Here is a 142344-nt window from a genome sequence, read left to right as displayed (position 1 = left end):
CTAGATTGAAAGAGTGCTTCTGTGCTTGCTTGAGGCATGTGCAAAACGCAATCCCAGCACTTCAAGGTTCCGGTTTCACGTGGTATTCGTCTGGTAGGATGCGTACAACAGGAACGTTTTGAAGATGCGTTCTTGTATACGAAAACGTCGCGAAAATCAATGCATTATGAAATGGAGGAACATAAACGTTTCTATTTTAGCTGGAAAGCATGCTTTTCCAAAACGTAGTGTGAAGTCTGCCTGTCAATGCGAGAGTGTGATTCGTTTTATCTCGTACTCGTGACGCATAGCCACCTCTCCACCTACCCCCCCCCATTCCTATGGAGCACAGTTGTTTTCATTGCGGCAGGAAGTCGCCTTTGATTGTTGGCTATGTCATTTGCTGATCTCTGGAGAATAATGGTGTATGATTACGTATTCACTGACTTGAGGGAAAGTCAAAGACCCAAATTACGATAATAAAAAGAAAAGAGGACCAAAGAGCTGCAAGTTACGCCACGCTATAATATCCACTAACACCACCAGTTACTGTACAACCAGATCATGCGATGATATGGCACGAGACTGACCAACGGTACTGACGTTCTACAACTAACTGGCAACCAACCCTAGTAGACCCAGGTGCTCGAAGTCCGTACATGGTATCCTAAGTTCGTACGCCCATAATTTCATGTTCTGTTATTGTATTCGACTCAAATATTTTATGGAGGGGACAGTGTGGTATGTTCTCCTCGCGTACCAATTTTCAGGGATCTACGATAAGCAGAAGTCCCATACCACGGGATCGGGCCCGGGAGTGGGTTTTCGAGTGTCCATACGAATACAAATTGGGTTACATTCCATGCAAAAATCAACTTTGCCAAGACCGATTTCGAACGGACACAGCGTCAAACAGACCTTCACTCAATCATCAAGAGCCAGCTTAGAGCAGACAATGGCCAGAGGAGAAGAATTTACAGAGAACCAACAATCCTTGGAGAAAGGTTGACACTCCTGGCATCTCCACCACTGTTTTCCCGCGGTTTTCACAGCGCAGCTGCTTCTTCTCTGAGCCGACTAAAAACAGCTTGCATTGCGGCAACAAACTACGCTTTTGCAAGAAATACTGGTGGAGGCACATGCCAAACATATCCCTTCGGTACTTTCGTCGTAACCGAGGGATTGCAAGTTAGCAATTAGCAGAAATATGTGTGTATTTCGAGTCACCTCTGATCAGTACGGACTTAGAGTACCCTCTGCGACACCAAAATTTGATATGAAAAATGAGCGAAATCCAGAGAACCAGATCGGATCGAAAGATGGCCTGGTTCAATCGAGCCTGGCCTCAGAACAAACTTGGACAAGATACCTTCCATCCACGAGCAGGATTCTGGCAAGTGATCATTGCTAGCGTGAGTTTCAGCTCGGCAAACACACACTGTAAAAGTGTACGGACTTCGAGCACCTGGGTCTACATCTTGGATGTGCACTCCAACAGCCTTCCAACTTGGAAGATTCTAAGTTATAGAAATAGCATAAGAAAGGGAAGGTGACTGGTAGTGCTAGCGTTATAGTGTAGTTTGGAGCTGTCTGAACTTTTCTTCTTCTAAATTAATACTTGGCTCTCCAAGCGAGTCTAGTTGCAATAATATAAGGCAAGTACAATTATTTTGTATTCAGCCCATTATCCAAGGGGGGCCTCTGGCCCGAACTGGCATAGTGGGCTAACAAGGTCCACTCAAACGTAGTTGGTTTGACTGCACTGTGTTGTTGTGAGCAGCAGTGATCCCTCGTTCTTGTACCTTGTTTCAGCTCGTATTTTTAATCTACTTTGTATTTACCCGAATATCCAAGGAACGGAGGGTCTCTGGAACACATAGTCATATGGGGCGAACAAGGTCCGCTCAGGGATAAATTGAGCCAACTTTGAGCGAAATCGAATATTTGGCCATGTCAGGTGATATTTGGTCGTTACAGACATTGACCACAATAATATTCAAATAAACCAATACTAAGTTTCCAAGAGTTTCGAAGGAATCAGTGTTCTTTGTCATTACACTGTGCTCACAGCCAACTCTCCCCCCCCCCCCCCCCCCCCGAATTCCCTCATTACTAGGGCTCTACCTACATCTTCTCCAACCCCATCTTCACGCCCCACACCCACCAGACTGCAACATTAACATCACACACGCGCACACACACACACACACACACACACACACACGCGCACACACACACGCACACAGGCAAACACATGGATGCACAGTGACACACTCTCACACACACACAAGTACAGACCCACAAGCACGTGCATACGTACAAACACAGAAACCTTTCATATACGAATACATCCACACAAACACCCATACTGCAACACAGACACACAGTGACATAGACACGCAGAAACAGAAACAGACACACACACAGACAAAACACACAGACCCCATTTCCAGCACCCATGGACACAAACCAAGACACACCTTGAACCTTGAACGCCCATTGCCGTAGCCAAGACACACATAGGCTGACACACATGCAGGCATATTAACACCCAGACAAACAAAAATACGTGCACATTTGCACACAGCGATGCATTTTAAAACCACAAATGCACACACATAAAACAGGCGCACGCACGCACACCCACTCACACCCACATGAACACACACACACATAAAACAGGTGCGCAAACCCATGCACACACATGAACACACATACACACACACACTTGCGAGCATAAACGCACAAGAACACAAGCAGGCGTCAGATTTTCCGGTTCGGTAAGGTTGTGCAGAAATGTGTAGAAATTTTACATTAGGGAAATCCTCTAAAATATTTTGATTCTAGAAAATATATAGGAGAAATATAACTTACCTACTATGAAAAAAAGGAAAAGGACAAAATATTACGAGTTAAGGCTAGCTGTCCACCAAAGTACATGTAACCAGATCTTATATCATCAGCGAGTGCGACAAAATAGCACAAAGTTCTAGTTACTATGATGCAATCATCTTCGAAATGTTCCATCTAGATCAAACTCATGGGAATATGAGGATGTCATGGATATACTGCAAACAGTCTCGGTATGAAATGCCTTGCTATAAAACTATAATAAAAGTATACGCCATGATGTCTTTCAAAAACCATACAAATACTACAAATTACCGGTGATAACTACCGTTGTATAAAATTTCCCCTCTCAACTCACTCGAAGCATGTCAATAGTTGATTAACTTAAATAGAAGATTCCAAATTTGTTATGCTATCCTCGTAGTTTGGTGGTGGGGACAGCGGAAATATATTGGATAACTGTTCTTCATCTTCCATGGAATCTAAGGTCGCCTCCTGATTCGGATAAGGTAAAGCAAAAGCTTGCGGGTTTGTCTCATTTAGATAATTAACTGGTGTTGACATTCGTGGAGATAAGTCGTCGTATGAGGGGCAGGTATCGTTCACGTCAGTGGTCAGTTCCAGCGCTGTTGTGTTCATGTGCGTACCAGAATCGTGCTGTTGTGTTTGACGTAGCAGACGATCCTCGGCCCTTCGGTATTTGGTGTATAAAATTGTTGTGTAGACACTCAGGATAATAAGGACAACGACTGCTATACCAAGAATGCTTGCCAATATGTAATTCAAAGTTCTTGATTCCTGAAGTTATGAAAGAATAACCGCAGCTCCACATGCGCACATGTTCGTATCCATCCAGGCACACGCAGAAACACGCACACAAAGATACACGTGTAACACACACGCAGGCATAAACGCATACAGAAAATGGCATATACGAACACACATGGCCCAACAAATACTTACTTCAAACGCAAGATCATAATGTGAAGCAACTTGGAAGAATTGGTATGAATGGGAAGTGCATGGGGGAATACATGTAGGGCAATAGTGTGGGTTCGAATCCCAGTATATGCCTTAAAAAAATAGGAGAATTGAAAATTTTATAACATCCCTATGCTTTTTTTGCCGTCATCAAGGCGGTAGACGGTGTCGTATTACCCTCGATCGTACCTGTCCCGTACTTACCCCGTACCGTGCCGTACCATCAAAGATGGCTGGCCACAATGCATATTCAAATAAGGCTTTCAAATGCCAGATCATAACGTGAAGCAACTTAGAAGAATTAGTATGTATGCGAAGTGTATCGGGGGATGCATGCAGGCCGCGCGATAGTGCAGGTTCGAATCCCAGGTTATGTCTAAAAAAACGATTTTTTTAAAGAATTTATAACATCCCTATGCTTTTTTTTGTCTAGGTCATCAAGTCAAAAAAGCATAGCGTAGGGCCCTGGGCTTCCAAGCTCTCTCGTTAACGAACATTTAAATCTCTCACCTAGTCGTACAAAACTACAGCAAACCATCTCTTGGCTGCAGTTCTTTAAAATATTCAGTTCTAAAGAAATTTTAGCTCGCGCGCATCTGACTTACACTATGAGACCAAGAATAGATAAACGAGAATGTGCAAGTTGCGGATGGGTTCCCCCAAGGCGGAATTTTTGTTGACGTAATCTTTTCTACGCGCCCGCGCTGCGAGTCTTTTGGAAACGTTTGCCTCGTGCACTTGGCTGGGCTTTCCATTACAAGGTTAGTGCCGAGCACGTGCTCTCATGCAGCTCTGCAGCAAAATGCTCGTTTTTCTGAGGCAAAAAGGTGCTGTGGGGTATCTTAAGATTGTGCAGGAGAGATCCGGAGTTGCACCCTCTTGTTCATCTACTCTTGATGAGCCGTATCGCAAAGCGAGTAAGTATAGGATAGAGCAACGTGAACAGTTAACAGTGAACAGCAGCATCAGCACCACCATCAGTAGCAAACAGCACACAAATCAGCCTAGAAACAAGAAAACAACCTACAGACCCTAGCAGCAGCATCATCACACCCCATCCAGCAATAAGTAAGCATTTACATGACATTACCTGCTACTACAATACTCAACACAAACTGAATATTTTACTGAAAAATGCCCCCCCCCCCCCTTAACATCGGCAAACAAGCGCCAGCCCCTGTTCATGTCTAATGCCGGCTACCTCTCTTGCATGAACATGGCCTCTAAAATGTTGCAGTCTACGTACAACTTCTGCCCTTGGGTCAGAAATTAAGCCCGGGAAACAGGGTAGGACAGCTCAGGAATAATGTTCAATCATGCCCACCCCTAGGCATAGGTGTAGCATTCTTCACCTAACGTTGGTGCTCTAGGCTGTGCTTCCTCACCAGACCCTCTTAGTCTGGCTAACATGCGCTTTAACGCATACCAACGAAAATACATTTTTCTTCTTTCTCCATTTTACACAAGTTTCTAGTACAATGCCACCAAAACACCCATGACACCACGCAGGCCTGCCCATTCCTCTCTTTTTCTGTTGCTGTATGTTTATTGGATAAACATGAAATTTTGATTGTGTTATCTGCATATCGATGTACACAATGCTCAGTACCGGTACGGATAGTCGTTTTTGGTCTTTGCTTTCTAAAGATTCATTCAAAAAGTTCATACTACCAACAAACAGAATTGGGCAACCGTTCAGTTTAAGTGGCGTTAAAACATGTGGTGTTAAGTTACCACCACATGTTTTAATGCCTTTCTAATAAGGTACGCGCTAACAATCTGAGTATTGCCAATAGGCCTAACCCATAAGGTATTGATTAGGTTTCAATAAAAGGCAGCTCACATTATGCGCCACACATACTATTGGCCCTTCTTCTCCCCTGCTCCTCTGGGAGGTACCAGGACTCGATAGCCAACAAAGTCATACATTTACACAGTAAAGTTGTCCATTTGTGTGTGTGTCTGTGTCTGTGTCTGTGTCCGTGTGTGTGTGTGTGTGTGTGTGCGTGCATGTTTGTGTATGTGTGTGTGTGTACTCGAAGTATGTGTGTGTATGTGTGTATGTGTGTGTGTGTGCTACATTTTTTATTTTATTCCAAGCAATACATGGCTGGGGTAGCCAATGACCACTTCGCGTGGCGATTGCAGGGTTTTTATAGCCAACCACGGCTATATGGTGTATGTATGTGTGTGTGTGTATGTGTGTGTGTGTGTGTGTGTGTGTGTGTGTGTGTGTGTGTGTGTGTGTGTGTGTGTGTGTGTGTGTGTGTGTGTGTGTGTGTGTGTGTGTGTGTGTGTGTGTGAGTACTTACCATAATGAGACATCCGAACTGCACTACATAGCTTTCTGATCCACCACTGGAAACACCGAATCAGGACTGCAGAATGATAACGAGCCGACCGATTTGGGTTGTGGTTATATCGGTGGCCACTTTCAGGCAGTTCTATTGGACGGTATACTACGGCGTAGATCTACGTCCACCCCAGTCACAACGTGACACTCGCGATAACTGGATTCTAGCAGTATCCCGCACTAGGATGATGTCCAACAGCTCAGACCTCAAACATCAGGTCCTTCCGAGAGGCAATCTCCTCTCTAGATCTGTATAACGGGAATGGCTTGGTTTTGATCTACCTGCTGGGCATAATCTACTCCATCAAAGCAAGCTACTCCTGGACTGGACTTCTTCTGAACTGTGTGATCTCGTGGCTTACTCCTTTGTGCGAGATAATACTTTCTAAGAGCGATATCGGGCATCAAGGCGGCCCGTAGTACTCTATGGTGGGACATGAGAAAACCACGTCGCGGTGTTATACTTCTGAAGTATCACACAGCGTACATCATTATAACGGCAAAGAGCAACCAGTGCCACCCACGCATGATTCCAATTCGTTTATTCGGCGTAAATTCAAACTTCCCCAATCCTGTTGCTTCCGCAACGATTCTCAGTTTTACTCCAATCGGCTGCGCTGTAGCTGTAGTCCATGGACCGGTTCAACACTTGCACTTTCACGAGCAGGTTATGCATGTTTCGCTTCATTGATGCCATGAAATATTAGAGCCTTTCTCATTTTGGGCCTGAGTAGTCCCAGACAGATCCTGCCGGAAATTCTTTCAGCAAAATATCGAAGAATTTCAATAGCGGAAATTGCCGGCAAAATCGGAGCAAAATATCGAGATGGTGGGTAAAATCGATGCCTGATACTTGGATTTCCTTGTTTCTTACCCGGTCAGCATGATACACTGCCAGGACAAAATCATGTCACCGAAATTTCACTATGGATCGACATGATTTTGGACGAACTTAGGGACACCTGCGAGGAAACCCGTGTTGAGAAATCGACCCTGCGATATTTAGGAAACGTTGTACGGGAAGTTGATAAAAAGCACGTTTTTCCGGAGCAAAATGGAGCAAAATATCGAGTTTCTAATGCCAGGCTCGGCAAAATATCGAAGATTTCTCAGCAACTTTTTGCGGCAACATATCGAGGCGAGCGGAGCAGAATCTGTCTGGGCCTACTCCTGAGTACGAGTCGTAGACATACCGCGGTACCGCGCGCGTGTATCGGTACATGGAAGAGAAGGGCAAGGTCCAAGCACCAACAAACAGGCATATGCCATACAGAGCAGATTTAGCCGTAACAGGTTCCATGATTCCGTGGACTATGAGCGCGGCACGCGGGGCTTGCACCGAACTGAAACCAAGAGTAGATAAACATGTACCGGTATCTACTCTTGCTGAAACTAACGTTACTTCACGCGGGATGAAGAGACTCGGCCAATGACTGGATGAATGAGGCACATGTGCATAGCCTTGTCGAATTCACCTTACCCTGCTGGCCTTGGAACTACAAGTAATCGTACTCAATCTGCTTGTAATCAAACTAGGTAGACATCGGATAGCTTTGGCCCACCTCCGCCATGCCTCCAGCAAAAGCTGCCGTTCGCGGGCTGACGGATTCGGAGGTAAAATTGTTGTGCTCCCTCCCCGGGATCGAGTCTTCGATTTTAGACGTAGTAAAGACGCTGGCAACATTTGTGACGGAGTCCGCAGACCGCGAGACACGACTAAAGAATAGGATCGATGATTTATCGAGGCAAATTGCAGGCCTGAACGAGGAGGTTGTCGCCCTCAGGGAGTCCGCCATTGTCGCAGCAAGTGCTTCTCCCCTGACTCCTCCAGCAGTTGCCCACAACCAGCACAGCCAGCGTACGATGGAGAGTACAGCGGGAAGGACCAGCAAGCGTACCCGTACTCGCGCAGGCCAGGCTGCCACGTGTACCACTGATGCAGACGAACACCGTAGCACTTCCCGTAGCGTGGGTGACCCTGCCAGTGACCATGAAACGTCAACGGAGGATGAGGACAAGTCCCAGGCAATTGAGCGGCCCACTGTCAAGCCCAAGCCACTGAAGCTAGAGCCAATCACGGATGACACGTGGAAACTGGTATCAAACGAACCTCACAGAGTGAAGAAAGCCGTAATCTATGTGGGCAATTTGAACTCACATAGCAGTGAAGAAAGTGTCAAGGAATTCACCGAGCAACGCTCTGCAGCAGTAAACAAACCGGTGAAGGTTCACCAGTGCAGCATACACACCACAGAAGATGGGAAAGTGTCTGCCCGCTTGATGATCGATGCGACTGACCTTGAAATCGCCACTGCTCCAAACTTTTGGCCTCGCCCACTGTACGCGCGGGTTTGGCGCCACCCTGAGCGTCCGAAGGGGGACACCTTGTCCGGCTCACACAGTGACACTCTCAGTGATGCTCCAAAGGGGGACACCTTGTTCGGCTCACACAGTGACGCTCTCTCCGAGTCCTCCGACACTCAAGCTCAAAGCTCCAATTAGATCCTTTCGGATCCTGCTGACGAACACATTTGGACTACTGAGTAAACTTGGTGACTTTCACCATGCTGTACACGTTCACCAACCTGACATTGCCATTGTCACAGAGAGCAAGCTAACCCCTGAGAAGGCTACTGATTCCGAACTGTCCTTGCCTGGGTACTACTCCCCACTGCGGAAGGATCGAACAGCTCATGGAGGAGGAGTTGCGGTTTGGGTTAAAGCCAGTCTGGCCCTCCGAGAACTCGATGACATCCAGGTCGGTAATGAGGAGCTAATATGGCTGAGTGTCAGAACTGTGGATAAGAAGTCAGTGGCTGTGTGTGCTGCATATCGCTCTGGCTCCTGCCACGACAATGACATCAGTACCCTTGAAGCCATCAGTGCTGGCATAGACCTGGCCCGTAAATCTTGTCAATATGTGGTATTGGCTGGAGATTTTAACGTACACAACGTGGATTGGCTCGGCAGCACCAAGACAACTCATGCAGGTGTGTACACTGAAGACATGTGTGCTTTTCACTGCTTGGAGCAGCACGTGCATGAGCCCACCAGGGGCCTTAACCCACTCGACTTAATAATGACTGACCTACCGGGAGATGCGACCGTCAATACCTTAGCACCTCTGGGAAACTCTGACCATGCCTGTGTCCTAGCTGACTTTCATGTAAGCACAGCAGAGGAACCACCAGTGACCAGAACTGTCTGGCGTTACCAACGCGCAGACTGGGACAGACTCCGCCACTTCTTTAGAACAACAGATTGGCAGTCCACTGTCAGTGATTATCCTGATGCAATGTGTATGCACTTGACCCAGAATATTCTGGAAGGAATGCGCCGATACATACCGTCTAAGCAGTTGTGCATGAAACCATCTAACCCCTCTTGGTGGACACCGGAATGCACTGAGGCTGTAGCACAGAAACAAAGAGCATGGAGGAGACTCTGCGCCGACCGGTCAAGTGCCCAGCTGCAAGCCCGTTACAATGTCGCCAAGCACTCGGCTAACCATTGCCTGGCAACTGCCAAGCAGGCATTCACAGCAAGCCTGGCGCAGAAGTTAGCCTCTGGGTGTATGGCGTCTGGTGAATGGTGGCGAACCATCAAGAAGGCCTCTGGCCACGGAAACAGCCCATCCATACCTACTCTCCGCAGCACCGATGGTACGGAGCACGACACCAACCGCAGCAAAGCAGAGTGCATGGCCGAACACTTCGCCAACAAATGCAGTCTAGGGGCAGACGACCTATCCGCTCCATTTCCTTACGTCCGACCACGTACTGACCGCAACCTCTGCACCGTCCGGTTTCGCGAAACCACAGTCGAGCGAACTCTCCGCCAGCTCAACCCCACCAAGGCCACTGGTCCAGATGGGATACCTGCCCGCGTCTTGAAAGCTTGCTCTGCAGAATTGGCACGGCCGCTTTCAAAACTATTTACATGCTGTCTTCGCTCCGGTATCCAGCCACAACAGTGGAAGGTTGCAAACGTGGTTCCAGTCCACAAGCGCAAGTCTAAATCGTCGCCATCAAACTATCGACCAGTGTCGTTACTGAGCATCCTCTCCAAGGTCATGGAGACCATAGTCAACAGGGCAATGAGCAACTTCATGGAGACGAATCACGTCCTGTCAGAACGGCAATTTGGATTCCGTCGCGGCCACAGTGCAGCAGACCTGCTGACTGCTCTCCACCACCAGTGGGTGCACACCGCCGGAGATAAAGGAGCTTCTCGAGTGCTGGCCATCGACATTGCTGGAGCATTTGACCGGGTGTCTCACACTGGTGTGTTGCACAAGGCTAGAGTGTATGGCATCTTGGGAGACCTGCATCGGTGGCTCCAAGACTACCTCTGCAACCGCACACTTCAAGTCCTCATCTCCGGCCAGACATCAGCCAGACGCCCAGTTAAGGCTGGGGTGCCACAGGGCAGTATCCTGGGCCCCACCTTATTCTTGGTCTACGTCAACGACCTTGAAGACCACCTCCCAATCGGCTCCAACCTTGCCTCATTCGCCGATGACACAACCCTATACGCCGAAATTGCAACGCTCGCTGCTGTTCCTGACAACGCTAGAGTACTCCAGGCTGCTGTCGACCTAGTATCCAGTTGGGGCTCGGATTGGAAAGTGCAGTTCGAGCCAGCCAAATCTCAGGCCCTTACAATTTCCCACCATCGTCGGGACTGGCCAATACCCCCCATTGTCTTCAATGGAACTCCTGTCGAGGAGCAGCCCTCCATCAAGGTACTCGGCGTCACGTTTGACCATCAGCTAAAATTCAGCCAGCATATCCGAACTGTTGTAGTCCGAGCAACGCAGAGACTTGGAGCCTTGCGCAAGGCATTTCATTTGCTGACTATTCCTGCCCGGCTTCGAGCCTACAAAGCCTTTGTCCGGCCGGTTATGGAGTACTGCCCAATCGTCTGGATGGGGGCAGCTTCTTCCCACTTGAATCGGCTGGACTGGGTGCAGGAGCGAGCCATCAAGGCAATACATCCGCAATGCTGGCTTCCTAGCCTCATAATTCGCCGCACCATCGCTGCCCTCTGCCTCCTGTATAAAGCCCTTTGCGATAATTCTCCCGCTCTTCTCTCGAGAATGGCTCCACCCCCGACACACCAACCCAGGACCACACGCCTCACCCGCCAGGCTGTACGACTGTCCACCGCGCATCCCCATCAGTTACAGAATGTTCTTCCTGCCAATTCCAGGAACAATGTGAGCCGAGCCTTTCCCCACTCCGTCATCCCAATTTGGAACCAGCTGCCTACCTCTATCATTCCCCACCCATTTCACCCAAAGAACATCCAAAAGTTCAAGACAGCAGCTTATCACCATCTCCTCAGAACGAACTGGCACTGGGCCACTCATAGCATACGCGAGTAAGAGGGTACATTGTCCTAGCCTGCTTGGACATACATGTAATCTCTCCTCACGGACAGTCTCCTCTTGAATTTAAAAGTCTAACAGCGTTCACATCAATACTCAACTTATTCTTTTGCTCACTGAGCAATACAATCTTTCCATTTTCTTTCTTCTGTTTTCTTTTTCAATTTAATCCTCCCTACCCAATATCCCTTTGGTGCGTCCATGGAGCTATGAAGCCGAGACCTCTGGTCGGCGGAGCTTAATGGGCCCCACCACCACACTCCATCATTCACCCCAGTGTCTGGAGATATGTGGATTTTGTAGAAAAAAAAAAAAAAAAAATCATATGGGATTGTTTTCTTTGTAGAGTAGCATTCGGTGGAACAGCTTTCCAGAGACATCTTGCCTGAAGGCTAATCTCGTCTCTGCTGCCAAGTTGCTTGCGCTGCAGCGACGTGGTACGTTCCCTAAGGTGGTGTGCAGGCTAGAGGCAACGAACAAAAACAATTACTTCAGTAGTATTTTTGTACAGGAGCGTGGTGATACAACAGCACGACGAAGACTAATGATTTTGACTCGAAAGTATACTGTCGGAGGACGTTCAAAATGCTTCTGTTGAAGAATCTGAAGGGTGTCCTCTTTTAAAATAAGACAACCTTTCGTGTTTCCTTGGAACATATGCAATTCTTACCCTCCGAAATAGCAATAGTTTCTAACGGGGATAAATACCATGCTGCCATACCAAGTCCTGTTTTCAAAGACCGACGTTTCGGAGAAGGACGAATTCCTACGTCTGAGTTATTGATAAGGGAAACCTGGGAAGAAACATTTTCTTCAGACCTCGAACACCTTGTTCACACATGTACATCGATGGAATGTGAAGTTGAGTCTTGTGAACTTAAATGCCACGTCCATTGAACAATTGACTTGGTGTATGTTTGTAGTGAAGGCGCATCACCATCACCAGGATCCTCTACGATATAGCTCTGCGTGCGGGTATTGATTCATGGCGGTTATACATTTGAAGTAATTTACACTTGTACATCCAATACTACAAACCCTTCTTTTTTCTTGTTAGCAATCGCGTCAACAGCATTCTGTCCAGCATCGTGCTATCTCGCCGAAATTCCCAATAACTTTTGTACAGAAGCGCAAGAGTTGGCATTGTTCATCCGTCATTACAGGTTTGATGGATTCCACACGTGCTATAAACACTGTCATTCACTTGTCTTCTTGCTCCTAGCCAGATGCCACTGCGTTATTATGTATTTCAGTAGTATTATGTACTCAACTTCTTATTTTGCTCACTGAGCAATACAATCTTTTCATTTTCTTTCTTATTTTGTTTCCTTCTTCAACATTACCCTCCCTACCCGATCTCCCATTGGTGCGTCCATGGAGCTATGAAGCCGAGACCTCTGGTCAGCTGAGCCTAATGGGCTCCATCACCAGACTCCATTATCACCTCTGTGTCTGGAGATATGTGGATTGTGTAGAAAATGTGTAAAACATGTAATGTAGCATATTTTCCACTGACGTGTTATCTGGGGAACAATCTAGGTTGGTTTATGTTTGCGCCTCCAACGCACAGTGTGAACATTACATATGCAGCGCCATTATCTTGAATGAATGACTCGCCAGGCAGGAGGCTGCCACCAGTCGTGCCTCCTCCACCTCTCTAGTTTCTCCTGAAACCATTCATGTTCTGAAGGCCAACTTTTCCTAATTCTTGTGTATAGTGGATACATATTCCTTGTGCAAATGGCTGTGATAGCTTTACAACAGCCACTGGCTCTTTCATGGACTACGACTCCATCAAATACAATTGCAACATCGTGCTCAAAACTGGGTTGATGATTTTAATTAGTATCTGAAATACGTCCGATTAGTCTCACGTATATGTAAGAGTGCTTCAAATGGCGCGTTGCCTATTCAGCCGCATCGTCCAAAACGTACAGATGTCATACTCATGAGAGCTAGACCTCATGCCAGGCTAAAATGACCAAGACCGAAAGAATGTCAGACCAAGAAATGCGTTCAGGTTCTCTAGGTAGAAGTCTAGCGCTGGCAATAATTCCCATGCCAGAAGAAGCATAATAGATGCACACTGGCAATGTAGAGAAATACTCAAAACCTAACCAGAGAAATAGACAGGAAGACCAGAGATAATACGCTACTGGATATAACCACTCTGCGAAAATCACTAGAATCGAAAACTGTCACTGTTTACACAATTCTTTGTTGCCATATTCAATAGGTCCGTCCAATAGAGTAGTAACAGGTTTTTCATTTGACCCGACGAGACCACACGACGCTTGCAGACCACAGCACGAACAGTTCACCAGCTACACTCCACGAAAGTAAGTAGTAGTACTCCTGACAAGTCTTGTTTCGTTCCATAGAGAAGGTCTGCAAGCGTCATTCTTCTCACTACTGTCGTTCTACTCGAATTCACGAAACAGGTCAGCGATGCTGAAAGCAGTCTACTAGTACCTTATTCTCTTGCAATATCAAAACCATCATTTCATTCATGTTGGCTGATGATCGCACCGTGGTGCATGATCGCCTACAACAACAGAACCTTCCTGTCCACTACTTGACCCAAACCATTATTTCGCATAACAATGAGTTAGAACGGAATGTGAATTCTGGGGAACTCTAGAATGTTACTTTAAAAGATCAAAAATAGACCAAAATTACTTTTGGTGCGATCACAGTAATGATGGTTATTGCAAAAGTTAAAATAAATTCTAACTTAAAGTCAACATGTTTACAGTTTCTCAACGACTTTTCCAAACTCAACTGAGTACCAGCAAACATGGATTAATTGTAGGGTAATATATTCGCAGTATAGTCTGGCATCTATAAGAGCTCCAAGGAAAGTGTTTACGCGAGCAGAAGACGTAATGGCTCTCGAAGTTGTGCTTCTAGCCTTGCCTAAGGCATCAAAGTGCTCTACCAAATGGTGTGTGCTGCCGGTGTCTGGACTTCGTGTCGTTTTTCGTAGGTTTCCCGGAGAGGCAGTTTTAGCATGAGAATTGCCATCTAAGTATGCGTAATTGCTAGAAGGTGGTGGGAGAAAACCTGTAGGATTTCCGTCATTGGTCCTCGGTGCATTTGAATGTACAGGTGAGCCTTCATCGAGGGTTTTTGCAGTGTATTGCCAGTTCCCTTGCCCGTTTACTTTGTCAGAGGAGCTCTTTGAATGAGGCGGCGTGGCAGCATTTTGAACGTATTTAGGCACTGCTAGAATATATCCTGCGCTGTCTTCGCGACATGGTATTCTGGCAATTGATGAGTTGCTGCCACGGAAGCAGTCATTAGGCGAAATTTCAGGTATTATTGGTGCCTCGCTGTTCAAACTTGCATTCGATTGGCACTATTTTGCATTTGGGTGTGGAGAAGAATTCATTTCCCTCGTTGGTGGTGACGTAGTCAGTGGGATGCTGCTTATTCGGATTTTCTTGTACGGTACTGCAGACGGAGGTCCCGGAAGTGTTTGCGGATTACCATTGCCTTTTTCGCCAGGCCTTTCTTGGTGAGTAGCTGGGTTGGAAAATACTGATATTACCGGCCGGTGCGTAGTAGGTAGCTCAGGAGGATCACGTTATGTCCTGTCCAGCGCCACATTTGAGGGAGATCCTGGGAAGCGCCGAAGTGGAACTGCCGGCTTCGAAGGTGGTATTCCGGATAACGTGCAAGAGGGAGGCTCTATTTGTGGTGACGTCTGTATGGTGTTGGGAGTGACTTGAGGCAAATCCTACATACGCGTGGTGCTTGAATCTCCAGGCTCGATTAAATTTGCCATTGGCCGCATCTTAAGGAAATCTCCTTGGCCATCCACTCGCACTACCCTTGGTCGTATTCGTCTCAATCGGGCTATCCAAAGCAGGAGCAGAGCGGAAATGAACGTTACTGCTCCAATTGCAGCACCCAGTGCCACTGTAACTATGTCATGGCCTGTAAGAAACAAAAAGAAGCCAGACGTATTGCATTACTAGGCATAACGATGAAATGGATTCCAGTAGGGCTGTGTTAAGGTGGCAGCCTGGTCGTAAAATCCCTGAAAAATCGAATTTGTAAATTCATATTAGGAGACTCCCTTCGATAGGCATCTATTTGCCTCTGGAGGATCCGTGAAATAAAAGTCAATCAAAATATCGATTGCTACATCATTTGAAAGAGCATGACCAGCTTCAAAACCTCTGAAATATTTGTCTCGATCTGACCAGCCGTTCAAGATTTATGGCCGAATATGTGCCCTTGCAAGGAAAGATTTGTTTGTTTGTTGCACGCTGTCATTTGCTGGCAGCACTGTATTTGAATGTGAGCAGACCGTGCGCAAGTCCAAAAAAGTCCAAAAAATCATGCTTTTAGTGTTCCGGACAAGACAATGGACGCTCATTGTAACATCGGACACAGAATCGTCTGCATGGGTATTGTCCCGACAGAGCTACGCCTGCCTTTCCAGTGATGTCATAGTGGTGCTTCAGTGGATGGGCGCTGAGAATATCATAGTGGATACTTTTACAGGCAACATACTGATTGTTAGAAGTTGGCTACCAACCAACGTGGGCGGTGTTGGCTGCTCGGCGACTTCGAATTTTCTTCGAAAGGTGTCCAAATTCCTCAGCCTGTGTACAGTGCTTCAAGTCTGGTGGACAACGACTGCACTGCAATTGCTGTAAACCCAGATATCCAATATCTGATATCGCCTTTCATAATTATTCATATTATAATTGGCTCGAAGTAACACCGAACAGAGGCTGGCTTGTATCTGTGCATGGGTTCTGTTTTATTTTTTTATTACACGAGCGCTAACACGTAATATTGTTATGGGTTATGGTTGTGCCCGTACCTTGCACTGATGTTTTGCTCTGATTCCACTTGTGTACCATAGTATGTCTTGTAATCATATGTTACCTTTGTACCCAGGCTCTGAATGCATTGATCTCGATACATACCCTTCGCAATCTACTTGTCCCCAAGCCTGGAGTCACCGTGTGTGAACACCATCGTACGTGAACCGTCTCCCCATGGTTATCTGACAGCAGCTGTAAGGTATGGATTTGTTAACATGTACTTTGTGCCTGCACTCGGTAATGCTTGTGGACGAACGTTCAAAGTGTATTTGCGACCTCAGCAGTATGCACACTACGACCATGCTCAAGCAAGCACTGTCTTAAGCCTAGTTCACATTCGACGCAACGCCGACGGTACGGGACGTAAGGGCTTGTCGGGAGGGCTGGGGTGAGCTGTAAAATCCTGTACGATTCGTACGACACGACATGCGGCAGTCGTTGCGACGTTCAACGTCGAACGGCGCGAGTCATAAGGCACGGTCCGTGACGACTGACGGGGTGACTTACGGACCTAATTTCTCGTTTTTCGGGACTTCTTTTCAATTATTTCTCCTTGAAAGAAGCGGAATCAAGTTCACAATACCAGTTTTTCATGAAGACCAAAAATTTGCTCTGAAAGTTGTGGCATTCAAATAATAGCCCCAGAAAATGATAGAATAGTTCGTCTGTCACGCTTCTGAACTATCCCTAAATACAATAAGTGACATGAGATCTTATGTTGCTAAGTTATAATCTTTATTAAAGGATCTCCCAGAGGCCTGTCGAGGGGATCTCCTGATGCAAATCATGCAATAGAAATAAATTAACTAAAATTCAACTCAAGTCGTGCTAGCCATTCTGTGAGTTATCATGGGAAGCGCAGTGTTCGAAATGCTAAAAATTTCCAAGTACGAATCGGGAGTAGTCGGCGCACCACGCCGTCTCCTGTTCACACTCGAATTGCAGCCGTTTTGTACGCTTGCGTCCCCGTCTACGCCCGTCTACGGTATGAAAAGTTGGATCGGTACGCTTTCCAACGGCCAAAGAGAGTTGGGCTGTGTTTACATGAGGAATTTCAACCCGGGTCGAGTTCAGCCCGGGTTGAAAGTCTGTACGATAGACAAAAGAGGTGAGCGTTTACATGAAGACAGTTGACCCGGGTCAAATACTGATATGCCGCCAAAAGTCCACTTCTACAGTCCTGTTTGGTCACGTGAATCCGTTCGCGCGAAATTTGCATCTGCAGTGCTGTTCAAACCTGGCGCGAGATACGCACAGAAGTACGTTTGTACGATTTTCTTGACCCAGGTTGATTTCAACCCTCCCCCCAAGGGGAGGGTTGAAATCAACCCGGGGCGAAATTTCAACCCGAGTCAGGCGCAATGCGTCATGTAAACGCGCCTTTCACTTTGTGCACATGGCGGGTTGAAATCTGACCCGGGTCGAACTCAACCCGGGTTGAAACGCTTCATGTAAACACAGCCTTGGAAAGCTTGTGTCTTTGTGGGTAACTTGAACATTTGGGGATTTCCCTGCAACTTTTTGCGTCAGCAAAAATGTTGTGCTTGACCGCATTCCTGTCACTTCGCAGTGGCTTTTCGTTGGTGCAGTTTGTATTTTGGAGTTGTGTGAATTTTTTGGGTCTATCATGATCATGGAAGAGTGTCCTCTCGACGGGAACAGGGCTTCAACTGTAGATTTACAGCAGGAAAGAAAATCGATGCTGGTGGTCAGAGGGAAGACGTGATTGAACGATTTGTTGCTTAGCTGTTGGCAAGTCCAATATTCACCCTGTCGGGCCGTAGCCGTAGGCAGGATAGTTTTTTGCTTCGGCCGGTTTTTCCATCTGCTGAGCAGCCAGAGTCCTCGACGTCGACGTCAACTGCTGGCCAAGCATTAGTCATAGCCCGAAATTGCCGGCAATTCTTTGAGCAATATATCGAAATGCCAGATTGCCGGCAATTGTTGAGCAATTTATCGAAAAACGTTAGATTTCAGATGGGAATTTTGAATTTCCTCCCTAAAACTGGGCTAAAAACGCCGTTTCGTTCTTATAAAAGCGCGAATGACCGCGATTGGTCCATATGTTGTAGTCTTTTGGCCGCTGAGTCTACTGGTTTTGGTCCGAAAAGGCTGCGATGCAGCGTTCGGCCCTTATTTTTGTTTGAGTAAGCGGTCACGTGCTCATTTACAGCCTGTTTGGGAGCAATAGAGAGGTTGCGCACAACGAAAATTCGTAGCGCCGTGACGAATATTTTTAACGAAAAAAGCTAACGAATATTCGTCAACCTTGAGGTTGCGCACAACGCGTGAACGTTTTCGTAGTGGGTCGACGCGGCGGCCGCGTGGGTACGAAGAGTCAAGACAAGGAGTTGTAAAATATCAATATTTTTGTACTCCAGGTGACGAAAATTATTTTCGTAGATCTGCTCTGTTTCGGTCACGTTTGGACGGATCTTCGGAGCAACTTTCGTTACTCGAACCCGGACGGTCGAAATCTAACGAATTTTCGTTGTGCGCAACCTCTCTAATTTGAGAGCAATATTTCGACTGCCAAAAGAAATGCCAGGCAAGGTTTCGAAAAATAGTCGGCAAAATATTGCCGCGATTTATCGGCCCGGGCCGGGCAATTTCGGGCTTTGACTACGCATATCGTGTACGGCCTCTTACGGCTGTTCATCCAAATATAGGGTGATCTACAGCGAGGCGGCCAAATTTGTCCATTGACGCTGTTCAGCCAACTACAATTTTACTTCGTTGCTGCCTCTGATCTGGTCAGTCAAATCCAGTGTCAACTGCTGCGAGTCTGCCAAATTTGGCCATGGCTGCTACTTCTGGTCCATCACATACAGTATCATCTGCGGGGAATCTGTCGAATGATTCGTCCAGTTCTGCCCGTCAGTCAACCATCGTGTCACCTGCTGCAGGTCTGCCAAATTTGAATGTTGCTGTTGGTCAATGGGACGTATGACAGACAGACTAAGACAGTCTGTGACCTATAAGTAATCACTTGCACATTGTTCAGAAGACAGCATATTGCTGGTCACCCATATTTGCCCTTAGCAGCCAGCCAGCCACTAATTTCCTGCTGGCGGTCCGCCGTATATTTCGACTACTGTCGGTCGATCGGTACCCGTATGTCGTGTATTGCCTTCAGTCGCACATGTTGCTGCAACTTGCCAGCGAGTTTTCTCACATCACGGTAATGATGGATATACCGGACAGTGCTGCCCCTGCGTGGGCTCTGCGGCCACATGAACGAGTGGAGAGGTTTTCACAATTATTCTGGGGTCCAGTAGTAGCTGCAACACCCCGACCGGTCTGCAAGCAACATGAGCAGCAACAGATTTGGGTGTAGTGCGAGAGCCGGCATCCATCTAAGTCTGGAGGTCGCGAAGAATGATCAAACCATGATGGCAGAGATGGTGCAGTATTGGAGTGGCGCGGAAGTGGATGGATTTGATGTGGCTGCCTTAGTAGCGGTATTGCAGCAGAGGAGGCTAGCCGAGTTTTGGGCAGCGGCTAGGCATCAAGAAAAATCCGGTATCACCCACAGCTGCAATCTGACAAGTGCGATGCAGGGTAGCCATTCATGTGCCGAGGGCATGTCAATTCCCTCAGATACCACCTCGGCTGAATTATCCATCAGGCAAGTGTACTTGATGATAAACAATATCTATTTTTGGCATAAGGTATTCAATTTGCATCGAATGAGTGGTTAGGCCATGCAACAAGCTTCTTACAAGCAGATGAATATGATGTAGGGGTCTGGTGGGTCGTGCAGCTTCTGTGTGAGGGTTATAGTTACTCGTAATTCTCGGTGCTTTGCCCTACGCCAAACCCAGGCCATGATGTAACATCACTATGATCCATGGACATGAAAAAACACAACTATTATAAGGTATACGGGTACCTACGGAAGAATGAATAAGGGATAAGGAGCCTGAATGAAACAAACACTGAAAAGTGTGCAATAGTTGTGTAGGCGATTACCGGATATCTGGTACCCTATTCTTACCCCTTTTCCTTGTCAGTGAAGTGTAAGAGAGCTCCAGTGCGGCTTAGAAGTGTGAAGGGTGTGAATGCCTTTAGGCAATGAGTGAGAGAGATAATGCCAAAGTGGCACAGTTTGGTGGGTGTGAATGCCTTCGGGCAATGAGTGAGAGAGCTAATGCCAAAGTGGCACAGTTTAGTGGGTGTTGATGCCTTCGAGCAATGAGTGAGAGAGCTAATGCCGAAGTGGCACAGTTTGGTGGGTGTGAATGCCTTCGGGCAATGATTGAGAGAGCTAATGCCTTCGGGCAATGAGTGAGAGAGCTAATGCCGAAGTGGCACAGTTTGGTGGGTGTGAATGCCTTCGGGCAATGAGTGAGAGAGCTAATGCCGAAGTGGCGCAGGTTGCCGAAGTGGCACAGTTTGGTGGGTGTGAATGCCTTCGGGCAAGGAGTGAGAGAGCTAATGCCGAAGTGGCACAGTTTGGTACTTCGCCATTGCCGAGCCACCGTGCTCACAGCAGAGACTTCTGTGTGTGTTATTGTCGTGAAAGTGGACCACAAAGACGATCCAACTCTTCCCGTCGCTTCCCGATCTGTGCGGTAGTACGGTTGCGTTCCCGTTCCTGGTGAAATGAAGTCTTGCAATACGTCTTCTGCATTTAACGCCCATCTTGGCTGCCTTCTTAATGACGGGCCACAATGTACCCGGTTAAAACAGCTCCTTTTTGAAAATGTTTTCGATGAGTGATGTGTCGCTTTGTTTTGCACTAATTGGTGCTTTTCTCCAATGTCATGCAGTCGTATTTATGTTTATGTATCTATGTCATTCGGATCTTCCCAAGTTGTACAATGTACTGTTGAGATACCGAATTCAAATAAATCAATACCATACCACATTGGACGCCGTCAGACCGTCCCGTCGCTTCCCGTCGATCCTTACGTCGCGTCCCGTCGCGCCCCGTCGAATGTGAACTAGGCTTTAGATTGGGCCATTTCGGTAGTTATCAAAGCGCGAACAAACGCTGGCGAGTTTCGTTCCTTAGGTTCCGAAGGGGTGAACGGACTTAGCACCAGAATGCCCCCTGTGAAACTCCCTAGCTCAGTTATCAATAAAGCCGTTCCAAGTATGGATTTCTTGTGAAACTGGAAAAAATTCACGGTTCGCGTGAGACTCGGCTGGAAGCCGAGTTTTCCGCATCCGCCATGGGAACGCCACCACCCTCTAGGATCAAGGTGAAACTGCAAGAAGTCATAATTATTGGGAGCAATAATGCCTGCGAAGAATAACAATACATGGGCGTCATTCTCGTCTGGCAGGTGAATGACGTACTAGGTTTGAATACCTGTGACTTTGCCAGTTTCTGATGTGCACTTGATGTCTATAACAACATGTACGCAGCACAAAAGTAGAACACGGTTAGTCTGTTGCAACGCCGATGTTGCTACTCAGTCATTGATCAACAGGTAACGCGTGTTACGTTGTGTGGTGCAGATAATGCACCAACCGTTTGAAGTAGTGCTGAGTCGGGTAGCATTTTCTTCGGGTATCGGGTTCGGATAATGTTCCACGGGTAACACGGGTACCCGATCGGGTAATGTTTTCATGGTAACACCACAATGCACCCCTTCCTTTACACACTGGGCAGACAGGCGGAGTATTACATCAATTTGTACACGTGCACTGTACTTGATGTCTTCTGCGACTTCGGGTTTTCGGTACTATTCTCTACCCATCTACCCGAGGTCCTCACGGGTAGCACGGGTACCCGACTACCCGTGCACACCACTATTTTGAAGACAGGTAATGATGCCGGAGTGTCTGTGGGTCCTAGGTGTGGTGCTTGCTCACGTCTGCTAAGTTGACAGTTAGCAGATGACAGTAGCAGGTGACAGGATATAGTTAATTAACAGAGCCATTGGGTGGAATTCAGAGGACCAAGGCCCAACACCATCGCTTTGGATTCATATGCTGACGTGCTACTTTCTGTTCAAGCTTGGTTGTTGGTGGTGCATGCACGCATTGCGTCCGTATCGATTACCTTGACGGATTCCGTATGCTGTGAACACCTCAGAGGCCTGTCACTTATTATTTTGTCTTCTAGCCGTTATCTGATCAGCAATGACACACAACTGTACATGCAGTGTGGGAGCTCTTTGGCTCAATAATTCCAGGCTACAGGATTCCATTTAGCTAGGTTGTACTCTTGCCGGGCATATGTGCGCTATCCTCAATACATGTACATGTAGCTGTAATGTTCGCATTCCTCAAAGATCACGACATCACCTGTGGATTGGCGTCACACGTGCCAGCGTGCTCTTCTGACAGTACCTTAGATCTGTGGTAATGATAACCTGGTCAGTACAGTGGTAATCAGTGCAGACCATAATATATGTGGAGCAAACGCTTCACGAGATCCCAACAGTCAACAGTCAATGGGACTCGTTCACTGAAAACACAACTGAGAAGTCAGGTCCCACACTTGCGATTGCTGGTTTTGATAGCGTCATCATTTTTCATAATTTTACATACACAAAAAAACAAGAATGGTCTTGACTGGACCGCCAAGGATACATTTGTAGAAAAAAAAGGACCAGTGAACTACAAGTTACGGTGTGATGTTCATTAATCCCACCAGCTACTTGACAATCAGCTCATGCGAACGTGCTAGAGCCGATTGGCAGGTAGTAGCAAGTAAGTTGTATAACATCCGTACCGTTGCTCACTGTCGTACAATGTGATCGCATGAGATATTTGTCAAGTAACTGGTTTTGCTAATGTACATTATAGCATGACTTGTAGTTCCTTGGTCCTTGTCTTTTCTACAAGAACACAGGCTTTATATTGTATGAAAAAAAAAGAAAAAAAAAGCTGCTGATGATATTGCCATTATTTCTAACACGTACGCCGAAACACAATTACTAGGGCCTTGATTAATTTGCACTTGCACATAGATGCGTGCAGCAAGGGCATGCTGCATTGTTGAGTTCTAGTTCCTAACCTGACTTCACACAAGACACAAGTTGTTCTATTGGGTATATTAGAGAGATTAAGATGCACGTCATTTCCGAGGTGACGCGTTATTTCACGTCAAATTGGGCGAACAACTCCATGTTTCGGCGTGAGCTGCAGTTCTTTGGCGTTGTTTTTCGGGGCGAGAGGCAAATAACGTGAACTGAACTTTCGCGTCACAGCAGTGATAACGTGCATCTTAATCTCTTCATTAGTTGAAATCATTGTTGAATTCACAGAATAATCGTGGGTTTCTGGACCAGATAGTTGGTACATGATTTCCACCCAAAGATAAAAGAAGACACCTTTGAGTCGGAAATCTGGTTTTGTCATGAATCCATACTGTTACAGTACGTTACGTGCCTTGGTCTCAGTACCACGAACGTATTGGGATATTTTTAGAACTTTACTTTTCTCTCTGGCTGCCTTCCTTTTACGCGTCATTGCTTTGTCCGGCCCCTTTGTTAGCTATATCACTATTTTCTCAATGGCCGCTTTCACTCCGGAAAGTGGTCGGAAACCTAAACGTTCACAAAATTGCTGAATTTGCGTGTAAATGCAGTGCTTACTTGATTGATCATGCGCGCGCTGACTTTGTTTTCAATGAATTGTTTTGAGTTTTGCCCGTGCAAGAGGCGGTTCCACATATTCAAAAAATTATAGAGGAGTTTCACGGAAACGATATAGAAATAACGATAGAGAGCTACCTTGTACATGATTATCTTAATTAAGCAAAATGTGAGGTGTAATGAGGCCGAGGTACGTGTCTGCTCTGGCCATATCCAAAGCTTATTCATTAGAATGCACTCTTGATTACAAGAAAGTGTAATGACCCCAGTAGGGTCTTCTTGGAACCACGAATCGCAAAACTAGTTTTTTTAATGTTGGTCAAAACGTGAGACCCACTCTTGGGTTCTGCTGATCATTAGCCTCGTCCCCTTATTCCTATTTTATCTGAAGTCTTACTTGTTTGGCGTGTCAAGAGAAGGGCTGATACGAGCAAGAATTGAATGTTTCTTGTTGCGAAGGAAAGATGCGAACGGGAAAAGTCTGAAAACAAAAGGCATGCCAAAACCGGGTCCCCTCACTTGAGGTCAGCGATGATCTACACACTGAGCTATGGTGTAGCTGTCATCCCAGCAGAGACTATTCATCATTTTCTTCAGATTTCGGTGTGATTGAATCCCGTACGATTATTATACATAGTACCAAGGTTATGTACCCTTGATAGTACATTACTCAGCACTTGATGGCATGCAACCAAGACCAAATCTAAGATGAACCCAACATATATAGAGGAGAAACACTCAACTCGAAACCCAGAAAAGAAGCGAAACTCTCAAAAATTAATATGAAATCAAGACAAAAATAAAGCTAAACCCATGAAAATATGTATGTGCAAACAATTGAAACGGATACATGTATCTCTCTATACACGGTATGTTGTGTACTGTGTCTTGGTAAAAATGGTGGCTTTGTCCATGCCTTCGTAATTAACTTGATATGAACGGTGAAATCTGGGTTTTTCAGCAGAACTTTCCTCTTTCGGTTTTAGTTTGTAAGGCGAAGTGTATTCAGTGGCATCAGTTGGACCTAGAGACTGGTAATCCTTTGCATGAACAACTGCCTTAAGATTTCTTCCTTCCGATAATTGCATGCTTGGGCAAGCAGCAAGTTCCTGCACTTTATAGACTTGTTCTGGAGTTGTGAGCGTACCTTCAGCAAGAGGAGCTACTAAATCAGGCTGCTTGTTTTGTTGTTCACTTGATGCTGAATCGGAGTCTTCGCATCTCGCAGCGTTAGACGTACAAAGAAATGTTTCGCTTTCAGGTGATACACCCATCTCATCTGGTGGTAGCAGAGTTAGATAAAGTGGACGAGGTCTACGCTCTATGCATACGCCAGGCATTTCGGAGTTGGATGATGTCGAGGAGCTCGAGTTCCTGGTCGTTTCGCACCGGCGAGTTTTCCTGTTCTCTTGAAAGACAAGGACGGAGATGAGAACGATGGTGAGCAAAACTGTGCCAACTAACAAACTTCCAAGAACGTATACAAGGGGGCCGCCTAGAAAGCACAAAATAAAAGCAGAAGGAAAGCCAAAAATGTCCACTCCATGTTCATACCTATTTTCGATCATCTAATGGTAGCAGCATGGCGCGTGGACCGTTTTTCAGAAGGGGCCATAGCCTGAGATCCCACTTGCATCGATAACTCTTTTCAGCTAATGGAAACAAATCCGATGATGCCAAAGCATCGTTTGTTGAGCGTTGCTTGCCTTGAAGGCCCTCGCAGCTACATGGGCATTCCTTGCATAAACCACTCCGCAGTGCTAATTTGTCAGGATCCATACTCAGATTTCTGACCAGACAATGATAGAGGGAATGCCGATCTTTTGCGGAATCAAATGTCTAACAGGATGTTGGAACTCTTGGTTATCAAACGGAGTACGACTTCTTGGATGATTCAGGCGGTGATTCAAACGCTTGGCAGCCCAAACACACAGTCTCAGTGCGTTATTCAAGACCTTCAAGACCATTGGACTAAGCTACGTACCCGAGCGGCATCGGACATTTGCACAATGGGTTGCAGAGTTGTATAATCAGCACACTATCACATTACCTATTTCAAATAATGTCACTAACAAAGGCACCACTATGAAACGCAATGCATTAGAGCGCCCGATTACTCTCAGAAACCAGGAGCTGAAATTGTGACCAAAGGGAACATACATATCTCCACCGTGCATGTGCCACGGCCATCTATTTCTGTCCTGGCGATTAGAAGATGACTATCCATGTCTTGCAGCAGCAACAAAAGTCGGAACGGAAGTGTGCTGCTACGCGACCTGTCATGATCTCACTTCGTGCAGTCCATGCACACAAACACTGGGGCGGTCTTAGTAATGTTGCGCTGACGTTTACTTTGGAGTCATGCAAACACCTCGTCTGTCTACTCTCCAGGGATACGTTGTAAATGCGCACGCAGTCTGAGCGCTATGAAAATATTTGGACAGCTAATCTGGAAACACGCTGTGCAATCAGATCTGGAACGCCCGTGCATGCATAATATTATGTGGAATCAGTGAATCGATGATCCACATGTGAAATGTGCATCTTTTCAGAGTTTTCAGTGTACGTGCGCTATTTTACAATGTGTCCACACGTGAGATCCACACGTGATATCCTAAACCCTCTGTGTGCACACAAGTTACTTGCGACGAAATCTCCCTTATATAGTGGTGTGATACTGGCTGCGTGGTTTCACTTAGGATATGAGTATGCTGACTGTCTGTTCTGAAGAGTAAAGGAACTCTTGGGTCGTATTGAAGCCCTGACCCTATGGGGGTCGGTCAAGCTGCCCTGCCTCTCCACCACTTCTGCCATTCCATATGTCTCATGGCTGTCTTGCTGCTTTGTTCCGTGAAATGGTGTGTGTGTTTTTTGTATAACTAAAAACCAAAAAAATTGAATAATATACGGACTTTGTTTCAGCGAGAAGCAGATGCGAGGCACAAAAATGCAACAATATGCGTATGTTTGTCAACCACGTCAATTCTCCTCACTGGGTATCAGGATGACTGGCAGGGACGTGTTCTATGAAGTATACGGATCAACAAATCATATAGCAACCAGTCAAAAGCATTAAATTCGGTGTTTTGTGTGTGTGTGTGTGTGTGTGTGTGTGTGTGTGTGTGTGTGTGTGTGTGTGTGTGTGTGTGTGTGTGTGTGTGCATGCGTGTGTGTGTGTAGTAGCAGTAGTGGTAGTAGTAGTAGTCTTGATCTGTCTCATTCAGATCTTGTTCGCTATCGTTGCTATAAGAGAAAATCTGTGGGTGCACATCCAGTCCATTTGCAGATTTGCGTGCTTCTCTTGCGACGGGCGTGTATATGGTACATGGTGTGTGTAGTAGCAGTAGTAGAAGTAGTAGTAGTTGTAGGGTGTGTGTGTGTGTGTGTGTTTATGTCTGTTGAGAGGGGGGGGGGCAGTAGCACAAACCCACACACAACAACAAGTTGTACACCGTACATATTCTCTTGCTCAACATGTGGCTAGCATTTGAACATACTTAATTTCACAGACGACGGATGTTTACTCATACTATGATTAATGACCCAGATATACAGCGTATCTGAAGTTAGAAGGTAGAACCTACAACAAGCACGAACTCATCATTTTGCTGGTTAACAAGCTCAACATTTAGAGGGTGATCGCCTTCAAGAGATTTTGCAGGCAATTTTGCAAGAAATCGGTTATAATAATTGAGGGGATTAAATTATCACATACATGTATAAACTGGTAGATTGCAAGCTGTGCGTTGCACTAACCGTCTTAGGCATGCGATTCTATATCAAATGCATGTACGAGAAAATCAGCCAGCTTTTGAAACTCTTAGATGAAATTAAAATTAAAAATTGAAATAGTGTAAACCAAAGGAACTCTAGGCAGATGTATCAAGGTGGTGGGAAAGATTTAACTCAATTCGTAGACCAATACTTTGAAAGATGTAAAGTGTGCATGAATGATTCATGCGGAGACTTTTGGCCCGCCGAGACCAACAAAAATACATAGAAGTAAAAGGGAAGCATGCAATTCTAGTCGCACAAGTACCAAATTCATTTCTCTGACTACTGGATGAGAACAAATAAATTCGGCTAGATCCTAAATTTAAAAATTCTCAGCTACTCTTACTGCATGGACTAGTGTACTTACTGTTCGGAGCAGGTAGCCGACTATTGTAGCTACGTGCAGGTCCCGTGGAGGATGCTGAGGAGATACCGCCGCGTTGGACTTCATCAGTCGGCAAGGTCGCACGTTGAGGACTTGTGTAAGGATTATCCACTGCGGAGGGCACAGATATATAGTAAGACTGTGTAGAAGGCGATGCCTCCCCTTGCAACCTCTTTGTAGAATGGGCCCTTGGATCTTCTGTCAGTCCTGTGTATTCACTTTCCCCGCCAGCAGTGAGGGTGATGCTGGTATACGATGATCGCCTGGGAAGTTCACACGAGATGCCGCCAGACCGGGATCCAGTAGGTACGGAGTGAGCAGTAGCTAAGGGTGATGCTTGCAGATCTGAATAGGCACTTTCAGCGACCGGTGAGATACTTTTATATTTAGACGGCGTGGAGGGTGGCGAATCCTCTTGCTTCGGGTAATTAGGAGACGTTATTGTCGACTGGATCCCAGTGCAGGCGTGAAGGCCCATGTATTCACTTCTTGACGCTTGTGAGACATGTGTGTAACCGTTTGTGGTAGACTTTAGCGAAGAGATGCGTTCTTGCGGGGCTTCAGAAGACCGTTGGTCCTTCAGGGATGTTTGAGGGTTCTCGTATTTACCCCTTTCCATTGAAGACAGACTAGTGGAGCTGGGTCGTCCAGAGTGCTCCGATGAGATGTTGTCTTGGGGAATCTCGACTGAAGATATCGTAGATTGGTCATTTCCATCCTGGATTAGATCGGTGTCTGCATTTTGTGCAGTTGAAGTGAGACTCAAATAGCTAGGCTGCGTAAAGGGAGCTGTTTGTTTGCTATGCTGCTGTGCGGGCGATGAGTCGCTCAGAGTGCTTGGCAATGCAAATCTACGTTTAGGAACCGCAAGGAGACTCATCGGGCTGTCGTGCGTAGGTCGTGCTGGAGGTGTATCATCTAGTGGCAGTACAACAGACAGTATTGGGGAAGGGTCCCTCGAAAACATTCGAAACCGTCCACTGTCACTTCCTGCGTTCGCGGAAGGGAGTGTGTTAGCATGCGTATCTGATGCCGACGGAATGTCATCAAGTGGTATTTCAACAGACGGTATTGGGGACTGGTCCCTCCAGAACATTCGGAACGGTCCACAGTCACTTCCTGCGCTTGGAGAGGGGAGTGTGTCAGTGTGTCCATCTATTGCCGACGGGATATCTTCAAGTGGTAATTCTACTGAGGGAATTGGCGATTGGTCCCTCCAAGATACACCAATTGGCGAATTGTCTTTGCGCGGTTTGGATGAATAGCTGTCTCCAAGCTGCCTGGTAGATGTTTCTGGCGGGATACTGTCTATTGGTATCTTAATGGACGGAATCGTGACGTTACCGTGCGGTAGGACGCGCGGGCTTGAATTCAGATCAAGGCTTGCACTTCTCTTTCTGAAACGCGGGACGTGAGTAGCTGGGTCTGTGCCTTTGTCGGGTCTAGTAGTACGGGAGAGAGAGAAGGACGATTGACTCGGTTCGGGCGGAAAATCGGGCGGATCCAACGACAATGATGCACGCTGAGGTGGATCATCCAGTGGTGCCGCCATACTGTTGGGCGATTCAGTTGAGTCTGATGACCGTGTTGGAAGATCCGTAAGGTGGGAATTCAGGCTGTTGCTAGTAGCAGATTGTTCTTGATCGTTTGGTGGTAGGGATTGTATATCGGACAAAGAAGATGGGAGAGGAGGAGAAATTTCAATGTTTTGGTCTGTTCGGAGTGCCGGATTGGGAACAAGGAACACCTCTTCCTTCACGTGGGGCATTTCTCGAATCGTACGTTTTAGGTGAACCACCCACCCAAGCAGAATGAAGGCGATCAGAGTAACCACAAACAGTGCCGATCCGAGGGCCACTATGAATACAGTCTTATCTGCAAGAAAAATGAGAGACAAGAGGCAATGTGGCAGAACATGTTCTTGACGTTATTCAGGATTCTATCCACAGATTAAGTTCTGTTATGGGAGAGGTCTAAAAAGGACAAGCAGATCAAACGATGAGACAGAGACAAAAACATGAAGGGCATTCTCCCTATACGTGCTCAACCATTCAGTAGTCTCTTCCCCCCCCCCCCATTCATGTCTCGGCCAAGTCTCTACAGTCTCTCATTTCTCGGTGCTGACCACTTTAATACACAACCCCCTACCATACGATCCCAGCGTACCTTGGCTGCTTTTCGCGCTAGCTGCTTACAATTTCTCCATGGGCACCCTGTAAGAAGGCCTTAGGCCTGTTAGGTATACCAAAGTAAAATAATAAATAGATCTACTACTACTAGAACTACTAGGTGCCATTCGATATCGGGTGTGGCAGCTCAGCCGAGTTTGATTAGAATTATAATAACTTTGATACTTTTTGTAGTTTGAGCATTCTGGCGGTAGAGTTAATGTCTGTGGTGCCTCCTTTGCGCCATGGCTGATAGCGCGGCCTATTTATTCTTAGCTGTACTGATGAGGCCTTTATGGCCGAAACAGCTTGCTGTCTACAGCATTGGGTATTATTCTCCTCGGCTTTCGTCTTGTTGAGCACTCTCAGTAGGCTGCTTTAGTGCTGCTGCATCGCAATGCCCGATACTGTTTTGTAGTTCGATCACTCTGGCGCTAGAGCGACGATCTGTCTTAATGTCTGTGGTGCCTCCTTTGCACTATGGCTGGCAGATCGGCCTATTTAGCTCGTGGCTGTACTGATGTGGCCTGTATGGCCGAGACAACTTGCTGTCTACAGCATTGGGTAATAAGTTTCATCGTGTGAAAGTTACATTGAGGGTATTGTGTGCCAGTTTTCTAAGCTGAATAAGTGTCCGAAGCACGAACCAATATAGTATAGCCCCTGATATTGTTGCAGATCCTCGAGGGACGTTACAATTCTCAACTCTCTCCTTTCTGTACAAGTATTCATCGGTGTATACACCTCAGCAGCCTCCCCACAGGAACACGATGAGAGGTAAAACATAATTATATAATTATATTTGGCCCCAAGACCGATCTTCGCTAAGATTGGGTTGAAGATTATAGGAAGGCACGATTTAGTGGGCAGAGCATAGCTGGTAAATTACGACATCCCTTGTACGTATCCTGGTGGTAACAGTGAGTTAACCTTAGTTTTACCTTCGTATCTTTATACTTTTTTCCTCCATCAAGCATTTGAATACAGATAAGGACAATTTCCCGATCCAGATATCATTGAAGTGAGCTCGCGTCAAGTAAAATTAAAATTTATATCAATTTAAATTAGTATTAATCACTTTCTTAGTATTGACTCCCATTGATTTTCGCTCTACCTAAGCAGTCAAATATTCCTGCATATTGTATTCCTTAGGGCTATATTCACTGCTTATATTTGACTGCTTAGGGGTTGCGCATTTGAATGGTGCCTAGGGCAGCATGGTCACGGCATGAGTAGGTGATGGTGCTACAGTTGTGCAATCATAAAACCGGGATTCATGAGGTTATCGTTCTGGAATTTGAAATACGGACTGTTTGTCATTATAAATCTAAAAATGACTTCGTACTTGGTTAGTATAGGAAACGAGAGAGCTTGGAAGCTCAGGGCCCTACGCTATGCTTTTTTGCCTTGATGACCTAGACAAAAAAAGCATAGGGATGTTATAAATTCTTATAAATTTCTACTTTTCGTTTTAGACATAACCTGAGATTCGAACCCGCACTATCGCCCTGCGTGCAATTTGGCGCGCTTTGTCTGCGTAGACGCCGAGACCTTTGAGGTCGGCAGAGCAGCCTGGCCCCGCCACCACTTCTCGCACATATTCGGGAATATAGTGGACTTTCGTATAAAAAAAAATAAAAAAATAAAAAAAACCCGATACACTTCGCATACATACTAATTCTTCCAAGTTGCTTCACGTTATGATCTTGCATTTGAAAGCCCGATTTGAATATGCATTGTGGCCAGCCGTCTTTGATTGTACGGTACCGTACGGGACAGGTACGGGACAGGTACGGTCGAGGGTATTACGACACCATCTACCGCCTTGATGACGGCAAAAACAGAAGAGGGATGTTATAAATTTTTCAATTTTCCTATTTTTATCAGGCATTACCTGGGATTCGAACCCGCACTATCGCCCTACATGCATTCCCCCATACACTTCGCATTCATACTCATTCTTCCAAGTTGCTTAAGGGCGCGCTCACACTGCGACCAACACCAGCGTCCATGCGGCCATGCGGCCAAGTTGCATGGCAACGGCATGAACTTGACCAAAACGTCGCGGCCACGTTTCAAATCGTGACCGCGACCTCCGGATGGGGGGTGCCACGACTTGGCGGCAACATGATCGTAGATGTGAAGCGTATTTGTGTACAACCTGGCCTGAAGTATGTTCAATTTCTCGAATTCCGGTGTGTTGATTCATGAAACTCGGCGGTTGTCGATGTCATCCTCGACATTTGTGCAATTTTAAAATTTTGTAGTTGTGGTCATGCACGTACGCACGCACCGCCATATATGCAATCTTTGCCCTTTTTGGACGATGTCAATTTCCTTTTGTAGTTGCTTCGTTGCCAGTTGATTGGGTCAGTGACCAGTTTCTACAGTGTACTCGTTCAATACGATGGTAGCTTGGTCTGGCTTTTCGGTTTGGGAAATCATCTTTCTCTACTTTTCTGCGATGATGGAATGCCATACCTCAAGATATTTCTGTTACATATCATCGGAAAATATAGTTCTCATCTCGGCAACAGACAAAAGAAACCACTACCGGAATTTCCACTACACTGGCACTTGCTCTGACCACGAGGTCAGGAAAGCGAAAGCGCTTGGATGTCAGCGGCAGCCCCTCAAGAGTCCAAACCTACATGATTGTGTGAATTATTTTCGTCGACTTCAAGAATACGAGCCACGAGGCACTTCCTCCAGCACGCGAAAAAATACATTCAAAAATGGGCCACAACTTTATTAGGAAACGCACGACCTCTTTTGGATACGAACTGCAATTCGTAAAGTTTGTGTGACAACTTCACGTCTACGCGTGTACGAGGCCTAGTGTGAGCACGACTGCCAAGTTTCTGCGTTTTGCTGACGCATCGACGCGTGCTCATGGTCGCAGTGTGAGCACGCCCTAATCATCTTGCGTTTAAAAGCCCAATTTGAATAGTGTGGCCAGCTGTATGTGGCCAGCTGTGTTTGATGGCACGGTACGGTACGGGACAGATACGGGATAGCGCCAGGCGTGGCACAAACACACAAACACACAAACAAACAAACACCAAGTTAAAGCTGTGTGGACCCTGGCTAGCGCCAGACGTTACTGAAGTAACGTCTTCTGCATAGCTACGGGAATAAAACCTCGTAAAAGACCTCGACTTCTCCTCGATCTTTTACTCGGCTTTTTTTTCTATATTGACCTCGTGGTCAGTCAATATTATATTATATTTATAAACCAAGCACACCGGATTGTTGCACTTACCATCCATGGTCTTGTTGCTGCTCGACTGCTGCGAAAGCAAACCATCAGTTACACAATCAACGCCGGGATTAGTTGCCATCTTCTAGATATCGCTCTGAACAGGGATCCTGGAACACAAACTGGTCGCCTTGTTTGAGAAGCTGAAGTGGGGCGGACGTGGGACACAGATAAATCCAGTCCAGTCTAGTCTCAAGAAAGTAAGCAGCACCGCTCGGCCCTTGAAAATTCTGGGTTGACTTCACCACTACCACGAACGCTGCGCTCTGAGGCAGACCACGTTCATTCCCCACGACAGCAACAAGAGGTTCCTTCGGAGTACTGAAAATAATATTATTATTATTAATTCCTTCCGACGGGTTTTTGGCCAATATGTCTAGTCTCAATACAACAAATTGGATCTGGGAGTTTACATGAGACTATCGTGGGGTATAATGTCTTTCGGCCCTGCCTAAGGCCCTGAAGAGGAATCGAGTCGGTGTGAGCGGAGCAAAAAATATAGATTGTACGTGATAGATATTGGGTAGCGCTGGCTATTTTCGTGCGTCGCCAGCTACGCCACTGTAGTTTGCCACTCTCAGCCCTAGTCCATTGAACTGACATATTCTCTGTAGCTTATGACACCATGCCGGGTGGTTTAGCTCGATCTACTTCAGCTCGTAGTTATCCTCGTGAGGCTGCAATGGTTGGCAGCATCACAGTAAATGACATGATACTTTACAGCACAACACGTGTGTTTATCACTAAGTTCTACATCCAACTCATAGTTGTTTACGTTACACATACATGCGGAAGATGCGCCAACATTTTGCACAAAACCGCTAACTGTCAGTGTGACATTTCTATTCTTAATCGCGTCAAGCTGAAGTACACATGTTGATTTACATGTCAAAGGAGCCAGGCCCTGTGGTGAGATGGCACAGGCGTGGTGAGATGGTACACGTGCGTCAATTCCATTCGCTTCCATGTAATTGGGCGACACCGCCCGTTTGGTTCTGCGAATTCAAATAAAAATGTACCTACCTACCTACAAACGGCACTACTTTCTAACCTTGGATCGCTCTGCCGTACTTTCATAATGTTAGGTGCCTTTGCGGAAAGGTAGTTCTTGACAAGGGAGTTGTACGGCTGCTTGTTCTTGACCTGTACGCGAACCCGTCGAATTTTTTTAGGTGCCTTTGTCAGGAGCCTTAGTGATTAATGCGACTGGACGAGACCTTCATGCGCGCCTTCACCTGCAAACTCTGAATCCAGGTACGGGTAATCGACAAGTCACTCCATTCAGCATGTCCCCTTCGGAGTAAACATACTTCTATTTTATTTTATTTTTTACTTTGTTTTTACTTCTCAAAATCCAAACGGGAATTTCTTCCCAATGACAAGGTAGCGAAGAGGTAAGAAAACAAGAGAGAGACAACAGTGTGTATGTACTGGAAAGGATAGTCAGCTGGAGATCAACAGTTCGGAAAGTTACGGATCCATTGTCAAACATGGCATTTGCTACTGTTGCATGTATTGTTTTATCAAGGAAAACATCAGGCACAGCTTGGAAGGCTTTAACGCCAGAACTCGCAGTTCAGTCTCTATTCAAGGCTGAGGGCAGGAGCTTGCATCAGTGCTGAATCCGACTATGTTCATCGTACCGCCAGGCATTGTCACTTACACATAGGCGATAACATGGTGTACGGACTAGCCTTAAACATCCCTGTTAGAGATGTGTACGCATTCTTTTGCATTGAAGACTTTGTGCCATCGGGAAGTGCGAGGATATTCCCTCGGAAGGCGTGCCTCGGGCAATTGGCCACAGGCGCATTCTTGAAGGCGTCCGAATCATCGATATACATATACTCCTGAGCGGGTGTTGATGAAGTCTGAGCTGGTTGCGTGGGAAGACACGACATGGAGCTGGATCTCATGTTGTTGAGGTGTGATCTGCTTGCTACCTCTGGTGGTGCTTCGTCGGTGTAGGCCGACTGGTTCATCATAGATCTCACTGTTACTGGGCGCTCATCGCAGAGAAGGTTAGCTGACGATCTTGGTGCTACTGGTGGTGTGTCGTTGGTGCAGGCCGACAGGTTCATCATAGATCTTGCTGTTACTGGGCGTTCACCATAGGAAAGGTTAGCTGACGATCTTGGTGACACTGGTGGTCTGCTTTGCTCAGCTGAATACATGTACATGCTCTCAAATTTGAAATCACGGTCAGATCCACCTTTTCCAGATATTGCTGGTGTAAGGCATGGAGTAGTTTGTGGCGGGATGTCTGAATCTAGATCATTTCCCGTTAAGGACAAGAACATGTTTCCTTTGCACCCTTCGTTGATGTGACGCGAAGTCGATGCAATTGGTTCAGTTTCTCCATAGCTTTCTTGCTTTTGGCTGTTGGCTGTAAGTTGCAGGTCGTCGTCATCCTCGATGGTGAGGTAGTCTTTTTTGTTGTTTTTTTTTGTTGTTTATTTATTTTACATCGCAAGGCAAACGGGCAGTTCTGCCCAATATTATGGAAGCGATGACAACCAGTAAGAGGAGTCAGAAATGAAGAGAAAAATAAATGAAAATAGAAATACGAAAATGGAAGTAGCAATGAGAGGAGGCAGGGTCAAGACGAGCAGAAAAAAATGGATCTCAAATTTACAAGTCGGGTCATCGTAGCATGATTCTATCGAGCCTCATCAGCAGGTTACAAAAGCCATTACATTTAACCGAAGTAAAATACGCGCAGCATGCGTTTGAATTCACGGACAGATACTATGGACTTCATACAGTCGGGTAGGCCATTCCAGAGTCGGCAGCTGGCTAGAAGCGGTCGGCATGCGCCAGAAGCACTGTGGGCCAGGGGGAGGGGAAGGTTGCGTCCCAATTGACCTCGAGTGGTCATGCCTGTCGGCGGGCCTTGCAATACAATTCGGGACGACAACAGCTCACTGACGATTCCAGAACGGATTCTAAATGTCAGGAGTCGGAGCTTGCATTCTCCTCGTTCCAGCACTGAGCAGACACCCAGCCTGGTGTACAGGGGAAGAGTGTGGGCCAATGGGTGCTCATCGGCCACGCAACGGATACAACGTTTATCCAGTTTGGCTACTGTGTTCCGCTGCTCAGCGGACAGTCCTGGGAGAAACGCATTCGACGCATATAGAATATCCGGTATGACAAGGGCAGAGTAATACAGCATCGCCTGCCTCACTGTTAGGCAGTGCCGGATCTGGCGGAGGATCCGCAGCTTCATAGCCGTGCGTCGGACGATAGAGGTGACTTGCGGTGACCAGCGAAGATTTTCGTCCAGAGTGACTCCGAGGTAGCGAGCCGTACTGGCTTCGATCTCGTCCGTCAGTTCCTCGTACTCAATTGAACCTGTACGTTCCAATTTTGTTCGATTTGATCGGATCGCGGATGATTGCCGTGTTTGTGGAGCGATTGTGGATTGCTCCCTCCGAAACACCCGACAGCTTCCATTGTCACTTTCCGTTGTCTGAGAGGTGATAGTATTTGCACGGGAAGTAAGTGCTGCCGATATAGTGTCTAGTGGTATTGAAACGGAGAGAATCGGGGAATGATCCTTCCACAGTAATCGAAAACGGGCGGTGTCACCTTCAACCTTTGAAGAGAGGCTGCTGTCATTTGGAAAAGCAGAGTTTTCTGGCGGGATATCGTCTATCGGTATCTCAATGGCAGGTCCCTGAAAGCTGCCAAATCCTGATTTTCCGACGCTTCCACTATCATTCATGCGACCGCTTCCACTTCTGTTTCTAATATGGACGACTTCGTGTGTGTTGCGCTTCTCTCCCTTGTCGCTAATAGCTGTTTTAGTGAGGGCCAATGACGGCTGTATAGGCTTGGGAGGCAACTCTGGCGATTCCAGCGATGAGCAGATGTCCAAAGCTGGAATTTCAGTGGGTGAGGCGTCCTGGGAAAGATCATCCGCAGTAGAGAGTGGAAGCAATGCCAGTCTTCCGGAAGATTCAGGTGAGTCTGATGCTATAATTGTGTCATCGATCATGCTTGTATGAGCCGGCTTTACATTGCGCTGTCTCTGGTACGGACGGTTGAGCACGCATATCCACCTAACCAGAAAAAGTGCGAGGAGAAAAACCACTACCAGTGCCGAGCCGAGGGCTACTATGGCTACCGTTTTCCCTGCATGGATACAGAGAAAAAAAAGAGAGGGAACAATGCCGAAGATCAGGGCGACAACTGCAAACGGACACTTATGAGGTAATCAAGGATTTTATCAACGTATCCTTCACTAACCAAAAAAGACCGAAATTAATAATGTTTGAGGGAAGTGGGGGCTACAAGATGGTGCAGGGAAAGAAGGGCCGGGCCGTTTGCACAATAAAACCGATCTTTCGTTAATTTTCTGGATTTCATTCGAGGTTTGGTCTAACGTAAGTGAGTTTACATCACCAACATATCCTTGGCCTGGAAGCTTGTGTCCGTATGTGATGAACGATGACGTGGTGAACTAGCGTAAATGTACATAGATTGGGTGTACCCCTGCCTTCCTAATGACGAGATACGGGTTATGTGAGCTCTTCCCCCCCTGTTGTGGACGTTGGTAAAAGTCATAACGATGCGCCTTGGGCAAGCTGTCCGAATCGAGGATTTAAATATGCGATGAGCTCAGCTTCTTTTGGAAAAGGGAGTAAAATAAGAAACTATAATACTTATTAGAGTATTGGGTTAGAAACCGATGGTCGAAAATTTGCAATGATATCTGTGGGCTGTTTGCTAGCGCTAGTCTGCCCCAGGATTTCCCTGGTTTCTTCAACATGTACTGGCGGGATGTGCAGTAAATATTCACATGGATTACGGGATATGTTTTTCACTTACCATCCATTTTCGTACTGCAGCTTGTCTCCAGGCTGCGAAAGTCATAAGCTGGAGTTGTTTGACCGCTTATCAAGACTGTGGATTGCCGGAACGGGGAGCGGAGATTGCACACAGCTTGCTGGCTTGATTGGTAGGTGCTTGAAGTGACTTACAAATAAATCCGATCCGGTCACCACAGCAAATTCATCTAAGAGCGGAGGAGAGTTTGCAATGGGTACAATCACCGCCAAGTCAAAGACGGATAGTAGTCGTGTCACACACGAATGTGTCCAGTGGTCACATTGAATATATGCTAGCCGTTGATAAGTTATAATAGAAAAGGCCTAGCACTTTGTACACGGGGTGTTCGAAATCCACCTTTAGATAGTGGGTTAGTGTACGATTCTGCATGTCCCAGAATTGATAAGAGCTACGCTTGGACGAAATTGCGTTGCCTGTCTCCATGCTCGCCCAGCTTCACGTTCCAGTGTTTGTGGTGACTCTTAGCGCCGTTACATTCATCTGTCACTTTTAGTGTGGCGGATGACGGCATGGCTGACAGTTCAGTCTATTTCAGCTCTGAGTTGAGCTGATGAAGTCTCATCCACAGGCAAAAATACAAATCGGTACATGCATCATGTTCGTGCTTGTCATTCTAGCTCTAAACCTGGATCTGAAACGTAAACGAACAGCTGTGCACACACTGGTAATGTCATAACTACTAACATGTAATCAAGAGTGCACAGCGTCATTTTCGCAAGAAACTGTGCAGTGTGTGATTTTTCAATCCGATGTGACAGTACGTGCGAGCATGGATGAATTCCTACGTGTGTCTCAATATAGCACTGTGGTGAGATTCTGTGTCTAGAGAAAATAGTTCCCGCGGTCACAAGTGGCAACTGGCAGGCAATATAGACATCACCGGTCCCATCCAATTTCCCGCAATGGGTTGCTTTCCATCATTGTCGTTATGCACTCATACATGTATGTAAGCTGTGGTGACCTGGCAATGCAGTCGCACGTGCGAAATGGACTCAGGAATGAACAACGAACATTTGGTGCGGCATCGAAGTAAATCAAAATCCGGCATTAAGGTAGCAACAGAAATCAGTGACCGAACGCATCTGTTAGGGAACACACTGAGTACAGACACTTTGCATAAAGAGCAAGTTTGAGGCACTTGGAAATATATGTAGCTGATAATTGACACACTGGAATCCGCAATCAAGATTTTGTCCAATGGAGCAAATTTGGACAAGAGATCTGACCAGCGACAATTCGGCTAGTTAAGGAATTGCTCATTCAGCCCTTACATTTGTTTGTTTGTTTTCTTTATTTGAATTCGCTAAAACCCAACGGACAGAAATGTGCAGTGACAAGGGCGCGAATGATGAGCGTCATAATCACTATGCATCAAAACATCTCAGGGCAAAATGGGACCGACTATATTAAAGGAGGGTTTTCACAACACTTGTACATAAAGGGGAGTACGAGAACAGAGGCGCGGCAGAAGTCGAAGCAAGAAAGCAATAAACGCCAGAGATGTTTTGTCCGCCAAAACAGGGAGAGAGAGCGAGAGAGAGAGCGAGAAAGAGAGAGAGAGAGAGAGAGAGAGAGAGAGAGAGAGAGAGAGAGAGAGAGGGAGAGGGAGAGGGAGAGAGAGAGAGAAGAGAGAAGAGAGAGAGAACATAAAATGGCTGCACATTGTACTCCTCTATGTTCTTTTTGGGGCTAATTGTAATGTACTCATGAGGTCAAGTAGGGTGTGAAATTCTGTGGTTTATACAATTATGATGTGCCTATCTGCAACTTAAACTGTATAGTGCTTGCATATTTGCTCCATTCATCGAAGGAATAGTCAAATGACAGAATTTGACAATGGACCTAGGCTATATCTATGCAACCACTCAGAGTTTGGTGGCAATTATTCGGTCAAGCCTCAGACAACAATGAACACTTGTGTGTTCAGCTAGCTTATATTCTGCGACATCAATGGCAACATGCAAAGAACATGTAGCGGATTCGAACGTTGGAGCTTCCAGACTGGCTTGACACGTGACTGCCTCACGACTGATATCTACAGCACAAGGGTGTTCCATTTAACCTTCCGCTCGTGAACCCGTCAAGAAAGAACTAGGTTCCAGCAGGTCCGCAGTGTTTTGCTCAATCCACTCCCCATCAGTTGAGCTAGAGTATGCTTATGATTGGTCGTGAAATTTGTGCAAGAAGGCACCGCATTATGCAGTGCTTTCATAGCCATAACATTGCAACGAATACCAAATAATGCAGTGACGCTCCCTTTGCAGGTCGATAAACACTTGTCGAACTCCAGACAGTCGCGTTAGTAGGTCAAGTGCCAATTCAGTCGGCAGAAGGCGCGAGATCCAAAGTGCGGAGGAGTTAATTTCTTCTCACATTTTGGCTGAAGTACAATCATCCACATCGAAGTATATTCGTATTGTTGTCCATCACGCGGGAATGCAATTTTAAAACGGTTAGATATTTCAGCATTGAGAATGTTTATTTACCCTTAGGTTCTGCTCTCACCTCTCCCTGGGCAGCAATGACTCACACTGATGCTTGATGCTCATGAGGTGAAGATAGATAGATAGATAGATAGATAGATAGATCTGTGGGCGGCTCTAGTGCTGCTGCATCGCGCAATGCCCGCTACTTCTTGTAGTTTGAGCACTCTGGCGCTAGAGCGACGTGCTATCTTAATGTCTGTGGTGCCTCCTTTGCACCATGGCTGGTAGCTCGGCCTATTTAGCTCGTAGCTGTACTTATGAGGCCATTATGGCCGAAACAGCTTGCTGTCTTCAGCATTGGGTATTACGCTCCTCGCCTTTCGCCTTCTTGAGCGCTCTCCGTGGGCTGCTCTAGTTGCTGCTGCATCGCGCAATGCCCACTACATTTTGTAATTTCAGCACTCTGGTGCTAAAGCGACGAGCTATCTAAATTTCTGTGGTGCCTCCTTTGCACCATGGCTGGTAGCTCGGCCTACTTAGCTCATAGATTTACTGATGATTCCTCTGTGGCCGAAACAGCTTGCTGTCTACAGCATTGGGTAGATGGATAGATAGATATATAGATAAAGAGATAGAGAGATAGATAGGTAGGTAGGTAGGTAGGTAGATAAGTAGGTAGATAAGTAGGTAGATAGGTAGGTCGGCGGTAGGTCGAGAGGTAGGTAATATGGTAGGTAGGCAGAAAGAGAGAGAGAGAGACAGCGGGAGAAAGTGACAAGGACTGAGAAAGAGGTGGACAAAGACAGAGAAAGACAGAGAGAGAGACACCCACACACAGAAAGAAAGAGAGAGACAGGGAGAGAGACACACACACAGAAGTAAGTAAGCGAGAGAGACAGACAGACAGACAAAGAGAGAGAGAGAAATAGAGAAATCCCTAGAATGAGATACAGAGAACGATGGAGAAAAGATAAGTAGAGAGCAAGGTTAAGACATGTTTTGAATATAGAGCAAAGCAGTGGCTGAGGTTCTAGAGTAGTTCCATTGCCCAAGGGCTGTGGCGAAGGTCTGAATTTACATTTACATTCTGAATGTACATTCACAAGCACATCTGCATAGCTATGCAAAGGCAGTCACCCTACTATATCCTCACAGTACAAGTCAATACCATACACGACTACATGTACACCACTACATGTACACCACTACATGTACATAACTACATGTACATCCCTACATGTACATCCCTACATGTACATCCCTACATGTACATCCCTACATGTACATCCCTACATGTACATCACTACATGTACATAACTACATGTACATCACTACATGTAGAGCTCAAACAACCACACTCGCTCATTTGTATAGCACATCCGCCAACAATGTAATACTACACACACACACTCATGCGCGCACACCCAATTCACTCTGCCCAGGCGGCACAAGCTTATGCACATAACCAAAGCAATGTGCATAGCCAATAATCTATCTGCGGACAGATCTGTTAGGTCACTCGTGGATGCATCAGAGCAGCACAGATAAAGCGAGGCGAAACATGATAGCAATGAAATTACACTATCTAAATTGTGTGTAAGTTGGTTGCTCCAACGAGGAGCACACGCTTCTTGCCGAACTTGACACTTGACTGACTCACGACTGCCATCCGGAGCACACGAGGAGCACGTCGTACCTTCCGCTCGGCAAACCTGAAAGAAAGCACCACTCCCTGCTCCATACACAGTGTTTCGGGGAATTCACCCCTCATCAGTTGAGCTTGAGTAGGCTGAGGATGATTGTGCCTGAAGGGCACCACTTATATACTGCTCTCCTGGCCAAACCATCACCAGGGATGCAAACTTACAGAAACGCTTTGTTTCCAGCGCGACAAACACCTCGTGAAGCCCCAGGTAGCAGCGTGAGTCAGAGTCGCTCATGGAGTTGTGCTAAACAGACATTGAGAGCCAGTATAGCTATTCACAACGCTGTCACCTCCAACAACTAGTCGCACGTCCGCGTGAGGGACAACAATACGTTCGTAAATTGTGTGTTTTACAACAAATAAATTGGACCTGGAATAGCAAACGTGATAGTAGAGCAGCACGCTACAACCATGAGTCTTCTTCCTACACTTGTTAATAGTAAGCATAAATTAAAACAAGTATAATTTCACCGCGAGGCCCGTGATGTTGGGTGGGGGAGGGGCGTTGACACAATATGGGAAAAGAGTGCGACACAAGGCAGTGAGGGATGAGGGAGAGAGAGAGGGGGAGGTGGGAGAGAGAGAGAGAGAGAGAGAGAAGGGGGGGGGACGAGGAGGGATTTTGCGGAGCAGGTCCGACCATACGTGCCGGAGCCGCAGCACACTAGTGTAGCATGCGGGAGAAAAGACCGGAATATGTAGTCCTGTTATCGGGGCGAAAAAAGGAAGAGAAAGAATTGGAAACGATTTAGCCACCCTGTGGCAAATGCCTCTGGAAAGGCTAGAGAAATACTGATTAGGTGGTTCATTGTGCCTTTGCTTCACAATGGACCCACACAGGACATCATCCAATATGATTAGACTGGTATTGTATGCCGCCGAGTGATACGTGAATCACGTGATCAGGTTTACTGGAGAACTAAGTAGTCATTTTCAGTTTCAGCGACTGAGGCAAGGTTCGCAAAGCTAGATCGGGCAGAGTATCTCGACGGCTTGCGGACCAGTAGGGCTTCTTGTTTCGAGGATGTGTTGGTAGGGAAGGTCCCAGGATCTACATACTCACTTTCAACACATGTAGATGGTTTGGAATAATCGGGTGGCGAGGAGGGTGCGGACCAACCCTGGGCTTGTGCGGTGTTAGGTTTTGGTAATGGAAGTGAGTTTCTCCACGACTTGTCAGGACTTGCGTGACCAGAAAAGTCTAGACTCCCGGTGCTCTTTCTGATCCGGAGTGCTTGTCCCGTGTGTTGTTGGGTGCCGCGGTCGTCCACAGGAGGGAGAGGAAGAGAAAACCGATGGTGCCATGGCCTGCAGGGCTCCTCAGATGGCTCCAATGATGAGCTGATGTTCATCGCCCAATCTGGAGGAGTTGAGGTGGGATCAGGTGGAGCGGGCGAAGTTCGTTGACGCACAAAGCTTCTATTTTCAGAATGGGATCTATCCAATGTGGAGGCATGAGCTTCGACTTCAGCAGACTTTCGCTTCCTACTCGAAGCGGTGTTGGCTGCGTGCGCTGCTGACCGGGGTAATGTGAGATATCTTGCGGAGCCGGAATATGCAGGGCTGCGGCTGAGCCCGAGCAACATGCTGCTGCGGTCTGCATCTAGCTGAGGAAGTCGCTTCCAGTTCCACAGTATGGTGATTATCAGGGTTACTAATCCCATGTCCAAACAACCAAGGCAGATGATGGCCCAGATCAAATGGCCTTCTGCATTGATCACAAAAAGGAGAGGGGAGTAGATTCGATAATTATGTCTCTTTATTTGAATTATAGCCCTGTTGCAACTTATCGATTACAGTAGAAATTCAATGAGTTAAAGAGTATCTCAACCCTCGTACCCTTCTACGAAAGTTCGTCATACCTGTAGGTGTGAATGAATCTCGATTTCGAACGTACACGACACCACAAGCCGTTCCCTATGCATGCTATTGCTTGGTTTTGGAACTGAATCACAGTCGACATTCAACATAATAATAATCACACATTTCAGCCCAGTTACATGACAGTGAGATTGAACGGATCGACATTTCACGAGCCATTACACCTTAGTTACATCTGTATTGTTCTTGAAAACCGGCTCTGCGTAGCTTACCGTCCATGGTATTGCCGGCATACGCCGCTTGAGAGGTTGAAACAGTTCCAAGCGTCGCAGTCAGTAGAGTCGTTGATTCGCTGTCCATCCTTCCAGCCTGCAGCACACTACATGTGAAGTAAAATTACTGCGGACCTGTCCTCTCCGGAAAGCGACAAAAACATCAACCTATTGGAACTAGTTATTCACATAATACATGTACAATGTATTTAGTTTTGGAAGAACTCATTGTGTTGAAAGATCAGCACACTTCACCCTGCTTAGCTCCTAGCGGACGGACTAAGAACAGTGAAATGAGCAGAAGCTGCCACTACAGCCTTGTCTGACGTGACCGGTGGCAGCGTATCAGGGCTCAGTTACATGCCGTCAACAAGCAAAACAGATTCGGCCGAACATGATACAGAACACACAGCATACTAGCCACACGACCACGAGACCCCCCACGGCCAGATCCAACGTTCATGGAGTTCGGACGTTATGACACTAGACGGCTCTGTACAGACGGCGCAGGGATTGGCAGAAACGAAGCGCTCGCCAGCACACTGCTGTTTGACTTCAGCGACAGCCCCGCAACATCCAATGGTGACAGAGCACATGCGCCACAAGTAGCCACATGCTGGCACGACCACCCAGGTCATACGTTCTAGACGTGATGGCGCTCACCTGGCAACGCGAATTTGGTGTTAACATGTGCGTGGGTTCGGTTGCATTAACAGGGAACTCTCCGACAAAAACAGCCTTTTGAGACTACTTCGAAGTATGTTAGTAAGATGCACGGCATCATCTTCTTTGTCTTGGAGAGAGCCTCCCTTATTGCATATAGGCATTGAAAAAACATGGCCACCAGGATGAGAACGGCTAGTATTATGGGTTCACCTGACCTGATGTTCGCTGCCCTTGGGGCGCTCAGATGAAGTGAAATTCTCTAAGTGTCTCTCTCTTCTACGTCTGGTTTTTGGCGCTACTAAAGGAAATCTCTTGGGGCAGTACCATTTTACTAGCGTAGTATCTGCACGTCCCTGGCAAAACGTGGCACCATCTGGCAACACGAGCACATAGTCTACTGAGTGTAAAAATACACTACCAGTATAGAATTCTCGAGTTGACGTCAATATTATGATCCTTGGTGTAGACCGCCGCTGACGCATCACGGGACGTGTTCTCGACGAGTGTCACTCATCCCCACGAAGCATTGCAATGAGACACGACTAATCCGTTGCCACCCAGTACATGTACTCTCCTTGTCAACAAATTCCTCTAGTTGAAGCTAAAATCGCCTCCGTTTACCGGTATGTCCTGCAGCACACGCAAACCTACCAAGGTAATGCCCTCGTACAGGGAATCGAATGAATGGTATGGTTCGATTGAACTATCATTGCATGCTAGAGTTCGTCTTTGTAGCTGCATGTAGAGCAAAACTCAAAGTACTAAGAGTTCAGAGTTACGGTCCTCCTGGTGAAGGTCGGCAGGAGTGTAGGCTTACTAAATTGCTGCAGTCACCCATGCGCCAAAGGATTCCATTGAATAGTAAACTACTTCTGCAAACAACTTACAGTCTTGTCGAATGCTGTGGTCCCCATGGTTACCAGCTACATGTACATGTACACCCGGGGTGAGGGGGGGGGGTGGTGCTGTATGATGAGCGTTAAAACACGTGAGACCTGAAAATCGGAGTCACAGCACCAGCACATTGTCTCCCTTCTACCCACGTATCAGCTACATGCATATACATTTACACACTCGTGAAGTTAGTTCCGTGTGAAAATGTGGTCGTCGTAACAGTTACCTGTTAGCTGCTGCGTTATATTCACAGCATTGGGATAGATTGGCGTGGAGTAGAATTTTAAGCACTCCAATGTAGAGGCGGGATATATACTCATATCTCTCTTACCTAGGCGATCCGAGACAGAGCAATGGCCACAATTTTGGAATAAAAAGAATACAGATTACGCAGATTGAGTGTGTCGCTCCTGCCTTTGTAGCAGTTGAGCACTCTTGTGTGGAGTAGTGTCTTTGCTGTTTGGATTACGCAGAGCTCACTGACTTGTCAGTCTGAGCACTCTTGCAAGGCATGTTCAGGCCGGGTTGAAAATCTGGCATTGGAAAATTTGTTTTTCATTATTATCAGGTTCGGCCTCATTTTCTCTGTGCTGCGCTAATGAGTCCACAACGGACGAAACAGTTCTGTCCGCAGATTGAGTAGATTGCGTAGTATGGGTGATCACTCACTTCTTCTATTTTCCAAAGATTTGAATCACGAAAATTAAGAATATCAGAATACAAGGCAACACTATTCTGAAGATAATTCCCATCACACCAAGAGACAATAGAACAGCCTGAGATTCATAACAAAGCCTTGAAAATATTCATCAGAAGTTGAAAACGGGAAAAAGTGCAGAAAAATTGACCGTCATCAGCAGCCACTGTAAAGTGTAACGAATAAGTTAATTTTCTGAGTCCAGCACACATACATGTACATACATACTGTATACTATACACAGAGGCTTGCTGCTTTGTGCCATCAAATGGTGTGTGTTTTTTTTGTAAAAACCTGCAATAGTGCTCAAATGCCCGTCATGGGCATAGCATAGTACGCAAGAGGAGTAAGATAGGGCTGCTTCGTTGTTACTCAGAGTTTCACGGCGAAAACCAATCATCTAATGTTGTCTGGTGGTTGGATTTTGCCATGAAAGTCTGAGTTGCAACGAAACAACCCTATTTACCTTCATTTGGTGTACCTAATGCGTATTCCATACCTTACAAATATTTTAAATCTGAGTGCTCACGAGCAAGCGACCTGGGCCTCGGCCACAGTCCGAGCCGACCCCTAAACAAATCGACCCCTTGAGCCCCGAAAACGAAGAGTACAGTACATGGATGTGCTTTTGATCTGCTGAAAGCAGTGAAACCGGTCAGTTATGAAAAACCATGTGCTCTGAGTGTAAAATAGGCTTGTGTCGGGGTTTCTCCTTAACTTCCCACAATAATGTTCTATGACATCTCAATTGTAGCTCAGGAAACAATATGCCACGATAAATCCTGCGGAGAAATTGTATTAATGAATGCACTTCAACAATGCTAATCACTATGCCCGCCAGAACTAGAAAACGGAGAGTTAGGCTGAGTAGCAACGTGTTGGGCTTGTAGAAATAAGCGCACAAGAGCTTAAAACGAGGCGAAGGGATGTGAGGAAAGGCAGGAAGACAGATTAGTGGCAATGAATGGGATCAGGTGGCACAGATGGACACACGTGAGAGGTGAAGGAGAGGTGTGTGGGGGTACAACAGGCTGTTGTAATGTTATAGTTCGTTCAATTTAGCTAGTGGTCATATTGACCTAGTAGACCCATGCTACTGAGGTCGACGGGGTACGACTGATGAACTCCGATGATGCAATAGTCACAGTGATCAAGGTCATCGCCGTCAATGGAAGTGCCAGGGAGCCTACCGTGCCCTCAGCTGGAAATCCAAATGGAGTTTTCAGGGATGGCGGGCTGACCTCGAATGCAATGCGGTGTTATCATGATTTGGGTACGTGACTTCAAATGGAGGCGCTTTTATGCAGCCAGCAGAGTGCTTCGATATAATGTAGGTACTAGTTCTTCTTCTACTGTAAATTCTGTGAAAATTGTCCACTACAATAAACGATCAAGTTGCTCATGTCATACTCAAAACATAAATTTTAGGGAGCACGTTTTTTTGTTTGGCTCTATTTTTCATTCTTAAATCGCTCCGCCGTGGCTTCTGGTGGTGCATAGGAGTACGGCTTGCCTGTTATAGTGTCATTTCTCATTACAAGGCGCGGTGATGGATGGGAAGGAAGCTGGGAAGTAACTTGATCCATACCTTCGTCAGCTAACTCCGATTCCAGACCATCGTCAAGCCGTGCTCCGGCCGGTCGCGTCACTGACACAGCAGGCGATAGCGAGGAGTACTCACCAGAAGGAGACATTTCCGATAGAGAAGCGTAAGCGTTCCCTTCCATTGCAGACATCGGGGCACCTGGGACTGTGACGACGTTAAACTGGAAGCCCTGATTCCTCGGAGAATTGGCCACAGGGGAATTCTTGAAGGCGTCCAAGTTGGTAACATATGCATACTCCCCAGGGGGTGATGATGAAGCTTCAGCCTGCCGGGTGGAGAGAGTTGACATGGAGTTCGATTTCAAGTTGTCGATGTGTAGTCTGCTCGGCACCTGTGGGGGTGTGTCGTTGCCGAAAGCCGACAAGTTCACCATAGATCTCGGTGAGACCGGTCGTTGATCATTGGTGAGGCTTGCTGGCGACCTTGGTGCCACTAGCGGTAGGATATGCTCGACTTTACCGGAGTGCAATCCTTGGCTGATGTTCCCGCCGTCAGTCCCGTTCTTGGCCGGAATGGTCAGTGTTGGCTGGGACGTAGTTTGTGATGGCGCGCCTTTGTCTTGATCTGTTTGAGTTAACGACATGTATGCATTTCCTTGGTCCACGCCGTTCTTTAGTTCAATGGCTTCATACGTTTGCGGCTGATGGCTGGCAGTCGGCAGTTGTTGACTGTCTTCTTCCGGCAAAGTAAGATACTCATTGCCTTGAGGTGTCACATCCTCATACTGAGATGAAACCGGGCGCTCGGCGTTATCCAGGTGTGAAGCGACCTTGGATGACTTATCCGCCTCCGCTGTGGTGCCTGGCTTTTTTCCAAGACCGGAGCGGGCCCAGGAATCAACTGCAGTCTCGCCAACCTGGGAATCATCCATCTCCTTCTTGGGCCAACTACGAACACATCGGCAAACCATCATAGCTGTAAGCAGAATATTCACGAGCAATGATACGCCCAAGCCGATGGAAAGACCCCACATTGAAGTTGTCCAGTTTGGATCTGAAGGACCAGAAAACAAAAAATACACATAAGATATGAAAGTGACCACAAAATTGCCAAAATTAGCTATAATTGCAATCACATCCACATTTGGGAGTTGGCTCAGTAAAAGGATGGAGGATAAGCACCTGTTAGCCTACTTCAGTCGGCAGTGGACTATCCAGGTACCAGTGGACTATCCAGGTACCAGTGGACTATCCAGGTACCAGTGGACTATCCAGGTACCAGTGGACTATCCAGGTACCAGTGGACTATCCAGGTACCAGTGGACTATCCAGGTACCAGTACACGATACCAAGGATACACGACTAGGTGCACAGTAGGTCAGGTCACGGAAAAATCGTTTCATGACATCCATCTTTCTTCGCCATAATGGGCCAAGGATGCCATCATGCAAAGTCAGAAATCAGAAGTACACAGCAGTTGTACAATGCAGCTACAGTAGGCGAAGCAGATGACTGAATGCTGGATCCATTCGGAACGACCCGGACTAATTGACAGCATACTGAGCCGAGCTTATCGGCAAAGGGTTTGTACTGCTCGCAATGTGTCATTTTCATATCCGAGTGCCCATTCATTCATTCTCCGCAGCGTCTAGTGGAGCTGGAGTACATTTGAGGCCTTTATTGCTCAGAACACAGCTGTTGAAGAGCCTTTCCAAAGACAGGCGTCCTTACGTTAGTGCTACAGAACGGCCCACCAATACGCAGCATAATCGCCCCATATCATCTTGTGGGTCACTCCTCGGACTAGAGAGAGTTGCCCTGGCACTATTTTGGAAGTTCATTGAATATCCTCTTACCGTTGGAGGCGGGCGTTGTGCAATTGGCGTCCATGGTCCTCAACTCTGCTCCCAGCTCCCTACGTGGTTCTCAGTCTTCAGTGGAAGCTCAATAGAATGAGGGGTACGAACAGAATTTTGCTAGGCAATAGCTAATTTTCTTTTAGGATTGAAATAATTATAAGTCTGCTTTGACCCGCTGTGGCATTCGCAGGGACTCTGAATGTATGGTTCAAGGCGGAATAGCTCACAGCGCCTTGGACTCCAACTCCACTGATCAGTCGCGCCTGTGCCGCCCTTACTGAGGCTGTCAAGCTTGACGGATGGCTGGCGCTACGGACGCTACCAGTAATCCAGTATGTCCAGTGCTAGCAGTGTTTGCACTGTGGTCGTATCCTGTAGCATCGCGTTGACGACATATTGTGTCTAGACCCAGGCAGAGTTTAGTCTGATCACGTGAAGATTTCCATGCCCACTGTACTGCACTACACTTTGTAGTTCACAGTCTGATCATGTGGTGGTTAGTAGCATAACAGCTGTAGCAGATCTTCAAAGCTCCTGTATACACAAGCTAGCGCGAAGATTCCAAAATGAGCAAAAATATCACAAGATGAAACCTATGTAAGGACTCTAGATTCGGCGTTGCCAAAAAGCGAGAATCATTGAAATTGATCTGTGCTCTGCACAATGATACAAGTGTTACCATTAGAAACATGGCGAAAGATTCTTGTGCGCCAGCAATCCGTCATTCTTTTTGCACATCATAGACTTTAGATCTGTAATTGGGCTGCAGACAAGTGTTAGTCAAAAGTTCTACTCACATCGGTTCTGTCTCGTGATTTTGACGCTAAGACCAAAGTGTTGACCAGTACAATCGCACACGGTAGGACACGTAAAGAATAGCTCATAAGATGTGATTTATATCACTCTCTTTCGCCATACTACTTTTCACTACGATTCATGAGATTCTTGTATGAGGTGGAATAGACACTTTTACTGTTTCCTGTATTACGCGTTTGAAAATTTCAAGAGATTTATGTCAGTAAAAGGAGCATCTTCTTCATGTGGAATTGGTAAACAATAGCAAATGAACAATCCAGCTATTACATATATGTATAAATCTTTTCCAAAAGTTGAGAAAATGTGTTCTGAACACAAAGGACTGTATCCAACATGATAACAATTCAGCCATTCCATGTGTAAACTAATTATTATTGTTTTAATGTAATAAGTAGCCCGCAGTGCAGCATTATTATTCCGCCATTACTGATTCTCCATGGCTTGATTGTATTTCAATTTTATATACTTGAACGCATCTAGCAATTGAGATTGTAAAAGGCCTTGGAATGTGAGTGTATTCATGAAAAAGGGTATTATGACCTCCTATGGTTTTCAGGGTGGCTTGTGGAGATTCCAAAAAGAGAAGGTAGAAACATGGGTATTAAGGGTTAAACACCTGCTGCGAACAAATGAAAATCATAAAATGTTAAAGATCCTGCTGCGTTTGTGATAGCATTCAAAGCGGTGTTGAGGTGATGACCAGATCTGGTTCCAGGTTGTATCCCTGGTCATCCTGACACATACTTGCGCGGGCAATAGTATTTCCTGCAGGTGCCGTCTGTGGCCTGCCAATGCGAAATGTGCTTGTAAACGTAGGGCTGACGGCTCGGGACATACGCTTAGGGTTACTTTGCTTATGGCTGGGCTCGTCCATTCCAGACCTATTCACAACTGCAATTGTTGTTGCCTCTCTCTGCACCTGCGACCACCGTTTGCTATCCATGTTCAGCTCCCTGACACTTCGTCTTGGTCCTAGAGACGGTGATTCGCTCGTACCCTCATGGATAACAGCTGTCTGGCTCGACTTTGGTGCTGCGTATTTGGAGCGATGCGGATACTCACTGGCGACGCTGGCCGAGCGTGCTGGTGTAGCCGGAGTTCGCACGGGCACAGAATTGAATCGCTGGGTGCGCGCCAGACCAGTGTCGACTTTAGTCACAGTGGTCACATGTATGGTTGGATTGTGATCACATGGTGTCTCCGCCTCCGGTAACGCATCTCCCTGTACCGGCGCATGTACATCCCTTGTAGAAGTTGATCCCAGATAGCGAGCGGTAGGTGCGGCATGCTCTGCGATACTTGCACAGTCATCTAGACACTGTACACACCGTTCGCTATTATGCAGTGCGCGGTCACTGAGTAGAGGTTGTATTGTGCCTAAACTGCCAAGCCGCTCCTGGTCGGACTCTAGCTGGACTGGACCACTCAGCCTCGTCAAGCCTGTATCATTTGGAGCTGTGGAGCTCCTGCTATGGAGAGATGAATGCGCTCTCCTCAGCAGGATCTGGAACCGAGCTTTTTGTACATCCAAACGGTACAGAAGCCAGGCGATGACAAGTAAGGATACACAAAGACATGCTGCTAGGGTGATGACAAACGTCCGCCACAGCTTGGCTTCTACAGAGACAGAAATACATGTGCACACGTACGTACATCAAATCTGATTCTGGTTTGCACCTGTGTGTTCATGGGACCACACTGTAAACCAAACAGGGCCATGCTAGAAAACGGATACTTGACGATGGAATGCACCGCCATTATTGCCGCCATGACGGTTGAAGCTCAATGAATTTTAGAAATTGAAGTAGTCTATTGAAACAGTATCTCTATGAGTGAGCTTACCTTCAAAGGGAAGCACCATGGCTTGAAAGACAATAACAAATCCGCGAGCACCCATCGTTTATGTCAATTCCGCCATCTCTCCACTCCACTATAGTCAAACTGTTCTGGGATTCCCTAACCCCTGCAACGCTTCCCTGCTCAATACTTACCATGCGTTTACTATCATGTAAAAGGCTTGTATGAGACACACCAGTTCAGAACGTTGTTAGTTTCCGCGAAGACTGCGAACAGTTGTTTTCATGCTGCAGCGGATGTTTGAAAAGCGAGAAATGCTCGCAGTACTCTTGGTTGGCTTGTTATTGGCAAATTTGTAGACCACGAGTTGAATATTCATAATAATCGGAATTTCCAACTATGAATGACCCACGCTAGCAGCGAGACCCACAATCTATATTTCTCCTACCGTGTATTTTTGCTGGACAATTGTAACTCCTTTAAAAAAAAATTCCGACTGCGTTTGGGAATCATGCCTTCACGTACTCATTATAATAATCACAGCTTGCATTCACATGCCCTGTGCAAGACACCATAATAACCGCCCCATAGCATGGATCATGGACATATTCAGGAGCACATCTGATAGATTTGGTGAGGCTCACACCGATATGAGCGACCGATTCTTCTACAGCTTTACGTGATCGACACACGTACCAACAGTTGCCTCCTGGTGTGTCCCTTTTGACACAAACACGTTCCTTGGTCGGCATATTGTGGCTGGTTTCCTGACCAGACTTTCCATACCAGTTTTGTAGGGTGCTGCTACTTAGCATTGAACGAGTTTCTGCCACACGAATGTAGTTATCAAATAACAAAACCAAGTGCTAGCTGCATGTGAGCACTAATGCAAGGATAAATAGTACACTTGACACCATGCGTGGACACTGATACTGTTGATATTGTGAAAGCGTCCATAACTATTTGCTCTATACGCCTCGAAATGACAAATATTATCAGTAAGACTCTGATGAAGGGCCAAGAATTTAAAGTGAGAGATCGGATTACAAGTTTAAAATCATGTTTCTTTGTCCAACATTACGTTAACAGTTATAAGCAGTAAAGCTTGTGATTCAGAATGTTCAGACGTTAGTTTTCACGTGATTCAACGACCTGACTTTTAATAACTTCATCATGTCTGGAATGTGCAAATTAACAGAACTCGCACTGGGAACGTTCACAGTTATAAAAGCTGTTATGAATGTGAGCGGACAAGATGGAGAATTCCGACCATGATAAAATTACACCATTGCCATGTAACAACTGGAGGAGGGAGAGCAATCACCTCGGACATCGGCGTTCAAGTAGATTTCATCCTCTACATAGTCAGTGTCATCTGCTGCTTCGTAGATATCGCTGTCTTCGTGCACTTCTGGGACCTGTCCAATGCGGTCGCCTTGCAAATTTGTGTTGGGTGTAGTCATGTATGGAACAACATCCTGCATCCGGTCTTTCGGATCCTCTGGCAATGTTTCAACAAGTCCATCCAATCGGTAGCACGTTCTTGCCTTGTGAGATGGCTCTGGATATGGCCCAACTTCTGCGAAAACCAGGCTTAGGGTGAAAATCATTTTTTTGAGAAAAATGATGTTTTGTAAAAAGGTTGTGTCGCGTGGACGCTCGAGTGCAGTGAAGTGGAATCAAAGAGAATCTCGCTTGTTTGAAGAAGTAGCAGTCATGGCAGGAAGGGTTTCAGCAGTCAGGGAAGTCAAAGGGCTTCCGGTAGAATATTCCCTGCTACTCCTCTAGTCACAACGAAGAGTTTTTGAGCTGATCGAACGGATTCCATCTCCTTCACTCAGGGATGGCGAAATTTCTGCGCTAGCTGCTGCTTGCGGAAAATGGTGAAGAAATCGTCTCCAGTTAGAGTCGTGATGGCGATAGCGAGGAGAACCTGGACGGCATCGACCCAGCCAATCGAAGTATGGAGATACTAGCTGTTTCTGGGCCTCACGCAGAGGGAACACGCGCAGCCGAGCTCATACGTTTGCAGCAAGTTCACGAGGAAAAAAGGCTAGAAGCGCAGTGTGAAAACTGTTTTGAATTGAAGTCCTTGGCGATGAAGTGCTACTGAATGCCAGGCGAATGAGCGAGCAGATCGAGAGGCCTCCACTCGAGACTTTCCTCGCTGGACAGCTAGCTGCAAGGGATTGTACGGCGTGCCGAGATTTCACTTGCTGGTCAGCACCAAGCAGACACTGCAGCACGCCAGCACACTATCACTATGCGCATACTACGAACAGTGGAACAGTTTGAAAGGCTGTGTTCTTGCTTGTTTTTGAATAGTTGTACTAGATTCACCCTTCAAAAGGTGCCATCTCAACTGGAGTCGGGTTTCCTTGTGGTGTGTAGCGCCAGAGCATGCCAGTACATGTATGCAGCCCCAGAATGTGCTGAGTGAGGAGCAAACAAAATTCATGCAGAACTGTGCATGGCCACTACAGCCTGCAGCACCAAGGGGCCACAACAAGCCTGCCCCCACATGCCTACCTTGTCATGTCACCTAAACAAAAATCATCCATGTCTCTTCCTTCACTCTGGTGGATCTCTCTTCATTTCTTTCCTGTGATAACAATTTTGTGTTTTTTTTGGGATTTTTTAACACAATACCCTGGTGTGTTTGAGATACTTTTAATACCACTATGAGTCGACCCACACCTGTAATATTTTGTCTCCTGACCTCCTATGCCTAGTAGAAGCTGAAAATGGGAAAAAGTCATTTTGTGAAATTTCACCCTAAGCCTGGTTTTCGCAGATTCTGGGCCATATGTGAAAGACGAGATCCTGTCTTCGCTTGGTATAGACTTTGACTTCATGCTTCGCTGTTGAGTTTTGGTGACACCTAGCATAAATGTTGAGCGTTTGGCAAGATCAGATCCATGCGTGTGTCCTCCACTTGCCTTCACTGCAACCTGTGTTGGCTGTGCCTCATCAACTGCGGGAGAGCTACGTCCCTGCGGATATGTGTATAGAGGTTTTGCATAAGCATCTTCATCTTCAAAGTCTCCTATCTCGGTGACAGAAGGCAGTATGTCACTTGCCCGGAGGCATTCATTTCGGATCCGGGTTGAATCTTGAATACGCTGAACGTTGCCATCTCGACGCACATCACAGATGGTGTCCTCTGCGGCCTGTGCAGGCATACTGTCCCCGGTCTTCTGTGAAAGACGACGATATCTGATATAGAGCTGCTGTGTATCTCGCTGTCTGACGTGAAGGGCTGATAGAAGGCCGACAATGCCCATGATGCAGATCACGAGGACGCTGATGGTCGCAATTGCTGTAGTCTTCCAGAACGAAAGATCTGGAAACGCCAAAAAGCAAGTAGCACAAGCCATCCACGCAATCTCTTCGAGTTTATAGTACAGCATCGGGGTTTCCTTTCCCTTTTGTTCGTGCGCATAATTATAGTAATATTGGCCAGAACTAGGCACCTAAATTTCTAACGATTCTCAACCGCGAATAGGAACTTGTTTCTAGTGAGAGCTCCATTGTTCGACCATTCACATTGTTCCCTGAAGCAGGTATACTCATTGACTCATTGATTGTCAGAAAGGACAGTGGTGAAAATATATGCTTTGGTCATGTAACCATTCGCCCTGCAACTGACCTTGAATCGCATACCAGGCCCAAGGCCCACTATTCGACTTTCAGTCAAACTAAGCAAAAGGATAATCTTCAACATACTGCTAAGACAAGATGCTGGGACGGGTGACCTGAACCAGCAGGAAGCCCATGCCCGTACCTGATGTAGTGCAGCCGCATGTGAACCTTGTCTGCAATTCAGTTCCCTGGACCTTGCCTGCACAAGGGTTACACAGCGCAAAGTGCGGCACGTTGTCAAACACAGCAGGATGGATGGAGTCCACGAAAAGACTTACCCGAAAGTGTGATGACAAAGAAGAATGCGCAGCACGCACTCCAAAATAAACTCGAGGTGCTCATTTTGCAATGTAGATTCAGCAAGCAAGACAAAATTTAGCGTGTTGCACCGTTATTATTTGGCATCCATGAGGATTAGAAAACCTTTTGCAAAATACTCAACAACCAATTAGTTCCCAAATTCAGCTGAAAACAATAATTATAAGAGAAGACATTTAATCATGTAGCTATGCAGAAGACGTTACTTCAGTAACGTCCGGCGCTAGCCAGGGTCCACACAGCTTTGCCTGGCGCTATCCCGTATCTGTCCCGTACCGTACCATCAAACACAGCTGGCCACAATATTTGCTGGCTCCCGTATCTGTCCCGTATCGCACCGTACCATCAAACACAGCTGGCCACAAACAGCTGGCCACAATATCCTTCGTGTTATGTACATGTTTGGTTTGGTTTGGTTTGGTTTTTATTATTTCAGTTCGTTGCCTCAACAGTACATGTATACGACTCCCTGATGTATAGGGAGATGCATGTATGCCGGGCGATAGTGCGGGTTCGAATCCCAGGTTATGTCTTAAAAAAAATGGAGAAATGAAAAATTTATAACATCCCTATGCTTATTTTGCCTAGGTCATCAAGGCAAAAAAAGCACAGCGTATGGCCCTGAGCTTCCAAGCTCTCTTGTTCTGGAGCTGACCTTATGTCAGCTGAGTTCGTGCAGTTGCCTCTAATGCGATCTCTGTTGGACATTTTTTAGCCCCTTTATCGAACAGCAACAACGGCCTTAGTCTTAATCTTAGAGTAGGGTCCCTCAATGTGTGCCACCTTCTTAATAAAAAGCATGAAGTTGAGTATTTCATACTATCTCAAAACATTGACATCATGATACTGGCGGGAACCTTTCTATCCAGCTCTAACTTCTAGTACGTGGTACAACTCTGCAGTGGCTGTCGTCATATTTGTCGTCCCGTCATCAAACTGTCCGTGTCTCTGCTTCCTTGTCCGATCCTTTACCTGTAGTGTCTGGTGTTCCACAGGGGTCCATACTGGGTCCACTCCTTTTCCTAACTTATGTGAACGATCTGCCCTCTCTAGTTCCAGACGTCAGCCTTTTTGCTGATGACACTGCACTGTTGTGCTCTGACAGCTCGCCGTCCAACCTCGTTACCTCCATGCAGACCGGCATTAACTCCACCATAGCATGGACGGAAGCTTGGAAGCTGAGGCCCAACATCGCGAAGACCGAAGCAATGCTCATCAGCCCATCGCCGCCTACTCAGCCGTTGCACTTTCCAGGAGCCAATGCTAACGTTCAAATTGTTCATGAACACAAATACCTTGGTGTTATATTCGACAGCCATATGTCCTGGTCCCCACAGGTCCAGTCAGTATGCAAGCGAGCTAGCTCCTCCCTTGGCATGTTGCAACCTCACTTCCACCATTTAAATGAACATTGCCGAAAATTGTTCTTTACGTCGTATATTCTACCTATATTTGATTACTGTGACACAGCGTGGTGCGGTCTGTCTCAGGCCCTTGTTCAAACTCTGGAAATACACCAGCGTCTGCTTCTAAAAATCCTGTTTCGCAAAAATCAAACATTCTCCTCCCAACGTCTCTCAAGTTTAGCTTCAGTATCTCCCCTCTTAGAGCGACACCAGCAACATCTTTGCATCCTTGTACACATGATCTTATTAGATCTGGCTCCCAAACACTTTGCTAAGTATAACTGGTTTGTGTCCACCAGATCAACACGTCATTGCTTCTCATTACCCCGTGCCAATACCTCCCTGTTTCTGAAATCTCCTATCTTCTCTGCGTACACTCTCTGGTCTTCCCTGCCAACTAGCCTTAAAGCATGCACAGACAATAAGGAGTTCAAGCTTCAGCTTCTTTGTCCTAACTAATCTCACCATTTTCGTCATGCCTCCCCTTGTTTCTCTCCTTATTATTCAGTTCGCTGTGGTTGGCTGCCACCCGACTTCTCATATATATTGGCAGTCTTCTGACGAGCCAGGAGATGTTGAATTAATAATAATAATAATGTAGAAAGGAAAAGGACATATGGAAACGAGTTAAGAGTAACTCTCCACCACTGTAACTAGATACTATATACAGTCAGAAAGTGCAACAACTAGGCACAAAACTGACAGAGTTCTGAGACATTCGACGTCCTGACACCTAGCTTCAACACATCTCCGTAGCGCTAACCGACAGCCTTCCAACTTGGAAGGTTCAAGGTTGTGGAAAGACCAAAGAGGGGAAGGCAAGCGCAACGAAAACGAGCACAAGCTACAGTCCCAACGGAACAAAGAATGTCGATTGTCACTGGACGATGACGAGACCAGTAGGCGATTTGACAAAGCGGTCTAACTACAATTCGAAGCAGCAAACCGTCGTGTGAAACAACTTGTTCTGTAGTCAACTAGTCCATCACAATGTCATGCATGAGGAGTACTGTAGGAGTTTAGATTTCGGCTTGTACAATTCGTTCTCGCAAAGCTTCCTCCTTCTTAACTTATCTTTGATATTTTTAACCCACCCAAGTTGGGTGGTGTGCTGCTTTGCTGCTTCGAATTGTAGTTAGACCGCTTTGTCAAATCGCCTACTGGTCTCGTCATCGTCCAGTGACAATCGACATTCTTTGTTCCGTTGGGACTGTAGCTTGTGCTCGTTTTCGTTGCGCTTGCCTTCCCCTCTTTGGTCTTTCCATAACCTTGAACCTTCCAAGTTGGAAGGCTGTCGGTTAGCGCTACGGAGATGTGTTGAAGCTAGGTGTCAGGACGTCGAATGTCTCAGTACTCTGTCAGTTTTGTGCCTAGTTGTTGCACTTTCTGACTGTATATAGTATCTAGTTACAGTTGTGGAGTGTTACTCTTAACTCGTTTCCATATGTCCTTTTCCTTTCTACATTTATTATTGGCTCAATACCCGAGTTTCAAATAATAATAATAATAATAATAATAATAATAATACCGCAGACGGCTTGCTCAGCATACCTAACCATGCACTTGTCCGGAGGGATCGTCCCAGTCATGGAGGTGGCCTAGCAGCCTATGTGCACAATCGCTTTCAAGCACGAGTGGTGGGTGACCACACGAACATAGAACTTTTGCTACTGGAGATCAGAAGTCATCGAAACCGGATTCTCCTAGGAGGAGTGTATCGACCTCCAGGTACGCCAGTACAGTTTTGGCAGGACTTGTCCAAATGCGCTGCCCATCTTCTTTTTCAGCATGTCACAGTACAGACTCGTGGAGACAACCACCTAGATCTCATAATGTCAAAGTTCACGTCCCCAGTAACTACACGTATACTTCCGCCCCTCGGTCGATCTGACCATGCAGTTGTACTGTCAGACTGTTCTTCCGTGCTCCCTAGATGTGAACAACGAACAGTATTTCGCTACAACAGGGCAGACTGGGATCGCCTCAGGGCGCCCCTTCGCAACATGGAATGGGGTCATATCATGACGGAGGATTCAGAAACTTCCTGTGAGCAGGCTTCCGCTTCGATTACTCCAGCTGTTCCACACTTTGCCCCGTTCAAAGTTCTGGAAACGAGGCCGTCCGATCCGGTATGGCGGACGCCTGAATGCACCCAGACCGAGAGGGAGAAGGAGAAGCGCTGGCGCGACAGGAGAAAACACCCTTATGACCCAGCACTTCAGCAGGCATTCACCGATTCCGTGCCTGTAGCGATCGCCACCCAGTTCCAATCACGACGTGCAAAGGAGGACAGCCTCCGTCGCAGCCTCTCAACTGGGTCCCTCAGAGACAAACAGTGGTGGACGAAGTTGAAGAACGCTGCTGGCAACCGCACACAGCCTGAAATTCCCCTAGTTGTCGACTCTGACGGCCGCGAGTGGGCAACGAGCTCAGAGAAAGCAGAGGCATTCGCTCGCTTCTTCTCGAAGAAGTGTAGCGTTGCCGGTCCGGACCTTGTGGAGGCTGACCTACCGGACCCTGCTCCCTGAGATGCTCCTCATCTTCCTACCATCCGTTTCCGCTCAGAGGCTGTCCGCAACCTCCTGGCAAGGCTAGACGTCTCCAAGGCTACAGGGCCTGACGGTATTTCTGCTCGCATGAATGTGCTCATGAGCTCGTAGAGCCACTGTCCAAGTTATTTGCTTTATGTTTCCGGTCTGGAGTCCAACCTAGGATTCGGAAGACGGCCAACGTGGTTCCGATCCACAAGCGATCTTCCCGCTCAACCCTTAAGAAACATAGGCCCGTATCCTTACTGTGCATAATCTCGAAAGTAATGGAAACTCTTGTAAACAGACATAATTATCGCAAACTATTTTGAGGACCACCAACTGCTCACGTCGCACCAATTTGGATTTCGCAGAGGCCTCTGAACATCGGACGCTTTGCAAGCTCTCCAAACTGCCTGGGCAAGCGCTGTGGGCTGTGGAGGGGCGACTCCAGGGGCGGCTCCATCCGTATCCTTGCTGTGGCCATCGCAGGAGCGTTTGATCGTGCCTCACATGTCGGCCTCCTCCACAAGGTGCGTAGCCTAGGCATCGATGGTCCGCTTCAGAGATGGCTGGCCTCGTACCTGGACACTAGTTCCCTACAGTGCCTCGTTGGAGGGCGGACGTCATCTAGGTATACGACCTCCGCTGGAGTCCCCCAGGGAAGCATCCGTGGACCAACGCTTTTCCTGGCCTACGTCAACGACGCGCCAGATGTTCTCGCTGACGGCGCCAGCTTGGAGGCCTATGTTGATGACACAACTTTGTACAGCTTAGTCACCTCCCAGCAGACCCCAACAGTCGCCCGGCAGTCACTGCAGGTGTCCGTTGAGCGACTGCACGAGTGGGGTCGTACATGGAAAGTGATGTTTGAACCGACCAAATCCCAGGCCATGACATTCCACTCCACCCTCAGTCAGTATAGCAGCACTCAGCGAGCAATTCACTGGAGTAGTCTCCAATCCAAGTAGACCTGTGCAGCTATCCCTACCTTGTGGTCCGTCACCACGGGATCCTTTGCGGGAATTCGAGGCCACTAGTGTGAATACCTCACCTTCACCTTCCTCGTGAGACTCGATGCTCATAAAGCTGAGGGCAAGCTCAGTATTCCGGCATTCATCCTGAAGCATTGTGCAGCAGCCCTCGCCCCATCGCTATCCATATTAATTAATGCATCCCTTTCGTCTGGCATTGTGCCCGTCTCCCTGAAGATTGCCAATGTTCGACCCCTATTTAAGTCTGGTGACAAGAACGCATCTCGCAATTACCGTCCCATATCTTTGCTGCCAATAGCATCGAAGATCTTGGAGAAGATAGTCCACAAACGCCTGTGTGACCTTTTACAAACCCATTCACTTTTGCCCGCTAATCAGTTTGCGTATCGGCCACAACACTCCACGGAAGACGCCTTGACCTTGGCCATGGACCACTATCTGTCGTCAGCAGACCACCAGCTACATACTGGCGCAGTACTAGTGGACATGAGCAAGGCATTCGATAAAGTACGGCACCAGCTGATGATCCAAGATTTGTGTGCTTTGGGTGTATCTTTGACTGCAATGCGTTGGTTTGCGAGCTACTTCACGGACCGTCGACAGAGAGTAGTTCTGGCGAGTGGGCAGTGCTCGGGCCTAACTGCATGCGAGTGTGGAGTCCCTCAGGGTAGTGTACTGGGTCCTTTGCTGTTTTCACTATAATATTAAAATAATTATACCATGGACGTCCATAGCGTCACCAGCCCAGCTCACTCCCAGCTGTTTGCGGATGACATCCTTCTCGACACCGCAAGCAGATCCGTAGCAACTCTAAATCAAGTCTTATCCGTTGCTGTGTCAAACTTGGCTGACTACCTACACGGGAAAGGCCTGCTTTTACACCCCGACAAGACGCAGGTCTTAGCCATTGAGGCATCACACCGTAGTACCCTGGAACTCAACGCTAACTGCAACGGGACGCCTCTCACCCAGACCACCACTGCTCGCTTTCTGGGCCTACAGATCGATTCTATTCGTCGGAGGGACGCGCAGGTCTCCAGCATAGTACGTACTTGGTAAGTTCCCAGAAGCTAACCACCCTGAGAACCATCCGCCCGTCGCTATCTGAACGCCAGTCGCTCATATTCTATTCTGCCCTAACACTTCCTGACATGCTTTATGGATCAAATGCGTTCTTCTCTGTACTCACGGCTCAGCAGCGGCACCAGCTCACTGTCCTCGACAAGCGATGTGTTCGCTGCGTAGCCAATCTGCCCTTCCCGTCCCATACCACTCCTATATACACTCGCCTTTCCCTGACCCCTGTAATTGAACGTGCCAAATGCAAACTCCGTTTCCTTATGCACCGTGTCCACACCAGCAGCATCAGCCCTCTTCTGAAAGATAGAGTAGGCCTCCAACCTCCCAGTAACACCCATGGCAATGACAATTGCAAATATGTTGTTCCGCTAACTCCGCGAATATCTGGCGACAGCCGACCATTGGTTTCCGCCGTGAGGCTTTGGAACACCCTGTCACAGGAACTCACGTCCACTCGTCATCCAACCCGCGTCCAACCACGCTGAAAGTGATTTTCTACGGTTAGAATGGCCGAATAGTACCTCCCTCTGGCATAGGTCCTCATCTTCCTATTTCTTTCTGATTGTTAATTCGTTCGAACTTGACTTGTAATGGACCGTATGCGTTTTTAAACAAAATGGCGTCACGATTTATTGAAAGTGGTATAGTTGGTGGTACGAGTGTTCAAACCCATTTGAACTTCATACTGTTCGTCTTCTTTTTGACATGCTCTCTTTCCATCGTCCTTAGCTTTTGTTTGTTGAGAGCTGTTTTGGCTTTCTCCTATACCTCTGGGGGGTGCCAAGTGATGGTTTAGAGAGGCTGGTGATGGCTGTGAGCGAGAGTTTGCCGATCGGCGTCGTCCTCGCTATAGCGATGAAAATACTAGTTACTGCGCACCTGGCAGATATCACAACACGGCGGAGCGTCCAGGAGCAAAGGAATCTTGGGTTTTCAATGGAATCAAGTTCCTCCAGCATCGTGTAGCCCACCGTCGGTGAATTGCGGTCCAGAAAGGTCGAACCTGGTCTTCTGCAGCATCTCGCAGTTCTGCGAGGCACACTGAATACGCTTGTCATGTATTCTACAAATAAAAATCACGAAGTAGTGGACTTTACAGTGATGTGTTTATCCTATATGCTGCAAAAGACGCAGGAAATGTGACTGCATGGTGTCCGTACACAGGACGCCAATATCATCCCAGTCTTCTCCTGCAGGATCTGTTTGACATTGACATACCGGTATGCAGTGGGTCGAAATTGGCCTGGTTTGGCAGCTATCTGCCTGGGTGGATGTAGCAGGTTTGCATTGGCGCGTCGTCCAGTCCGACATTTTCTTGTAACTGTGGAGTACCGGCAGGGTTTGAGAGGTTGCTCGTGCTGTGAACACATCTCTACTGCCTGTCTCGTCCTGGACGTGCTGTCTTGCCGCTTCCTTGCTCAACAGTCACGCCGTTATTTCGCTTTGTTTCGTGGTGCAGCACAAAACCTGCCCAAACAACTGTGAGCTCGCAACATGGTATGGACAAATTGCACCACTCTTGCTGGTTAACTAAAACCGGGATAGTCGAGTAAGCGAGTTCACTCCCTGGGCCATGGCAAGATCTGTTCAGCGCGGGCTATTCCAACCTCGAAGTGCATAGTCACCGATCGATCCATGCGATGGTGGTTGACCTACAAAGAGCCAAGGTCCACGAGTACTACTATTGGATGCTGTTTACATGCAGTCAACAAAATCAAAGTACCTCAGTATGCCCCAGAATAGGGCATGTGCATCAATAGAATGACACAACAGGGGTTCTGGCGGCACCTGTCAAACAAGCAGTAGCGACTAGTGCCAGCTACCTATTGGAGGCTAGCCGCTACAGTCTGTCACTGGAGATAATTATTATGTTCACTGTTTAGACTGAGCACAATCAATGATGCCCAATCAATCTGCCCAATGTGTGTTCTGTTCCACCTAATTATAACGTCCCATCGCATCAACCCTTCTACACGCACATGTCGTCACTCTAGCACGACTTGTGTTATTATTGTTTATTTTGATTCGCACGATAAATAGAGCACAATAAACGTTAACTTGACCGAAGGTTAAAGGCGACTGCAGATAGAGGAACACATCGAGGTACAGGTACTGGCATCAATACAGTATCAGAGAGAAACAAACAAAAATGAGAGGTACGCAGAAAAAACTCTCGTAAGCCCAAGGGGAAGTGGTTGATGAGGGATGAATGCACTCTCCACGCTCATCTACACTGTTCGTGGAAATGCACACATACATACAATAATATACAACATAGCAATAGCATGCACAGAACCGAACAATTTCATGTTCACACATGCAAGCACAGACCTGAATATTAGTACCAACAGCCGCACACACACACAATGTCCCATGTATGCGCCCGTGGCGAGAAAAGCACGCAAATCTACAAATGCACTGGATGTGAACCCACAGATTTTCTCTTATAGCAACGATAGCGGATCTGATTCTGAATGAAACACACACACAATACAATCATTGAATGCCCATCCGCAGATGATGGCAGGTCCTGAAAGAACAGGCAGTGTTCCAGTGATGGGGAACATAACTTCGAGTGGCGAGCGAGGTATACACACACACACACGCGTGCGTGCGCGGGCACACACTAAAGTATTCAAATTTAGAATCGACATCGTAGTATTCATTGGTTGGGGAATGGAAAGGAAAATAAAACATTGCTGTAGGTTATTGTTGTCAGGACACTCGGAGCACAACAGAAAGGTAAGCAACTTACTTTGAAGCAAAGAAAGTTATTATTCCACGGATCTCAGAAGGCAGGAACGTTCCAGAATGCTGCACTGGCAACAGGCGGCCTGCATGTGCGCGGCCCCTGCAGTCGGTCCAGCTGCCGACCTTGCAGTGCTGAAAAGAATGTGCAGTACAGGATGTCACATAGTATCGCAGCCTGGACAAATAGGCGCTGGGAAGTCCTAGTTATGTGCTCACCTACACCACGATGCACCAATCTTCTGAGCTACTTTGGCAACAACTTTGTCCACTTGATACTCCCATGGGCTGAGCCAGTTGTTGAGGGCTGCACCAAGGTGGACGGCAATGACCGCTGATGGCAAGGCAATCCATGACACACAGTCACTAGGGCATCGTCAACATGGCGCTGAGGCTGGATCGATAAAATTAACCTTTAGGCTGCCGCGGGGTTGACAACCAGGCCACTGTCTCCAACCTAGTTGGTCAGCCTGGTCACCGCCATTGACGAACCAGTCACCACCGCCAGCAGTGGCGGTAGGTTGTGACAAGTGTGGTGCAGTATTGTCAGCAAGTTCAATACTCAGGATAAGATGAGTGACAAAGGGAACGTTGTGTTTGATAATATTGAAGTGAACAGGGATGATCACAAACCCTGCGCGTACTCCACCGTGAGTTACAAGAAAATTCCGGACTGGACAACGAACAAACACCAACCTGCTACATCCAACCAGGCAGATACTATTACGATAGCTGCCAAACCAGGTCAATGTCGACCTACTGCATAATGTCAATGTCAAACAGATCCTGCAGGAGAAGACTGGGGTGTTGGCGTCCAGTCACTGAGTGTACAGACACCAGTCACATTTCCTGCGTCTTTTGCAGCATACTCATCACTGTAAAGTCCACTACTTCGTGATTGTTATTTGTAGAATACATGACAGGCGTGTTGAGTGTGCCTCGCAGGACTGCGAGGTGCTGCAGAAGACCAGGTTCGACCTTTCTGGACCGCCATTCACCGACGGTGGGCTACACGATGCTGGAGGAACTAGATTCCAGTGAAAACCCAAGATTCCTTTGCTCCTGGACGCTCCGACGTGTTGTGATATCTGCCAGGTGCGCAGTAACTAGTATTTTCATCACTATAGCGAGGACGACGCCGATCGGCAAACTCTCGCTCACAGCCATCACCAGCCTCTCAAAACCATCACTTGGCACCCCCCAGAGGAAGAAGACGAACAGTATGAAGTTCAAATGGGTTTGAACACTCGTACCACCAACTATACCACTTTCAATAAATCGTGACGCCATTTTGTTTTAACATGAATATCGCGGATTACAGGTCCATATACTTCCTATTGACTGTTTTCTCATTTTCTCAAGTGCAGCTTTATCGAGCCACACTTTTTATTCTATCGCCATCATAATATTGGGCATCAATGCCCGTTTGGTTTGCGATGTAAAATAAAACTTCAAGCAACATTATTATAAATTTGATAATTTGGGTAAAAACCAGATGTACAGACCGACGCCTGATGTTTCAAAGGATTCCTGCCGCGAAAATGACTACATCCCTGCTAAGGCATTCACACTTTGAACAATCACACTTAGATTCGGACAGCAGTTCTGCTCCTAACTAACCCTACGTTGGCATATCTATAGAGCTTAGAAGACTATCGGAGAAGCTTGCGATAATAGAGGCCCATTTTGGCAGTGGCACTTGCACGATATGACACCAGTAAATGTATCCATACGCATAATTATGGTATTGAAATAAAATACTGCGTGTAGATCTGAACTCGGATGTTGAGCCAGTGAAATCGTGGTTAGCCCCATCCCTCACACAAACAAGTCAACAAAGAGGCATCTTTGGATTGAGGAGTGCTGGTTTCGAAACAACTGGTTTGAAGCTCAAAGTAGAGCTGGTGTTAGCTCAGAGCAGAGCTGCTGTTAGCTCAGAGCAGAGCTGCTGTTAGCTCAAAGTAGAGCTGCGGTTAGCTCAAAGTAGAGCTGCGGTTTGCTCAAAGTAGAGCTGCTGTTAGCTCAAAGTAGAGCTGCGATTAGCTCAAAGTAGAGCTACTGTTAGCTCAAAGTAGAGCTGCTGTTAGTTCAAAGAAGAGCTGCTGTTAGCTCAAGGTAGAGCTGCTGTTAGCTCAAAGTAGAGCTGCTGTTAGCTCAAAGTAGAGCTGCGGTTAGCACAAAGTAGAGCTGCGGTTAGCTCAAAGTAGAGATGCTGTTAGCTCAAAGTAGAGCTGCTGTTAGCTCAAAGTAGAGCTGCGGTTAGCTCAAAGTAGAGCTGCTGTTAGCTCAAAGTAGAGCTGCTGTTAGCTCAAAGTAGAGCTGCTGTTAGCTCAACGTAGAGCTGCAATGCTAAATGGATGTAATATAGCGCAAGGCAGAGCCGCAGCAAATAGCTAGATAACACCAGTTGTGAGAGTGGACCCGGTTAGTGGGTACGATAATATTTTGATGGTGTGAGTAAGTTGGATAGGGAGGGATGGTGGGAAAAGAAACACTGCTGAAGCACGATCCGTTGTCTGGAAGAGCACAACAGGGCAAGCAAGATTTGTTTTTCTTTTCCGCAAAAATGGGCTTGTGCCATTTGTGATTACGCAGCAAAACAAAGCGCATGACGTCAGTCTTGAATGCAGTACAAAGCAATGCAGTGCAGAGTGTGCGCTAGTTCGGATTGTTGCTAACAAGTACTAGCACAGCTAGTACACCAATAAAGAAAGGAAGAAAAAATCTTACGAGTCAAAACCAACTATTGGTCACCGGTGGCCAGTTGGTAATAGCTCGTAAGATTTTGTCCTTCACTTTTTGTATGTGTAGATCGTTACCCTTAAGCTCCCAAAATGATGCAACCAGATGCCCAACAACGCAATCGCATGGCAAAATATGTTGAAAGCAAGAAAGTTGCTCATCACTTCCCATTGTTCCTATCCAGCAAGGACAGTGAGTGTTTTAGTCACTCTGGTCACATGTATTGTTGGTCTGTGATCACATGGTGTCTCCGCCTCCGGTAACGCATCTCCCTGTACCGGCGCATGTACATCCCTTGTAGAAGTTGATCCCAGATAGCGAGCGGTAGGTGCGGCATGCTCTGCGATACTTGCGCAGTCATCCAGACACTGTACACACCGTTCACTATTATGCAGTGCGCGGTCACTCAGTAAGGGCTGTATTGTGCCCAAACTGCCAAGCCGCTCCTGGTCGGACTCTAGCTGGACTGGACCACTCAGCCTCGTCAAGCCTGTATCATTTGGAGCGGTGGAGCTCCTGCTGTAGAGAGATGAATGCGCTCTCCTCAGCAGGGTCTGGAACCGAGCTTTTTGTGCATCCAGACGGTGCAGAAGCCAGGCGATGACAAGTAGGGATACACAAAGACATGCTGCTAGGATGATGACAAAATTAATGTTCGCCACAGCTTGACTTCTGCAGAGACAGAAATACACACGAGTCACAGGAAAACCACGCGTCTTGATTGTCGTAACTTAAAGTTTCATGCCATATAGCAATCTTCAGACAACTGATTACGGTGATGCACAGCTAGTATGGTATTTACACAGCAGCATAGGAAGAAATCTGTGAAGGTTTGAGGTATGGTGGGTGCAAAAAGTCCTGGATGGAAAATGTGCCAAACTCACATGGTCCGTGAGTGAGAAAAGAAATGTGATATGGCAGGAAGGCAAGCAAGGCTGTGTGAAAGGATGCTAATGATAATGTGGCTTGCCTGTAATCACAATCATGCAGGTGCAAGATGCCACACTCTTTGGTAAACGCTTAAAATAAGTTGGAGGAGGGGAGATACCTGCTCTTCAATGCACCAACAAAACAGGTGCAAGATGGAATTTTCCACGCGCTGTGATGGCTATATAGGTGCTTAGAATGGGCGAGGAACATGAAAAGAAATGACCACGATGACGCGACGTCAAGCGAGGCTATATGCAATATACCACACCCATAATTAGAAGGGCTGCAGACGGGTGCAAATGGCTGTCGCGCATCATGTAGCTGCAAGTCAGGTGACTCCGTACCCACCAAGCAGGAACTTTGCAGATTGCCTGCACTTTGATACGAGCTCCGTTCGCTTGTTGAGGGAGGTGCTGCGATCGGATATGCTGACGTCATATTTCTCTGCGATACATAGGTTGCAACGCTTGGTGACATTGGTGTAAGCCCGTGCACGTTCCTTGATGGACCAGCCAATCTCATAGGCCTTGTTCTGGCGTTTTAGGCTCCATTGCTATATGGCATGAAACTTTAAGTTACGACAATCAAGACGCGTGGTTTTCCTGTGACTCGTGTGTTACTGCTCTGCTTCCGCATTGAGCACTCTATCGATCCGGAGGACTCCGCTATTTGAGACAGAAATACATGTGCACACGTACATCAAATCTGATTGTGTTTTGCACCTGTGTGTTCATGAAACCACACTGTCAACCAAACAGGGCCATGCTAGAAAAAGGATACTTGAGGATGGAATGCACCGCCATTATTGCCGCCATGACGGTTGAAGTTCAATGAATTTTAGAAATTGAAGTATTCTATTGTAACAGTATTTCTATGAGTGAGCTTACCTTCAAAGGGAAGCACCATGGCCTGAAAGACAATAACAAATCCGCGAGCACCCATCGTTTATGTCAATTCTGCCATCTCTCCACTCCACTATAGTTGAAACTGTTCTAGGATTCCCTAACCCATACAATGCTTCCCTACTCAACTACTCAATACTTTACCATGCGTTTAATATCATATAAAAGGCTTGTATCGGACACAGCAGTTCGAAAAAGTTGGCATTTTCCGCGAAGACCGCGAACAGTTGTTTTCACGCTGCAGCGGATGTTTGAAATTCGAAAAATGCCCCCAGTCCTATTGGTTGGCTTGTCCTTGACAAATTGGTAGACCGTTAGGTGAATATAGTATTCGGAGTTTCCAACTATGAACAACCCACGCTAGCGGCGCGACCCACAATCTATATTTCTCCTACCATGTTTCTTTTGTTGCAGAATTGTTATTTCATTTCTTAAATTTTTCCGACTGCGTTTCGGAATCATGCCTTCACGTGATCATAACTTCACAGCTGGCATTCACTTGCCCTGTGCAAGACACCAAAATATCCGCCCCATAGCATGGATCGTGGACGCATTAACGAGCATATCTGATAGATATGGGGAGGCACACACCGATATGAGCGACAGATTCTTCTAGAGTTTCACGTGATCGACACACGTACCAACAGTTGCCTCCTGGTGTGTCCCTTTTGACACAAACACGTTCCTTGGTCGGCATATTATGGCTGGTTTCCTGACCAGACTTTCCATATGAGTTGTGTAGGGCGCAGCTACTTAGCATTGAACGAGTTTCTGCCAGCATGAATGTAGTTATCAAATAGCATAAACAAGTGCTAGCTGGATGTGACCACTAATGCAAGAAATAATAGCACACTTGACACCGTACGTGGACACTGTTGATAATAATTGTGAAAGCATCCATACCTATAAGCTCTATACGCCTCAAAATGTCTAATCATATTAGTTCGACTCTGATCGAGTGCCTAGGATAAAAATTGAAAGACTGGATGACAAGTTAACAATAATGTTTCCTGTAGATTGTCCAACTTTAACAGTTATAAGCAATAAAGCGTGTGATTCGAAATGTTCAAAACTAGTTTGCCTGTGATTGATGAAGACAGTACTGAAATTCATCACGACTCGAATGCGCAAACGACCATAATACGCACTTGGCAAATTCAAAGTTATGAAAGCTGTTATGTATGTGCGCGGACAGGATGGTGAATTCCGACCAAGATAAATTGACACCATTGCCATGTAACAACTGGAAGAGGGAGAGCAATTACCTCGGGCATCGGGGTTCAAGTAGATTTCATAGTCAGTGTCATCTGCTGCTTCGTAGATGTCGCTGTCTTCGTCCACTTCTGGGACCTGTCCAATGTGGTTGACTTGCAAACTTGAGTTGGATGTAGACATGTATGGAACAACATCCTGCATCCGGTCTTTCGGATCCTCTGGCAATGTTTCAACAAGTCCATCCAACGGGTAGCACGTTCTCGCCTTGTGAGGTGGCTCTGGATATGTGAAAGACGAGATCCTGTCTTCTCTTGGTAGAGACTTTGACTTCTGTTGAGTTTTGGTGACACCAAGCATAAATGTGGAGCGTTTGGCAAGATCAGATCCATGCGTGTGTTCTCCACTTGCTTTCACTGCAACCTGTTTTGGCTGTGCCTCATCAACTGCGGGAGAGCTACGTCCCTGCTGATGTGTGTCTAGAGGTTTTGCATAAGCATCTTCATCTTGAAAGTCTCCTGCCCCGGTGACAGAAGGCAGTAAGTTACTTGCCCCGAGGTATTCATTTCCGACCCGGGTTGAATCTTGAATACGCTGAACGTTGCCATCTCGACGCACATTACAGATGGTGTTCTCTGCTCCCTGTGCAGGCATACTGTCCCCAGTCTTCTTCTGTGAAAGACGACGATATCTGAAATAGAGCTGCTGTGTGTCTCGCTGTCTGACGTGAAGGGCTGATAGAAGGCCAACGATACCCATGATGCATACCACAAGGAGGCTGATGGTCGCAATTGCCGTCGTCTTCCAGAGAGAATGATCTGGTAACGCCAAAATGCAAGTAACACAAGACATTCGTGTGGTAAAATTATCGGGGTAACGGTGTTAGATAAATATTGTATGGTAGAAGGACGCATTTAGTTAGACAGCATATTAATCTACCAACATTGGATGGTTGCAGTAAGTGGCACGTTTTACGAACACGGGACGCGTGTGTTCCTAGTTGGAACAATCAACCTCATGACTATTACCGCCGAAGTCGCAACTTCTAAGTTTGTACGGTGTTCCGCAGATCGTAATATGCTGGCAAACTAGAGCGAACATGGGGTTCCTTCCTTCGGGCGCATATAGTATTGTTGGCCGGAACTATGCGTCTAAATTTCGTACGGTTCTCAACCGCTCATAGGAACTTTTTGCTAGTGAGAGCTGTTGTTTGACCATTCACACGTTTCCCCTGAGGCAGGTATATTCATTGACCCATTGCCAGTTCGGCAAGAAGCGTGTGTTCCTCGTTGGAACAACCAATTGCATGACCACTGCATGTCAGAAACGACAATGGTGAAATTATATTCTTTGGTCATGTTACCATTCGCCCTGTAGCCAAACGTGAATCGCATAACAAGCCCAATGCACATAATTGGACTTCAGGCAAATAGAGCAAAAAGATAATCTTCAACATACTGCTAAGGCAAGATGCTGGGACGATGTCACCTGAACAAGCAGGAAACCCATACTCATACCTGATGTATTGCAGCCGCATGTGAACCTTGTCTGGAATTCAGTTCCCTGGACCTTGCCTGCACAAGTGTTATACAGCGCAAAGTGCGGCAAATTGTCAAACGCCGCAGGATGGATGGAGTCCACGAAAAGACTTACCCGAAAGTGAGGTGACAAAGAATGGGTAGCACACAATCCAAAATATACTCAAGGTGCTCATTTTGCAATGTAGATTTAGCAAGCAAAACAACATTTAGCGTGTTGTTATTTGGCATCCATGAGGATTGTAACACCTTTGGAAAAATACCGAACAGTTTCCGAATTCAGCTGAAAACAATACTAATGGAAGACATTCATTCTGGAGCTGAGCTTGTGTCAACTGAGTTTGTGCAGTTGGCTCTAATGTGATCTCTGTTGGACATAGAGAATGAAGTTGAAGACACCACTGCAGCTGTACTTATGGTTGATAAATATGGTGGTAAAGACACACCTGGCAATATGGCGGTAAACATCGACTAGGCGCCAAGCATCGACTAGGCGCCAGGCGCGAACTGATGGTGGTGGTGGTGAGAAGGAGAGCTCTGTGCTAGAACTTTGCAGCTAAGAGAGCATGTGTGGGCAAGCGTGTGTTTACCGACATATTGCCAGTTGTGTCTTTACCACCATATTTTAAAATTATCAACCATCTGTTGGACATAATCTGACAATTTGCATAAAAGCCAAATTTACAGACCGACGCCGGATGGGTCAAAGGATGTATGCCGTGAAAATGACTACATCTCTGCTAAGGCATTCGCACATTGAACAGTTACACTTAGATTCGGACAGCAATTCTGTTCCTAACTATCCCTACGTTGAGATCTCAACAGAGCTTAGAAGGCAATCGGGGAAGATGGCGACAATAGAGGCCCATTTTTGCAGTGGCACTTGCACCACCTGACACCAGTAAACGTCTCCATACCCACATGCTATTGAAATAAAATACTGCGTGTAGATCTGAACTCGAATGTTGAGCCAATGAAATCATGGATAAATAGAGGAAGGAAGAATGCTACGATTTATAGCCAACTATTGGTCGCCGGTGGCCAGTTGGTCATAACTCGTAACATCTCGTCCTTCTTCTATTTGTATGTGTAGATCGTTCGCCTTACGCTCCCAAGATGATGCAAACAGATGTCCAACAATGCAGTCGCGTGGCAAAATATGTTGGAAGCAAGGAAGTTGCTCATCGCTTCCCATGGTTCCGATCTGGCAAGGACAGCGAGTGTTTTATTTGGCATACACATACATGCACCATTTATGAATGGGTCCAAGAATCCATACAGGACGTGATATGCGGACTAGTTCTAAGCACGTGATTGGAGTGCAGCACCAGTTGCAGAGGATTATCCATGTGGAGCATGCTATACTAGAATGCCTCGAGTTGCTACAATGTAGTATTGCCGTGGCTATGTGGTCGCTGGGATACTGCGAATCACATGGGATTGCAGCACTAAAGTGATACACTTGATGTGTACTTCAAGAAGTATCAGGGAAACGTATATCATTGCTGGCAATGTCAAATGCAACCGCTTGGCAATTGACACTTACTTGAAGTTCAATTTGTCAAAAAAGCGCGCTACTGACAACTTGGTTCAGTATGTAAAACAAATTCATAATGTCAGGACTTGGGGGTCTATGAACACAAACTGTTGAGGTGAAGCTTTATGTCCAATTCTGACTGCTTCTGCCAGATTAGTGCAGGCTGAACATACATCACCACTATCGATTTCCGATTGCATTATTGCCAGGTTAAAAAGACACTGTTGGCAAAGTCAATTATGATACCAACCATTGATGCTCCATGTATGAAATCGAAATTGTATCAGAAAATCCATCTCATTGTGTTTCAAGGCGCTCAATTTATTCTACATCTTGCGAAATCAATAGAGCCAAACATTAGAGTACACTAATGTAATCATGGTACGAACCATTGATGCTCCATGTACGAAATCGGTATCATCTCAGAAAATCCATAAAATTGTGTTTCAAGGCGTTCAACTTATGCTGGTATTATCTTGAAAAATCAACAACACCAAATATTGGAGTACACTAAAGCAAACCTGACCGAATGGAAGACAACTGAAACGAATTGAGAAGACGAATGGGAATAAAAGGAATTAGACACAATTCACCGTCTCCAGGAAATCCATAGAAATAATCAGACAGAAATTGCATGATGTGTTGAAAAGAATGTTTCAAGAATATAACAATTATAGCTCTTACCACCATGGACATACAATTATTTATTTGGCGTGTTGAAAGGCCTATTGTTGTGCATGCATGTGTGAGTGTCGGTGTGTGTGTGTGTTTGTGGGTGCATGTTTATTATCATCAAGTTATCTGGATTCAATGATGGGATTATGGGAATTTCAAGTAGCGAACGGGTATCAAGTGAGAGTATATTTCATTCAATGCAGCAGTTTTATACATTTACATCACCTGGCGTGATCCAATGGTACGTGTCAGTTCTCGCTGGTATCAATTTCCACCATACTCAAGTGGTAGTTTCATTTGTTTCTGTGACAAAGTTTAAATCAAGCCTGTTTTCTCGCTCCACGTACACAAATAAACCGACATGGACCCAGACAACAGAGGCAGGAGCACACAGATTGAGGGTAGTAGGCCGCTGCCAGATGTGACTGAGAAATATAACGTCTTCACCGGCTCTCGCAAGCTTGTGTTCCGCAAAGCTGCTTGGATCTATACTTTGTCCTCTTGCCAAATGCCATGAAGCATCACTTTCCCACTGTTCATCCAAGTGTTTGGTGTCTCTTACTGGCGAATCCTGCAGCAAGTACGATTGGGTGAATGCGCTAACACCATACTAGTAGCTCATTCGCAATGCATTGTGGTTTCACAAGCTTGCTCCGCATCTGAACTTGTTTCGATGATCTCGATGTAGGCTGCATTGGCAGAGTATACACCTATTCTGTTGTCACTAGCACGGCTCCCAGGTTGAGGTACTACAGGGCTGCACGAACCACTATCCGCACGCGCAAGGCAGAATGCCGCGGAAGCATGCGAACCACTAGCATAACATGGGTTTTCTGTATTCACAGGAGTGTCACACTGACAATGCGGTATGCCATAGCTGGGATTGGCCCGCAGTGTAATATCGTTAAAGTTGTGGACATGTTCATACGAACAGGTGCCGCTGGTTCTGTTTGAAACGCCCGCTGATGGCTCGTTTCCGTGCACGTCCTCATACACTTTTGAATCCGTCAGGTCTTCATACAATGTCCTTGTCGATGAACTCTCATTTCCATCCTTCCTCTTTCTTGACTTCCCAGGCTTCCCACCAGAGCGGACGGAATCCTTCAGCCCTAGAGCTGCTCGTGGCGTGCTTGAGTTTGGCCCCAAAAAAGGCAGCTCTCTAGGCCTATGCACTTCGTCCACCACCGCATCCTCGGCGATAGGACCAAGTAGTAGGTTTTCCTCATAATCAGCACCTGAATTGGAGAGGACCACATTAGATTGAAGAGGGCGCCTGCCGTTGCCTTCAGTGGCGGTATTCAGGGAGCAATACGTATCTTGGTTATCCAAATTCTCAGTAACGGTGTTTTGCCCTCTGCCATGAACTTCGCCTTCTGTGACATTGTCCAAAGAGCTATACATTTCTTGGCAATCCACATTCTGCCAAACAGCCATTCTTTCTTGATCAGAACACTTTGATGCAGGCTTCCCTTCTGGTTGGAGTAGACCGTTGAATCTCTTGTGTAGCCCGTGGTGTGCTATATAGAATGCGTGTATATCGTTTTGTGCAACCTGTATAACGACTAGCAAGCTAATATTTCCCAGGATGCTAACCGCCATAGCTGCAATGGCCGATAGTGCTATTAGCTTCCATGTATCAAGTTCTGTAACACAACACACAAGGGACAAACCTGTTCATCTTTGCACAGTAGAAGACTTGGCCTTAAAACATTTACGTGACTGCAAAAGCTTTTTTCTCGCCGTAAGCAATAAAATGACATTATTCTGTAACTGCACAATTCTCTACCCACCAAAAGAGAATTCCCTTACGATCGTGGTACAAGACATTCTATTTCAAATGCAAGTCACATTCAAGCAACGATCAGCCATTCTATTCTTGGCAGTATAGACGGAATGTATTGTCAGTGCTCAACACGTCAGGTCCCAGGCCTAATTCTGTTTGTTTTGCAGTTGTTCTTGTACAATCCCCCTCCCCCTCTTTTTCGGTGCCTAGTTTCAACGCTGACGCCGAGACCTTTGGTTGGTTGAGTCGCTCCCAGCACATCGGTACGTCGTCCCTACATCCCCTATGTTGCGTCCTTTTCCTCGTTTCTTTTTGTTCTCCACCTGTTTTCAAGTAGGGCTTTGCTAATAGTAAAAAAATGCCCTATGGCTACTTTCTCCATCACTAACAATCGATGATGCCCAACTGTCCCTGCCCCCACATTGTGATTATAATGTGAATCATCCTACCGTATGCTTAGGTTAGGCTCTCAGCTCTCTATTTCTTTAGAACGAGGTCTGTCTCGTTGTCCAGGAAACGACCAATCAGCGACATTCCCGCCATGGGCCTTATCAGAGTTTAAAGCGTCGTTGCACACCAAGTTCTTGGCTGTCGTGGACAAGCATGCACCCGTCTGCTATGTATCCTCCAATCGCAAATCCCATCCACCCTGGTTCGACAGAGAGCTCCACAAGCTCAACCAACGTAAAACCAGCTCAACCAACGTAAAACCAGCTCAACCAACGTAAAACCAGCTCAACCAACGTAAAACCAGCTCAACCAACGTAAAACCAGCTCAACCAACGTAAAACCAGCTCAACCAACGTAAAACCAGCTCAACCAACGTAAAACCAGCTCAACCAACGTAAAACCAGCTCAACCAACGTAAAACCAGCTACACCGACGGTGGCTACATGATACGGGAAACCACAATCTTCACGTACAGTTCAAGCAAGCATGCTCCAGTGCCAGAAATGCCTATCGCCGAAAGTGCAACGATTTCTTCGGAGCGCAATGTGCCGCATCCAGTCAGAACCCGCGTAAGCTCTGGAACGTCATAAACTCCGTTACGAACAAGAAGAGAGTACGTGTGGAGCCTACTTGCCCCATTGAAGAAGTTTCGTCAGTCTTCCAAGCAGTAGTAACAGACAATGTCCGTCCTCACAGCATCCCGCTACCGCAAGGTCCACAGCCTCAGACTGCAATGTCAGAATTGCCGCAAGTGTCTTTTGGCGAAGTAGAACGGCTTCTCCGACAAATCAATACTGCCAAAGCAACAGGAAGCGACGGGATACCTTGTCACCTTCTGAAGTGCTGTGCCGATATCCTAGCTGCGTCCGTGGCCACGTTGTTTAATGCCTCGCTTGTTAATAATGGCACTGCCCCCACAGCCTTCAAACTCGCACACGTTATCCCGCTGTTCAAAGCTGGGGACCCGTCTATTCCCACTAACTTCCGTCCAGTGTCCATACTTCCCATATTTTCAAAACTCTTGGAGAAAGTCGTACAAAAGACGCTAGCCCAGTTTCTGGATATATCTGACACCCTCCCCACGACTCAGTTTGCATTCCGCGCAGGCCACTCAACGGAGGATGCCCTGGTGCTTATGCTAAATGGTATTCTTATTGCACGAGACAAGCGTTTTTGTACTGGCATATGCCTTCTAGATATATCAAAAGCATTCGACAAGGTTCGTCATGAACGGCTACTCCAGGACCTATTCGATATCGGCATAACAGGGACAGCCCTCAAGTGGTTTTCCGCCTATCTGTCGGGCCGTACTCAGCGTATCTGTATTGGATGGGATCAGAGTGCCATTTCTGCACTATCCTGTGGCGTGCCACAAGGTTCTGTTCTAGGACCGATCCTTTTCAGTATCTACACCCGCGAAGTTCCAACCATACCTAACCAGTCTTCATCGGTTCAATTTGCCCATGACATCGCGCTGATCAGCAGCAGCACATCCCTGGACACGGTATCTGCTACGATATTGGCCTCGGTTTCTGCACTTGCTGACTGGTTGCAGACCCGTGGTCTCATTTTGAATGCAGCCAAGAGCCAAGTGATCCATGTATACCCAAACAGGCAGCCTCAGCAGCCCCAGCACACGATCAATGTAAACTGTCATGAAACGCCGATTCCTGTCGTTACTGCGGCCAGGTATCTTGGAGTACTCCTGGACTCGGATCTGTCATGGACGCCCCCATGTTGATCGCTGCACCGCTCGACTGGCCCAGAGGATCGGAGCACTATTGAGGTTGCGTCGCTGCTTGACTCATCAGAGCCGAGTTCTCCACTTTAAAGCGATCATCATGTCTGACCTGATGTACGGATTCAATGCGTTTTCCCCACTTCTTACTGCCAACCAATTGGAACGCCTACAAGTCATGCAGAATCGGGCCGCAAGGGCGGTTTTCGGACTCTCGCATCGCACCTCCGCGCGTACTCTCCTGCTGAAATTGGACACCTACAGAGTATCCGAGATATTCAGGCAGAAGTTAATCGTTCTTGTCTGAAGGTCTCGGAATGGGCACGCAAGTTCTGACCTGCAAGCCCTCCTAGTTCCTTCGTCAGCTGGCCCATCTAGGTTGCACTCCACCATGGGTCTGTGCCAACCGCCAGTTTGCACCAGGTTCGGCAAGGGTTGCCTCGCGTTCCGGGGCGCCCAGCTGTGGAACACCTTACCCAGTGATATACGTGCCATCTCCACGCTCCGCCAGTTCCGCGCCAGCATGATCCCGCACACCCTTAGTACCTAGAGTACCAAACGTCCTGTGTGATGATCAGCTGGCTTAGTTTTTCTCCACCTCTATCCTTATTACATCCCTCCCAATTTCATTTATTATTGCTTTCTATCTGCATTCGCCAACTTTTCATTGGGCAGATCTGCCCGTTTGGTTTGCGAATTAAAATAAACACAACAACAAAGCCCGCTCAATCGTTATTTTACTACTCTCGATGACGCGTCGAGGACCTTGGATTAGTTTAAAGCCCGCTGAATATACTCTAAACTGGTGCGTTCAACTCCCTGTATGCATTATAGTACGGTCCAGATAATGAACTCTGCATAAAATGTACGGTGTATTACTAAAAGCTACGGATTTCAGAAGTGTGTGCGGTTTTTGCCTCCCGTATTCTTTCATCTGTACGAATTTCCTTTGTCAACAGCTTGCGGAAACCTATAAAAACCGAAGATCAAAGTCATTAGAGGTGTTGGGTTCATGCATTATTCATTTGGCATGGGTAGCTACTTGCGCGTCCATGTTTGCCAAAGCTACCCAGGCCCTTTATATTGCGTTGCCTCTCTTAAAATCTCTCTCTCTCTCAACTCTCTTCACTGAATAATCGCTCTCTTGAGTCGAGCTCTCAATAGCCACCATGTAGTCGTTTCGTTCGTCTTGGTCTCTTGTCGCGTTTCTAATAAATGTCGTTATCAACCTACTTGTTCCCGTTGGTAGTCTCTTGTTGGATCTAACAGACGTATGGACAAGGGGCTCTCAAAGCCCCTAAATAGCTCCACAAGCTATGAATAAGAATGAAGCTCGCAAGAAGAGCCCAGCATTTCATTTGCTTCCATTCTACTTTTAGTAAGTGGTGCTGAGTTACCATAACTTACCAGAAGAAAATATTCTTTCATACCACACCAAGTCTCTCTGCAAGTCAAGTCTCTCTGCACACAAACCGCAAAACCATCCAATATAATGGTACACAAGCATAATGGAAGTGAGATAATGCATGTAACCTCGTTCTAAAATAGTAAGTGCATGGCAGGGGGGGTCGTATGGCTTGTTTGTGCCCTTAAGGGTAGCCCTCGGGCCTACGGCCCTCAGGATAACCTGTCGGGCACTAACAAGCCATAAGGCCCTCCCTGCCATGCACTAACCTATAACTAGTTACTGCAGTACGTTATTAGCTCACCTTCGATCGTACATGATGATGAAGATACCACTGCCTTACTATTTGCGTCTGCAAAGCCTGCAAACATTCAATCAGAGGATGTTTTTCAGTCACAATGCGATGCCCGTATCTCCTTTCAAATATAAATTGCTTGAAGAATATATAAAAAAATTATATTTTCACATACTACTCGGAAATATTATCCTGATTGGGCCGTTGGATGGCTCGACATGGGCCAACTTGTATAAACAACATGATTGAAGTGCATTTCCAAATGCCAAAAACATATTTCGAGACGTGTATCGTCGTTTGAGCAACATACTGTAGTGGGTTTTACGCTAGATAGCAGGTTTATGAAACAATGCGAAGTGCAATGATCAAATGTACGAGGCGTACTCTAGGCGGTGAAGAGTGATCCATTATTACACTGGACTGAAATTGACCCATGCTTACCTCCGAGCGTGAACACAGTGATCATTAAAATCGTGACCTGGTACACAGTGGACCCAGGCATCTTCAGCTTTCTTTATGAGAGAAACGTGGTTCAGTTTCGCGTTTGAATTATCTTGAACTGTCCAAACAGATTGGAGACACCAAGTTCAAGCTTCAATAAGTGAATTTCTCCTCTCTATCGGAAGCTTCACTAAGAATATTCTAACAGATGCAGACGAAGGTACCTCTCTTCACTGGCTTACTTGTGAAGATGTACAATACTAACATCATGAGCTGAGTATTTTTACCTTCTCCCGGCCCTGGATGCCTATTCTTGCAGGCTCTGAGAAATAGCGCTAAAAGTCATATGGCGTCAAATGATGGCATGATACGAATCGTATCACGCGATAGCGGAAAGGTGTTCACGTAGGACAGGTGCTAGCTGTTACGATGTAAAATTGGTCATGAGACATTCCTGAAAGTGAAAATTGTACAAGCGATGTTTGGAAGTCAAGCGGGAATGTCCGGATGTCCGGAAGTCAAGTAGGCCACCAAGCCCATTCATCGCTCAGTGCGAATCTGCCCATAAAAGGTGGGATAGGTACAACGTGAGTGCTGCTAGTATACTCTATAAAGATAATCACTTCAGATGTAGGTGGTCTAAGTCAGTGATGGGTAGTGAAAGGCACAGCTTGAGAGATCTTTGCAGTGCAGTATCGGACTAGCCAAAGCATGACTTTAGGATATTAAAATAGAGAATGTAAATGCTATCTTTAACAGTCAAGGCAGCAGTCTAGATAATATTAAAATGCGTCCTTGTGGCATTAAGGAATCGATCCGAAAAGCTGGGTACAGCTGAAACAGCATCAACATACTAGGGTCAAGAGCAGAACTTTACAGGAATTTATAAATATTAGCACGAAATATTATCTGGCGTACACAATGTGTTTGTCGCATTGGGAATGGAGTGCCTCAGCACGTTTGTAATCCCGCCCATGGTTTGGCCTGGAGAGCGCTCTATAAGTTCAGGCACTTCAGGAACAATCTTCCTCAGCCTACCGACACTGAACGGATAACGCTTTAATCCCCCGAACACAGGGTGTAATGAGCAGTTGGTTATGCATTCTCGAGGGCTTGGAAAGGAACATGTTCGATATACCTGTCATGTGCTAAGTATGGCAGTCATGAGTCACTCATGTGTAAAGTCAAGGCGATTGATAATCGCCAGCTGCGGTTTGGGGCCTACCCAATTTCCCCAAAGAAACAATAATTTCACCAAACCTTAGATTGGGCTAGCTAGTTTTCCTTTAAAGAGGGCACATTGTCAGCCGACATGTAAGGGACATGTAAGGGACATGTAAGGGAAGTGTAAGGGACATGTAAGGGACATGTAAGGGACATGTAAGGGACATGTAAGGGACATGTAAGGGACATGTGGTATGGACATGTGGTTCTTTTGATGCGGCGCTTGCACGTTGATACATCACATTGTTCTCGTAACCTGTCGCGACCATGCATGGAATGCAAACTGGGCATTGTCAAACACAGCTCATACTATCACACACGTATCTGTGCAGGTGGCGTTCTCTGACCAGAACCCACGCGTTGCCAATGTGAATTTCTTTCTCAAAATGGCATCAACAACAAGCGTAAAATGATGTTTTCTTGCATACACATTTGAAGCCGGGGGGGGGGGGTAGGAAGGGAATAGATATATCAGCAGCGATCGTTCATCTTCTCAGCCACCTGTGTCAGCACGAGTAAAACAGGATCAACCCAAATATGAAAATTTTTTGTCGTGTTCCGGTGACTCACAAAGGGTTAAATTGAAGCACCCACCAGTGCAAGAACACTAAATTCCATGAACAGAAAGGAAAGAGTATTGCATGTATACAATCAGGGGAGCGAACTGAAAGAGGAATCCAAAGGCGTAGCATTTTTACAATACCGTGCATCCGTAAATTTAAAAAAAAATTTATGCAGGCTAAAAATATAATCCCATGACCGAAACATGTTATATATAACCAAGAGTAGATAAACAAGAGTGTGCAACTCCGGATCTCTCCTGCACAATCTGCAGATACCCCACCCACGGCGGAATTTTTTGTTGACGTCACCTTTTTCAGAGAAACGCGCAGTTTGCCACAGAGCAGTGTGAGAGCACGTGCTGGGCACCGACCAGTCACCTTGTAGTGTAAAGCCCGGCCAAGGGCACGAGGGAAAACATTCCGAAAGACTCACAGCGCGTGCGTCGTCGAAAAGATTACGTCAACAAAAAGTTCCGCCGTGGGCCTACCCATCCGCGAGTTGCACACTCTTGTTTATCTACTCTTGATATAACCCTTAGAGAGAAGAAAAACGCATCTGAACTCTGACAGCTAAAGCCTACATTTATAAGTAGAAACCAAAATCACACGCAGCATGCCTGAATAGCAGGGTGTGGAAGAAATCCAGATTTGCAGTGCATCAATTCAAAGATGGACCACACGGAAGACCAGGGGAATGAACTGAAAACATGAATGGTGAAAAGGATACTTCAAGTATTTGAATTCTGAAGCTGCAGGATGCCTCTATCATATCAAATTAGTGGAAAAGGGTGATAAAATTCGTCGTCCCAAGGAAGACCAGAGACATAAGACGGCAACTGCCGTTGCGTTCAAAAGAAACGTTTCACAAAAAAATCTTTCCTTGCAAGGGCACATTTTTGGTCATTACGCTTGAACGGCTGGTCAGATCGAGACAACAGTTTCAGAGATTTTGAAGCTATTCATGCTCTTTCAGTTATTTGCTGTTACCACCATTGACATTTAATTCCCGTAGCTATGCAGAAGACGTTACTTCAGTAACGTCTGGCGCTAGCCAGGGTCCACACAGCTTTAATTTGGTGTTTGTTTGTTTGTTTGTTTGTTTGTTTGTTTGTTTGTTTGTTTGTTTGTTTGTTTGTTTGTGTCACGCCTGGCGCTATCCCGTATCTGTCGCGTACCGTATCGCACAGCTGGCCATTTGCTGGCTCCCGTATCTGTCCCGTACCATACCGTACCATCAAACACAGCTGGCTACAAACAGCTGGCCACAATATTATGTACATGTACATGTATACGACTCCCTGTGTGTTGCAACTGTGCTTGAAGGGGACGGTTGCACTTTTCGTAGCTCCCTGGCGTATTTCTGAATTTGCTGGGGCGAGGGTTCCGCGACGCGGTCGCCAAGGCAGTGTCTTTTCAGTCACGACCGTTGTCGTCCTCGTCTCTCCATTCGCGGTGGTGTAGCTGACCCCCGAATGGTTTCAAACTGCGAAGCTCGGAGGAGTACAGTGGTGGCAGAGGCATGAGCTGTGAGTGGAGACGGTTGCTGGAGATGGATGGTGATGCAGGGAGAAGAGTTACGCTGCCTGACGCAGCGTGGGAAATTGTTTGAACCTGCAATGGAGGAGGAAATGAAATTAGAATGGATGTTAGTTGCCGAATAGGTGATAGGATGCGTCAGTAAAAACATAATTTGGAAGAGACATCCCGTCGTCTCCAAAATAGGCGTGAACGGGCGAGTCAGCGCCGGTCACAGGAAACGTCGGCTGAGACTGGATCCCGTCGACTCCAGAACGCGCGCGCTCGGCAGAGTCAGCGCCGTTCCAGGAAACATTTCCATCAGTTCCCACAACATGCACGATGAGCTAAGTAACAAAGCATAGCGTAGGGCCCTGAGCTTCCAAGCTCTCTCGTTTGGCGAGTTCTATTTAATTGGCTTGTTCCTGTACATGCAGGTATGTATGTGCGTGCGTGTGTGCGTGTGTGTGTGCGTGCGTGTGTGTGTGTGTGACTGTGTGTGTGTGTGTGTGTGTGTGTGTGTGCGTGTGTGTGTGTGTGTGTGTGTGTGTGGTCTTCGTGGGTGCGTATTTCATGTTATCCAGTCATCGGCGAGTCTCTTTATTTATAATTATGAGAATGTCAAATAAGGTATGATTATCAAGGGTGAGGATGTTTGAGGCAATACATTAGTTTTATACATCACGTGGTTTGAGCTAAGGGTACGTGTAAGTTCGCCGTGGTCTTTATATCCATCATGCTCATACTCATCTTGATAGCGCTCGTAGTTGGGAAGGTCAAGCATCAGCTCATTTTAACTGGGGCCTACCACAGTCTTTGCACTGGGTCCAATAAGGTCGATGTAGATACATTGAGTTTCTGTGACACAGTTTAAAGCAATCCGGTTGTATTCACTGGTGCTCGCAAGCTTGGGTACCGCAGAGCTGCTTGGATCCATGGATGGCCCTTTTGCAGACCACCCAGAGAAGCATCACTTTTCTGCTGTCCACCCATGTTTTCCGGGTCTCTTACTCGAGAATCATGGTGCAAATTCAATTGGCCGTACGGGCTGACGCCGTAACTGGAATTGCCATCCGTTGCCCGTTCATCAGATTCTACCGCATCTGTACTTATTGGGATGATTTCGATGTAGTCTTCGTTGGCTGAGCTCCCTGGATCCGTATCTGCAACCTCATTGCATAATATGGCAGGGGCATTCTCTTCCCGTGAAGCACTAGCGTAGAGGAGTTCATCTGAATTCTCAGCCGTCTCAGATTGCGTGTATTGGCATATGCCATAACTTGGATTGTGCCGAAGTGTAATCTCGTTACCGTTGTGAATATCATGGTCATGCAGACCGGTGCCACTCGTCCTGTTTGATACGACTGGCTCGTTTCCGTACACGTCCTCATACACCTTTGAATCCGTCAGGTCTTCGTACAATGTGCTACTCGATGCTCTCTCGCTTCCAACCTGCCGCTTTCCTGACTTCGTGCGCTTCCCATCGCGGCAGACTGCATCCCTCAGCCCTGGAGCTGGTCCTGGCATGGTTGAATTTGTCCCCAAAGTTGACAGATCGCTAGGAGCAGGCACACCGTCCCCCACCGCATCATAGCTTGGCTCGTTCATGGGACAAAGTAGCGAACCTTCCTCATAATCCACACCTGAATTGGCCATGACCACATTAGACTGAGGAGGGCGTTTACAGTTGCCTTCAGTGGCGGTATCCAGGGAGCAATACAAATCTTGGCCATCCAAATTCTCAGTAACGGTGCTTTGCCCTTTGTCGTGAAGTTCGCCTTCGGTGGCATTGTCCAAAGAGCTATACATTTCTTCGCAATCTACATTTTTATCGACAGCCATTCTTTCTTGGGCGGAACACTTTGATGCAAAATTCTTTTCTGGTTGGAGTAGACGGTTGAATCTCTTGTATAGTCCGTGGCATGTTATGTAGAATGCGTGTACATCGTTATGTGCAACCTGTACAATGACTAGCAAGGTAATATTTCCCAGGATGCTAACCGTCATAGCTGCAATGGCCGAGAATGCTATTATCTTCCATGTATCAAGTTCTGTAACACAACACAGAAGGGAAAGATTATGTTCATCGTTCCAGAGTAGAAGACTTGGTCCTACGAAATTCCGGTGACGACAAGAGCATTTGTTTCACGTTATTCAATAAAAGAACATAACGTTCTACACCACTGCAGCTGTACTTATGGTTGATAAAAATGGTGGTGAAGACACACCTGGCAATATGGCGGTTAACATCGACTAGGCGCCAAGCATCGACTAGGCGCCAACTGATGGTGGTGGTGGTGAGAAGGAGAGCTCTCTGCTAGAACTTTGCAGCTAAGAGAGCATGTGTGAGCAAGCGTGTGTTTACCGACATATTGCCAGTTGTGTCTTTACCACCATATTAATTATCAACCATCTGTTGGACATAATCTGACAATTTGCGTAAAAGCCAAATTTACAGACCGACGCCAGATGGGCCAAAGGATGCATGCCGTGAATATGACTACATCTCTGTTAAGGCATTCGCACTTTGAACAGTTACACTTAGATTCGGACAGCAATTCTGTTCCTAACTATCCCTACGTTGAGATCTCAACAGAGCTTAGAAGGCAATCGGGGAAGATGGCGACAAAAGAGGGGCATTTTTGCAGTGGCACTTGCACCACCTGACACCAGTAAACGCCTCCATACCCATTCTGGTATTGAAATAAAATACTGCGTGTAGATCTGAACTCGGATGTTGAGTCAATGAAATCATGGATAAATAGAGAAAGGAAGAATGCTACGAGTTATAGCCAACTATTGGTCGCCGGTGGCCAGTTGGTCATAACTCGTAACATCTTGTCCTCCTTCTATTTGTATGTGTAGATCGTTCGCCTTACGCTCCCAAGATGATGCAAACAGATGTCCAGCAATGCAGTTGCGTGCCAAAATATGTTGGAAGCAAAGAAGTTGCTCATCACTTCCCATCGTTCCGATCTGTCAAGGACAGCGAGTGTTTTATTTGGCATACACATACATGCACCATTTATGAATGGGTCCAAGAAACAATACAGAACGTGATGTGCGGGCTACTTCGAAGCACGTGATTGGAGTGCATCACCAGTTGCAGACGGTTATCCATGTGGAGCATGCTATACTGGAATGCCTGGAGTTACTGCAATGTAGTATTGCCGTGGCTAGGTGGTCGCTGGGATACTGTAGATTGCATGTGATTGCAGCATTGAATTCATCCACTTGATATGTATTACCGGAATGTGTAGCAATTCATAGTGTGCATTGCTAGTAATGCCCGCGCTTGACAATTGACAGCTTAGTTGAGTTTAAATTAGCCCAAGAAAGCGCGCAACTGACAACTTGGTTCAATATTTAACTTCCATAATCGCATGACGGGGGGGGGGTCTATGAACACAAACTGTTGACGTGAAGCTTGATCCAATTCTGACTGCTTCTACCGGATTAGTACAGGCTGAACACATACATCAATACTATCGACTTCCGATTGCATTATTGCCACGTTAAAATGACTCTGTTGCCGAAGTCAATTATGATACCAACCATTGATGCTCCAGGTAGGAAATCGGAATTATAATCAGAATTCCATCAAATTGTGTTTCAAGACTTTCAATTTATACTTTTATTCTCTTGCGAAATCAATACGACCAAATGTGTACACTAATGCAAACCCGACCGAATGGAAGACGAATGGAATGCATTGAGAAGAAGAAGGGGAAAAAGGAATTAGACGAAATTCGTCGTCTCCAGGAATCCATAGAAATAAAGAGACAGAAATTTCCCGATGCGGTTGAAAAGAACTTTTAAAGGAATATGACACAATCCTTATACATTGAAGAAGGTCTTACAATCATGGATATTTAGTTTATTTGGCGTGCTTTATTTTATGGGACTTTTGCCTGTACATACATGTGTGTGTTTGTGTGTGTGTGTGTGTATTTGTGAATGTGTTTGTGTTTGTATGAGTGTTTGTGTGTGTGCTTGTGTGTATTGGTGCTTGTGTGTGTGTGTGTGTGTGTGCGCCGCGCGTGTTTGTGTGTTTGTGGTGAGGCCTTGGTGGGTGCATATTTCTTATTATCCAGTTATATGGATGCAGTGATGGGATTATGGGAATTTCAATTAGGGGACGGTTATCAAGTGTCAGTTTGTTTCATGCAATGCAGTAGTCGTGCACATGACGCGCTGGTACGTTTCAGTTCTCCATCTTCTTTATTTCCAGCATACTCGATTGATAGTTTCATTTGTTTCTGTGACATAGTTTGAAGTAATCCGGTTGTCTTCACCGGCTCTCGCAAGCTTGGGTTCCGCAAAGCTGCTTGGACTCATATTTTGTCCTCTTGCCACAACTCGAGAAGATCCCTATCCTGCTGTTCATCCATGTATTTGGTGTCTCTTACTGGCGAATCCTGCGGCAAGTACGATTGTGTGAATGCGCTGACACCATACTAGTAGCTCATTCGCAATGCACTGTAGTTTCACAAGCTTGCTCCACATCCGAACTTGGTGCTATGACCTCGATGTGGTCTGCGTTGGCAGAGTTTACAACTACTCTTTTTTCTCCAGCACTGTTCCCATGTGGAGATACCATGGAGTTGCCCGTGCCAGTATCTGCACTCTGGTTGCAGAATGCGGCGGCAGATGTTTCGTCCTGCGAACCACGAGCGTGAAGAGGGTATCCTGTAGTCACATGAGTGTCTCTTACTCTAGAGTGGTGCGTCAAGTCCGATTGGATGAATAAACTGGCGTCAGAAGAGGAATCGCAATCCGTAGAATTTACCCCAGATTGCTTCACAATGGCGCTTGGTGCGATGATTTCGATGTAGTCTGCGCTGTGAGATTTTGCATCTATTCTGGTTTCTCTAGCACTACTTTCAGTTTCAGGCACCAGAGAGTTGTCCGTGCCAGTATCTGAAACCTCGTGGCAGAATGCGGGGGAAGAGTTTTCTTCCTGCGAACCACTAGCATAGAGAGGGCCTCCTGTGTTCACAGGGGTGTCTCTTACTCCTGTTGAGTACTGCGGCAAGTCCGATTTGTTGAATAAGCTGACGACAGACGTGGAATCGCAATCCGTTGTCTTTAAACTGGCTTGCTCGTCATCTGAACTTGGTGCTATGACTTCGATGTAGTCTGCGTTGGCAGAGTTTCCATTCATTAGGTTTTCGCTAGCACGGCTCCCAGGTTGGGGTACTACAGGGCTGCACGAACCACTATCCGCACGAGCAAGGCAGAATGCCGTGGAAGCATGCGAACCACTAACATAAAATTGGTTTTCTGTATTCACAGGAGTGTTACACTGACCTTGCCGTATGCCATAGCTGGGATTGGCCCGCAGTAAAATATCGTTATGGTTGTGGACATGTTCATACAAACATGTGCCACTGGTTCTGTTTGAAACGACCGTTGACGGCTCGTTTCCGTACACGTCCTCATACACCTTTGATTCCGTCAGGTCTTCGTACAATGTGCTACTCGATGAACTCTCACTTCCATCCTGCCTCTTTCTTGACTTCCCAGGCTTCCCACCAGAGCGGACGGAATCCTCCAGCCCTAGAGCTGCTCGTGGCGTGCTTGCGTTTGGCCCCAAAATAGGCAGCTCACTAGGCCCATGGACTTCGTCCACCACCGCATCCTCGTCGATAGGACCGAGTAGTGGGCTTTCCTCATAATCAGCACCTGAATTGGCCATGACCACATTAGACTGAAGAGGGCGCCTGCCGTTGCCTTCAGTGGCGGTATCAAGGGAGCAATACGTATCTTGGTCATCCAAATTCTCAGTAGCGGTGTTTCGCCCTCTGCCATGAACTTCGCCTTCAGTAACATTGTCCAAGGAGCTATACATTTCTTCGCAATCCACATTTTGCCAAACAGCCATTCTGTCTTGGTCAGAACACTTTGATGCAGGCTTCCTTTCTGGTTGGAGTAAACGGTTGAATCTCTTGGATAGCCCATGGTGTGCTATGTAGAATGCGTGTATATCGTTTTGTGCAACCTGTATAACGACTAGCAAGCTAATATTTCCCAAGATGCTAACCGCCATAGCTGCAATGGCTGATGGTGCTGTTATCTTCCATGTATCAAGTTCTGTAACACAACACACAAGGGAAAAACCTGTTCATCTTAGCACATTAGAAGACTTGGCCTTAAAACATTTACGTGACGGCAAAACCTTTTTTCTCGGCGTAAGCAATAAAATGACATTATTATGTAACTGCACAATTCTCTACTCACCAAAAGAGGATTCCCTTACGATCGTGGTACAAGACGTTCTATTTCAAATGCAAGTCACATTCGCAACGATCAGCCATTCTATTCTTGGCAGTATAGACCGAATGTATTGTCAGTGCTCAACACGTCAGGTCCCAGGCCTAATTCTGTTTGTTTTCCAGTTGTTCTTGTACAATCCCCCCTCCCCCTCTTTTTCGATGCCTATTTTCAACGCTGACGCCGAGACCTCTGGTCGGTTGAGTTGCTCTCAGCACATCGGTACGTCGTCCCTACATCCCCTATGCTGCGTCCTTTTCCTCGTTTCTTTTTCTTCTCCACCTGTTTTCAAGTAGGGCTTTACTAATAGTAAAAAAATGCCCTATGGCTACTTTCTCCATCACTAACAATCGATGATGCCCAACTGTCCCTGCCCCCACATTGCGATTGTAATGTGAATCATCCTACCGTATGCCTAGGTTAGGCTCTCAGCTCTCTACTTCTTTAGGTGCTGCAGTACGTTATTAGCTCACCTTCGATCGTACATGATGATGAAGATACCACTGCCTTACTATTTGCGTCTGCAAAGCCTGCAAACAGTCAATCAGAGGACGTTTTTCAGTCACAATGCGATGCCCGCATCTCCTTTCAAGTAAAAAATGCTTGAAGAATATAAAATTGTTATATTTTCACATACTACTCGGAAATATTATCCTGATTGGAGCAGTGCAGTTGGATGCCTCGACATGGGCAAACATGTATGAACAACATGATTGAAGTGCATTTTCAAGTGCCAAAAACATATTTCGATACGTGTATGGTGGTTTGAGCAACATACTGGAGTGGATGTCACGCTAGATACCAGGTTTGTGAAACATCGCGAAGTACAATGATCAAATGTACCAGGCGTACTCTAAGCGGTGAAGAGTGATCCACTATTACACTGGACTGGAATTGACCCATGCTTACCTTCGAGTGTGAACACAGTGATCACTAAAATCGTGATCTGATACACAGTGGACCTAGGCATCTTCAGCTTTCTTTATGAGAGAAACGTGGTTCAGGTGCGCGTTTGAATTATCTTGAACTGTCCAAACAGATTGGAGACACCAAGTTCAAGCTTCAATAAGTGAATCTCCCCTCTCTATCGGAAGCTTCACTAAGAATATTCTAACAGATGCAGTCGAAGGTACCTCTCTTCACTGGTTTACTTGTGAAGATGTACAATACTAACATCATGAGCTGAGTTTCTTATCCTTTATTTATTCTGCTATCGAGATCACATCTCTCGGCCCTAGATGCCTATTCTTGCAGGCTCTGAGAAATAGCGTTAAAGTCATATGGCGTCAAATGTTAGCATGATACGAGTCGTATCACGCGATAGCGGAAAAGGTGTTCACGTAGGACAGGTGCTGAGACATTCCTAGAAGTGAAAATTGTACAAGTGATGTTTGGAAGTCAAGCGGGAATATCCGGACGTCCGGAAGTCAAGTAGGCCACCAAGCCCATTCATCGCTCAGTGCGAATCTGCCCATAAGAGCTGGGATAGGTACAACGTGAGTGCTGTAGTATACTCTATAAAGATGATCACTTCAGATGTAGGTGGTCTAAGTCAGTGATGGGTAGTGAAAGGCACAGCTTGAGAGATCTTTGCAGTGCAGTATCGGACTAGCCAAAGCATGACTTTATGATATTAAAATAGAGAATGTAAATTCTATCTTTAACAGTCAAGGCAGCAGTCGAGATAAGATTAAAATGCGTCCTTGTGGCATTAAGGAATCGATCCGAAAAGCGGGGTACAGCTGAAACAGCATAAACATACTAGGGTCAAGAACAGAACTTTACAGGAATTTATAAATATTAGTACGAAATATTATCTGGCGTACACAATGTGTTTGTCGCATTGGGAACGGAGTGCCTCAGCACGTTTGTAATCCCGCCCATGGTTTGGCCTGGAGAGTGCTCTATAAGTTCAGGCACTTCAGGAGCAATCTTCCTCAGCCTACCGACGCTGAACGGATAACGCGTTAATCCCCCGAACACAGGGTGTAATGAGCAGTTGGTTATGCATTCTCGAGGGCTTGGAAAGGAACATGTTCGATATACCTGTCATGTGCTAAGTATGGCAGTCATGAGTCACTCATGTGTAAAGTCAAGGCGATTGATAATCGCCAGCTGCGGTTTGGGGCCTACCCAATTTCCCCAAAGAAACAATAATTTCACCAAACCTTAGATTGGGATAGCTAGTTTTTCCTTTAAAGAGGGCACATTGTCAGCCGACATGTAAGGGACATGTAAGGGACATGTAAGGGACATGTAAGGGACATGTAAGGGACATGTAAGGGACATGTAAGGGACATGTAAGGGACATGTGGTATGGACATGTGGTTCTTATGATGCGGCGCTTGTACGTTGATACATCACATTGTTCTCGTAACCTGTCGCGACCATGCATGGAATGCAAACTGGGCATTGTCAAACACAGCTCATACTATCACACACGTATCTGTGCAGGTGGCGTTCTCTGACCAGAACCCACGCGTTGCCAATGTGAATTTCTTTCTCAAAATGGCATCAACAACAAGCGTAAAATGATGTTTTCTTGCATACACATTTGAAGCGGGGGGGGGGGTAGGAAGGGAATAGATATATCAGCAGCGATCGTTCATCTTCTCAGCCACCTGTGTTAGCACGAGTAAAACAGGATCAACGCAAATATGAAGATTTTTTGTCGTGTTCCGGTGACTCACAAAGGGTTAAATTGAAGCACCCACCAGTGCAAGAACACTAAATTCCATGAACAGAAAGGAAAGAGTATTGCATGTATACAATCAGGGGAGCGAACTGAAAGAGGAATCGAAAGGCGTAGCATTTTTACAATACCGTGCATGCGTAAATTTTAAAACCATTTTATGCGGGCTAAAAATATAATCCCATGACCGAAACATGTTATATATAACTAAGAGTAGATAAACAAGAGTGTGCAACTCCGGATCTCTCCTGCACAATCTGCAGATACCCCCACCCACGGCGGAATTTTTTGTTGACGTCACCTTTTTTCAGAGAAACGCGCAGTTTGCCACAGAGCAGTGTGAGAGCACGTGCTGGGCACCGACCAGTCACCTTGTAGTGTAAAGCCCGGCCAAGGGCACGAGGGAAAACTCTCCGAAAGACTCGCAGCGCGTGCGTCGTCGAAAAGATTACGTCAACAAAAAATTCCGCCGTGGGCCTACCCATCCGCGAGTTGCACACTCTTGTTTATCTACTCCTGATATAACCCTTAGAGAGAAGAAAAACGCATCTGAACTCTGACAGCTAAAGCCTACATTTATAAGTAGAAACCAAAATCACACGCATCATGCCTGAATAGCAGGGTGTGGAAGAAATCCAATTTTGCAGTGCATCAATTCAAAGATGGACCAAACGGAAGACCAGGGGAATGAACTGAAAACATGAATGGTGAGAAGGATACTTCAAGTATTTGAATTCTGAAGCTGCAGGATGCCTCGATCATATCAAATTAGTGGAAAAGGGTGATAAAATTCGTCGTCCAAAGGAAGACCAGAGACATTATAAGACGACAACTGCCGTTGAGTTCAAAAGAAACGTTTCACAAAAAAACTTTCCTTGCAAGGGCACATTTTCGGTCATTACGCTTGAACGGCTGGTCAGATCGAGACAACAGTTTCAGAGATTTTGAAGCTATTCATGCTCTTTCAGTTATTTGCTGTTACCACCATTGACATTTAATTTGGCGAGTTTTATTTAATGGGCTTTTTCCTGTACATGCAGGTATGTATGTGCGTGTGTGTGTGTGTGTGTGTGTGCGTGCGTGTGTGTGTGCGTGCGCGACGGTGTGTGTGTGTGTGTGTGTGTGTGTGTGACTGTGTGCATGTGTGTGTGTGTGTGTGTGTGTGTGTGTGTGTGTGTGTGTGTGTGTGTGTGTGTGTGTGTGTGTGTGTGTGTGTGTGTGTGGTCTTCGTGGGTGCGTATTTCATGTTATCCAGTCATCGGCGAGTCTCTTTATTTATAATTATGAGAATGTCAAATAAGGTATGATTATCAAGGGTGAGGGGTATGAGGCAATACATTAGTTTTACACATCACTTGGTTTGAGCTAAGGGTACGTGTAAGTTCGCCGTGGTCTTTATTTCCATCATGCTCATACTCATCTTGATAGCGCTCGTAGTTGGGAAGGTCAAGCATCAGCTCATTTTAACTGGGGCCTACCACAGTCTTTGCACTGGGTCCAATAAGGTCGATGTAGATACATTGAGTTTCTGTGACACAGTTTAAAGCAATCCGGTTGTATTCACTGGTGCTCGCAAGCTTGGGTACCGCAGAGCTGCTTGGATCCATGGATGGCCGTTTTGCAGACCACCCAGAGAAGCATAACTTTTCTGCTGTCCACCCATGTTTTCCGTGTCTCTTACTCGAGAATCATGCCGTAAATCCAATTGGCCGTACGGACTGACGCCGTAAGTGGAATTGCCATCCGTTCCCCGTTCATCAGATTCTACCGCATCTGTACTTATTGGGATGATTTCGATGTAGTCTTCGTTGGCTGAGCTCCCTGGACCCGTATCTGCAACCTCATTGCATAATGTGGCAGAGGCATTCTCTTCCCGTGAAGCACTAGCGTAGAGGAGGTCATCTGAATTCACAGCCGTCTCAGATTGCGTGTATTGGCATATGCCATAGCTTGGATTGTCCCGAAGTGTAATCTCGTTACGGTTGTGAATATCATGGTCATGCAGACCGGTGCCACTCGTCCTGTTTGAAACGACTGTTGATGGCTCGTTTCCGTACACGTCCTCATACACCTTTGAATCCGGCAGGTCTTCATACAACGTGCTACTCGATGCTCTCTCGCTTCCAACCTGCCGCTTTCCTGACTTCGTGCACTTCCCGTCGCGGCAGACAGCATCCCTCAGCCCTAGAGCTGGTCCTGGCAGGATTGCGTTTGTCCCCAAGTGATACAGATTGCTAGGCGCAGGCACACTGTGCACCACCGCGTCATAGCTTGGCTCGTTCGTAGGACCCAGTAGCGAACCTTCCTCATAATCCGCACCTGAATTGGCCATGACCACATTAGACTGAGGAGGGCGTTTGCCGTTGCCTTCAGTGTCGGTATCCAGGGAGCAATACAAATCTTGGTCATCCAAACTCTCAGTAGCGGTGCATTGCCCTTTGTCGTGAACTTCGCCTTCGGTAGCATTGTCCAAAGAGCTATACATTTCTTCGCAATCCACATTGTTACCGATAGCCATTCTTTCTTGGTCAGAACACTTTGCTGCAGGCTTCCTTTCTGGTCGGAGTAGGATGTAGAATGCGTGTACATCGTCATGTGCAACCTGTATAATGACTAGCAAGCTAATATTTCCCAGGATGCTAACCGCCAAAGCTCCAATGGCCGATAGTGCTATTATCTTCCAGGAATAAAGTTCTGTAACACAACACACAAGGAAAAACTTGTTCACCTTTGAGAGCTCATGCCCTACAGAATTCACGTGACGACAATAGCATTTGTCTAATGTTATTCAATTAAAGAACATAATTTATTACACCACAGTTCTTTCTCCTACCACTATAACAGGATTCCCTCAAGCTTTTGGTACAAAGCGTCCAAAAATACAACCCAATGATCAGCCAGTCAATGCTTGGGCAGAAGGGACCAAACACTTTAGGTCTCGTGCCCAGTGCCCTACGGCTACTTTCTCCATCACTAAACATCCATGATGCCCAACTCTCCATGTCCTCACTTAATAATTATCATGTTATTCATCCTACGATGTGCATATGTCAGGCGCTCAGGGGACATCTCTCTATTTAAATACTTCGACAAGTTATCAAGTCGTACCTTCGGTTGTACAGGATGCCGACGATGCCACTGTCACAATATTGGCGTCTGCAAAGCCTGCAAAACATTCAATCAGAGGACTTTGTTAATCACAAAGCGATGACCTTTTCTCATTCCAGATATAAATTTAATATATAAAGCTGTGTTATTTTCACATACTATACGGACATTTAGTGGGTTAAGGCCAGAACAGAATTTCTAAGCAATCGTGACGGCAAAAGCGAAGGGGTGGACAAAACCATCTTATCCTGATTTCGCCAGTACACCTGGATGCCTGGACACAGCCAAGCACGTAAACATCTCGTCACAAGAGTACATTTCCATTTGCAAAACAATTGCGAGACGATCATTGTTTTTTGGGCATTGTAGTGGATGTCAATCAGGGGAAAACTGGGATGATAACACATACTTCTCTGACATTTAGTTGAATAACTCGACAATTTTCAAAAACGCTTGCACGCAGTAGGGAAATACATTTTCTAAAGAGGTAGACTAGGCCATCTTATGCCGACTACTGCAGTACAGCTGGATGGCTGGATGGACAGTCGAAAACGTTAACATCCCATCACTGAAATGAATTTTCAATTGTAAAAGCATGCAACCCATTCATTGTCTTTTTGGTCACCTTAGCGGATGTCACGCTAGATATCAGGTTTGTGAAACAACACCAAGTGCAAGGGGTAAATGTACCACAAGCAATATGAGCTCTCAAGAGTCACCCACCTTTACACTTGACAGGAATTGACTCGTGCTTACCTCCGATCGTGAACACACTGATCATAAAGATCGTCACCTGGAGCGCAGTGGATCGAAGCATCTTCCTAGATGGATGGGAATAGGTTTCGTAAACAGAGAACTGTTGCTCAAGAATGAGTCAGAATAATCTGGAACTCCTTAAACTGACCCCAGATGCCGAGTTCAAGCTTCCATAAATGTACGTCCGCTCTCTATTGGAAGCATCATAAAGAGGATTCGAACAGATGCAGTATGAGGTACTTCTCTTCACGAACTTGTGCGTGTGAAGAGTGAGAATACTAACGTAGTGGGCTCATGTTTTGACCTTGACTTCTATGCTATCGAGATCTTGTCCCCTGGCCTTGATGACAGTTCATTTTTGGAGCTGACATGTAACGTGATGTCCGTAGGCGGCAAGTGATAGCATGATACTAGACACATCACGCGACAGCAATGTTTGGAAGTCAAGAAGGCCACGAAGCCGAAACGTGGCTTAGTGGCAATGTGCATAATATGAGGTGTGATAGGTACAGCACGAGTGCTGCTACTGCACTCTAAAGATAATCCTTTGAGCGGTAGGTGGTCTAAGTCAGTGAAGGTTGGTGAAAAGCCAGAGTGTGAGAGATACTTGCAAGACCGTGCTAGCCAAATCCTATCTTTATGATCAGGAAATGGAGAATGTAAACGCTGTCATCAGCAGTCAAGGCAACAGTCAAGATAAAATTCAAACTTGGTTTTGTGGCATTCACCAGGAATCAATATTCTCTGGTGTTGACGAGGTGCTTGTCGCGTTGTAAAAGGAGTGTCTCTGAAGTTTGCATCCCTGTTGTAGTTCGGCCTCGAGAGCCCCATAATAAGTGGTGCCCTTCAGGCACGATCTTCATCTGCATACTGAAGCGCAACTACAGATGGATGAATTAACAAATACGTGTATCTTGAATTGATTAGGTAGTGGTGCATTCTTTACCAATAAGGTGAAGGTGCTCAGGATGGCAGTCGTGAGTCAGTCAAGTGTCATGTACAGTCGGCGGATAGGCGCGAGCTCCTGTGTTGGCACAACCAACTTTCCTAGAGAAACGAGTACTACAAACCTAGGACTAGCTTTCTGCTCTCACCGTATACTTCCCAAAGCTAGATCCCTTACTGAACTTTTAAAACAATACACAGACGTATTTTCTATTGTCCGCGGCGTTATGGCAGTCAATTTAGTATTTGAGCCTAGACGTTGCGCTGCTGAGGGCTCACTGACAGCCGACATTACGAGACATGTACAGGGCATTTGACAGTCATCAATTCCAAGTCCGGTGGTTGCACATTGATGGATCGCACTGTTGGTATCACTGGCATCATCGTGTCCCGTCGAATGTCAACTGGACAATGTCAAAGCCAACTCATGCGATCTTGCACATATCTGCAGCACGTGTCTTTTTCTGGCTAGACCCCACACGTTGGCAGTGTGACTTTCCTTTGAAAAATCGCATCAAGCAGAATCATACAAACATGTACCTTTGCGGGTGAATGAATTATAAATAAAAGGGGATTTGTCAACTGACAACCGCTCTACTTAGTTGCTATTCACTCTTTAGAAGAAAAAAATTCATCTAAAATTTTCATCTAAAGAGTGAATAGGAACTAAATAGAGTGGTTGTCAGTTGACAAACCCCCTTATATTTACAATGCATTTGCGCGCTGTCCACAACATTCTGAACGAATGAATTATAGGTCCAGTAAATGGGATTTGGGGTCTTTGACCGCTTTGGTAGGTCTGATCTACTTCTCCCGCCCCCCCCCCCCTCACACATACACACACAAACACACACAGACACACACACACACACACACACACACACACACACACACACACACACACACACACACAATGGAGTTCCTGCCGATGCGGAAACCTCTCCCTCCAGCCCATTCTCATGCGAACTGTGAAAGATATGGGGGGGGGGGAAGGCAGCCAACAATGTCATTATGCCAGTAAACAAAATGTCACTAATGCAAAGGAAAGGTAACTGTAAAGACAGGGTGGGTTAACGGACGAGAAGAATCGAAAAAATTAATCTTGATGATACGGGTGCATGAATACCTTTCACATAAAAGATAAAGAGAATGCGCCAGAAAAGAACTCTCTTTTGGAGTTAAAGAGTGGAATAAATGCATCTATTGGCACCACCAGCGGCCTATTATTATTTTATCAATTTGGCGCACAGTTTTGATATTGATCACTTGACAAACGTCTAATCGACGAAACAGCATGCTGCCCAGATTGAGTAATTTGGGGGATATATTTGTGTGACGTCAGTGCGTAGGTTATCATACTGTAAAACCGGAAAGTCTAACGTTTTAACGACCAATATTTATTCGCTATTTGAAGAAACGTTATGCCGAACCCAGTCCGTGAAAATGCGCATACATCGATGCATATTCTTGGTGGCCAGTTAGCCATCGTTCAATTTTCTGCACGTTATCATGCCAAAATTACAAAAAACGTTAAACATTTTGATCGTTAGACTGTCCGATTTTACAGTAGTTGTAGGTAGTAATCTGAGGAGTTTGAGCCCCTCTCAGCCCTCTCAGCCCTCTCAGCCCTCTCAGCCCTCTCAGCCCTCTCAGCCCTCTCAGGCAATGCAGCAGTGGCGTACTTTGCACTGACTGAGCTACCGGTTGGTATGAGTTCGCCATGGTCTCTATTTCCACCGTTTTCGTACCCATCTTCACATCGCTCGTAATCACCAACATCCACCTTCAGGTCTTTGCAACTGGCGCCTTTCGCAATCGGCGGACTTGGTCCAATGAGCTCAAAGTAGCTTGGGCTGGTAGCTGTTGCGGCACAGTTTCCAACAGCGCTGTCTCCCTTAGCAATGTTCCCAGCCTGTGGCACCGCAGAGCAACTTAGACGCATGGCTGCGCTCTCTTGCAAGGCGGCTACTACATGACGATCACTTTCCTGCTGAGCATTCAATACCTGTGCGTTTCCATCCGAAGATTGCTTAGGCAGGTGGGATTCCGCGATCTGACTCACTACATAACACAGATTGACATCCCTTCTGATTTCACTAGCTGGAAGTATATCAGAATTGCATTCATCGACATCGATGTAGTCGCTGTTGGCAGCTGCTGTGTCCGACTGTACTTTCATCACATTTACCGTAGGGAAACTCCCAGACCGAGGTAAGGCAGCGCTGCTCGAACTCATTCCTGTACGCTCTCGGAAGCCGACAATGGTAACACGTCCTTCTTGTTGACCGCTTGCATGCTCTGTGTCTCTAGACCCGGCACCCCTATCCTGCTCATTCGCGTCACCCAGCACAGCGCATTCCTCATAATCAACATCTGATTTCGTTGTGACAAAGTCACACTGACGAGAGCACTTGGCGTTGCCTTGAATGGTGGCATCCACGGAGCAATAAAGTTCTTTTGCTGTTCGTGTTCGTTCTCGCTGATTTGCTTTGCCAACAGGATCAGTGTCGACAGAGCAATAAATGTCTTCACCATCCAAAGTCTCGTCAACAGGTTTTCTTCTCTGGCCTTCAAGGGTGCGTAGACGATTGAAGCTCTTGAACAGTCTCCGATGCGCTATGTGATGTTCACATGCTTGACTCTGTGCCATGTGCAGTAATCCCAGCAAGAAAACATTGCCGACGATGCTAACCGTCGCCACGACAATAGTCGAGAAGGCTATCCATCTCCACCGTTTAAGATCTGTAACAGAGAACACGATACAATACCATTCTATTGTGGGGTAAGAAAGCACACTTCCCTATTTGACAGAACGACACTGGTCACGTTGTTCCATTCGATATGCCTTGCTCCAAAACTCACTCAACAAGAAAATGCTTTCGGACGTGCGAATTGCAGTAGGATGCATTCATAAAGTGATAGAGTTTCTTGACTCACCTCCCCCTCCCCCCCCCCCCCCCAAATAGGGTCCGGCGGATTCTGCCGGCAGAAAACTTGGCAGAATTCGGTACTTTTCCTGGTAGGTTTCATGCATGTTTGGTATGTGGATAAAGAAATGGAGCAGAATTCGAGGAATTGCGCGCCATAAGGTTTGTATGGTTCTGCCAATTTCACTGCTCTTCGAGCAGAATCTGCCACCTTTTCGAGCAGAATCCGCTGGTCCCTACCCCCAAAAAAAGACAAGTTGCACAACACTAACAATTATAAACATGGTTCCTATAATACAAGTATTATACCGGTATGTCACTATGGCCTACTTGGGTTACAGGTATATATTTAAAAGTAGTTCGAAATGTCACAAATTCAAAGACACGTCATCAGGCCTTACCCTCGACTTCACAGGATGATGAAGATAGCGCTGTCAAGCCATTTCCCACTGCAAAGCCTGCAAAAAATCAACCAGAGCAAGATCCTCAATCAACCAGTATAAGAGTTCGAAACTGGGCCTGGAGAAATGGGCTATGAAGTTCATGTGGTGTTGGATATGTGAATTCACCCCCCCCCCCCTCCCCCCTCCAGAGGAGGTAATATACCTGGAGTAATACGCCCTGACTACGGAATGATCCATTCGTGTGCTCGAGTAGAAACACCCAGTACCTACTTTGCTTCATCTCCCCGTTGAACACGCATAAGATAGCCAGGAAGCTGAAGGAAAAATTCAACTTGCAAATCTGTTTTTTCTCCATGTAATACAGCTCAGGAATCCAAGAACGTACAAGTATTTTCAGTATATTGTTCTATCCAAACTGTAACGTCGGCACACAAAACTCAAGTCTGCTTCACAACGAAAAGTTTGGAAAAGAAGTGCAGTAAGGATCTCCAAAAGTACGGTCTTGCTCTTCATGGGCTTCGCTTTTTGGAGCGAGACAAGCCCGAGGATTACCTACTGATGTGTTCGGCTCCATATATCTTGCGGCCTCTACAGACTGGAGATGGCGGTCAACTCCAACGGCACTTTTATTGCCCGATCCTGCATAGTGAATACCTGTGTGTCAGACTTCATCGGACTAATTGACGTGTACTAGCCAAGTCCCTGCTGTAGTAAATGTACTACGTACAAGCGCTCTACGCCACATCCGAACAGACAACAGCAGCTGCTTCTACCTCACTTCCTGTTCGCGCCCGATGCCTATTGTTATTGTTTGTAGTGTTTGTAGCAATAAATGGCTTCACCCAGTTCAACCAACCGCAAACTAAACCCTGAGGAGACTGGACATACTGTAAAAGCAGAAATTTTTGGTGGTGTTTTATTTTCGGTAACTTCGGTGCCGACAATTTTTACCGAAAATAAAACGCACCGAAAATTTCGGTACAACCGGTACTGTATACGTGCAGTACTAGTACACTTACCTGGAAAACGGGTTTTACCGAAAATTTCCCTCTACCGAACCGCCGATTTTGGGGAATACCGAAAATATTACACCACCGAAAATTTCTGCTTTTACAGTATGCTTCAACCTGAAGTAGCACCAGTTAGCCGTCTGATGGACAGACTTTTCTTCTTTTCCTTTTTTTCTTTCTTTTTTTACTTGAAACCACGCACCCAGTTCGTAAAACAAGAAAAAAGGAGGAAATGACAAAACAACAACTATACAGCTGCGCATCCAACTCAATACCATGTGTCATGGACAAGAGCGGTAGGAGTGCAAGCTGTGACACCGTATCCTGTAAGGCGCCTCTAGAAAACGTCCACGATCGCAACTGGAACACAGGTGGTAGACCTATACCAGCAGATGGGCACAGTTCTAAATGACTCACCCAGATACATTGTCCCAGTGTTGCCAGTTCCCATGGAACATTACTCTTGCTGTTATTGAGGTCAAGAATGGTTTAATTTCACCATAATGCCTAACACAATCACAGCGCAGCTCATGCAGTCCTTAGAAGAGAACTACTACAATAGGATGGTAGGCTAGTATCAGTCTAATAATAACCTACAAACCACTTTCTTATTTTTGATGCCTTTTATTTCCATTACACTACCATGCTCATCTTTCAGATCTGTGTTTTCCTAGCTGCGCAAAGCTAGTATTGCGGATGTGTTTTTACATGAAACACAACCCAAGGGAAGGAAAACGGAAAAGAGAAAAGAAGCAGGAACGCTCTAGGAGCAGGCCAATCTCAGCCGACGTACCGTCTCGGCTTCAGAGCCCGAACCTGCGCACTGTAGAAATAAGGGGAGAGAGAGCGCAATAGAGAAGAAGACGAACAAGATATACACAGAGAAAGGTCAAAATAATGACAGAGAAACATAAACAAAATACACTGTATACATCTACAATACAAAGGGGGATCTACAGTCCATTCATCGGAAACTGGCCCGCTGGCTTTTGAAAGTCGGATTTGGGCCGAATTGAGGATCAAAAACCCACTTTAAATCTCAAAATCTGGGTTTTGGATCTGCTTCTCCATACATTTTGCCATGGCATACCTGTCCTAATTTTGTAAAACCTGGCTGAATTTCTATTTCCCTGTTCGTGGACTTTTCTAGCCTCAAATGTGGCAAGGAGTAATTGCACGGGTCACACAATGCAGGATGTACTGTTGTTTTCACGATATCTACAACTATGTGAGAGAGACACCAAAAAGTTAGGGTGCCAGTTTCCAATGAATGGACTGTAGTAGGATGACAATAGTGTAGTAAGAGAAGATAGGGGGGGGGGGAAATAGTGGAATATAGTACTGGAGAGCTGCCAGAATGAAAATGGGAGAGCAAACGAGAAGCATGCGAGGATTAGGTCAGTAGTGGTTTGCGAGATGCAAAGGGTCTAAACAATACTTATAGTACTTCGAAGTATGACAAATGAGTAAATTATGGGGAATTGACGACAACGTGCTCGATGCACAAAGTGAAGAACAGAAGAGAATACGAGGCATGTGGCCTCTAATTTCCAAAGAGGCAGTTAGGCAGTTAGCAGGTTAAGTTAATTGCAAGTAGTCATTGGAAGAGTGCGAGCCCGCCTCGGGCGATGTAACATTGGCATACTTCGCACTGATTGATCTACCAGTACATGTGAGTTCGCCATGATCTCTATCTCCAGCGCTTTCGTACCCATCTTCATAGAGCTCGTAATCACTAACGTCAATGTCTTTGCATCTGGCACCTTGCAGAATGGGTGGACTTGATCCAATGATCTCAATGTAGCTTGCGTTGGTAGCTGCTGCGGCAGAGTGTTCAACAGGGCAGTCTCCCGTAGCTATGTTCCCAGCCTGTGGCATCCAAGAGCTGTTTGGACTCATGATTTCATGCTCTGGCCAGTAATCTCCTACATGACGATGGCTTTCCTGCTCAGCATTCAATTGTTGTTCATTCCCTGCATGAGACTCTTTAGGCAGGTGTCTCTGTCTCTCTCTGTCTCTCTCTCTCTCTCTCTTTCTCTCCCTCTATCTCTTTCTCTGCTATTGGCGCGCCTGGTTGTGATGAAGCCGAGACCCAAGGTCGGCAGAGCATCCCAGACCACGCCACCACTCCCCTTATTCATGGCTCACACATGACGGGTTTACGTGGCTCTAGTAAAAAGAAAAGAAAAAAAAGGTCGAATTGCGTGAACAGGCTCACTCCATAACCAGGATTGACATCCATTCTAATTATACCAGTTTGTACCATATCAGTTTCGGAGCCATTGACATTGATGTAGTTTGTACTGTTAGATGCTGAATCAGAGTGCACCTTCCTCAGATTTCCTGCAAGTAGAGAGAGAGAGTGGTAGCGCTGCTTGTACCCATTCCTTTGCGCTTTTGGAACCCGACTACGGCAGCGCTTCCTTCCTGCTGACCACTCGCATGCTGTGTGTCTCGTGCATGAGAATCCAGGGGAAGGTCGGATCGCGGGAATTGGGCCACACCGTAGCTTGGATTAGCCTGCAGCGTGACATCGGCATGCCGGTGCATGTCTTCGTACGGGAAGGAACCATTGCTTGTCTGGGATCCGAGCTCTCCCTGTGTGTTTATGCCTTGGTACGTGATATCCTGACCGCTAATCTGGCGATCATTACCAGATGTAGTGTGAATGGCAGTCTTCGACTGGTCTTGTTGAGTCTCCAATCGCGCACACGACTTTGCCGATTGCATCGTTTTTCCATGAACATTCTCGTACATGATTGAATCAGAGAGGCCTTCGTATACTGTGCTGCTGCCTGATGACCTCGCACTACCAGCCTGTCTCCTTCCTGAGTTCACAGGCTTACCATGTGTTCGGACGAAATCTTCTGGCCGTCCGGACGCTCCGCGAAAGTGTGAGCTAGATCTATGAAGCGACACCTCGCTTGGTTTGTGGCCCATTGCAGCCGCAATCTCTCCCTTCTCATCCTTGCTTTGCTCATTCACTGCATCCAGTACAGCGCTTTCCTCGTATTCAACATCTGATTTCGGAGTGACCAAGACTGAGGAGCGGACTTTGCGTTGCCTTGAATGATAGCAATATAATTCTTGGTAATCCAAGTTTTCTGCATCGGCTGTTCGTCGTCGCTCCTTAGGTATGCCAACGGAATCAGCGTCCACAGAGCAATACATGTCTTCACTATCCAAGTACTCGCCAACAGCCTTTCTTTCCTGATCAGTACACTCTGGTTCATGCTCTCCTTCAAGTGTGTGTAGACGGCTGAAGGTCTTGAACAGTCTTCGATGCGCCCTGTCATGTTCATATGCGTGACTGTGTCCTATGTGCAGTAATCTCAGCAGGAAATCATTGCCGACGATGCTAACAGCCGCCACGGCAATATTCGAGAAGGCTATCTGCTTCCACAGTTCCAGATCTGTAGCAGATAACAGGATAGAATATCATTCATTCCATTGTCGCGGAAGGAATCTCTATTTCACAGAACGACACTGGTCACGCTGCTCCATCGGATATGCCTTGCGTCGAACGTCTCTCTACTAGCTAAGGCTTTTGCAGTTGCGTATTAAAAAGGCTGCTCATTTAAACGTTGCACAACGCTTCCAGTTTATGTAACATATCGGCACATATTTGAGCCACTATGATGCTGGTCTAAAGATGTTCTCAATTTCACAAGTACAAACAACAGTTAGTAGATCTCACCGGCTGAACATTGTGATGACGATAACACTTCCGGGGTATCTCCAGTGGCAAAGCCTGCAGAACATTAAAACAGAGCCGTATTGTCCGTCAAAAAAAGTAATCCAGTTTGAAACTTCCAGGGAAACGGGCTAAGTGATGACGATTTTTGGGTCATTTCCCGCTGTATACTTGAAGGACATGTACGTGCAAGCAACGAGACACCCCGGGGGTCACATGCACCTGGATGAATAATGCTTCTGGCCGGAGCGATCCACCAGTGTACTGGACCTACCTTGGTGCATCACTGTGAGGAACACGAATAATATAGCCTGGAAGGTGATGGGACCATTCATCTTGAAAGTAACCTGAACACCGTGCACTACATCTGAGGAATTCAAGAACTCATTTTACGGTACATGTACATGTATATCGTACTGTGGGCTTCACTGACTGCAGCTGGCACTTTTATATAGCAATCCTGCACAGCCAATAACTGTACGTCAAACTTGTCCAGCAACGCTTACAGCTCCATTCGGCCATTGCTGCACTGAACGTATCCTACAAACATCGAGTTATGGGCTGCGTTCGTACCGATAACCGCAACTCTGCTATGCTGCGCTACTTCACTCCCTGTACGGTCTCAACTTCTAATCATTCACATTAATATTTTCCATGCAATTAATCAAACCCAAACAGACCCCGAGCAGATCGGACTCACGCGCCAGCCAGCCCATACCATGGAGCTACACACCCAACTCCCTAAGTCGTGGGTCCTGTAGTAGAGCGGTATTACTGCAAGCTGCCAACGGCACTGCTAGAAAACATCCATACCCACTACTGGTACACAGGTGGTAACACTGTACTAGCAGATGGCAGGACACGTGTTATACGCCTCTCACAGATAAATATCACCAGTTTTCCGGTTTCCACGGCACTCAAGAACGCCTTCGCTCGCCATAATTATCGAGTATAACAATGAGAGTGCAGTTCAGACAGCTGGTGAAAGAGAATTTACTTGGCTAATATCAGCCTAGCCATCCTCTACAGAAGTAACTGAACTTGCTTGTGGCGCTAAATTTGTTTATGCTTGTGGCCCTACCTATGTGTTTATAAGCGTACTGCTGGGTAAACGTCCAGCATCAGTTGTCTGATGATTGCCTAGCGTCATGAAACTCAGAGTTACAACCAACCTGAACGTCCTAGGCTGAGTCTGCTATGTACTAAGCTCTGTTTTTGACATTGAGCACTCTCTGCAGCTCGGTGATCAACGGATTCGAACCTCCTTGTCATTTATTGATGATGACTCCTTTACTTCATTGCTCTATCAGGTCCATCAATCCATTCTTGCGGTGATATTGGTTCGAGAAATATCTTTGATTAACCATAGCAACAATGTGCCGTGTACTGCTAGCTGAATTGTGGGTGGCTAGTAGTCGGTTTTTATAACCGGCGCCTTCGATATATTTTCTTCCTTTCCTTCGCTATTAATATTTCCCTCGTTTGCATGTATAATACCATGTGAACGATGATTGTACTATGTACTTCAAATAGCCATATCGATAGGAAGCCTGCAAGAATGTTCAGATATTAATCGGAAGCCATGAGACCTCCAATTTCTTACCCAGATGCCGAGCTGCACGGGAAGATTCACTACGCCGTGCGAGGTCTTTCATCACAATATAACCAGTTGTTTGTTTCCAAAATTGTGTGTTGCTTTTATCGCCGAATGCGTGCCAACCTCTTCTTCACATGTTTGTTTGCATACATTTAGAATTTGTTAAGATCACTTTTGTACATTACAAGTATATGTATGTATTTTGCATGCACCTGAATCGACAGACTTTGCTCGATGACCTTCGGAGGCATAATGTGTAAACGATATGACCGACAGAGAAGAGAGCTATCCCTTTTCACCTGTGCGTGTGGATAATCCGTAATGTCCGTCATACATCCTTCCTGATATCACATGCCGGTTGATGGATATTGATTGAATTTTCCGCCACGTTCCCTCAGGGACGCCAGAACCACACAAGCAAAACTCTGCGATTGGTTGTCATGGCTCAAGCGTTTCGGGATCTTCCGACATCGTACATGCTGGGTGGTTCACCATCTAGTTCACTGTCATCTCCAATTGTAGGGCAAGGACAGATTTGAACTAACGGCATTTCCAAAGGAATTATTGTGAGTATGGCATTGGTTCTGAAAAATATGCGTTAGAAAAGGATGTAAAATGCATTTTTTCTGAAATTCAACACAGGCTACAGCGTTAAGTAATCCAAGACATAAACAGTGATATTTTCGTTATCAAGGGTGGAAATATGTTGCATAAATGGATAATATTCTTCGAAGCACATACGCCCATGTTGTCTACAATCCTGTCCAAAACTATTGTACAAGCCTAAACTGAAGAGAGAGAGAGAGAGGGGAGGGCTGGGTTGTAACTCCTAGTTTCATGTATTTACGATCATCAGGCAACTGATGGCTCCAAAACAGGCAGCCTCAACATAAGAGAAAGCAAGGTGATAGGTACTGAGAAGAGCCATAGCGTACGAGTCAGGTACAGGTATAAACCTAAAACGATGGGCCCAAAGTGTATCATGGCTGACAAGGAATGATAAACTAACGCTGACCGTTAAGGCACCGTTCACCGAATTTCAAATCATAACACACAATGGGGTGTGATGGTACAATTGCATGTACGTACACTGTGCGGGTCTGGTTTTTTTCATGTGTGTGCGCGTCCGTAGGTGTGTGTGTGTGTGTGTGTATGTGTGTGTGTGTGTGTGTGTGTGTGTATATATATGTGTGTGTGTGTGTGTGTGTGTGTGTGTGTGTGTATGTGTGTGTGTGTGTGTGAGTGTGTGTGTGTGTGTGTGTGTGTGTGTGTGTGTGTGTGTGTGTGTGTGTGTGTGTGTGTGTGTGTGTGTGTGTGTGTGTGTGTGTGTGTGTGTGTGTGTGTGTGTGTGTGTGTGTGTGTGTGTGTGTGTGTGTGCATGGGTGGGTCTTCATGGATATCGGTATGGAAAATTATGCACTTTGCAGTACTAGTACGTTTCGTGCTGCAAGAGCATTTTACAAACGTGGTTGCTAGCCTATGACAATTGCAGGTAAATACCGGAAGAGTGTGAGTGTGTATCAGACACGGAGGCTGTGGATTCTGGTGAAGGAATGCTACGTCTGCGTTGACTGTCATCTTCATCTGAAGCGGGGAACAGCCACTCCAGTGGCTGATAGTACTCATCGGATTTTCGCCTCTCCGTTTCATTTTTGCGCGCAGTACCTTTCAAAGGGTTTCTTCCTGTTACAGTACGCTGAGCGGTGTCAACCTCTGCATTGGTAATTATGTTCCTGGCGATTCAGATCTGATGCGTACAGTGTTCTGTTGAGTATCAGGGCCTGCAGCCATACGATCTGGAAGTGGTCCCACTACCTCCGAACGCACAGGTGCTTCGAGATTACTGCCTGTGGATTCCTCAAGCTTCATAACGGTTGGTGTTAGCGGGACATAGTACGCTTCAGCTTGCGTGGTATCAGCAGTTGTGTACGGAGAGACGTCACTGCTTGATTTGTCCACAGACACATCTCGGTCGGGGAATGATCCAACTTGCTCCGAGCGCAGGGAAGATGCTGCGAGGTTACTACCGGTAGTTTCCTTTGTTTTGATCGCGTTTGTAGTTGGAGGCGAATCGTACGCATCCGCTTCTGTAGTGTCAGCAGTTGTGTAGGGATTGATATCACTGCATGTGTTCCCCACAGGCATGCCGTGGTCGGACAATGATCCAACTTGTTCTGAACGCAGAGAAGATGCGTCGAGTTTACGGCCGGTAAATTCGCCTGGTATCATCCCGCTTTTTGTCAACAGGGTGTAGTATGCATCAGCTGCAGTAGTGTCAGCAGTTGTGTATGGAGTGAGGTCGCTGGGCGTGTTGTCTATGAGTACATCTCGGTCGCGGAATGGTCCCACTTGCTCCGAACGCACAGATGTTGCTTCGAAGTTGCTGCCGGTGGATTCGTCTGCGTAAATTCCGCTTGTTGCTAGTAGCGCGTAGGTCGCAGCATCTTGGTTGTTATCAGCATTTGTGTATGGGGAGAAGTCACTACTTCCTTCGTCCACAGGCACGTCGCGTTCGGAGAATTGTCCAACTGGCTCCGAGCGATCATCAGATGCCGCGAGATTACCGTCAGTGGAGTCCCCTACTTCCTTCACGCTTGGCGTCAGTGGGGCATAGTGCGAACTAGCCTGGGTGGTATCAGCAGTTGTGTAAGGAGTGATCACACTGCATGCTTTGTCCATGAGCCCATCCGGTAGTCCAATTTTGTCTGTACGCTTAGAAGATACTGGCTGGCTACTACTGGCTCCGTTCTCTGGTCTCATCGCGCTTTCTGTAAGTGGGGCATAGCACACATCAGCCTGGCTGGTCTCGGCAGTCGTGTATGGAGTGATGTTGCTGCTTGTGTTGCTCACCAGCATATCACTCATTTCAATGTATCCGTGCTGTCTATCGCGCCTTGTTGGCCCCGTCAGAACTTCGTATATGCTGCTGCTCGTTGGTCTGCGTGCTCCGTCCTGATTACTGAGTGAGCTAATTGCCCTCTGAAGCACCTTGGCAGAACGGCCATATCTTAAACGTGCCCCGCTGATTCTTGAACCGCGCCGTGAGGAGGACAAATCAACCGACTCATATAAAGTTCTCGTATCCTCATCATCATTATCTTCATCTCCAATTGTGGAGTTATCCACTTCCATTTGCTGTCGCGAGCGGCTTTTGGTGCTTTTGTCTGATGGGTTGTCGAGCGAACAATACACGGTTTGAAAATCTGAGTCTTCCTCGTCTTCCCGGATTCCCTCCAAATGAGTTGGTGATGTCTTTGGTTGCTGTATAATTTCTCCAAGCAACCGGTCAAACTTCCTACGTTCGACTTGGGCGAGGTGCAGCTTATGCAGCACAGCGAGATTCCCCAATATACTGACAACTGCGATACAGGTGACCGAGATGGCCATTGTCCTCCACCGCTGTAGCTCTGAAAGAGAATAGATCACGAACACGCAAAGGGTATACTTGGTGTACAAACTCTACTTCTACCCTGAGCTCAGCGCCTTTTCCGAAGAAGTGGAAAAACTTATTACATATACAGCAAGATGCAGACATTCATTCTCACATTAATTATTATGTTGGACTTATAGATTACAGTATGTTGGACTTATAAACAATGGCATAATCATCGTTTGCGTGCCGAATGTATTATAATTATAAGGTTTTGCGTTCAAATTCCCCTTTGCATCTTGCAAGTATGTTTTCATTTGTTTTCAAAGACGTTATACAAGAATATTACCTTCTATGCTGCATGAAGATGAAGTCTTCGCCAGAACACCGGTCCCATCTGCCGAGACTACAGAAAAGCACAACGAAATGAGTGATTTTAATTTCTACCGCCCACAGCCTGAGCCTGTGACTTGCATAAATCTTTTCGTGTTTGAAAAAGCAGACCTGCAGTCTGATTCTTTCTTATTCACATAAGGGAGTCAGACATACGGTTAAACTCACCTCCACAAGAGGTGACGAAACACGCAAGGCACACAGCCCACACCTCGATCGACTTAGATTCATGGCGAACAGAACAGGAAGGTCTACGACGTTTGAGCATAGTTCCGACCCGTCCGATCCTCTCTGACTGACTTGCTCCTCATGCCACACAAGACCGCCAAAGCTCGGGATCGTGGAGTAAACTAGATTTGAAGACGGGAAGAAGACAATCGACGCGGGACAGCTTTCAACTCAATATTCTGCGCTATTTTTTTTAATTGAAGTTGTTTATGAAGCAACAATAGGTCACAGAGTCGGCTGATTAATGTTGTATTATATTATCTGTGGACAGGCAATCTCTGCATAAATCCGATCACAACAGCTGCTTGATTATTAAGGTAGCCGCGTGGAATTTGAAAGTCCTGGTAACCTCGCTTGTGCAGGTAACCTCGCTTGTGCAGGTAACCTCGCTTGTGATTGTGCAAAACGGGAAATGCCGGTAAGAATGTTACTAGCTTCCTATTTCGGCCTCCGAATGGGAATTGATTCCAGGCTTTGCGGATGCTAAAGTGCCCTTATTGGCAGATACGTAGGGTCAAGAATGACATTCTTATTTACTGTCCAATTCCCATCATCCGCCAATTTCCATGTCCATTACAATCCCGAGAGCACAGCTGGAAAGAACTTGTACACCGATCAATAGCCAATAACACCCGCTCTTGTTCCTGTGAAACGCAACCTAGATCAATCGTTATGCAATCTACCATACCCGGGAGCAAATGTCAAAGGGATACCCATTGTTGTTGTTTTTTGAATTTTAATTAAAATAGAAAAATAAAACATTGGCACGTAAATCTAAAATGCTAAGTTTTTTTCCAATATTACCACACAGTCATACTCGTTCCACTCCCCCTGGGTCTATGCTTATACTTATGCGCAAATTGCATTCTCCGCTGCTCAAGTCCTTGGGAGAGAGCTTCATTCAGCCCGCCGCAAAGTGCGCGAGATGATCGAAAATCCTTTATATCGTGTCAATACAACTACTGGAGGTATTAATTAAAGAACAATTATTATCGACTTATGCATGCTTCTATTTGTATATCAATATCGATGTTACTCGATCATCAGACAGAGAACTGTTTTGATCTTGGTGGATCTATTCAGCGGAACTTCGAGCTACTTCGAGTACTGGTCGAACCGATCGCAATATATTCTAATGAATTCTGATTAAACACACGGCGAGGAGACAATAATTTGATAACCGCAATCAATCGGTTCAGCTAGTTTTATTGATTGCGGTTATCGAATTCTGATTATTTATTATTATGTAATGACCCAGAGGCAATGTGGCTATCGAGGAGTTCATTTGATTGAAATAACAGTACTACTACTAGGAGAAAAGTGTATTGCTCCCTTCATGGGAGCTCGTGGTCCCTACTATCGCCGAAGTCGCACCAACCTCTTCTTCAGTATGTACAAAGACAAGTAGGGCATGAGGTGATGAACGACAAAGGATATTTCCAGCTCAAAGCATCAAAGTTAGGCTTCTTTACTTGCAACAAAACATAGCGAGCCTTGCACCAGGGCACATACCGAGAATGGATCAATATCGATGTATGTGAACGTGTCCCACATTCTTTGGTTGGAGATTGGTGACAAACACGAGAAGTGTGAACCTATAAACAGCTTTGCAGCAGCTTTGCACATTTACCCCCTGGTTCATTGGCGCATGGGTTTCAGTTTCTCTCTTCCGTATTGCGTTAAAATCCACAAGTTTTCAACTTGAAGCGGGGACATCTCTTATAAGGGGACCACTCTGATAGGGCTAAGGGTACCACTCTGGTAAGGGGATCACTCTGATAGGGGCGGGGGGCACTCTGATAGGGGGACAACTCTGATAAGGGGACCACTCGGATAGGGGAGGGGGGCACTCTGATAGGGGGACCACTCTGATAAGGGGACCACTCTGACAGGGGAAATCGGATAGGGGGCCACTCTGATAGGGGGACCACTCTGATAAGGGGACCACTCTGATAAGGGACCACGTTGATAAGGGAACATCTCTTATAAGGGGACCACTCTGATAGGGGGGATCACTGTGGGAATAGGACCACTCTGATACGGGGACCTCTCTTATTAATTAAGGGGACCACTCGGAGAGGGGACCACTCTGACACAGTGACCTCTCTTATAAGGGGACCACTCTGATAGGGGGCCATACTGATAAGGGGACCACACTGACCAGGGGGACCACTCTGATAGGGAGGCCCCTATGATAAGGGGACCACTCTGATAGGGGACCACTCTGATAGGGAGACCACTCTGATAAGGTGACATCTCTTGTAAGGGGACCACTCTGATAAGGGCACCACTCTGATAAGGGGACATCTCTGATAGGGAGGGGGGCACTCTGATAGGGGAATATCTCTTTTAAGGGGACCACTCTGATAGGGGGGGGGGCACTCTGATGGGGGGACCACTCTGATAGGGGGCACTCTGATGGGGGCACCACTCTTATAAGGGGACCACTCTGATAGGGCCCCACTCACAGTTGATTCGTTCATAATTCTTCATGATGGGTGTTCGTGTTGCGCATTGAACACCATCTAAGCCATGATGTTTTCATTTTTGAATTCAGTGAATAGCGAAGGCATCAGCTTTGGCGAAACACATAATAGAACGAAAATCAACAAAGCTATGTGCACAGTGATTGATTATCAATGTAGAACATACCGTGATCATTATGGATCTCAGAAGAAGAATTTACATGGATTCGTACGTTGGAACTGTACCTACACAATGGAACGTAAAGTTGATACCTCAAAGTGCATGAACACAAATTGGACACATAATATTAACAAGTAAAGCCCGTAAAGGAAAAGCAGCTATGATTAACTCAGCATTTCCTGATCTGCGATACGTACTCTTCGAGACCTGCATCACCATACCTAATTACAATTGTAAACTCTAACATTATTGTCAAGCTACAAAGAGGTAACCAACTGGAGGGTATGGACATCGTAATTTCGGCTAAATGTACTTATCATTTCAATGAATCATTAAAAAGGGGGCAAGCGAGTATTTTCAAATTTTGATTATTGGTAGCAGGTTGCTTCAAGTTCGTTACGCAACAAACTAATGTGCAATCCACGCCATACCGTTGACCATCGTACACTATAACCTACTCAGACATCAGCATGTAGGGATTCAGGGCTGATTCGGAAGGACCAGACGCGTTGAGAGGCGTGTTGGAGGCGGGCTGTGAGCTGGAGCGAGTCTTGGCCAGGGACTGGTACACACTGCCGGCCCTCGATGGCGTGAGTGCTTCGTAGGTGTTCGTTGGGTCGGTGAGTTCCTCTGCAGCTCGGCCTTCACTATGCCCTTTCGATTTGGCCAGTGACTGGTATATGCTGCCTGCACGTGACGGCGTAACTGCCTGATACGTGTTCGCTGGATCGACAAGCTCCTCTGCCATTTTCGAGCTGGTGTAATCGTCCACAGAAGACATTGCTGTGGATAACGCCTGGTAAGTACCGTTCTGCTCATCATTACCTTCCAACGCTTCATATATGTCCTCCCCTGCTGTGCCAGGTTCCCCCGTCGCATCCTCACTGTGATCAGCTGCGATTGGATGATTGGCTTTGATGGTGGTGGTTTCGACTGTTGGTGAGACAGTGCCACTGCTGGGTGCACCTTCCTGGTCTTTTCCGGCTGGTATTACTGAATACAGTAGAGCACCATCAGCTGTGTCGCTTGTCGTATTCTGGTCTTCGGCATGAGCCACACTCGTGGGCGACGTGTCCGTGGCGTTTTCTTCGTCCTTGGCAGGCGTGTCATAGTTGTCCTCTTCCTGTGAGTCGGCCTCGTCATTCTCCGCACCACCCTTTTGATTTGGGACAGCGTCGTACAACACAGGCGTATGGTTTTGCTCAGTATCACCGGCTGTCGTGTCCCGCACGCTTTCATCATCGTCACTGGAGGAAAGGGGTATGTCGGGAATATCATCATCGCAGATCTTTGTGCTTGTTCCGTGATCTTCAACTCCCGTCACTTTGATAACGATATCGTCGTAGATGGGTGCCTCACTCACTGCCGCATATGTGTAAGTGTCGCCAGCCTCAGATTCGGAAGATCCAAACTCGTCTGGTACGGGGTCGTCCGTGTCGTGTGCCAGGACTGAATTTCGGAATGAGCCACGTAGAGAGCCACGCAGAGCTTCAACTGGTACTTCGTAGGCTGCTATCTGGGGCAACGGGCTATCCGGCTGCCTGTACACGGAATCTCGGAGAGGTGATCGAGGGGTGGTTGCAATCCGAATCCTGAGTGAATCGCTAATGGCGCTGTTGCGAGAACCAGACCTCTCCACTAGTTTGATCAGCTCGCTCTCTGGCTTTTTTCCTCGTGCTGCCTGCCCTTCCCCACTTGATGAACCATGTGCTGCACTGCCGTCCCCTGTATCGTCGTCAGCCTTCTTATCTGCGTTTTGAATCGTGTCATATATTTGTTGATTTTCTGGCGTTGGACCGTCTCCTTCTTCAGTGCCTTCATACCACTGTTCTATGTCCTGTTCGCCATCATCCTCGGGCACTATCATCTCTTCATCGTCCAACTTCGCCTTGCTCATCTTACGCTGGATATCACCGCTAGCTGGTAGGAGGCTGATCTTTCTCGAGACAGTCCTCTTCAGTTGTGAGTGCGTTCGACAAACGAGAGCGATAAAGACTCCGTTGAGGATGACGCTAGCCGCCAGCAACGCAGACGACGAAATAGCCAACATCCTCCACGCATCTGCACAACAGCACGAAAAATGCAAAGAGTACAAATTAGTAAATCGAAGCCACGACTTCTTGTGACATCCTTTGAAACCAGGCAGGCCACTCCTGACAAAGAAAATACCATCACCATTAATTTAATGGTTTCACAGTGCAGGTGCATACATACAGTACATGTACCTACGGAGAGAGGGTAAGACAAAATGAAAGCAAACAAACGTACAGCAATGGGTGCGTAGGCGCTACAGGCATGTGACTACTCCCATAGTCGCCATATTGAACTGTGAACTACGGGAGATGGAAAGAGTAGGATACAGTCATGTACGCTCTCGCTCTGCATAATACTGGCACACACAGAGACATAGACAGCTATAGCGACAACACGCGAAGTGAAGGGTAGTTGGCCGCAGCCATATGTGAACCGAGTAACGAGTGAAGTATGGAAGCAAGTACTGAGAACAGAGTGTCTCAGATGGAATAGGTGCACAAGCGGATAGCAGAAATAGGGCATGATTCAGAATCAATTGGGACCGTAATATTTATTTTCCTGGACCAAGCTATCGAGGAAAAGAACCTCGCGCCGCCGGACGCAGTAGTGCGGGATAGAACCGGGTGTATATCCTCAATGGCGATTTGGCAACATGTAGGCATGGCAAGCACATCACGGCAAAAAATTTATAAAAAAGCAATAATAAGATGCACAGAAATGAAGGGTGGGACGGCAGGGACACTGGTTTACATATGCATTTTTCTGATTTCTTCTCCAGTGTATGTTTTATTGCAATGTAATCCATTGTGTTAATTTTTGCCTGTAGAAGAGGGCTGATATCTTTGGAAAAGAAAGGAAAAACGATAAAGAACACACCATATGCCATATTTACAACCGAAAATGTTGCGCGAGAAATTATTTCTCGCCTATCTCGCTTCGCTCGGCGGGAGAGAAAAACAACCATTCCGTATTCGTGAAGAAACACTTGCTATTTTTCATTTCTAAGAAAGCCATGACAGTAAGGTGTTTTCAGTTGACTACAGAATTGCTCGCTGCTTTACCGCCAGAAGAAGGTGTGTGCTGTACTCTGTACTGTAGTTGTGTTGGCCATGCTGTCCGAGAACCACACATAAAATTGCTGAAGTAGTCAAGAGTTGGCCTACATAGCCTGTATCACATGGAATTAGAGGGGTTCCTCTCGGAAGTTGAAATATTGCCCGCGCGCCAAAGTTTTAAATATGTCCGAAACATTTCAGCAGCTGTTCTAAAGGCAGAAGGAGACTGTTCCTCGCGTGCTATGGTGAAGGAGGAGGGATAGAGGCTTAGAGCGTTCATAAAATGTAAATGTGGCTGCACGCAAACGCGTTTCTCGACGACATTCTGCGGCAACAGATGCGGGCTACAGCCGTGAAGCAATCTGTTATGATATTCACATTACCAGTTGTAACAGATGTGCAGAAGATGCCCACCTTCGTCCAGAACCACCAAAAATTAAACGGAAAGATTTATAGGCATGTGGGGTACCGTGAGAGACACTATGGGACATTGAAAATTTGGTTTGCTCGTCTGCTGCTCATGTGGTGGACAAACTCCCGCATTGTAGAGTATTCTACTATTGTCATGTGATAACAAGTACAGATGTACATTCTCAACAAAAGAGATAGTGTGCTGTTTCACGAAAAGAGACATTGGGATGAGGATTAGTATACAGGGAACAAGCAAAGACTAAAATGTAATGCTTAGAAGCTGGGCCCAAACTCTCGTTTCTATCCATTGTTGGTTGGGTCGACGCGAATGCGTCGTGTGCTTGCAAACACTAACCATCACAAAGAGCTCGACCCTCATTTCAACGACATTTGCCTAGACAGTTCTTTTCTGCGATGCATGAACTTTTGCTGGTGCTAAAAATGTAAGATCATGAAGCACACTAATCTTGAGGAAATATTCGTTTGTTTGTTTATTTGCACGTAAAAGAAGGTGTATATGGACTTGCCAGTTGCCACAGCGAACGCGCAGCACGGAGTAAATCTATGCACTGCACTCCATGCTCTGCACAACTCAGGCAACCCTATGCCCACTCCACTACAATGCGCTGGTGCGCGAGTATCAAACTTCTTTCTCCATGATCGGGTGTCGGAAACTTTTCTCAGAGTGGACTGCTGTGCTCTATCCCATCATGGTCGTAGACTCTCTCCGTCGCACGCGGCCTAGAGCGCCACCGGTCGGCCACGTACTACATGTACTTGACGTAGTCATAGGTCTACGTCCGCCAGAGTCAGAAACTCCAAGACTCTGCTTTGGCCGAGACCGCTTGTCCTGCTCCAGCGTAGCAGCAGACTCCCGCGGCCGCCTCCGCCAAAATCCCGACAAATTTGGCTGCAGCCTTTCAGCTCGCCGTGGGTCATCGCTTTTCTCCGCTGGTGTCTCGCCTTTAGAGAGGAGCAGTAACTCATAACTGGAGCAGTGTTTACGTTGTGACTGCGACATTGACCTTCACTTCTCCAGCCTGCACATCGACTTTCCGGCACGACGTTTGCCTCTGTATCAGCTCGGCACTCACAGCCCAGTCGTGCAACTCGGCGTCGGTGATGTCGCCCGTATCGCCACCGGTCGGTGTCTCCCAAAACTACTCCGCCAAGCCATCTGATTCTCCCAGCGGTTCCAGCTCACATCTGCAACGGAATCATTTGGGGTGAGGTTGTGGACCTGATATGATTGTAACGTTTTGAACTGTGGCTGGGCAAAAAGCCTGTCTCAGGGAGCAGTGCTAATGCAGGGCCTAAGGCAGCTCCCACGGAGTGGTGCAGCGAAGTGCCCTGTTGAATGGGGGTCCTCCCCCATAACATTTTAGGAATTTAGAATGCAAATCCTGCACTCTGGGCGCATTTCGGTTCATCTCCTAGCCCCTGGGTACAACTAACTTGAAGGTCTGCATCTATGATGGTTCACCATGGTTCACTGGACGTAGAATGTTCCTGATGACAGGGTAGTTTGTTCTACAACTCCCTGTACAAAATCATACATCGAACCGTTTTCTCCCCGATTTTGGACGTTCCACGTGGACCGACTTATATTAGTACGGCCGCGCCAGTGGTGCTGGCCCTGTAATGGCGCTACCCCTACGCACACGATTCGGGGTGAAACTCCGGTTTTAAAGGGGAAGTTAAGGCAAAAATTAAAATTTCACCAGTTGTAGTCTTCGGGGTGCTGAGTCGAATGGTCGTGGTCCGAGGAAGCTGAGACGCTCCCTTCCTACTTGAATCCCAATCGAACTCGCGCACTTCCACCGAAACTGGGTGACTGCGCCCTACGAGATGGGGATTTGTATGCAAAATGTCACTAAAAGCGCCATTTCGTTCTTATAAAAGCACGGATGACCGCGATTGGCCCATATGTTGTAGTCTTTTGGACGCTGAGTCGACTGGTTTTGGTCCGAAAAGGCTGCGATGCAGCGTTCCGCCTTTATTCCCAATCGAACATGGTTGAACAAGTGGTCACGTGCTCCTGGGTGCCCAAATCACCTGGTCACCACGCCAGCAGGTGACAACTTTCACACCAAGGTTCAACTCGAGTTCAACTCGAGTGACAGGACTGCACCCAAAAAAGGTCAAACAGGCTAGTAAGTTGTACCCTGCAGGCACGGTGACCAGGTGACTGGCGTACGCAGGAGCACGTGACCGCTTGTTCAACCATGTTCGATTGGGAATAAAGGCGGAACACTGCATCGCAGCCTTTTCGGACCAAAACCAGTCGACTCAGCGTCCAAAAGACTACAACATATGGGCCAATCGCGGTCATCCGTGCTTTTATAAGAACGAAATGGCGCTTTTAGTGACATTTTGCATACAAATCCCCATCTCGTAGGGCGCAGTCACCCAGTTTCGGTGGAAGTGCGCGAGTTCGATTGGGATTCAAGTAGGAAGGGAGCGTCTCAGCTTCCTCGGACCACGACCATTCGACTCAGCACCCCGAAGACTACAACTGGTGAAATTTTAATTTTTGCCTTAACTTCCCCTTTAAGACATGGGTACTTGGCTGGAAGCTTGGACTACGGTTGTGTGCGTGCTTGTCGATATCGAAACAGAGTGTACAGCTGAGCTCCTCCCGTGTCAGGCGATGACTATTGACGCTCACTATTATAACGCAACAGGCGCATGACTGGCCTATGACAGGAATTTCTGGATGGCTACAACTCTCTGATGGCTATCGCATGCCATGTTGTCTGTACCTTTGTCTGGGTGTGCGTGTGTGTGTGTGTCTCTCTCTATCTACATATCTATCTATCTATCTACTCAATCTGCGGACAGAGCTGTTTCGTCATTTGTGGACTCATCAGCGCAGCACAGAGAAAATGAGGCCGAACCTGATAGCAATGAACAAAACATTTTTCATATCTATCTATTTATCTATCTCTCTCTCTCCCTCTCTCTCCCTCTCGCTCTCTCTCTCCCTCTCTCTCTCTCTCTCTCTCTCTCTCTCTCTCTCTCTCTCTCTCTCTCTCTCTCTCTCTCTCTCTCTCTCACACACACACACTCTGTTGTGAACTGATGTGTTGTTTTCCTGTGTGATGGCATTCCCCAAACTGTCTCGTCTAGTCGCGTGCATGTGTTATATGAGCATGCGCGATGTTGTAGTCGAGAGTCCTTTTTGTCAGTCTTCTTGTTCGTCTCTGTCAGAGTAGTCTACCTTTCCGTAATGTCCAAATATATGATGTACAACAAACCAGTCTTGTCCTTTGTGTCCTGCGTCCCGGGGAACGGAATGGCTGAGATTCCGTTACAACGTGGTGCCGAAACCCGGGACGCAGAGGATGAGTAAGTTTGTCATGAGTCGTCGTCGTGAACAACGAAGTAGCTGTTACTTTGAAGTAAACAGAGCATGGGAGCGGAGGAGGTGAAGAGCTGGTGGGAGCGGAAGACGACACGGAGAGGAGGCAGAGAAGGTGATGGACTAGAACAGTCACTGTGGACTGGAGCCTGAGACGGCAGGAACCGGGACGGAGCCTGTGGCCGTGGCTCGCCAGAGGACAGTGGACGAGTCTGGCGTCACCGACTGTGTGCCGTCCTTGTTGTTCGTCTTGTTGTCTTGCTCGCTGTGTTGTTCTCTCTCTGTTCAGTTCGTTGCTTGTTGCTGTGTTGTTTCAGTTTGCTTGTTGTCGGTCTGTTGCTCTTGTATTCGTTCTGTTGTTCTCCATTGTTTTTGTTGTAGATATATTTGGTGCGGCTGTGCGCATGTTATTATTTTGTTGGAGCTTCGGCTCCCTTATTTCGGTTGGCCTTGTTTGGCGTGGCCTGGTTGTAGAGCGTCGGCTCTAGGTTTGTGTTTGGCCCTGTTTCGTGGCCCGGATATTATTTTAGAGCGTCGGCTCTAGGTTGATGGTTGGTTTTCGTTTTTCTGTTCTGCTGTGGTTCCTTTTGCTGTTGTGCATGTGGAACGTGGTGTCGGTTTATTATTTTGTGGAATGTCATCAAGGGGGCAGGTCTTGTGAAATGATGTGTTGTTTTCCTGTGTGATGGCATTCCCCAAACTGTCTCGTCTAGTCGCGTGCATGTGTGATATGAGCATGCGCGATGTTGTAGTCGAGAGTCCTTTTTGTCAGTCTTCTTGTTCGTCTCTGTCAGAGTAGTCTACCTTTCCGTAATGTCCAAATATATTATGTAAAACAAACCAGTCTTGTCCTTTGTGTCCTGCGTCCCGGGGAACTGAATGGCTGAGATTCCGTTACAACTCTCTCTCTCCCTCTCTCTCTCTCTCTCTCTCTTGATCTACCAATCTCTATGTACCGTTAAGTACCGCCAGAGCGCCCCGTCTTGCGAGAGCGCCCCACCATTTTACAGCCAGGGAAAGGAAAATCGTATGGCAGAGTGCAACGAAGTTTTTACGATGTGAGAACCTAAGTGTACTAAGGGCACACTTGGCAGGTTTTGTTTGGAGCTTGTGTCCGCTCGAAGGTACGGATTGACTGCAATATGTAGAATATGTGTACAAGGTTCGTGTCGTATGACCTACAGACAGCAGACCACCTCCACAATACGGCCACGAAAGGACGAGATGGTGGGGTGCTCTGGCGGTACTTCACGGTACATGTCTATCTCTACTGCGCCTTGTATCCCTAGCCCAGGCAAGTTATTCTGACCTGAGCTGGGTGTCATGGTTCGCTAAGGCCCAAGCTACTGTCCACACCCCATGTCTCATCGGTACTCATAGCCCAGGGTTGTACGCTGCATGGCACTGGTCACGCGAGGTACACTTCACACAGGTCTGCCACTCTCACTCCGCAACTATTCCATGCACACCTCCTTGTTCGTGTGTGTGTGTGTGTGTGTGTGTGTGTGTGTGTGTGTGTGTGTGTGTGTGTGTGTGTGTGTTGAACGGTGCGATCCCAGCACAAGCTGCTATGGCTTCTGCTGTAGCATCGCTATCATCGCCTCCGGCGATGGGCGTCAAACGGTCAATGGTCAACGGTGTGTGTGTGTGGGGGGGGGGGGGGGTGTATGTGTGTTTGTTCATGAGTTGGGATTGACTCTCATTTGTTGAATAAAATCGGAAGTCACAAACGAGATGAAATGAGAAAATTCTATTAAAAGCAACTTACCGTTTCCAGTGCTTGTGCAGTTGCTCGTGCAAGACATCTGCAGTGTAGCAGTATCTGGAAGACAATACACAAAATTCATAAATTGACCAGCAAGAAACATGGGTGACCATTGATTATTCCGCTTTTGGGTAGAAGGTGTACATCGAAACCTGTCGTATTCTTATACAGACAGATATTTCAATTTTCCCTAGCTGGTACAGCCTGCAGGAATCATTTTCGGTGGTAGAAACATGCCCGGCAGAACCTTTTGTAAAACGACTGGACAATGGCTTACCCGCTTCGGTTGACATACTGGTTGACGTACTTTGGTTGGATGCTGGATCAGTCGTTTCGCCTTGAATCAAATCTGAGCAATGTATATAAGCAGTTTACACAGACAGAGTGTGATAGAAGATCGAGCCCTCGATCAGTAATGAACATGTATGCAATGCAGGGATGCGGAGTATTTTGCATTATATGTATTTGTGACACAACATGTAGCACCCAGAGGACTGCTGTTCCTCTCCTCGTTATGGTGTACACATTATATATTTTTAATGTACGTGTGTATGTGTGGACTACACATATGAGCAAAACGTGGACTATCAGGTCCCTGATTGCTCCACACCTTAATTAGATACGTCTGTACCGGCATGTGCCCTGGACTACTAGATTTCTGTGAATGCAACCTTTTCGGCGCGGGTCTAGTATCGTATTATTATTGTGTGTTGTTTCCTAGCACTGGTGATGCCACATTTTAATATTCCTTTCTACAACACACTCGTTAAATTTACCATTGTTTTACCGTGTATTAGTTTATAGGCATCAGAACGTATCTCAATAACGCTGGGGGAAAAATACTGTGTCTGGTAAACTTGCATCCAAAGCTCTCCTGATTTCGTGACTGCACGTTGGCGTATGTGTATATGTTGCAACAATGGTTTGAAGAACATACAGTACATTTTAAACAGGCTTGCAAGAGAATTTCAGAGGTCAGACTTTGCTTCTTCAGCTTGCAGAGAATACATATGTTGATATTTACTAATGTGGCAGTGCTGTCGCCACTGGTATGGCCAAAAATGTCATGTCCCTCCCTCCCAGTTTCTTATGAATGGAATGACCCATGCTACATGCACTTCTCATTTGACTAGCACTCAAGGGCTGTAGTAGTTCAGTGAGGACTATTATCAAGTGTACATGACCAAGAGCATGCGACTCCTATCTCGAGCTCTGGTGGTTTCATCCATGGCGGAAAATCCGGAAACCTTAACCCTTGCGTCATTCTTTGGCAAAACAATGATCACGTGCGTACGCTTTCCCGCGCTAGTTTTGTAGATACATGTACGGTGAGAGTTCATCAGGTTCAGGGCACGTCGATCTATCGTCCCTTGTCCTGCTTCGACTACCACAGCTGGTATGTACAATTTCTTTGTAATTTGATCTCTGGCTGCGCAGGCAGGCATAGTGGGATTTTCTAAGACCATGATTAAGAAAAAGAGGGTACCAGGTTCAAGTCCTGCTTGAAATCGAAAGGATTTTGTTCCTGAGACGCACCATTAATTGGGAACTCGTGACCTGGCAGGAGGGAAACATGGATGCCAATGAATGGGATTTTCGGTCTTTGACCAATTTGGGGTGGGTCTGATCTACTCGCCTCCCACGGCTTAGGAGCTGCATCTGCGCATCTGCCTCGAGCCGAGTCTTACGCGACCCGTGAATGTTTTTTTACGCATGGTGGCATCAGTGAGTCAAACAACTGCGAAAGACCCATTTAGAAAATTCCGCCTTGGGCTGGGGGATCGTCGAGCTGCAAACTCTTGCTATTTAAAATGTACTGGCTGATGTCCTTTGAAAACAAAGTGTGTACCGGCAACTGTCAGATTTATAGAGCTGGAGATGCCTTCTCCTGTGATACTGAGATTGGGTATGGGAAAATGACTGGGCGTTTGGCCGATATGAAACTGCACCACGGCCACCCCTGTGGACCTGGCTCCAGCCCTGCAGGGGTTGTTTCGCGTAACAAACAGAATACTGGTACTCTATTCGCAGAAACCCTAAGCAGAATATATGCAGCGATATCACCTTGTGCATCCATTGTTCACTTAGCAAACATTAGACTGATCTTAGGGGCGTGGCGTGATTTCAATGTACCAGAACGTATTGTGTGAGGCGAAGTGGGGCTCTTAGAACTCACCTAGAAGGCAGGTTGTGATTATCAACAGCTTGGCTGCGACCTGCGGTGGCGTCTGCATTTCCATATCTGGCGCGGTTTCCTACATACGACTCTGACAAGATTGAAATACTGCCGCTGGTCAAAATATCTATCAAACCGCTGGACCAGATCGCATCCAGTGGAAGCTCTACTTCCGAGGTTTCAATGAATCCATCAACTTCCTCACTTCCTTATTACCAATGGCTCCTATCTATAGAGCTAGGAGTTGGAATATCACTCTAAAGTGCCACAGATACTGCATGCAGTATTAATAACAAGCCGCGGTAAGGTTAGCAGAACATTTCCACCCATTCAACTCCTAACCGTTATCACTGTGTGTGGCGTGACCGCTCAATGCTAACTTCCACCTTGCACTCTTCTTCGTGACCTGTGCTGGTCCGTGGTTGATTACTGCTGGCCATGGCATTCACAGGGCACAGTGAAGTTCATTGGCATTGGAGTTATGCCAGTGTGAGTCGAGACTCAAAACGTGACAGATAGGAATAACGGTTATGTCGAAAGCCGTCTTCTTTTAGAACCTTTGACAGCAGAAATGTGACAATACCACATCGTGGTCGCACTCAGCTGTCAACTAAGCTACCAACGTGCATGTTCGTACCATATGCTCACAGTGAAGTGTAAGGAGCTGCAGTTTTCTCACCAGCTAAAGGCTACAGCCAAGCTGCGTAAACTTAGCACGTCTACGTGGAGTTGTATGCTTGATCATGTCCCCTAATGACGCTAGTACACACGACGTGTGCTTAGGAATGAACGTAGAGTACAGATTGTCCTAACCAATGCAAGCTGCTTCGGCCAACAGGGCCTCGTTCGTGCAACCATGAGTCGAATTCAAACTGAACTGACAGCTGTAGAATGGTGTATTGCATCGAGGTGACATGTAACCAGCGAATTTTAATGTGTTTTCGCCGTGTCAGATTTAATGAGCCCTTGAAGGATAATTCCTGCAGACTAAATGGCAGGATTTGGTACTTTTGGTACTTTTCGAATTAAATGTAGCGTGCATGTTTGCTATCTAGATGAAGGAATGGATGCTAGGCCTCTTTTACGGGCAAACAAAACAATTCAATATACCACACCTGGGTATTGCAGTGCGTAACCAGAACCAGCAAAATTAGTTTTGTTTGGTATGTTTTATACGTTTTGGCATACGAATAAAGAATAGGAGCAGAGTCTAAGGATTTCCCTGTCAAGAAGGCTTTGCATGGTTTTTTTAATGTCGCATGTTCGAGCAGAATCGATCAACGTTTCCAAGGAGAGTTTCTGAGAAAAGGAAAGGAAAAAGGAAAGGAAAAGACAGCCAAGCAGATATACCACACACTCAGACTTGATGAACCACTAGGCCTCTGCATTGCTCGACATGAAACCTTCTAGAGTTGGTGGACAAGCCGTTGATTATTCACTCTCATTGTAATATCAAAAAAAGTATTCTTTCTAGACCAAAGAGTGGTATATTTGATAACATTCAATAACGATAGAAATATTTACGATACTTCTCCAGACGTTTCGTTGTTCTGAACAACATCGTCAGTGGATAAAGACTTTCTTTCTTTATCCACTGACGATGTTGTTCAGAACAACGAAACGTCTGGAGAAGTATCGTAAATATTTCTATCGTTATTGAATGTTATCAAATATACCACTCTTTGGTCTAGAACGAATACTTTTTTGATAAACCTTCTAGAGGCGTGGTCAATAGGAAAATTTTGTTAGAGTGTATAACTTCATTCAGCAACGGTGAAACAGGGACATTTTCTTGGAAATAGAGGCAATGAACGCATTCATTTCGATATCCTTCCAAACTATCTCGCGCACAATGGGAGTTACGCGAAAAGGACAAGTCAAGTGACGAAATGATCTTAGGGAAAAAGATTTTTGGCTCGATGGATGCAGTGAACGGGATTTTCGGTGTTTGACCACTTGATGGTGAGCTGATCTACTCACAACCCACCGTTGTAGGAACTGCATCTGCGCCTTGATCCTTGAAGGGTGGTGGCGTTCCGACGGATGCGGAAAACTCGGCCTCTGCCCTAGTCTGACGTCAACCATTATTGTTTTTTTAATCATTGTAGTTCACACTGTACACCAGCCTCATCGTAATTTGGAGTTGCATATTTGGAGTTGCATATTTGGAGTTGCATATTTGGAGTTGCATATTTGGAGTTGCATATTGTGCAATCGAGTTCTACAGAATAACAAGCTACAATGTATTTGTTTACAAACATCAAGCTGTTCTGACCGAAATGAAAACATTCAGTTCCAAAGGGCCAATCCGAATAAATGGCAGGGCAAACCAGCGAAAAACGTAGGTGGCGTCAAACCCAGGAATGACTTCTATTCTAGAAATACTCTCAAAGACGCTGGTGGAGAAACTGTACTGCGGAAGTACATACATATCATTATTTACAATCCGAGAGATGAATGGTGCCATTCAGGTAAGATGTCACTCAATCTTTAAACAAGATGGACTATTGGTCTCGACCGGGACGACTGTTGAGGCTTCTGGTTGTCTAGAGATGGGCTCCGTCAATGGCTTCGCCTTGTCCAGTGTTGTAGTTACTTCGCGAGCTATTCCCGTAGTTTTGAGATGACCTACATAATGTCTGCTGGCGCGAGTGGAGGATTCTCCAGTAGTAGATAGTCTCTGATAAGTGTTTTCCCTGCTCCGTTCTGCGTTCAAGCCCTGGTATACATGATCCTGGATTGGCTCGACATCTTCCACGTTTTCATCATGATCACTTGAGCTGGCCGAGGTTGATGGCTTCAGGGTGTGGATTTCTGGCAGTGAGAAATCCCTGGAGGGACTTGTTGGTGCCTTATTAACCATAGGTGGGTTTGAAAGCTGTCTGTGGGGCAGGTGTTCGGTACCTGGCTTGGTGGATGCGGCACCATCGTCGTCAGTACTGGATAAAGCCTTTTCTCCAGCTGCATTCAGATTGTTGTATTCATTGCTATAAGGTGCGTTGATGCCATCTGACGTGTCTTCCACAGCATCAGCTTGTTGGTGATCTTGATGTGCAATACTGGCCTCTGAGAGCTCATGATACCCGGTGTCTTCCTGGAAATCGGTTTGATTCTGATTAACGCAACCACCTTCAGCCCGTGTATCTGTTGATTCAACTAGCGCAGACTCGCTCATGTCATCATCGGTAATGGTAGTTCCCGGACCAGTGGCCGAGGCATCCGCAGCTGGTGTTTTGTCGTGATCAAGAACACACCCTTCTTCAAACTCGATATATTCGTGGTCAGGTCTTGCATTTTCTGCGACGGAAATGTTTTTTTGTGCCACGTTGCCTGAGGAGCCTGTTTCGTTTTTTCCCTCGCCACCTTCGATGGCGGTGTAAACTGGCATCTCCTCTATAGCTTCATATGAATCGTTTCCTACATGACTGGGCTGCGGCAAGTCGCCTATGGGTGACATGGGTAGAGTGTATGCCGCTCTCTGTTGTGTTGGCGGCCTGGGGGCGGTTATAGGAAGACGAGAAGAGGCAGATCCTGTGCTTAGGGCCAATGAGGCTCTTAAACCTAAGTTAGCAAGCTCCTGGTTAGATTTCCGCTGTCTTTTCTGCAACGGTGTGTTATCCCGAAGACTGGGCTGAACCCGAGTCTGTAGATCAGGCTGAGCTGCGCTGTGACCAATATCAAATGGAATCGTATCATAATGTGTTGGTAGAATGCGGCCAGATTCTTTTCTCGCCAAGTCCTTGAACGCATAGCTAGTATCCAGTGCTGATCTGCGCCGTCTGAGCGCCATCCTCGTAGTGCGGGCATTCGCCATCAGAACGATATTTCCGAAGCAGCTGATTGCCATGGTGAAGAGGAATACAATCCAGAAATCCTCTGAAACGGAGGAAAAATACAGGCAAAATTGTGTCTGAATTTTAGTAAACTCCCTCCCGACCTGCAGCAATGTAACACATTAGCATTCAATGCGATCAAATCAATTGGATGCTCCTGTGAGGTTTCCCCTGGTGTCATGTAACGTGCTAACTTCGATGCAGTCATCACAATTCTTCAAGATACACCTTATTCTAGCTCTCAAAGAGATTTAGCAGCGTTGGCCCAGAGTTAGTAGCTCTCAGTAATGGGCACTTTACGAATAACCGAATAAATGTAGTGTGCGACTAACGATAAAAACTACAACCACCTGCATCTCCTGCCTCCACCATGCCTAACAAGCCAGCACGCAAGATAAATTGGCAAAATCTGGAGTTGGTTTTTGAAGCAAATAATTATAGACACGTTATTTATCAATGTTAATTCCAATGTTAGGTACCTTACCGGCCAATGACACCATTGTACAACTAGTACACACGACGTTAATATGACTGATGCCTGGTGACGTCACCGCATTACTATGTCACTCTGGGTCTCACTAAGCAATCTACAAGCAAACCGTTGTAGATTTACATCGATTATGACGCCCCTATTGCTGATGGATATGGGATACTCCTAACAAAAATATTTTTCTGGCTGTGTTCCGAGAATCGCAGAAGGCGCTCAGTCGAAATGGGTAAATGAATTACTGGCTGCCCTTATCCTCAGCATCTCGCTGGTCTGACGCTTTCGAATTAAAAATAAAGCAACCGTGCCTGGTATTGAGGGCAATACTCTGGGAGAGACCAGAGAAAACTACCATCGCCTCACGTCCACACGCCTAAATAATCAATCCTAAGACGACCTACGGCGCTGGTATGGTTATCTCGGCACTGTAGTGCACTGTGTTGCGAAACGAGCACACGTTGTCACTTTTAAATTACGTTTGTAACATGATATGACCATAGTGGTGACTCACTGAAGTCAACATCTGGCTTGTGGTCGTGTGCAGTTCCTCCAGAATTACCAGCTAGCACAACGGAATAACTAAGCACGTCACCGCCTGTTGCATGTTTCGAATTTGAATGACACTGTGAATCAGATTCAAACTAGGAAACTAGAATACATCCCAAGTACTTTTTAACGGATGTCGCGACAGGGGTAACCCTCTGTCAACGGATGTTACTCTCCCCAGATATTGGCATCATGTCTGCTAACACCTGATCCACGAAGACTGGCTTCCGTAGACCCAGTTCACACAGGCCTATCGCGTTCTTTGAACTTAGTTATTTTTCCGCGTGCATACAGCGCTTCTGTCCTGAAAGTACGCACTCAGTCACTCGTGTTTATTATCGCGATGTTTCCGCTTGGAAAAACATGTCCTACGATTAGACCTTACGTATTGAAGTACTCTGAAGTCACGTGTTCTGCACCATACACAGTGTTACCAGTGTCCAGAGTTGCCATGCCAACAGAACAGAGCGCTCATGTATAGTAAACCTGGTGACCACTGCGAGCCGCACAACACACAAGGTCAATGGAAACATCCTTCTGCCAATATCACCAAGTGGTTTGATCGAACCACTCGGTGTATTTTCTTATTTACTAGGAATAATGGCAGATAGATATTTCCACAGGAACCTCTCTGCGATACCAGTAAAGAACCTGCTCAGTGAGATAGCGAAATAATGGGATGTCACAGGAGAAAATAACTTTCCTGAGTTCCGTTCTACTTTTACTAATCTGCAAGGTAACCGTATGAAACAATAAATTATTGTGTGGTCTTGTGATAAAGCGATGCTCGATAGTTATGACTTAGGCATTTGACTAAAATAATATAGCGTCGTAATGTCACACTGACTTGAAGCAAACGCGATCAATGAATCACACCAGCTAAGACATCATGAATCCATGAATAAGAACGGGAAGCACTAGATAATAACAGCGAATCTACATTAAACATGTATGATGCATGTGATTGCAGCGGATTCGTTTCTGCTGGTGGCATATCACGTTCAACGTTTACTGTAAAATTATGGCATCATTATACCGTCCACTAGAGAGCATTATAGAGCGTGTCACAGGGTGTACAAATGCATGGGCATGATCTTCACAATACTGCAGTATCTGTGCGCAGCAGTCGGTCTACATCAGCATTTAGTTAAGCAAAATATTAATTATGACTCGTCAACTTCACTTATTCGCTCGCAACGGAGAAATATGAAGTTCTTAACAACTTGGTTCGGTAAACAAACTGTTAGCCATGATGTACGTATCACGTGACCAATGCTACTCACCCAAGCCGGGAGAAATTCTGGTGCTATGGATAGCGTGTTTTTCTTCCGTCCTGTAGTACTGGATGGAGCACATTCTTAAGCTGCCATAATCATCGCACTCTGGCAGTCGTGCGTGTACGCTCCATGGCCTAATCTTTTCCGTGTCTCAAGGATCGATCCGGAGTTCTGTTCTCGCAGTTGGACAGCGCTTCCTCTCACGTCTCAGCTCTTCCGGGCTCTGGATCAGTCACTACGTCCACATATGCTGGTAGTTCCGTCTGGAGATTGTCAGGATTTGGTATCGCGCCTTGCACGCTGATTGCCGTGATATGCATCGGATATGCTGGTGCCGACTCGTTTCCAGTCGTGGCCGTTGCGCACTTACTCACAGCTTTCTGAACAGCACGGTGTTGGTGATGCACGACGACCAGCAGAAATATGTTAGAAAGGAAGCTGAGAACTAGAGCCACAAGTCCGGTGATTATTAGTATCCACGTATCGCTTGACACTGCACGTAAAATAGAAAGAGGATTGAACGAGTTATCATAATGTGAACATGAACCGGAAATTGGAGAAGATTCCAGTCGGCTTATAAAAGATGATGATTCAAACCTCTCAGCCTCAGGCGACGATCGGAAGAACCCACAGCGTGGTAGTGAGTGAATCAAACATGACCTACTGGCATAAATGTTGTGGCTAACTCTGAAACCCGAAATGCAGTATTACAGATTTTCTTAGTTAACAAAATCTCTGTTCTGAACATTCACATGCATGGAAGGTAATGGTATGTAATGGCATGTTCTAGCTCATGTTTATCAATCCATTGCACAGAAATCCTAAGTGGTATTATGCTAACGATATCGCGATGCGGTCTTACCTGAACAGGACTCCTTGGCCGGGTGATGATCATCTGCTAGTGTACCTGAACACAGAGTACACAATCAGACACATCCTATTAATGACACAGCAACATACAATAATCAAACTTAATGAGGATCACGCATCTGTCAACAACGTCGATCCAGGGCATTCTGTTTAACGCAAGTAACCAGCTGCTCCTCTTCAACAACCGGCTTGTTCGAAAGTATAAGGTCGTTGTTCATTCCGTCGTCCCATCTGCTAACTGGTAAGAAAGGCAACACATCTGTATTTTTGAAGACGTCCAGTGGTCGTATCCCAGTTGCTGCTGTTGTTGTTACTTTATTTTACTTCACCAAAATTACAGACAGAAGAATGCCTTCTCACTAGACCAGGTCTAGTTCTCTTCATCATTTTGTGAGAACTAGACCTGGTCTAGTGAGAAGGCATTCTACTGCCTGTAATTCTGGTGAAGTAAAATAAAGTAACAACAACAACAACAACAACTGGGATACGACCTCTGGATGTCTTCAAAAATACAGATATGTTGCCTTTCCTACATATAATGCAAGTAAGACACAAAGCAAACTTGCCATCAAGTTCACTTCTCCAATAGGGTGACCGTCAACAAAATGAAGTGAATCAAGAACGGGTGCATTAGGCGTGCAGATCACTTTACCTTCTGTGGCGAGAAGCGCTCCAAGGACAAGGATCCATGAACGTGTGGAGAATCCCCGTGGCCATTCCTTGACTTGGCCCATGTCTACATCGGTACTTGATTCTCCGCTAGAGCACGATCGACGCTACTAAACCAAACTATGTGTGAGGTCAGGCTTTATATTCGCTGTGGTGCTTTGTATAGCTCGGTGGCAAGCATGCCGCTAGAGAGGCCACCATCCCACGTCAGAACATCCCAGACTTGTACGTAGGTAGAGTGACTTACAGGACGTCCGAAACATAAACAGTAGCGCAGACGACACTAGGATCCGCCACATGAATAGGTGGCTTCCCGTTACTTGGCATTTTCGGAACTACTGCAGAAAACGCCAGATGTTCTGCGCACTACATTACGGGGATAATCATGATTCTGGCGAAGGAAGAAAGCACATGTATGTGGTGAAGCAAATTCTGCAAAGTAACGGCAGTATTGTTGCTAAACGTTAGTAGAGTGCGGACGCGTTTAGTCACTCCATACAGTAATCGGCTTACTCACAAATACATCGCATCCTTCAGATTTCCATTGATCAATGATCCAGAGGTCAATGAGGCGGTCTTTGAAGGTACGACCGGGAGACGTCCTTCCTAGTCATGTCTGTCGTTTCTTGTAAAAGACGTCAATGTCAAGCTGTCAACGGACTGATAGTGTACAGACACGAATCTGCGTTTCCTTTAATCTCTATGCGACTTGGTGTACCCAAATCCTGGCTCTGTCCGGAAGTGCCGAACTCGAATATCGAGTAAATAATTCACCTGAAAGGAAAAATGAAACATGGAGACGAGTTATGAGAACCTCCGCTGTTGTAACTAGATAACACGAAATAAGACAGTGCGATAACTGGGTGCTAAATAGGCACCCGCGGATTATGCCGGCAGAAAATTGGCAGAATTCGGTACTTTTCCTGGTAAGTTTCATGCATGTTTGGTATGTGGATAAAGAAATGGAGCAGAATTTGAGGAATTGCCCGCCATAAGGTTTGTATGGTTCTGCCAATTTCACTGATTTCGAGCACAATCTGCCACCTTTTCCAGCATAATCCGCAGGTGCCTAGCGCTAAACTGACAGATTACTGTGCCTGCTGTGTTGGAAGGCTGTTGGGTTGCGCACTGGAGACGTGTTAGAGCTGTAGGTGTCAGGTTGAATGTCACCTTGATCTGTCAGGTTTGTGATGAGTCTGGGTACTATCCACAAGTACCTAAAACATCTACAAGTAACAGACTGCATATGTGTTTCAGCAGTGGTCAGTTCCTCATACTTGCCCCCCCCCCCCAGCAGCTTCATTTACTCTTTTCATAATTTGACATATGAATGGCAACCCTCAATCGCGATGTCATCAGCATTAATTTTCATTCATTTCGCTTCCACCGCAATATCCGCATGGATGAGTTAGAGTCTGTACTAGCTTGTACAAAATTAAAGAATGTCGTTGGCACACTACAGAATGCGGAGCCTTATTTAGAGGCAACTCGGGGTTTCACTCTAGTGCGTTCTCAAATGTTAACACCTTATGGCTTCTCAGAATCCCAGACTGGAACCCTTGAACAGTGGGTGTCAACTAACGGAAACATGTACAATTAATTTCCGATGAGACCATACCCGGGGGCAAAAATCTGGTGTTTTGATGTGCAGCTAACGTTAAGCCCTGTTGCAGAGCCAAATTGTGCGCCTTATTCCTGTTTAGAAGTCATCATAGGATGCGTATTTCTGAAATAGAAGTCTGAAGAAAACCAACTACTGTACATGTCACAAGCACGTCAACAGCACCAATTGAATGACCAGTATAGTGTTAGTAGTGTACATGTATATGATACAATCATAGTCATAATTATAAGAAATAGATATAATTATGGCTCTGCATATTACTTAATCTGCGGACAGAACTGTTTCATCCACTATGGCTACGTATTATAAAGCAGAGAGGTTCCAGGCTGTCCAATAGAGTGCTCAATACCGAAAGGCATGGCCAGTTCAAACAATAAGAGGATGAAAAAGTGTTTTTACTCCGAGTTTCACGCACAAAGCGGTCGGCAGAAAACTGTAGTGTGTGAAACTCGGAGTAAAAACACGTTTGTCATCCTCATATTATTGTTTGTTCAACATAATAGAGATTAGCTGGGTACATCTGCAACTGAACAGGGCAGGCAAACAGTTTCCACTATCGTGTGTTTAATAGGAATCAGATCTTGTCGCTGCACTGATGGTACTTATTGAGCAGGGGAGATTTCCTTGAATGGTTGCACCATCGACTTCATACAGCGGGGGTTCAAAAATAGGTTTCAGGAAAATCACTGTGAGACGATGAAGCTAACATGTCCAGTATGTCTTTGCCATCATGGGTATATATGCACTCGGGTAGGCTCATCGCTCTACGTAGAGCTATGCGATTTCTGTGCAAACGCGAGCCGTGACGTGCTTGAATTTGAACAAATCTAAGATCCAAGCCTTGATACTCGTGGCGTGGCGAACCATTACACAAGAGCTGCTGGTAGCCAATTCGCGACAATCTTGCAGGGGCTGAAAGCTGTTGGTGGCGCCGTATATCCGTAGTTCCACTAGCACTTCCGCTACTATTCAGTCCTGGACACGCTGTGCCTGTTGCAAGGTCTAAATATTGGTGGTTGATTGCCACAACAGGTAGAGGCTGCTGTACAGGCATTCTCCCGGATGACTGCAGGGCATTGTCACTTGTGGATACACCACGGCTCGACCCGCCGTCGCTCAACTGAACGCGACGCAGCGCCGACGAGACCACGTAGTCGTACGCATTGCTCTCACGCCATTCTCGATCTTGTCCCACCACACTGCGAATTCCACTGTTCCAGCCCCGCGGTATGGTTGCTGGCTCCTCAGGAGGCGATGAAGTGCACGATGCGGGCAGGCATAGCGAACTAGGTCTGACACGTCGCCACATCACAACCGCCAATACCACATTCAGTATGACGGAAAGCGCACATGCAGTGGCCAGAATAATCAGGGGCAGAAACAAAGTATCTGTGAAGATAAAGAGACGTGAAACATGTATCACTGGTCAGTCTGATCTGAACGTCACGAAGGATGTTAGTGCATGCAGGCTAATGCCTAATACTCGCGTCCAAGTTTTCATCTCTTTGTCGAACCCTCTATTCGATTCACAACAGTAGAACACCCTAGGCAAAGAGTACGTGGATCTGAATCCAACAAAACGCGAAATGATTGCCGCATTTGAATGAAACCCACCTTCCGTGTTGACCAATGAATAAGAGCAGTTTTGCAAGTCTGGTGCGCTCCCATTGTTGCGCATACTCGTGCTGATGCTTCTCGCCACTCGACGGAAACTAACTGGATGGCACCAGACAACGGCTTGGATGAATTGTTTCCTTTGCCCAGCAATAACAAAGACTAACACACTACTCTGTTTGAAAAGCAAGTCATTAGCGGATTAGAAAGCTTACCGTTCCCACAATTGCACGAGGTGTTCGTCAAATATTTGCATCTCCAAATTCACGCTAAATAAATAAATGCAAGCCACGGCCTGTGAGTGAGAATGCTTCGCTGCCCTTGGTGCGCGTGTAGTGTATGTATAGGTATGTGTTTGTTTGCGTGTGTATGTTCTGTGTGTTCGCTATAGATAGTGTGCTCGTATTATTCCATTGTGTATCAAATAGTTGAACAGAGATATCGTGTGTCGTTTTCCAGACAAAACGAAAGGAGTCACTGATGTAGTTATGTAGTCTACTCATGCAATCATTGCAAAGTAGATCAGACACGCTTCGCTGGTATCCAGCTATATAGTGTGATGGTGTCGTTATAGTACAGTATCCAGTAATAACAAAGTAATGCTACAAATGTTACACCTAACACAATGTGTTTCATGTTAACTGCCACACATGGAATAGAGATATGTTTCGGCTTCATCGCGTGGTTTGGTATACCCAACGTGGTGTTAAGGATGTTTTCTGGTTCTCAGCGCCAGTTGTTACTACGCATTCAATGATATTCACGTGATAGATGACCAGTCTTATTGTGTTGTAACTTTAAAAAAACATTTCATGTCCGAGCAATGATCAGAATTTTTTCCCCTCGCTCCACATATACTGGCATAAGATACATAGACAGCAATAGGAACAGCACTCAAATTTTAGGGTAGTTGGCCGCAGCCAGATGTGACTCAGGAAACCACACAACGATCAAGAACCAGATACAATACCATATTTGCAACCGAGAATGTTGTGCGAGAAATAATTTCTTGTGCAGCTGGCTTGTACTCACTGTATACTTTAGTGGCTGGTGTGTGTGTGTGTGTGACCATGTATGTATAATGCTGATTTATATGCTGAAACGCCGGCAGATAAATTGAAGCAGGCATAACATAGTACAGTCATGTACATGTAATCTTCGACAACACAACTCTGGCTCCCAGCTGTCATTACCGTTCTCAAATGTACGAGCTCGTTTACTCACCCAAGACAAAACACACCCACTGGTAATGTTACCAGAGGCAGTGTTCCGGAACTCTAGCGTGCTGGCCTGCAGACAGACGGCATTCGACATCACCCACGACTGAGTGAGCGTACTCGCCGCAGATACTGTGCGTCTGTGAAGTTGATAAACAAAAGGTGGCCACTGATGGCATAGTTCACACAATGGAGGATGTGCAGGAGCACAAAACGTGCAGTGGATTTGTGCACGCTTTGCGCCCGGATTTACTAGACCTCATAAGCCCGATGCAGCCCCGGCAGCTGGAACCAGCATGCAAGAACATGCACTGGTATGTACACTTACACTTACATTTGCTCAACTCGATATGCGCACGATTTTCACATACGAGACTTGGCGTCTCCCTTGAGAATAGCAACAAAAGACTGCACTGACACGAGAACAAAGATGCACTGCCGAATGGACGTATTCGTGGGGAAATGTAGTCTGGTTTACTCTGGCATTTCGTCTACTGCGAACCACAAAGACAACACAACTTCGGCTGCACTCTGCCATCTCATACATCACTGTTTGTTGGTCGCGTAGTCCAATAGTATTAGGGCAGTTCAGGGCGTACTGAGGAATACCCGGAACGGAAGACCACCCAACAAAAATATTCGCTTTTACGTCTCAAATACGGTGTGCGCGATATGCTTATCATAAAACACGTGTGCAGGGAACAGTTGTGCGCAAATGACACACGCCAGTGATGGTACAGAGCGTAGTACACACCGATATGCCCATCTTACCCTAGTATACGTGCACATGTAGGAAGTGTATCACGGCCAGCATGCAACTTGAACTTGAGCTTGAGCTCTGTAGGTATTCACGTTTCCAAATACGGTTACATGTACATTGGTCTTCCCTGCTGCACAAACTCTATGGATAGTACCACACATCCATCTCATTCTCGTGTCAACATGATTTTTGTTTTTTTTACATGATTAAGACTACCTTTACTGCCATATATATATATATATAGGGGAATATTTCAGCGCGTTAGAAGTGCACATTTCTATGACAAATGTAACACAAAACAAAACGAAAGTAGGACTATGCCCCACTGAAACATGCGTGTGAAGCGATCGCCTCCAGTCGTGAAATTCCGCAGTGTTGGTATTGTTCTTTTTACGACTAGTATTCTGAACTGAGTTTATCGACCTATCTGTCGAGCGGCCACCACAATCTTCATTTCTTTTTGTACACACACTAACTTGCACGTGCACACACTGCATCTTGGGCATAAAATAGCAAAGGTGGATAGAAATTTTATGTTACCAAATGCGCCTTTTCCAGATCGCCACACGCGATGCTATCTGAAATGCTGAAAGCCATCGCTAACCGAGTGGATCTTCTAACTTCAAATACTAAGTGTGCCACTTGAACCAGTAATTATGCATGCATTGATTGGGGGAAGAATTGGAGAGATTTGATGAAAGAAATGCTATCTAACCGGAGATATGCAGTTCTAAACCTACGGAGTTGCCAGTGCAATCGAACTGATGCATCTTTCTCATAATTCTCAAAGTTCAATCCTGCCTACTTACCTCCTCCTCGTACGGCGCGCGGGAGGACTGCAAAGCTACATGCGGGCACGTGATATCCGCTGCGTGCAGTATTACCGGTATAAGTATAGAATCAATGCCAGGGACGCCCCAATTCAGTTACATATCAGACCATTACTAGCCGTGAGTTCTGCACCTTCTGGGAACAAACTCGCCGAGTTGCTGTAATGTATACTTGCCTCTCGTCTGCTGGCACTGACCAGAACCACTTACTTGTAGCTCTATTCTGTATGCTTACAGTGACGTCTGGTTCAACATGGTATGTGTTTAGATGGGACAAGATAAAGAATCATACTCGCCCAAGGCCTGACAGACACGTATGGTGAAATCTATGATCATGTGGTGATCTGGATTGAATGGTGTTTAGCCTCAATAATTATTTTATAGGGCAATGTGGTAGCAAGAAAATAATACTACAGTAGCTTCAACATGATGTAATGGCCTCACCTTATGTAGCCGAGCATGGCATATTCTGCTGGGTGTTTTCCGATCAAAGAGAGTCAGCTCAATGCCAGGCGCTGTGAAGGCCTAGACCTGCGAACACTGGGATGTTCACTGGTGCAGGGCGTGAACTTGATTCACTCGATCGGATTTCATTGAGCAGCTCCGTATATGCGGTTACTTGTGCATGTACATTGTACATGTACTTGTACGTTGCTGTTTTTGTTGATTTTTAGTTAGCGTCATAGCACGAATAGGAGGTAACGCCTTCTTTATACATGTGAGCAACATTTGGGGAAAGGGAGCACGGCGTGTAAATTCACACATTCATCAGACAAGATAACAACTGCAGGTGCCTCCTGCGTCTAGTAGTGGTCCAGATATCCATTAATAATAATAATAATACGGAGGATTAGCAAGACGAAATTCGCGTTCGCGTTCGCACTCCAAGGAAAGTCGAACTCGGTGACGGAATTCGCGTTATGAGAAGGATTAGCAAACAGAATTCGCACATGCATGACGTTGACACGATGTACAGGTACAGCGTGGTAAATTTATGACTGCTCTGACACGAATCCGCGATTCGTGTTCCAACTACTTTTCCGAACGAAAACTGCGAAAGTTCGCAATCCAGTTCGCGACCTGAAAAATGTTTGCGAACGCGAACACGAATTTCGTCTTGCTAATCCTCCGTAATAGAACAGTTCGCGTACAAAGCAGCAAATGCTAGCCTTTCCGCTTCTGTCTCTTTTGAGCTCTGCTACATGTGATGGTCCAAAAATTCACGGACAGGACTGGACTGGACTGCGAACAGAGATAGTATGCATCGAATTTACAATAGCCTTACCACTTCTGCAACCATTTGGTTTATTGGGTCCATAAATCGAGTTCTAAGTCGCAAAACAGTTTACTTGATCGTCTCTTCGATCCTCTTTCTCTGCTTATCGAGCAGTATAATCATCTAGTTTGCACTACAACTCGGGCACTCAGGTGATATCGCGTACCCTAACAACTCCATGAGGGATTTTACTAAAAAAATAAAGCCATGTGGTGCACGCAATGGGAACATGCAGCAGCCATGGTGGTGGGGCCAGGCGCTCCGTCGACCAACTGTAGCAGGTTTACAAGGCGTCGGTTGCTTGCACCCAGTTGCTGGATAGTTAACATCTACATGTAGGTGTCTCAAGGCGATACACGGCTTCGGCTCAGAAGGCCAGTGTACATGTACTCTGCTTGACTCCCAACACAAATAACTCCTAGTCATCTGTATTCTTGCTTGTTCGCGTTGATATCACCAAGCACGCTTGGCTACTTTTCGCATAAGCCAAATGAACAATAGAAATAAGGAACGAGTGAGGCCAATGAGGTGAACATACGCGTGCAACTGCAGAATAGGCAAAACTCGCCGCAAAAGTAATATTATAAATGTAATAAGACAATCCTAAAAACACACGAAATATCAACTATTTACTTCAACAAATAGAACTGCTGGAAATGGATGAATACAGCAATCATAACAGCTGATGGTACATAGTGGCAAAGCGACATAACACGAGTATACAGGATAGTACGATGACATGATAATAATACTAGTGTCTCACTTTGTCGTATTGCCTTTAGACACCTCACGAGTAAATTTCACGATATCAATATCTTTCATAGATGTTGTGTCTACCAGCTACGACGGCTTATCATTGCCTGCCGTCAGGTACAGGTCCAGATGTCGCATTCCCAAGCGAAGAGGTTCTTAGTGAGCATGAAATGGCTGAAGCCCGAGCAGTATAAATCGTTGTCTTCGCGTACCTGGAGCTTCACTTCACTACTTCAATTTTTCTGAGCCGTGTAATATTGTGCGCAGGTTGAAAACGGAGCTTTCTATTCTTCAAAAATGGCTGCAATATCACACCCGGTGCAGGTGACTATTGAGAACAACTCTGGGTTCTCAATGAATTTCGATGGGGATTACTACGTTCATGGAAAAGTCGAAGACGATGCCGAGTGGCCGCGCCTCATCGACTGTGGTGGTAAAATAGCTGTTCTGAGCTTCGGGACGGACCAACCAACAGAAGACGGAAGCTGCGCTGGATACGTATCGTACAGCATGGGACCCGGCACTCTCACCATTGCCTTCACGTGCGACGACAAGGAGAACAAAGTGGCAGCGGGCACCAACCCCGCTATGAGTATCTTCCACAGCCAGAGCAGCTTTAAGTACCAACCCTATACCCAGCCGTTTAAGTTCGGCGACCAGACGGTTGAGGTAACCATTTCCTGTACCAAAGGCCAGGCCAACCTCGTCAAAGCAACTTTGAGAAAACTGTAAGCTCCAACCAGTCATGAAACACCTCTGCGTCCTCAGAATTATCTTTTGCAGGATACGTTGAGTGATGATATTCCTCGTGACTGACATGCAGGTCCCGTGTAGCATTGCTCGGTTTTAGTCATTATGCAATTCTTTTCAGCACACGACTCTGTTTGCGATTGCTGTTCTATTCCCATCACATGCTTTGTATGATTCAGTGCCTTCTTTCCTTGCCGATCCTGTTTCCGCCTCTTCCATAATCCGATTTTGGATAGCCTGAAGTCAGTATGAGGATGAACGCCTTGCTCTGTGTTTACCAGGGAGCGTGACTTGCATGTATAACACCAATAGAGAGGGTAAGACGCACGTTATTTCTGACGAGACGCAAAATTTCAGCTCACCGCTTATTTGGCTCGCGCGTGGGAAAACAACGGGAATGACCTGCAGCTCGCTTCGAAATTTGGAGTTTTACGCCAAATTT

General features: G+C 46.4%; 11 protein-coding genes and 2 long non-coding RNA genes across 14 annotated transcripts; all 13 read right to left on the bottom strand.

The window, feature by feature from the left end:
* Nucleotides 1-35989: 35989 nt before the first annotated feature.
* On the bottom strand, nt 35990-38485 carry LOC135811687 (uncharacterized). The gene is made up of 2 exons (XM_065324922.1): nt 38366-38485; nt 35990-37669 (listed from the first exon to the last, which is right to left on the bottom strand). Exons 1-2 carry the CDS (start codon nt 38370-38372, stop codon nt 36231-36233), a joined length of 1446 nt encoding a protein of 481 aa, XP_065180994.1. The 5' UTR covers nt 38373-38485; the 3' UTR covers nt 35990-36230.
* A 9833-nt stretch (nt 38486-48318) lies between these two features.
* LOC135812915 (uncharacterized) lies at nt 48319-50471 on the bottom strand. The gene is made up of 2 exons (XM_065326133.1): nt 50269-50471; nt 48319-49466 (listed from the first exon to the last, which is right to left on the bottom strand). The coding sequence occupies exons 1-2, from the start codon at nt 50300-50302 to the stop codon at nt 48319-48321; spliced, it is 1182 nt and encodes a 393-aa protein (XP_065182205.1). The 5' UTR covers nt 50303-50471.
* Nucleotides 50472-51301: 830 nt separating this feature from the next.
* On the bottom strand, nt 51302-53376 carry LOC135811689 (uncharacterized). The gene is made up of 2 exons (XM_065324924.1): nt 52930-53376; nt 51302-52704 (listed from the first exon to the last, which is right to left on the bottom strand). The coding sequence occupies exons 1-2, from the start codon at nt 52982-52984 to the stop codon at nt 51764-51766; spliced, it is 996 nt and encodes a 331-aa protein (XP_065180996.1). The 5' UTR covers nt 52985-53376; the 3' UTR covers nt 51302-51763.
* A 788-nt stretch (nt 53377-54164) lies between these two features.
* Nucleotides 54165-57178, bottom strand: LOC135812914 (uncharacterized). Its single transcript, XM_065326132.1, has 4 exons — nt 56805-57178; nt 56669-56725; nt 55604-56227; nt 54165-54385 (listed from the first exon to the last, which is right to left on the bottom strand). Exons 1-4 carry the CDS (start codon nt 56866-56868, stop codon nt 54165-54167), a joined length of 966 nt encoding a protein of 321 aa, XP_065182204.1. The 5' UTR covers nt 56869-57178.
* A 13733-nt stretch (nt 57179-70911) lies between these two features.
* Nucleotides 70912-73084, bottom strand: LOC135811691 (uncharacterized). The gene is made up of 2 exons (XM_065324925.1): nt 72905-73084; nt 70912-72205 (listed from the first exon to the last, which is right to left on the bottom strand). Exon 2 carries the CDS (start codon nt 72144-72146, stop codon nt 71115-71117), a length of 1032 nt encoding a protein of 343 aa, XP_065180997.1. The 5' UTR covers nt 72147-72205; nt 72905-73084; the 3' UTR covers nt 70912-71114.
* Nucleotides 73085-76466: 3382 nt separating this feature from the next.
* LOC135811695 (uncharacterized) lies at nt 76467-81462 on the bottom strand. The gene is made up of 3 exons (XR_010552684.1): nt 81250-81462; nt 80818-80874; nt 76467-76780 (listed from the first exon to the last, which is right to left on the bottom strand). It is a non-coding gene; the product is annotated as an uncharacterized LOC135811695 (long non-coding RNA).
* A 13230-nt stretch (nt 81463-94692) lies between these two features.
* On the bottom strand, nt 94693-97662 carry LOC135812556 (uncharacterized). The gene is made up of 3 exons (XM_065325884.1): nt 97381-97662; nt 96625-96681; nt 94693-96210 (listed from the first exon to the last, which is right to left on the bottom strand). The coding sequence occupies exons 1-3, from the start codon at nt 97439-97441 to the stop codon at nt 95057-95059; spliced, it is 1272 nt and encodes a 423-aa protein (XP_065181956.1). The 5' UTR covers nt 97442-97662; the 3' UTR covers nt 94693-95056.
* Nucleotides 97663-99310: 1648 nt separating this feature from the next.
* Nucleotides 99311-102299, bottom strand: LOC135812555 (uncharacterized). 2 transcript variants are annotated; one of them, XM_065325883.1, is made up of 3 exons: nt 102213-102299; nt 101654-101710; nt 99311-101067 (listed from the first exon to the last, which is right to left on the bottom strand). In XM_065325883.1, the coding sequence occupies exon 3, from the start codon at nt 100973-100975 to the stop codon at nt 99887-99889; it is 1089 nt and encodes a 362-aa protein (XP_065181955.1). In that variant the 5' UTR covers nt 100976-101067; nt 101654-101710; nt 102213-102299; the 3' UTR covers nt 99311-99886. The 2 variants fall into 2 exon arrangements, with proteins under 2 accessions (XP_065181955.1, XP_065181954.1); XM_065325882.1 differs by lacking the exon at nt 102213-102299 and adding an exon at nt 101927-102196.
* A 7383-nt stretch (nt 102300-109682) lies between these two features.
* Nucleotides 109683-111089, bottom strand: LOC135812913 (uncharacterized). The gene has a single exon (XM_065326131.1). It carries the CDS (start codon nt 111087-111089, stop codon nt 109683-109685), a length of 1407 nt encoding a protein of 468 aa, XP_065182203.1.
* A 119-nt stretch (nt 111090-111208) lies between these two features.
* On the bottom strand, nt 111209-112150 carry LOC135812554 (uncharacterized). Its single transcript, XR_010552848.1, has 3 exons — nt 111889-112150; nt 111677-111733; nt 111209-111364 (listed from the first exon to the last, which is right to left on the bottom strand). It is a non-coding gene; the product is annotated as an uncharacterized LOC135812554 (long non-coding RNA).
* Nucleotides 112151-114430: 2280 nt separating this feature from the next.
* Nucleotides 114431-125732, bottom strand: LOC135811683 (dentin sialophosphoprotein-like). Its single transcript, XM_065324918.1, has 4 exons — nt 125397-125732; nt 123498-123569; nt 123224-123277; nt 114431-116655 (listed from the first exon to the last, which is right to left on the bottom strand). Exons 1-4 carry the CDS (start codon nt 125458-125460, stop codon nt 115049-115051), a joined length of 1797 nt encoding a protein of 598 aa, XP_065180990.1. The 5' UTR covers nt 125461-125732; the 3' UTR covers nt 114431-115048.
* A 1498-nt stretch (nt 125733-127230) lies between these two features.
* On the bottom strand, nt 127231-130003 carry LOC135812553 (uncharacterized). Its single transcript, XM_065325881.1, has 2 exons — nt 129714-130003; nt 127231-129272 (listed from the first exon to the last, which is right to left on the bottom strand). The coding sequence occupies exons 1-2, from the start codon at nt 129727-129729 to the stop codon at nt 127876-127878; spliced, it is 1413 nt and encodes a 470-aa protein (XP_065181953.1). The 5' UTR covers nt 129730-130003; the 3' UTR covers nt 127231-127875.
* Nucleotides 130004-130921: 918 nt separating this feature from the next.
* On the bottom strand, nt 130922-133483 carry LOC135811682 (uncharacterized). Its single transcript, XM_065324916.1, has 3 exons — nt 133062-133483; nt 132402-132446; nt 130922-132032 (listed from the first exon to the last, which is right to left on the bottom strand). The coding sequence occupies exons 1-3, from the start codon at nt 133141-133143 to the stop codon at nt 131740-131742; spliced, it is 420 nt and encodes a 139-aa protein (XP_065180988.1). The 5' UTR covers nt 133144-133483; the 3' UTR covers nt 130922-131739.
* Between the last annotated feature and the right edge of the window lie 8861 nt (nt 133484-142344).

The sequence above is a fragment of the Sycon ciliatum genome, chromosome 3, assembly GCF_964019385.1.
Source record: "Sycon ciliatum chromosome 3, ocSycCili1.1, whole genome shotgun sequence".
In the NCBI taxonomy this organism is placed as follows: Eukaryota; Metazoa; Porifera; class Calcarea; order Leucosolenida; family Sycettidae; genus Sycon; species Sycon ciliatum.
This window is presented reverse-complemented; position numbering and strand designations above follow the sequence as displayed.

Bases quoted from the DNA above. Each gene is read 5' to 3' on its own strand.
- LOC135812915 (XM_065326133.1), bottom strand. From the start codon at position 50,302: ATGGACGCCAATTGCACAACGCCCGCCTCCAACG. The intron at 49,467-50,268 runs GTAAGAGGATAT...CTGGTCCTTCAG, and splicing joins CACAACGCCCGCCTCCAACG to ATCCAAACTGGACAACTTCA.
- LOC135811691 (XM_065324925.1), bottom strand. From the start codon at position 72,146: ATGGGTATCGTTGGCCTTCTATCAGCCCTTCACGTCAGACAGCGAGAC.
- LOC135812913 (XM_065326131.1), bottom strand. From the start codon at position 111,089: ATGGAAGTGGATAACTCCACAATTGGAGATGAAGATAATGATGATGAG.
- LOC135811683 (XM_065324918.1), bottom strand. From the start codon at position 125,460: ATGGAAATGCAGACGCCACCGCAGGTCGCAGCCAAGCTGTTGATAATC. The intron at 123,570-125,396 runs GTGAGTTCTAAG...TACATTGCTCAG, and splicing joins AATCACAACCTGCCTTCTAG to ATTTGATTCAAGGCGAAACG. The intron at 116,656-123,223 runs GTAAGTTGCTTT...GCTGTTGTGCAG, and splicing joins CTGCACAAGCACTGGAAACG to ATGCGTGGAGGATGTTGGCT.
- LOC135812555 (XM_065325882.1), bottom strand. From the start codon at position 102,011: ATGGAGAAAAAACAGATTTGCAAGTTGAATTTTTCCTTCAGCTTCCTG. The intron at 101,711-101,926 runs GTAGGTACTGGG...GATTTTTTGCAG, and splicing joins CAACGGGGAGATGAAGCAAA to GCTTTGCAGTGGGAAATGGC. The intron at 101,068-101,653 runs GTAAGGCCTGAT...TCTCTGTTACAG, and splicing joins ATCATCCTGTGAAGTCGAGG to ATCTTAAACGGTGGAGATGG.
- LOC135812556 (XM_065325884.1), bottom strand. From the start codon at position 97,441: ATGCTTCGATCCACTGCGCTCCAGGTGACGATCTTTATGATCAGTGTG. The intron at 96,682-97,380 runs GTAAGCACGAGT...AATGTTTTGCAG, and splicing joins CAGTGTGTTCACGATCGGAG to GCTTTGCAGACGCCAATATT. The intron at 96,211-96,624 runs GTACGACTTGAT...GTTGTGTTACAG, and splicing joins GGCATCCTGTACAACCGAAG to AACTTTATTCCTGGAAGATA.
- LOC135811689 (XM_065324924.1), bottom strand. From the start codon at position 52,984: ATGGGTGCTCGCGGATTTGTTATTGTCTTTCAAGCCATGGTGCTTCCC. The intron at 52,705-52,929 runs GTAAGCTCACTC...CTGTCTCTGTAG, and splicing joins CATGGTGCTTCCCTTTGAAG to AAGCCAAGCTGTGGCGGACG.
- LOC135812914 (XM_065326132.1), bottom strand. From the start codon at position 56,868: ATGAGCACCTCGAGTTTATTTTGGAGTGCGTGCTGCGCATTCTTCTTT. The intron at 56,228-56,668 runs GTACGGGCATGG...TGGCGTTTCCAG, and splicing joins ATGCGGCTGCACTACATCAG to ATCTTTCGTTCTGGAAGACT. The intron at 54,386-55,603 runs GTCAGGAGACAA...AAACATTGCCAG, and splicing joins GCTTCTACTAGGCATAGGAG to AGGATCCGAAAGACCGGATG.
- LOC135811682 (XM_065324916.1), bottom strand. From the start codon at position 133,143: ATGGGCCAAGTCAAGGAATGGCCACGGGGATTCTCCACACGTTCATGG. The intron at 132,447-133,061 runs GTAAAGTGATCT...CTCTGTGTTCAG, and splicing joins AGCGCTTCTCGCCACAGAAG to GTACACTAGCAGATGATCAT. The intron at 132,033-132,401 runs GTAAGACCGCAT...TTTTACGTGCAG, and splicing joins GGCCAAGGAGTCCTGTTCAG to TGTCAAGCGATACGTGGATA.